Genomic DNA, 106,046 nt, shown 5'->3' with positions numbered 1-106,046 from the left:
TTTTCCTTGCTCCTCAAAAACAGGTGGATTTTTCCAAACGAGGACTATCTCCTTCCTCAGATGCTGTAATGCATCAATACAAGCAAAGAATACTCCCATTTTTGGCACTAGAGTGTGGTAGGGAATATCCTGGATGTACCTCAGCTGAATTATCATTTGGCATCTGTTTACCTCTTCTGTCTTGATATTTAAGTTTGAAGTGTGTGGCTGAACTAAATCATTTAGCAGTGGGAACTTGCTCAAGATTTTAGTTGAAACATTTAATGAAATGTTTATATTTGTTGTATTGGTTTGTCTCCGACAAGCCTGTGAATAAATTATATTGGCTTGGGAAGATGCTTGACAGCTGTCAAAGAACAACAATATGCAGTTCCAATTCTCTCACATGACATCTATATAAAATTTTTATTTTAATTATGGCAGAATTTCTGGAAGACTTTGTGGTTATCTTCCTCAATCAAACCTGAAGAAAGCACAAACAAGTCCACTTTAAAAAGTCTTTGAAGTTGGTAGGAATACTGTTGTTGCTTTTAAATAAAATTATATAGAGAGGACATTTAGGAGTAATGCAAACAATCACAATATGAACATAAACCGTGGTATTTGTTATTTTCAGAATGTGAGGATTGCAAGAGTACTGAAAACAATTTATTTTGCTGCAGCTATGTAGAGGAATTGCAATTTGGGAATTAGGGGGAGGGCAGTGTGGTTTGGAGAGGTGCCAGCTGAAGGGGAGGAGGCTTGTGTTTTCACCCAGTGATTCCTGAGCTTCGGTTTGTTTCAAGCAGGCTGGACATACCTGAAATAACTTGAGAGATCAGAAAAATATGTGGCACGGGCTGGGGAATGATGCAGGTGTGTCCCAGCAAGGGACAGGGTGTGCCATGGTGTCTTTGCTGCATGTCGCTTGGCTCCAGCTGTGTGCAGGGTGGCAGGTGGGGGTGAGGAAGAGAGGGGGAGTGTATCCCCAGGTCCTGGGGTGCTGGAACAGGTGACACTGATGGTGGAAATGGAAGAAACCACAATTTCTTTACCAACTGGCAGAATGGCTCTTAATTTTTTGTATTTCCTTTATTTTTTCCTGAGATTTTGAAGATATCTTTGCTTGAAAATCTCAATACAAACAGGTGGGGTTTCACTTAAGAAAATAGTGACAGTATTGTCTTTGTGTCTCTACCAGCATTTATTTCTCCTGGTTATTTCAGTTAATTAAAAATGTTTGTATGTGATTCTGCAGCCCCAGACCTAAAGTGATTTAGGTCAGTAGTAATTCCACTGCAAAAGCTGCTGTGGCAAGGATTTTTGCAGACATAGCAGTGTTCTCCAAGGTGTTGTGGAGGAGCCCCTTGTAGATCATGGACTGTGAGAGCCAAGGCCAGCAGAAGTGGGGGGCTTCCCCTTCACCCTCAAAATCTGCCGTTGCCTCCAGAGCTGGGGCCCCTGGCTCTCCCAATGGCTGTTGCTGTGGTCCAGCTGCATCCATGTAACATCTTGCAGGATGCTGTCCAGGAGGATTTTTTTTCAGGAGAGGTGTTGAATTTGTTCCAGACACTGTGAGGAGAGTTCTTGTGGTGCAGACTGCATCCTTCTGCTTCTCCACCCGTTTCCAGTTCCAGGAAGTGGGTAGGGAGCTCTGCTTTTGAAGATGTGGTTATTTTCTCTGCTTTATTTCATCTCCAGAGATACTCTTCCTACTAATCTAAACTGATTCTTTTCCAGTTTTTCTAGTAGGTTTTCTGCTTTTTTGGGGAGGATGGGATTTGGATTCTAGCTGTAGCAGAACAAACAAAATAATTGAAAAGAAAACGCAGCTTCATGGCAAAGAAATGGTGTCTCCCAAACTCTTTGTACGTAAAAAAAAATCCCTTTAATCTTCTTCACTTTTACCACATCAGCTTTTTGATCTCCCTAAAATATTTTTTTAAATAATATTTGGTGTTCTCTATGAATTTAATATGTTCTCTACAACCATTTATCCACATCAGCTGTTTATTTTTATATCCTAATAAGCCTTCTCGTGGTATGGCTGACTTACTTTTCAAATTAAGCAGTATTTCAAGGATATTTTTCTCCCACTTCTGTGCTCCTGCCAGGGGTGTTGAGTCCACCACAGTTCTTGTCCCTGAGTGACTGGGTAACATTTTGAATGAAACTTGTTCTCTCAGGATCAAGCCAAGATCTGATGCTGCTGATAAACTATGGGGTATTTATAGTGGGTGCTTGTTGTTGTTTTTGGGTTTTTGTTTGTTTGGGGTTTTTTTTTGTTTGTTTGTTTGTTTTTGAAAGCCCAGCTGCAGGCCAGTAGCATTTCTCCTCTATAATAAGCAGTGGGCCAAGTCATGAATTTTTCTCCCCACAAGATGTTTTGTAGGATCCTGTTCCAGCCAGCCCTGTTCCAGCACCTGCTTCACGCACATCATTCCTGCTACTCTGCCTCGAGGACAGGTCTTGCTTTGAACTTCATTCAGGCAGGAACACCCATGTGTAGTGTGTTTCTCAGCAGTGGTCACAGATTAGTGTTTCTTCTGTCTGGGCACACATTTTCACAGGTGTTTTGCTGTACCAAAGACATAACTTGGGGCTTTTAGAAAAAAACAATTGTGCTAACACCAAATATTTAGATAGTTTCTGAGCCTGAGCTGCTATGAAGACTTTTTTTACCTTTTTGCCATTCCTAAAAATGAAATCTGCACTGAAACTTCCCTTTAAAAGCTATCCAGTGTTTTTTTAATCATATCAGAAATGAAGCTGCCAGTTTTGAATCCCAGGGTGCTGCCAGATTTATTTCTGTGTCTGATAATGGGGTAACTGTGTAGGTCCCCAGTGTCTCCCATAATTTTTCTATCTGAAGTCAGATGTTCTCTTCCCTTCTTACTCTCTTCCTGTTCTCTGGCAGCCTGCTGAATTTCTAGACAGCAAAGGTGCTTCTGCATTTTATCTGCCATCCCTCTCAAAATGCTGCACTGTCAGACAGACACAGCTCTATGCACAGAACAGGCAGGATGACATACATTGGCTGAAAGCTCTGTTTGGCTCAGACTTTCAGGAGGTTTCTTTGTTGGGAAACTCTTTTTTCCTCTGCTGTAATAATTAAGGGAAGTCACAGACTATTGCACTAAATATGAATCTGAGGGTGCCTAAAAGCTGTTACTAAATGACATTTCCATTGACTCTACTGATGGTGTTAATGCAGAATCACAACTCTGGTGTTTATTAGCATGTGGTACTTATTGTTTCCAATGCCATACCTTCCTTTTTAGCAATGCTCTGGGGGAGAGTATAAATACCTTCACTTTTAAGTGGACTCTGATTTTTAAGAACATACAAAGCTCAGCATATGTTTTTGGTATTGAGAAATACTTATTTTATTTGCCATTTGTCTTAAGTTTTATATGCCTTTAAAGTGCCACCTGTATTTTGAGGAATTCTTAAAGTTGTTTCAAGTGAAATTTTGAATGCTACATATGGAAGGAGATTATTTTCCTGTGAATAAACTGTTAAAGACAGTGTCCTCAGACTTATTTTTGCAAGGCTGGTGCTCTGCATGTGAGTGTGGTGTGTGGGTATGCCCAGGGCTGTTGCTATTGATGTGCCAAGTAAATGGTGTTTTCAGATACGGTATCGAGTTTTGGAACAAACTTTAGTGCTTTGTAGAGCAAACAGCTGAAAGTTTTTGAACCTAGGCGGGTTAAGTTGGACTGTGGCTAGAAATCTAACTCCAGGCTGAGTACAACCAGAGCTGGGACATGTTTTTTGTGGGTAAGATCCAAGAGCAGCATCCTTGTGATTCGAATTTTTCATTGTTTTTTGAATCATGCTTGTCTTACTGTGGACTGTGGGGGGAATGCTAAAATAAGAGACTTAGAACAAAGAAGATGGTTTGAGATTAAAGAATTTCAGAAAGTGAAAATGGCTTTAGATACAGAGGGAGAGATGCTGAGGGCTTCAGGGAGTCCAAGGGAGATTTGGCTAACAATTATTCAGTGCATTCCTTTCAGTATGGACAGTTCAGGAGTTCACCAGCTTGGACGAAATGTTTGTTTTTTGAGGTGAGGTGGGGAAGCCACATCAGGAGAGCCAGCACCTCTCATCCTGGGCAGTCAGTTCTGCCTCTTCAGGCAAAACAAGCCCTTAGCAGCAGCCTCTGATTCCTTGGCTGCCCCTCTGCCTTGTTCAGCTGCACTCCCATGTTGGCTCATGCTGAGCAGTATCTGTCCCCAGGGGCTGCCTGAGGGAGCCCCTCCCTCTTTGTGTACCCCCCAGACCCTGCTGTGCCCTTGCACCAAATGGGACCTGTTCCCTCTCTGGCTTAGAGCATGTTTTGCCAGGAGATGGGAACTAGAGAAAAGGGTATATCTCTTAATTTCTTCCCCCCTATATATCAGGCTGTCAGTGGTTTCAGAGAGCCATTGTGGTCTGATAAATGAGTTCAGCAGGATGAAGGTTCCGTCTGATAGTTTTGAATGAAGACAGAATTGGTTTTTGGTTTTATTTTTAAAGATATTTAATAAGATATTTCTTTCAAATCAGTACAAAAATTTTAAATACAAAATTATTTGCTTTTGACATATCTCATATATTCTGGGAACACACTGAAGTCACCAGTGTCTGGTAAACTGTCTGTCCATTCCTGCCACTGTTCCATAAAATTTCTGAGATAAAGCACCACATTATATCACTGGAGTCCTTAGTCAATGTTAGACTGCATTAAACTCTGCATTTAAATAATGGTAATGCCAGTTAAATCCAATCTTAGTTCTGTATGAAAAAATCTAGTTCATTTTTGAATCAAAAGCAGTAGCAGTAGCTAAAGACATTGAAGTGATGAGCACTTAACTCCTTGAACTAGCGCAGCCGTGTGTGATGTGCAGCACTGTACAGGGAACCACAGCAAGGGCCACTGCCCTTTGGAAACAGAACACTTGCTGAGGTGAGATTAGCACCATTGATGAGCAGACAGAGACTTTGTGCACAGAAGTCGCTGTCCTCAAGTACAGAAAAGTATTGAGGCCTGCAGGTTCTCCTTGACAACTGGTAACATATAAATAAGGACTGGAAATCAGCTTTTAGATAAAACCAAGTTCTTGGATAAATTTGCGTGATCACTATTGCCAGTAAAGTTATTGGTTGATCTCAAGCAAAAAATCAGTTAAGCAAACAGAGCTACTCCTGCTTTGCCTAGTCATTGAAGAGCAAACTGATTCAGCTTCTGCTGAGTGGCAGAATAGGTGTCTCTTCTAACAAGCCAAATGGGTTCTTGGTACAAGCACAGAAATCCAAGCAGATTTATGCCACCCTGAAGTACTAACATGTGTTGGCCAAAATGTCTCAATGACTTGGCACAAGTAAATGAGGGAGATTGACTTCATCTACTTGAGCTGTGAGACTAGAGATTGGAGACTTCTCAAGTGCTGTGGCATTTGGAGGTGAAAACAATGCCTGCTGAAGTCAGTGGTGACATTTTAGGTCCAATGACTGCTGGAGAAGGCTCAGGGGGAATGGTTGTGCCATCAGGTTTCCTCTTCCATCATAAGTAAATTGTTCAGGAAAAAAAACACACCTGCAGGATTATTTTATTACAGGGAAAGGGAAATACAAGTCTCCAGCTAAGAGAATCCTTGCTTGTCAGGTAGACTTGCTGTAAAAAACCCAAGAAAACCCCCACCCAGACAAATAAGCCACTCAATTTTTAATATAATTAGAGTCTGACCTACTCTGCTTTAAGTCACTGTTTTTCATCTCATAACTATGATCAATGCAACAGGAGTGAGTGACATACACTGATTTGAACTTTAGTACTTGAATTACTGTGAATGAAATTAAGTAAGCATGGCATTGCAGAAATATATAATGTACAGCTAATATGTCCCCCTTGGGTGCAAAACAACTGTTTATGAACCTGATACACTTCTTTAGTTATGTTCACCACACCTTTTTTTAATAACTAGCTGTGCATAATGTTAAACTTCGTTTTTTTTTTTTTTTGGTTTTGTACAAGATGGTCCAAAGTGGTCATAAAATGCATCTTTTGTTGTATAAAAGTTTGAAGCAGAGGAGAAAGGTTTTGATTTTGTGTGTGTGTTGTGTGTGTGTCTGTTTTGTTTTACATGGGATACAATAAATACCCTGAAAAAGACGAATGAACGTACTGCCCGGCATAGAGTCCTGCCGCCTGCTCGGATGGCATCTGAACGTAAACCTTGTCTCCGTGCATCAGCGGCACCACGGCACTGCCCGAAGCCTGGTCCAGGAAGCCCTTCTTGTACTCGTCGTAGGTGTACATGAGCGGCTCGTTGTTCTTGTACAGCGCTACCCACACGTTGGCGCCTTTGCAGTGGACGTGGTAGGCGAAGTAGTAGACGCCGGGGATCTCGCAGGTGAAGATCCCCGTCTGGGGGTTGTAGTTCTGCCGGCCGTTGTACAGGAGCTTGTCGAACTTCACGGGCACTCCGACGCGGGGAAAGGGCGTGAGCAGCTCTGCCGTGAACGCGGGCATCTCGTAGACAATGCCGCCAGCCTTGCCTTTCTTGCCCTTGTAGCCGTAAGGGGGCTTCAAGCCTTCTATCCCTGGCCCCACCTCAGGCAGGTACTGTCCCACGGCTGGTGGAGTGGGCGGGATGATGACCGGGGGACCTGGGGGCCCGGGCGGTCCCGGTGGCCCCTGGAGCCCCGGCTGGCCAGGAGGACCGAGCGCCCCAGGCTTTCCCGGGGGTCCCTGCAGCCCCGCAGCCCCAGGTTTGCCTACCCCAGGGAAGCCGGGGGGGCCGGGCATGCCTGGCTCGCCCTTCGCCCCTGGCAGCCCGGGGGGGCCGATGGGACCGCTGGGGCCCGCGATGCCCGGGATGCCCGAGGGGCCCTGAAGCCCCTGGGCACCGGGGAGCCCGGGTTCACCCTTTGGCCCCACAAGCCCCGGGACACCCGGCAGCCCTGGCAAGCCTTTGTGTCCGGCCTCCCCCTTGGGTCCTGTGGGGCCCGGCAGCCCCCGCAGCCCAGGGCCACCCACCTCCCCAGGAAAGCCTGGCTTTCCTGGAAAACCCTGCAGGCCGGGTTCCCCCTTGGGGCCGACTGGTCCTGGTGGCCCGACGGCACCCCCCTCCCCTTTAGGTCCCGGGAAACCGGCGGCCCCCGGGGGGCCCATGATGCCCGGCAGGCCTGGCTGGCCGGGCTCCCCTGGTGGCCCTCCCATGCCAGGTGGCCCCGCGTGTCCCTTCTCCCCCTTCGGCCCCATGGGCCCAGGCAGACCACCCACACCTCGCTCCCCTTTGGGCCCGGGGAAACCCGGCTTCCCGACTCCAGGGAGGCCGGGGGGCCCCGGCAGGCCTGGCAATCCCTGCTCCCCTTTGCCGCCCGGGAAGCCGGGCTGGCCGGGCATGCCGTCCTGGCCTGGTTTGCCAATGCCAGGCGGGCCGGGAGGGCCTTGGATCCCGGGGGCCCCTGGAGGCCCCTGCAGCCCTAACTCTCCTGGGGGTCCGGGTTTGCCCAGCGGTCCCTGTGGGCCAGGGAAGCCAACCATGCCGGGTTTGCCAACCCCCGGCAGCCCCACGGGGCCGGGGGGACCAGGCAGCCCAGGTGGACCCTTCAGACCGGGCAAACCTGGGATCCCGACCCCCTTCTCTCCTTTTGGCCCTGGGATCCCAGGGATTCCCGGTGGCCCCTTCATCCCAGGCTCACCCTTTGGCCCTGGTTGACCCTGCAGCCCCGGAGCACCCGCCTTCCCTATGCCGGGAAGCCCATGAGGCCCTGGTGGTCCTTGCGGTCCGGGTATCCCCATGGGCCCAATCTCCCCCTTCGGCCCCATCTCCCCTCTTGGCCCTGGGGGCCCCATGACCCCTGGTTTTCCTGGCATCCCTGGCAACCCCGGCTTTCCAATTCCTGGGTATCCTTGTGGGCCTGGTTTTCCTTTGGCTCCTGGCACACCATGACCTGGTAATCCTGGTGGCCCGGGTGGCCCTCTTGGTCCAGGCTCACCCGGGGGGCCTTGCTCACCCCTCAGACTGCGCATGGGAATTTCTGGATCGGGAAGAAAAGAAGAAAGGGGAGAGAGATAAAAGGTGAGTGCAGTCACATCTTCAAAAAACAGGCAGTTTTGAATTGAATATGCTTTTTATGATGCCTCATGGTTTTGTGGTACACAGAGACAGTTAGTTGAGTTACAGGTTGGTGTTGAGAATGAAGAGGATGTTACTACTGTTTTTCATACTCCCAACTTCCATGCATGCTTCTGCTTCCACAAAGTAATTACTGTGCATCATATGTAAAAGACATTTGTGCTTTGGTGGTGTTTTCTACCTATACAATCTTAAACAGCAAAATCTGCATTTTGTCCCATGTTGATGTAGACCAATCTACCTTTAAGAGGTTTTGCAGGAAACTCAGTGCTCTTGTGCTGTGGGAGGAATCCTGGCATGAAAGTGCTTTTTCTGGAGTGGCGTAAATGAGCAAGATCAATTACAAAAGATTGTATTAGTAAGACGTTTATACGTAGGGTTTGTCTGTATTTTTCCCAAGGCTTTGATTCCCATTAGAATATTACTGGAAACCTGCAGCCTTAATCAGTAGAGCTCTTTTGGCCTAGCCATGTCTAGTTATGGCTCTTCTAAACACTTTGCAAAAGGTTTGTTTTGTCCAAACTCACATTTTTATGTATGTGACCACTGATCATTGCAGGTCAGGGGGGAGAAGTTGCGGCTGGGGTTGGCTATTTTTCAAGCTGCTGCTTTTTGGGTTAACTGGAAACACTTTATAGCTCTAAAATGTGTAAAGAAGCAAGAGATTTGCGGAAGGACGGGAGATGAGGTTTCAGGACAACTGTTCTTTGGAAGGCAGAAACTTTCCCTGTGTCTGTTGTGTTTTATGCACATCAAAAATCTTTGCTCATGAGATAGGTTGATTTTACTAAAGCCGGTGGTGCTCATTCAGACAGTCCAAAAATAGGCCCTGAAATCTTCCATTTTCCTCTGAAGTCAGTGGAGGCTGTGGTTAGCTGGGGCTTCAGTAAGACGAAGTTACCCAGTTTGTCTGCAGTTGCACAGACGCTGGTGGTCCTCACAATGATTTTATGACACTGGCTGTTCCTGGTCACCCTTTGTATTTTGGACTTTTTTCATGTTTTCTTAAATATCTTAATACTGTCCAAACTTTCTTTACTGAATAGGGAAAGGGCTTGTACGTGCAGACTTGTGCATTAATCTTCTGTACTTTCAATGCCTCTGTTACACCCATAAATAACCTACAGAAAGAGGACTCTAGAGTCTGAAGAGCAGTTGTATGTTTTTATATGCAGACCTCAAAATCACAGGGTCTGGACAAAGTCATACAAAACAGTGACGTTCCCATAAATTCAAACCTTGGGGCTCTTAGTTCATATGTCTGCTTTTTGCATTGAGAGTGGGAGCAGATCCAGACAGGACCATCATCTGAAGGAAACCCCATCAGAGGGTCTCCTACAAACAGGTGGGATGACAAGGTTTTTCCTGGAGTTGAACAGCACCTGAGCAAACCTGTGTGCTGGAGGCTCATTGCAGGTAGGGCTGCTCAGAGGTGTGCTGCGGCCCAGAGGATGACTGTGGTCTTGTGCTGGTGACCCTGAGGTGTCCCACAGCTCCCATGAACCTGTTTTGTCCACCTGTGGCCAGGTATGAGCCTGGCCAGCCCTTTGGGCATAAGGGTGCTGTGCCCAGCCTGCAGCAGCAGCCTGCTCCAATGTTCAATTTCCCCACGGCAAACAGTGCTCTGGCACGCCAGATGGGACCGTGCAGGAGTGGAGAGGGACGTGCTGACCCACCTTTCTCTTTCTTGGGAGCCATATCCTTGCCGAGCATGGGCATCTGTGGGACCTCCTTCCTGTACTGGGGCAGATGGGGGTACTCCTTCCCGTAGGGCATGTGGGGCACCTCCTTGCCCAGGTGCTGCATCGGGATGCCTTCTTTGCCCAGCGGCATGTGAGGTACTTGTTGTCCGAGGGGTTGGTACTGGGGCACCTGAGGTGGCAGCTGCTTGATCCCATAGTAGGCACCACCTTGAGCAGACCCCACCAGCTCTAGGTAAATAGTGACAGCCACTGCCAGCAGCTGCACGGGGAAGAGCAGCATGACCATCACCTGTGAAAAGCACCACAAAACACACAGTTGGAAGAAGTTGTTTTTTCATGTTGTGCATTCCCCACTAGGGCAAGCTGTTCTCATTTTCTGCAGCAAACTGGACCTAAATCTCTGCAAAGTGGCCCTGGTTTGTGTTCTACCCTGGAGGATATCCTGCAACAGGCCTGTATCTGGTTTACTGGAGGCTCTACTCAAGCAGTACTATTACAGCAAATGCCCTTTTATGTATTTAGTTTTATGCCACGCCAGAGGAGCCCTCTGTGGTTACTCCACACAGGGGCCTGCTCCCAGTTTGCTGTCTTCTCACCTGTGTCAGTGCCACAGCACAGCTTTGAGGAGCTCTGCTGCAAGCTCTGGCACGGGGGAAGAGCAGGCAGGGGATGTGGGGATTTCCTAAATGTGTTCTTCTCAAGGAAGCTGTACTGTCAGTTCCCCTTCTGATTTCCACAGCAATGAAAGCTCTGTTTCTGAGCTTGTATCTGTGCCTGGGATTGTGCCCTGTGGCTGCAGTGTCCATGGGCTGTCTGTTTCTATCACGGCTCCTTGCCAGCTCTCCTCTTAGCTGGGCTGGGATCCTCTCGGCCCCCTTGCAGAAAAAGTGGGCCTGCTTAGGCCGCCACCGCTCCAGGTAGGATCAGCCAACCCAAGCCTTTCTCTGGGAATGTTCAACCATTTTCTAAAGGTCTCCCCCACTGCAGATCCTGGCCTATTGCAAGGCAGCCCATCCCAGCATCTCACCAGTCCTGCTAACAGAACAGAACAGGGTTGGGCTTGCTTTCTTTTGCTTTATCAAAATGTTAGCTGGGGATTTATTGTCCTGCCTGCTGCTGGCTTTTCTTTTTGCAGTTAAGGGCATTACCATCAGCTGAGCAGCAAATTAGGAACAAGGAACTCCCTCAAGTACTGCAAATTAGGGGAGAGCATGTGGTAAAAAGAGACTCTGTGTGTTGGAGTATTTGCCCCACAACCAAATTTGGCATGCAACTCCTGCCCTTTCCAAATACACATGGCAATTGCCAAGCCTGATGGCTGTTGCCACTGTCCCTTTTTTTTACCATGCAAAGATGCCTTGCATCCAAATGCACCCAATGTTATGAATAAGAAACTACTCAGAAGTGGCAGAGTGTTTACTTATCGGCCAGCGCTAAATGGCTGTTAATCACCCATCGTTCACCCCAGTTAACTACCTCGTGTTCAGCCCTTGTTAATTACCCCAGTCCATTCCCTGTTAACTACCTATGGTTCAGCTCTTGTTAGAAATCCTTTTTCTGTCGGGTCGGGTTTCACACCTGCTGCTTCCTAGAAAATGGAGCCCGGACCGTGAGGGGGAGGTGACATCAGGAGCAACATGCAAATGCAGACATACACCGCATGCAGCACTAAAAACCCCTAAAACAGCGAGCCACAACGGAATGGGAGGACTCAAGCTACCGCAAAGGGTGAGCAATCAGTCCTAGTGTCCGCGGGAACCTCGCTGAGGTCTCGCTCTCCCCACAGAGACACATGCTAGTATGAGGACCCCTGACCAGAACTGCAACTTCGGAGTGCTGCCGCTCCCGTGAGGCTGGAATCCCCAGCTCTGACTGCGTGTCAAGCGGACAAAGCTGCGCTCCTCCTCCTCCGTGCCACTCCGGGAAGCAGCGGCGACCCGTCGGGCCCCCATCCGAGCTGATCACTCTAACAAAGGCATTTTTAAGGAGAACGACCTCCTGCCCTTTTCATATCACCCAACCTGAGTGCATTTCTTTGTACTCCACAGCTTTGCCAAACTGCTTGTCAGGACTGGCTCCCAGAATCTGCAGTGCTCTGGTGTGATGAGGGCAGCCTGAAGAGGCAGCAAGGGCTTTGTTTCACCTGCTTATTTTCCTGTCCTTCCCCAGCAGCCTGGCTTGACATAGAGGACAAAAAAAAGTAGCTCAGTCTATGGCAAAGGGGCTCAGCACTGTGCCCTCATGTCTGGGAAGTATTGTTTATGGGGAGAAACTTTCCCCTATGTGTCCTTCAAGTTTTATGTTTTATTCCTGCTTGAAGTTTTCTATTCACTTTGTGTTAGCAAAGCACCTGGGGAAACTCTTGCTGCTCTTTTAAAACATTTCCCCTTCATTTTGCTCTATGAGATTTAATCTCTAAATGGAAATCCGTGTATTATCTTTACTGAAGGTGTAAGTGGAGGCTAGATCAAAATGGTGTAGTTGAAACAAGCAGAAGGTTATTTTCAACAATGATCATATATAGACGAATGAACTACAAAAAAGGTGGAAAAATGTGTTAACAGCAAACCAAACCTGTTTAAGAAAATGAAATACTATGAATAAACACCAGATGGAGCATATGCTGCACAGCTGAGTTTCTACAGTCACTTTCCCTCCCAGGAATTCTTGGACATAACCAGCTGCCATGTGGCAAAGAAAACCAGAGCCAAGATGTACAGGAGTTTGTAAGTGTAGCTAAAGCCCAAGCACAGTCACTCATCCTTGTTCAGCAAAGCATTTCAGCAAATGCTTCTCCTCCAGTGAGTTTAATGTAGCTTTTAGCCCACAGCTGGCTGTGCTGCTGTGAGCTAAAGGATTAGGGCCTTGGGATGTGGTATTTCTGCTTAAAGCTCAATGGTGAGCTTTGGAGTGGGAGGACAGCCTGTGCATGATCAGTTACTGTGGCTTGGCTGGGGTGGTGTGACTGAACTAACCCACTGCAGCTTCATCTGGGCACATGCACCCTAAGCAACCTTTTGGTTTTTGGTTTTTTTTTTTTTTTTTTTTTTTGGTGGTGGTGGGGGGAACGGGGGAGGCAGGAATAGGTCCCCCTTGTCTTTCTTGGCCTTACTGCTCCTTTCTGTACAGAAGGAGTAACTTGCGACAGTTTTGCCTCTCTGTAGCTGAATAGGGTAATGCCTGCCCAAGTTTGCAGGAAAAATCCCAAATACTGGGAAATTTGCACTATTCTCGGCATCTCTCTCAAAGGAAAAACATTATCTGTATGAAGGGAGAAATGCAGTGAAGCCTTTAAAAAAATTATAAAATACTGGATGATATAGGACTGTTTTTGAAACCTGTTAGTATGAAGGGCAAGGTGGATTTTGAAGAATGAGGTTATTAAGTTAGCGTCTTGGCTACTTTGTTGTTCTGGTGGCCAGTTTTTTTTGGGGGGGGTTTGTTTTTTAAAAGAAGATAACTTCAGTGGAATAAGTAGAGGGGGAAATAGGTAAAATTCCTTTGGATGAGATTTTCTCCTTGTTTTTATTACAAAACATGGACTTTGTGTGCGAGTGGGAGGTATTTGAAATAATTGAAAAAGCTTTCCTACGGGGAGACATCAGCCTGCCTGCAGCTCAGGGTGAACTTGGCCTCCTGCTGCTCGTGCCAGGCTGGCCTGGCCCTGCCAAACATCACGCAACGCACCTGCACTGGAACAGGCACGGCCATGAGGTACACGAGAAGGTTTTGTGTACGCACATGGAAATTTTGAGGGAGATCAGGCAAGACTTGTAGAGATAGGAAGGCTCCAGAGAAGGAGGTGATCTCACCACATCTGTGTTTCCTGTAGTGTTTTTTGACTCATCCATAACCCAACCAGTGTGGCCTGGAAATGACAGATTGCTTCTCATCTATTGATTTTGGCTGGGGCTGTGACTAGCTGAGGTGGAAGGTGGGGGTTTATTTACTGAACAACCTTGGGCTAGATGGGACTTGGCTGACATCTTTGTGGGAGGAGGTCAGAGCCTCCCCTGTGGCCTCGTGAGCTGTCTGGGGCTTGGGGTCTGCCGCAGGTACTGGAGACACAGCCTGTGTTTGGTTCTGTCTGCCCAGCTCGTCTCCCCCTGCTCCCAAAGGAAGGAGGGATCAGACAAAATTAGTCTTGATGAGCGATGTGGTAGAGTCATATGTGCTGCTGCTGGATTACTGCTGTCAGATACCATCACTACAGGGAAAGCCTGCCCAGAAGCATGAGTGATGCCAGAGATAGTCCTCTGAGTTTCTTCTCTTTGCCTCTCATCCTGCTCAGCATCTCTAAAAAGTTATTTATGTTCTGAGAGAAGTTGAAGGTGTGTTTTTTTCTGCCTTGCAGTTTGTTTCTGAATGCCTGGGTGCACGGCTCTAGTTTGAAGACCTCACTAGAAAACCCCCAGCATCTTTAAATGCCTAAAAGCTACTGAAAACCTTGCTCTTGATTTTCAAAAGAAGCCTACAGATCCTAAATGTTGGACAGGTCCTCCAGAGCTTCTGAACAGCAAAAGGAGATGTTTTCCTAGAGGGGACAGAACTCAAGGAAAACAGATTGAGGAGGAAAGAACCTGTGCTGAAGATGCAGCCAATGTATAAGACTTCCCACCCCCTTCACCCAAGTCCCAGCAATTTAGGGATCACCTCCAAACCTATTCATGTAATGCAGTCTAACATGCTTTCCAAGGTGACTGTTGGTGGAGCAATAATTTGGCTTTGGATTGGGATTTTCCAGGGTTTTTGTCAGAAAGCAATAGGAATGTGTCTGTGTATTTGTAGAACGTTAGTAAGGGCATGAGTGCACCTTTAGAGAAGCCAAGGGCTTGGAGAAAGCAAAGTTTTACTGTGACTTTGGGTGTTGGAAGGAAGATGGAGGAGAGGAGCCACTGAGCCTTCCCACAATGTGACATGTCATTTTGCACTAGTCATTCAGATTAAGCCACAACAAACATTCTGCTTTACCTAGGGTGGGACAAGACACTTAAGGGTGAAGGAACATTATCCTAAACTACAGTGTTCAGTTGTTTGTGTGTGAAGGCATCTCGTTGGCTCTGTGGGTGAGAGAGAATCCCTGAAAAAACACAGTTTTTACAGGCAAAGCTCGAGTGAAAATATTTCTCAATAATCTCTTTGGTAGAGCTGTTCTCCTGAGAAAACTATAAAGGACCTTCCTCTGGCTATTTGAGTTTGTCAGCAGAAACAGGAGACAAAACAAAATGTACCAGCAGTCATAATTCTTAAATTGGTGTGAAGAAATAATGGCTGTTTTAGCCTAATTTTGTAAAGAATGTATGGAAAGAGTGATGCCCATCCACTGGGGACTTGAAATCATAGGTGGTCTTGCAAAGAGTGGAAACTAGACCTTGATTTATTGGTTCTTACAGGAAAGTCATCACTCTGCAACCAACGTTGGGTTGTCTGAGAACTTCTAAGATACTCACCCAGGGACTACTCCCATGGGCTTAACTTACCAGCCCTTCCTTTTGAATTGCTGTATTTCCCAAACAGGCATAAGGCATGAGTAGATCTCAGTGACCTGAAGTCTTTTCCCTGCAGTCCCTTCCATAGGGGTTGCCTGAAGCTGCAGGCACCAGTTCCCCACTGCACTGGGGGGATGGCCTTGCTAGTGCTCTGGTTTCCACATGGAAAATGAGTGCTGCAAAATAAAAATCCTAGTGACTCTGGAGATTTTGTTCCCAGAAGAGTGCTACTAAAAAAATAGATGATAAAAAGCTAAATTCTCCAGCGTGTTTTTGTCTTGAGATCAGAAGTGGTTAGGGTGACTTCTGGAGTGACGTTGATAACAGATCCTATTACCAAGTATCTACAATGGTGTATCCAATCCCACAGGAGCATTATACCCTTCACTAAAGTGTCTGTCATACAGAGACATGCAAGAGCAGTAATAATTCAATGGAAATGGCAGTGTTGAGGTGCATAAGGAGCAGCCCCACGGCATTGCAGAGAGCTGGTGGGTGAGCTGCACAGCTGCTCTTTGGGGGTTTCCACTGGCTGGCTCCAGTTCATACACTAAGGTACATGGCAGCTCAAGAGATGTCACAGAAGGGCTTGTAAGAGAGAACTGAAGTCCTCACAAAGTGACAGCACTTTTTTTTTTTTTCTATTTTCATTTTTAGTGCTACTTTGAGAACAAGTACCTAGCCTGTCCCTGCTTTCTACAATACAGATCCCTCATACCACTGACTGATTTGTGCTCACAAACATGTGCACCCCCCCACCACATACATGTCTTTCTTAAGGTCTCCACCACATGAAAAGCACTGAATTAAGCACTGGGCTTATAAATTGGGGATGGGGGTGTTGGCATTTGTAAACTAATTCTGTTAGCTAGCTACCATTTTTGGAAGAATTCTCAGCGCAAAATTAGAAGAGCATCTATCTAGGCTTTAGCTCCTGTAGTGAATGAACAAAGCTATTCCAGTGAATAACTGTTGTGACTTCAAGGGTGGGTGTTTTCAGATGTGAGAATCAAGCAAATGTTGATTGTTGTCAGCACAGGTGCTGCAAAGTGTACCTGACTTGAGCAGTGAATTTCCCAGCACATTGTTGTCCACAGTTTTCAAAGACACTATTTCAAAACTTCATCACAGCTTAAATTCATCTCTGGATCATTAACTTCTTTGAGGACTAACTTGTCAGTCAGTTAGTACTTTCTGAAGAGACCTGAGGGTACCCTGTACTGCACAGAGACTGAATTTTAGTGGAAACTTGTGTTTTCAGAGACAGGAAAAAACAAAACCTTCTGCATGCCAAATAATTTTGTACATGCTCAAGAGCCATTTAATGCATACATTGCCACACTTCTGTCTTTCTGTGCCAAACAGGTCTTTATGTCATTTGGACAGATATTTTCCAGTTTGCCAGCAAACTAATTAAACACCAGTGTAGGGGGTTTCTTTTTTTGCAAATTCAATCATTTTTCACATAAAAGCAGGGAGTGAAGGCAATCAAATATACCTTGAGATGGATTTCCTCTGAAAGCTAACTTGTTTCATAACCCAAATTAACACTAGCTGCACTGATTTAATCTTATTTTCAGCAGTGAAGAGCAGGAGGACAATAAAGGGGAGCACAGCCCCTGGGTGAGGACCCAGCCATGCTACTGGCACGAGATGGTTGATCTATATGCCCCAGCAGGTTTTGGGGTCCTGCACAATTTCGCATGTAACAGTGCCTAAAGCTTCACTGAAGGCAGTACCTGTTGTGTAGATGAAGAATTTACCTTGCTAAAGTGTCTCTAAGGGCCTGTGCATTCAGTAGGGAGGAAAGTAGGATTTATGGTAAATGTAATCCTGCCTTTTTGCTTCTTGAGAAACTCTCACACAGAGATCAGGTTTATTTTTTTTCCTCTCCCTCCTTTTCACTGTCCCCTCCAAGGAAACAAAGTAGTCTCAAGTGTCTGTGTTCAGTTTAGATTACCACGAAATAGCTATTGTTCAGTATGTTAAAAATAAATTAAATCATATTTTGCTCAAGGTCTAACAACTGTGTCTGATTATCATGTGGTATTTACTAAATCTAAGGCAGACATAACAAGTATTGTCATAATAAACATTTTAAAACACATGCATGCATAAACCTGCTGCTAATGGGGAATATTCAACACGTGGCAGATGTTTATTTCTAGGTTTTTTAAAATTCAAAATGGTGCCTAGATATTCTTTTTTAGAGAAGTGAGATAACATCTAAATAAATGGCTTCATCTTAAAAACCAGTGGTCATCCATAAGCTATCTTTGGCTTCACTGGTAATTATATCATCTTTTCTTGCAATGCCTGGGGAGGTCTCTGTTTATCCATTTATAAATGCATTTCCAAAAACAAAGCACTTGCCTCTGCTCCAGTTCGTTGGCAAACACATTCATGAGTGTGCTCACTCTGGATGATCACCCAGCCTTCTGTACGAAATGGCACCCTTGGGCTTCCCCAGTTTCTTACTTCCAAACAGAGTATATCTGCAGGTGGGCCTGTATCTGTTGCTTGTGTGCAGGTATTTGTGTGCGCCTGTGTGTGAAAACACACCCTGGCAGTGGAAGCAGTTACAATGAGAAGGAGATTTTCAGCTTACGCAGACATAATTACGTTGCCTCTAGTCTTCTCCTCATGCCCAGTGTGCTGTGAGCCTACCTATGTGGGCTCAGGTAGGCATCTCCTCATCTCTCTGCAGATCTGGGCATGATGAGGTTTGCATCACCAGAGCCCCAACTCCCATGCACAGGCCTCTGCTGGCTCAGCACAAACACGAAGCTCACAATTTATGATGATATTAGTATGCTTGGCACTGGTAATTGATTTCCAGGCAACTTCGTCTCTTGCGTGTTTTTGAGGATCTGGCCCAGACGCTGTTTGTTGGAAAATGCCTGAAAGCTACTTTGAGTCAGATGGCAGGGAGCCGTGAAAAGGATCAGTAAGTTGGGCACCATGGGCTGGGTGACCACAGTCCCCGGGGATGCAGCTCTCTTGCCTAGTGGCATGTACTCATTTGCACGAATTGGTGCCTGACCTCAGGCTGGGGAGGAAGGTCCAACGTGGGGAATGTTTGCAGAAAAGCATGCGACTTTAGTTATGGGATTAGAATTAATTATAGGTAGGATTTAGCAAATACCTGCCTTTGAATATGTTTTCCTGTTCTCTGCCATACGGCATGCGCTCGAATCCTCTGCCTAATGCTCTCTTCTGGGCAATTTGCCTGCAGTCTTGGTGGCAGGCAGATTTGATGGAGACACTTAAATGACTGCCACTAGCTCCCCGTTCAGCGATCGACAGCGATCGGCGCACAAAGTCGGACCCAGTAACGTTGAACACCCAAAGTGATCAAAGTGCAGAGCTACCTCCCTGCTTATCGGCCCGGAATCGTGCTGCTGGCACGGAGCCTCGGCCTGGCTGCCGATGTGTCCGAGCACAGCTGTTTGTTCAATGTGGGAACTGCGCTGAAGGCTCTTTCTCTGCAGGGCTGGTGCTACCGAGCGCTGCACGAGGAGCTTCCCGCAGGCCACAGCCACTGACACCGTCCAAGGAATTCACCTTATCAGATGGAACGGGTTTGCCGTGCACAACACACTGGAAAGGAGGCTGGTTTTCATGGAAGTGCTTGTATAGTCAACCAACCATTTCCTAGGGGTGTTGTTGATTTGGGTTTTGTTTTAGTGAGAATGAAGTCAATCACTTCAGAGTGAAGTGTGTGATCAGTAGGCTGAACCTTGAGGTGCTGGTAACAAACTATGGTGATTGCTGGCTCCATAGCAGTGTGAATAGGGAACTGCAGGTTTGCTTTGGAAACCTCCCTTCTCAGCTGTCACTCATCATTCTTGGCCTTGCTCTGCCCTGGGATAGGTTGTGCTGGCTCCCTGCAGTAGAAGTCTCCCAAATTTTCATGATACAATTGTTTGTGTGATATGGTACAATAGTTTGCATAGTGTATCACAACATTTTAGTGTTTTAATCCAAAGTGGTGACTCTAGCAGTACTGCTATGAATTATACTCACTGGTAGAAGTGCAAAAAGTTTCCATTTCACTACCTTTGTGAACAAGCCACAGGCTAGCAATTGGCTCTAAGTGACAAGTGAATAATCCACACAGTTCACTGTTAAACTTGTTAGTCAGTGGAATGCTCTATCTCATCAGAGGTATGGGAGTAGACAGAAGTGAGGGAGGAAGACTGTCTCTTTCTGTGACAATTAACAAACTCGGGTATATCCTGAATCTTTGGTCAAATATGCGTAAGTGCCAGAATGCTATTCTGAAGGATATCTACCAGTTTTACTAGTTAGAGAACTCTTAGTTCCTCATTTGATTAATTGAATTACTGTACTAAAAGCAGAAAAAGATTTTGTCAGCTTTGTGAAGGTGCACTGAGTCTTAAATCTGTCTATATATATTTTATTCTAATATGGCGTGGTTTAGGATTTTATGTCTTGTGTGAAGGATTGCTTACAGAAGGAGCATTCTATGAATTAGTAGATCTCAACACCTTTAGGAAAACTTAGATGTGCATGCAGAAATTCCCTTCATTGATACCTGCAAGACACAAAGAGGTGCTGGAGTATGTCTTTTTCCTAAACACTTCCCAAAAGATGGCAGTGGAAAGAAAAATCCTGATTATAGAAGTGTTCTTGATAATGACAGGGACTGTGTGTTGCAAGTGTTGCAGGGAAGATAATTTGTCTTATTAGTTTAAGTGTTATGTAAAGCAGTACAGCTGTCTGCAGTTGTAATATTCATGTAGGCTGGACTTCTCAGCATGAGGTACACTTGGTGCCAAACTTAAGGACGCGAGGAGAAAGTGGCCACAAGCTGCTCTTGGGCTTCTCTTGATCCCGAGGCTGTAGCAAGTACTGTTTCAGTCGCTGGTGCCACTTGAGGCCTGACCTGCCCTACATGACCTGTGAGCCACTCACAACACCCTGCTGTGGTGTAACGTCCTGCCACACCATGGCCACTGTCACCATGTCTTCATTTTGGAGATGCAAAGGCTGCTCTGTGGTGGGTGGACAGAACACAGCCACAGCTTTGGAAAGGCAGGTGTCAGTCTCTGCTAACACCTGCTCTGGCCAGTGCTCTGCTGTGGGACAGTTTGGGAGGTGAGGGCTCCTGGCACCTCTAGGATGTCTGGGGTAGGCAGGAGGGATGGCTCATTGGAAAGGGTTAAGTTTTAACCTGTTTATAGTCAAGATGAATCAGGACCTTCTCTGAGGTGTAGAACTTTCTAGCTCTTTTTAGCACTGTATGCATACATGTTTTACATGCTTTACAGTGATCCACTACAGGGAGCCATTAACCCCTATCAAGGAATCAAGATCATGAAATCTCATGCACTAATTCTGGGTGCACAGGTTTTTCGGTTGTAGTCTTTTGGTTATCAAGAAATTTTATTTCCTGTGCCCCTTTGTAGTGATCATACTCCAGCTTTTGCAATCCGAGCAGTGGTTACTTTAACAGTCCAGTGAGTTCTTGCTCTACAAAGCAAGAAATCTGTGTGGAACTCCTGAAGTACTTGGTCTGATCTTAATTTGAAATAATTTATTGTTCTCTGGGACTCCTGTTGCAATGCTGTGGCCTTATGCATTGCCTTCTTGCCAGAAAATTTGCTTGATTGCCTCTGTCTGAAATTGGCACAGCACAGCATTTCTGTTCCTTTTCTCACTTTGATGGTGTACAAAATGTGTTTTCTTGGCTCTTGCCCTCATGCTGTTTCATGACATTTTTTTTTTTTAATAAAAGCAAGAGGCTTTGGAGGCTTTATTTTGGAGACAAATTGTTACCATTTTACAATATTTCCGTTCACTGTGCTTTGATGAGCCTGTCGAGAAAAAGAGTAGCTCCTCTCTCCCTTATTTTTATTTGATGTGCTGTAACTCTGCCACTTCCCAGAAACCCAAAGTCCCAGTCCAAGAGAGATATGAAAACAGTAACAAATGTCTGTAAAATATTTTTATTGAAAAAACTTCCTTTCAGACAATTTTTTGGGAAGATTATTTGCCATTAAAAATTTCCTGCCCTTTGCATGCTTTTCCTACCTTTGCTCAAACAGTGGAAGAAATATTCTTGCCTTAGAAGGTTAAACATACTAGACTACTCCACCCAGAGAGGTAGAAGCATGCTTTAAAATTATTTAGCAGTAATTATTTTCCTATTTTATTGTCAAATATTGCAGGTATCATCATATTTGTTGGGATGTGCTAATCATGACCTGACACTCCATTCACAAAATTCAAGCAGGTCTTAGCTCACAAACATATTTTCTAAATGGATAAATTATTTTGCTTTTATGCTACTTTTCTTGATAACGACTAAGATGACAATAACTACAAGTAAACACTCACTTGGTTAAAATGGTTTCAAAACCAGGCTTGTAATTTTCATCAAAGACCCTCTGGGTTCTGACCCCCTCTGTTCTAGGTCACAGCTGTGGGCAGACATGAAGGTGGAAGTTGCTACATGGTAGGCAGTGGATGTACCAATGTAGGTCCCTTCATCATCTGGCATTTGGGTAAAAAACACTGCTGAAAATCACCGAAAACAACTCTACGCTACCATCATGGCTGAACTGCACACATACATCCCTGTGTCATGCAGGAATAGACCTGCTCCTAAAGACCATCTGTCTTTTCCTCTTATGTAGCAGGTAAGAAATGCATCTTACTCAAGACTGCTTCAGCACAAAAGCACACATCAGTGGAGGGGCAGAGAGACAAAGCTTGAAGTAATTGTTAATCTGTTACATTTACAGGCCTACACAGGTAGGTACCCACTTCCCACTCTGCAAGTGCAGACTTAAGGGTAGCAGGACACAACCAAAAAATTTTCAACCTGAGTTGTGAAATACTCCCTGTAGATTTGATTCAGTGAATACTTACAGCAAAAGTTTGCCACGCCTCTCAAAAGCAGCAAAGAAAAAAAAAAACTTCTAAAGCACGCACACACACACACACACAGAGGAAAGACTCTCCCTCTCCCACTCACACACACTTATCCTGGATCCATGAACATATGCAGTCATTTGAACTCCAAAAATGTCATGAGGTGGAATTAATTTCCTATATGCAATCCAGTGTGCTATAATTTAAAGGACTTGAAATTACCACATCTTTCACCTTGGAACAACCCAACCGAGGCCTAAGGAAAGCAAAGCCAAGCCCTGAGGAGCAAATACTATCAGTCAGTCACTTAAGTCTCTCCACTCTACTCAAGGAAAACAATCTGAAATGTTCAGTGCAGCCATATGGACCCATGATGACTGAGATTAGCAAATGCAAAGGCTGGAAAGCTGGTCAGTGCTCAGCTCTGGGGACTAATAGTTATAAAATATCTGTCGTGGTAGCCGGCACTTGCATTTCATCTGTGCTGCAGCCAGGATGAAGAGATAGGCTGACAAATGTGCAGCTACCCAGCTGCTCAGCTGGATCAAAGGTGGGCACTGGACTCTCTTCAGCTTCCTGCGGCACTACAAGGTAGAGCTGGGGCTGGAAGCACAAGAGAATGTAGGATTGGTGGGGGAAATTAAAGCACTTCAATCCACAACCGAAATCTAAGCCCCTGATCAGGGCCTGAGAAGCTGATGCCTGAGCTGTTAGACCACTGAAGTCCTCCCAAAGGCACCTTGGTCCCAGTGCACAAGGTGGTCCCAGCACTTCTTAGTGCTGGGTGTGGACTCGAAGCTCCCTTTACCTGTGGACACTCCCCAGGTTTTCAAAGTGTCTCCTTGCTTTCCCTCCTCCCAATGGCTTCTTGGCTCTGCTGAGACCTGTGCCAGCTCTTTTCCACCTCTTGGGAGTTGATGCCTGTAGCCTGCTGGCTCAGGCTTGCCCAGGAGGGAGGGAATGCAAACCTCAGAAGCGCCTTTTGCTAAAGGAAGAAATAGACCAATGTTCCTCAGCCCAAGTAAGACTGTGCTTGAGCTGCTGATGGTTGCTGGGAGTTTGAAAGAAAAATTTGGCTCCTACTTTCAAAAGAAGATTGTGAGCTATGAGCTGAGAGTGGAGGGACTTGTGCCTGTGTACTTCATTCACCAGAAGGCACTTAAACCCAGGAGAGAGCTGAGATTTAAGATGAACTGCAATCTTCAGCCTTTCCTATTTGGCTGGTTTAGGCAACTCCCCAAACAGTGGCTTTTATGAATCCCCCTCCAAGGCACTTAATTCCACTTAACACACATGCACGGAGTACCGGCATCTAATTCAGGCATGTGGACTCCATTATGGAGCCAGATGCAAACATCCCCCAATGGATTATGATCTGAAAGGTTCTATATCCTGTACTGTCAATCAGCTAAGGCCTTTGTTCCGTGCCGCATCCTCCATTTTTTTTTGTTTCAAAATCTAGACTTCTTAAAAGCAGATAAGCATTTGTAAAAATTATTCTTGTATCTGTGCAGAGGTGTAGTTAAGGCATGTGCTAGATATTCCTAGGATGATGCAGTTAGATCAGTAATAACTAATTCCACAAAATCTGGCATTAGAAAAAGCAATGCACTTAAATTATGTCATATCCTTCCCTCTAAACTTTGTCCACCAGATTGTCATTGCTGAACATCAGAACCAAAGGTTTATGGCTACCTACAGGCCATGGCTCAACCAAATTCAAAAATAAATCCACTAGGCTGGTATTTCTCCAGCAAGCAAAATAGAGTTATGTTTCATACAGCAGGATGGCTATCAGCCAATGCTTAAAATTATTTTCATTTGTGTGTTTTGTTTGATGCTGAGATGGTGCACCTACATTAATTCCAAGTTAATTTTGCCTTTAGTCAAGAAATATGCTCAGATTTTCAAATGTTAGCAGAAATCATGTGTTCTTGATAGAAATACTTCTGATCTGCTTTGTGGTAGGTTTAACTATGCTAATGAAAGAGGTATTCTGGAGTATATAATCATAGCCCACAGGATCAGAGCGAGACGGTTTTTCCTTCAGTTTGAACAGTATTGCCTGAAAATTGTCACAAATTTCTCAATAAATTAAATAATAAGGCTGATTAGATCCTGCAGGAATGAGCTCCTTAGAGGACTGTACTCACAGTTTGTATTAGTAAAGTCACCCAAGAACTAGTGTTCCCAAAGGTGTGTTTGCAGCTTTGTGAGACACTTGGACAAGTGCCAGCACTGGATGCAGGGTGCAGTTTGGGCTGTGTTTAGAGCAGGAACAACACTAAATGACAAGGTACTTGTAGATGAAAAGCAGTCAAACCAGCAGCCCTGAGCAAGGTGCTGTGAGAGTGCTGGGTTAGCCCAGGCATGCACACCTGATTGTATGCACACAAATTAAACAATCAGTAACAAGTCAAATAAAGAAATCAAAACCCCAAGTCAGCTTTGCTGTTATTTCTGCATATATATATAGCATATATATGTAGCTTGTGCTGACATAACTGTTTCACACTGAGGGGACCCCAGAGCACAGCAGCTTCATGGCAGGCAAAGGAAGAAACACCTGGAGGAGAGCTGGGTCTGGAATGAAGGGGAATGTTTGAAGGAATTAACTGAGACACCAGAGACTTAACAGCTCTCTGCTTGGAACTGGGAGGTAATCCAATTTCTTCCAATTTCTTCGATTTAAGCTTTAATAATCAGCAGTGATTGTACTGGACAAAATCTAAAAGATTTTATAATCTCTGGGAGTATATGGCATCCATGGTTGCTCTTTCATTAGATATTGTTCTCAATACAGCTTTTTGAAAGTAACACACAGAGAGGGGAAGTAAGGCAAACTTACAAAGAGTTTTTATCCTTTCTTTTAAGAAACAGAGAGCAGAATGTACAAACAGCTGCTACATGGCAATGTCATTGCCTTTAAATGGATTAGTTTCAAATAGTATCTATAGAAATAAATTATCACGCTCCTCTTCTTTTCAACCTAAAAGGCAGTACCAGTAATCAAAATCACAAACAAATTGCAGAAAACCCTCAACTTGGTATATTTAATATTTTTTTGAATTTTGGGGTTTTTGCCTATTCAGCTTCTAGACTGGATTATCTCCTAATATGTGTACAAATCTCATAAATCTCCTTTGAGAACTGCTGCTAAATTCTACTCCTGCTTCTTGTCTTCCTGAATTCCTTCTTACTTTTCTTTCTTCTCTCTATGACTAATAGCTATATCTTGTTTTATCCTTTCTTGTGCTTAATATTTATTCCCCAAATCAGTCTCTTAACAGTGGTCTTTTGAAAATTATTTACTTTTTTTGGGTACTGTAATAAAGATTACATGCCTTTATGTCTTTGGCTTGGAACAAAGTCCTCATGTTGATTAAATGAGACACCTGAAATGAACTTGTGTTCAGAGGACTAAGCCATGACAAGTTATCCAAAGGAAGGATAACTTGTGTTTCCTGCTCTTGCAGTCATCAGTATTTTGTGACCATACAACATTGCTGTGGCATACATAGCCCAGTGATAACTGTTATGGAAGAGAAGACAAACCTACTTATTTTTCATTTGGAAATGCAAAATTATTAATGCAATACTGTTGAAGAATTTCCTGGCTAGTTTTCCCTTCTCTGCCTCAGGCAAAAAATGATTGTTGAAGTTTAATACTTTATGAAACCTCCTGACTATGAAGGTCTAGTAATTCTCCCTGGGAGGATCTGTGACACAGATAAAATGCAGAAATCTGAACAGGCATGATGGAAAACTACATGCAGTAGAGACTGTAACTTTGAGAAAGTTGTGTCCCTACAGTTCCTGTGCATTGATTATACTGGTGAATATCTATTTTATAAAGTAAAAAATATTTTTCCTAGTTCAGTGATTGGGCCACTACATGATCTAGAATAGATTTTTCTCAAATAATTCAATTAATTAATTCCATGTAACAATTAGCAACACTAGAAGCTTGTGAAATTCTGGAGTACTGGTCACTTGTACAGACAGGCAGTCTGACATATGTAGATAACCCCATTAATTTAAATGAGAACTGTAACCTGTATAAAATTTGCTAGTTGTTAAGTATTTTTAAATTAACCTCAACTTATACATACCCAGACAGTTATCCATGCAGTAGATTGTAGCCTGTTTTTCCTAATTAAGCAAAACTACAATGAGAATTTTGCTTAATTAAGAACTGAATAATTTGGCTGACTTTTACTCAATTCCTGGCAGTAGAAAAAAAATTAGTCTTTCCAACAGTAAGTGCCAGTGCAAAATATTTTGGCAAGGAAAAAAATGTCAGTTTAGATCTATAAAATTACCATTTTCAGGCAGTAAAATTAGAATAATTCTGGTTTGTATTAACTTAAAAATACCTAAACCCTGGCCAGCTATTGTGCAGCTAAGTAAACAGGTATCTACTACTGGCCCAGATTCTGTTCTCAGTTATAGAAGCATTTTGGCTGCAGTGGAGGTAACTCCCATTTATAAGAAGAAAAACCAATATCACTGAGTCCCAACTTTTGCATGTGCTTAATTTATTGATATTGGTACTCTGCTGTAGAAATTATCAGAGTGGTTAATGTATCTGCTTTGAAGTGGACAACAGTGATTGTTCCTGAGTCCATTTACTGCAACTTATCTTGCTAGTTATGACATTTAATAGGATGTCCCTGATGAACAGCTTCACTAGCCTAGCCCCTCTGAGTGAAAAGGAAATTTTCCAGAGATGGAAGAGTTGGAAGATAAGTGGGACTATTCCTTTCCTTTAATTATTTTCTTTTAAGAAAATGTTTTTCTTATCATTCTTTTCATCTATTCAAAACTATCCCAAAGTCTTCCTGGAAATTGGGCTGGAAATGTCATGAGAACAGACATTATTTCATATATCTGATTTTTTTTTTTTTCAACTGGTGACAAAGATCCTATTTAATTAAATGAAAGCAGATTTTGGATGTCTCTGTTGATGTACAGACCTACAGGCAGTAGGAGAATGAGGAAAGAACCTGTAATGTCAACCTATCTCATTAAAAATACCTACTTATGTTCAGACTTGACTATTCTTTTACAAGGAACTCCCAAGAAAACATGCATGTGGATCCCACTGCCTGCAGAGGTTTTCTTTAAACACTCATGAAATCAACATATCATACCTTGAAGATTTCTCGGTTTAGCTGGAAGCAGGGCTGTAAATGTTCTGCTCATATCCTTCACCATGGGTTGGTGATGCCACCAGCAAACCCACTTCATACCTGTGGAAAAGGCTACACTCCTCACTGGCCTGCTTGGGAGCTCTGCAGGCCAAGTGTCAGTGCTGCAATCAGGTCTATAAATCTGCTACATTATTTGTGTGCTGAAGCTTCTCTTCCCATTGTGATGAAGAAATAATTGAGTTGCAGAATTCCACCAGTTACATGTGACACTCATTGAATTTTATTCTCTAACAAAAGTTATTTTCTAAATTGGGGAGGAAAGAAGTTTAAATGTAAGTGGATACATATGTTTTTGGTACTTAAAACCATTTAATTACATCATTATTTTGCCAAATAACATGACATGGACAAGTTAGATGTTAGCCTTTTTTATAATTTCACCAAAGTGATCATGCATATTTGTGTGCTGGCTACACAACTACATTTGATCTTTGTCCAAGCACAGAAAATTAGTGCAAAAAAAGCATGGGAGAATCCAGGGCTTCCAAATATATTAAACTCATTACTAAGATGCTCTAAACTTTCTTATAGTTCAGCCTTGTTCATTCTTGGTGATGATGCCTCACTGACTGAAAGTAATAATACTAAATTGAATTGTCTTGTGAAGAAATGCAACAGTGTAATTGTCATTTTAACTTAGATGTTTCTCAAGAAAAAACCCAATTTGAATGTTATTACATTTTAAAATATATTTCTATGACCTTGTTCAGCTGTGTGCTACCAAAGGATGCATATTGTAAATGAGTTGAAGTGTTAGTATGCAGAAAAGCCAATGTTTTTTACTGCAGATAAAACACAGCCTCCCACAGTTATCTTTGAATGTGGGGTTGGTGCTCTGATTCAGAATGGTGAAATAGGCACATGCTGAATGTTTACTATTCTCATTGGGTATTTCTTCCTACAGTGCTGGAGGGGAGTGGGTTAGAAAATGATAATTGTGAAATACTGTTCCCATCTCCTAGGAGAACATGCTGCCCCAAGAAAACTAAGGAAATGCTGGCTTACACTGTTTCCAAATGAATTTACTGTAAGTGTGGCAGGAAGTGGCAGTAATCTGTTTTATGTACTGCATTGTTTCCTACAGTTTCCAGTCCCTGCAGCTGACAGTTTACAGGTGTCTCTGAACCTCTGACTTCAAATAAAGCCACACAGAGACCACAAGTCAGTCCTGATGAGCAGACACATTTCTTCAGGTTCTCTTCAAGGCTGTGAGATGCAAAGGAGTTGTTTCCTGAAAAGACATTTGTCAAGAAGATGACAGGTCTTACTGGAAGGAAACTACAGCAACTCTACACTTTCTGAGAGAGGAGTAAAGTTTAGGCCCTGAGTCTCCTCTCTGACTAGTGTAATTTAAAAGAATCCTCCACTGCATCAATGGCAGTGTCCATGTGTAAAATGGGGATATCATGGCTGAACAGAACCAGTGCTTCATGTTTGTAGTTAATTTATCTCCTGACAAACAGGAGGGGAGCCCTTCTTTACTGCCATCTTTCCAATATGGCACACACTGAGATTGCTACAGATTAGTACATTAAAAAGAGAAAAAAGTGTAAAATGGCCTGGAATAGTTTTTTGTTTTAATCATGTAAGTTCTTGTCATGCTGTGAAAAGCCCAGTTTGCTGAAGGAAGACAAGACAAAGGAGGGCATGATTTGGGTAAAATGCATGGGGAGGCCATGTCTTGGGCATGCACTGGCCTCCTGCCACAGGCTGATTCCAATGCTCTGGCTGGGTGGGAAACTCCTCCACCTCCACCCTGTCCCAGGGTGGCAAAGCAAGCCAGCCTGGGGCTGCTGTCCCAGAGAATTAACCCTTTGCTCTAGGGGACAGGACTCCTACTACCAGCAGTGGTCCCACCTTCAAGTTCAGTGGCTCGGGCTGTGACTGGCTTTTGGAGGCGACCTGTTATGGCTTAAGGACTAGGTAGTGCTAATGAGCCAAAAAAGAGCTGAAATGGGTAATGGAAATGAGCCTCTGAAAGCACTGAGAAGGGTGCTACTTGCACAGTTCTGTAAAGGCAATAGTGTTAGTCTTAAGGAAAGGGTACTATTTCTACAGCTATAATCCAGGACATTTTCCTCTTCAGCACCAAAGCTGCACTCTGGGATTCATCTTGGCTTAATGTAAACACTGCATAGGGCAGTTCAGGGATGGTCAGCTCTTATGAACAACTGCAGCTTTGTAAGCTTTGGAACTTTATTTGATTCCCTACTGCAGTCTTTAGTAGACAGAATGGGTTTGGCATTTAAAACCCATCTTGTATTATTTTTCTAACTCCAGATACAGTCATCATAACTAATTTGTGTCAATAACAAAGGAGAATTAGATGTCTTTGTAAACTTATTTGCAACCATGATAAAAAATGGGGTTTTTTAAATATTTATAAAGTATATTTATAAAATCAAGCACACTGAATGCCAAATGGTGTAGCATCTGAAGATCAAATGTTTCTTATTGATGTATATGTATTTAAATACTGACAGCTGCTACAGCCAGTTCAAATGTCTGTTGGAGTGATTTTTGATCAGGATGGAAACTGCGCTGGGTTTTCACGGGCGGTCCTCAGGAGCAGACATATCTCGGTACTGAAGCTGCCCTGCAGGTGGCATGAGCCATCCGCTCAGCACAGACACAGGTCTAACGCTCCTCTTGTGTTTCAAAGAAGAAAAGCAAAATAATAAAAACATGCTCACATAACTGTCCTTTATATAGGTGCTGTGGGCTGTGTTGGCTGATACACAGCTGTGTTACACCATCTTCAGTGTTGTGATAAATGAATGATATTTTTTTCTGGTAAAGGTAAAATTGTATTTTAAGACACAGTGTTTTCCTGTGCCTTTGAATGAGGAGAGTCTGCCTTTCTTTCAGGTACTTTGATCACCTACAGAGAGCTCATTACAAGCTGGTGAGTAGAAAATGGTAAGCATCAGCCCTTTTATCTTAACTGTTCTAGATTTAGGGGAAAAGTGAACAAAGTTTGGGTGTGTCTGCAGTTCTTCTGCATTATAACTTCCATTTAGGGGCCATATCCATTCCTGGCTGAGTTTAATCACAATGTGAAATGATGTTTGTATTCCACATCTGGCCATGGTAGGAGGAGGTAACACCTACATTCAGGTATCTTTTCTGCTCCATTCAGCACTACTGAATCTCAGAGAAAAATTGTCCATATCTAGGTCAAAAGTGAGGAAGGAGAGGAAATTAAAAAGAAAGGGAAGTCAAAGGAGGACTGTCTGGCGAGACCTCAAATCTTTAGGTCTTCACAACCACTGTTACCTGTGTGGGTAACTGAACTTCTGAGCCAGGTACAAAGGACATGAGGTTTTAGGTACAGTAAAGAAATTCGTATCTCAAGGTACAAAAATATGTGTCTCAAGAAGGATATGAAGGAATAAATTGCACAGCGACCAGAATGGGTATTCTGCCCAAGCCTGAAGGACAAGGTGTGCAAAGTATGCAAGCATCTGAGATTGGAAATAGATCCCTCATGACATTGTCAAGTATGCCTGTGGGAGGAACAGGGAAAACCCCACCAAGCATGTTCAGCACCTGTAGACACAAAGTGGGCTTGAGTGTTTGGCACTCACAGTGTGCACAACAATCTCCACATGTATGATCATGCTGAGCTATGCCACAGGTTGTGAAGTTAGGAACACAAAGAAAAAGCTTACTTGGAAGATTAAAAGGATACACTTTGCACAAAATTCAGCCAACACCTGGCTCACCCACTGTTCTATTTTTACTATTTAATCCCAATCACACTCCTAAGATATCTTTGAATATTCTGAGTCCAGGAGAGATGCATCCAAAGACAGGATTAATACAGAAGATTTTTTTCTTTTCATTTCCACAGCACAGTCCTGAATACAGTAAGTAGTTATTTCACAAAAAGCAGTGGTTGCAGTCACATCTGAGGTACACAGGCAATATAACTCTTCTTTAGATTTCTGAGGTTACATACCTCCAGGAAAACAATTTCCACTTGGTATATATTTAATTGAGTTTGGGAAATAAAAATGTCATTGTCAGTGTTTTCCAGGCCAGAGCTAAACCTTTCCTAAAGGAGATTTTAATAATATCCAGAAGAGGGAATGAACTCACTGCAGGCAAAAATTATAATATAATAATAAAAAGTCAGACTGCTCCAAGTCTCATTTGGTTCAACTGCAGATTTTAGGAGATTTCTCATAAAAGTCTTTGATGTATTTTAGAGTGACTCCACAATGGATGGGAAAAAACAAACATAACCTGTTTAGAGTTAACTTATTATATAACTCTTCCTCATCATGCTAAATTTTTAGCAGAAAAACTGCAGACCACTGGGCTTACCTGAGCTGGGTAAGCCTTTTATCTTACCAAATATCACATCAAAAGCTGGGACTGAGTAAGTGTTAAAGTTTTGTAAGAATGGCGTGTCCTAAAGTAATTGTAGAATGCCAAAGACAGAACTTCCCGTGTTCCTTCAGGCTGAGCAGGGATGCCAAGTATACAGAATTGGAAGCTGTCTATCAGGGTTTTTTTATTTGCTTGATATTGAGCAGACAGCGGAGACAAAATACCAAAAATGCCTGAAATCCTTATGACCTTTCACTGCAAACTGTGAATTTTGTCTGCTAAACTCAAATTTCTATTTACACTGTCAGCAGAGGCTACATGCTGTTGCCTTTTCTTTGTCTCTTCAGTTTGTCATTTATCAAGGGACAGCTTCACAAAAACTGCACAGGAGGGGGGCCCTGAGCATATACCAGACCTTTTGCACGTTCAAAATACTTAAGTCTCCATTCTGTGGATTGCTTAAAAATGGCTGTAATGAGAGCAAAGTAGCATGAAATATGCTGTTTGCACCAAGAGCAGGAAATACTCTATAGACAGTTTTAGCTTTGCCATCAGCTGGCATAGCTCACATTCCCAAGTTGTGTCCCAAATCCTGCACAGCTGACTCCATTTACACCATCTTCCATTAACACAGGAACACACAGGTGGCTGTCCACTAAATGGTCCAAAATACATTCAGCAAAGAACTGCATCGCCTTCTTAGATGAAATATCCCTGATTTCAGCCTTGTGCTTCAACATTCATCCACCCTTGTAAATGAGGAGCTAGACTGTTGCAGAGAACAAGTGCAGAGAAGATTTCAGAGGTATAAAGTAGAAATTGTGAGAGTGAGTAGAGTGAGGGTGATTGAACACTGGCATGAGTTGCGGGGGGGGGTTGTGGAGTCTCATCATGGGAAATAATTCAAAAGTTTTCTGGACATGGTCGTGGGCATCCAGTCTAGGTGTGCCTGCTGGAGCAGGGAGATTGGACAAAGTGACTTCCAGAGGTGCCTTTAGACCTCAATCATTCTTATTCCTATGGAAGACTACTGTGAACTGTAATATTTATTGCTATTTGCATAACTTTGCCAATTAAAACAGGACAGCCTTAATCAGTTACTTAAATAAACCAGACAGCTACATAAAATTCCTTTGAAACTAAATATAAGGTTGAATTATATAACAAATGTTTTAGCTGAACTCTTAGTATTAGATGGGCAATTATTTTGACTGTATTTCAAATTTCATTTCACACTGTGGTAGCATTTCTTGAACTTTACAAGGAAAAGGCATTAATAGAATTGTGTCTGAACACTTTAGGGTCTAGAAAACTGTCTTAAATGAGACATTTCCTGAGAGACTTCTGCATAGAAAATACATTGGTGTTTCCAAAAGAAACTGAGTTCACAAGGAATCATTTCATTGGTACATTATGTTAATGAGGCTTTTGAAAGAAGACTTTTCACTTAGCGTTACTTTTCCCTGAATGTGAAAGCTATGGAAAATGTGTGGAAAACATTGGCAAAGTGATGATGGCAGCTGTATGCTCTATATGTTACTGTTAATGAGCTAGCTGTTAATAAACCATGTGCCTTAGCATATAAACAGGAGGATTTATGCATAATACAGACCCCATAAGAACTTTTATTGTTTGGTATAACTGTTTCCCAGATCAGAGATGCACATTGTTCCAGTCTTCCACAAACTTCCTGTTATCAGTATAAAAATCTGCTGCCTACTGGTTTCAAGTTCTTTTCATGTGAGTTGGTCTGGGGTGTAGGGGGGTTTGGAAGGAGAGAATTTAGTGAGCAGCAGGTTCCTCAGATCTCTGCTCTGCACAGCCTGGGATCATAAAGTTGTCATCATGGTTACTAACAGCAAGCAGGAGGTTTCTATACAACATCTCCAATTCTAATAATTTGTGGAGGCAAGTTCATCCTGTTCTTTTTATGTGTTCTTCTGTACTGGAGCTTTTTGTGTCAATTATCACTACTAAACCCCTAAACAAGCTCCTTTTCTGCAAAACACAGACAAAAGCAACCACTGGGTTCATTCACAATAATGCTTGGATTAGTTAAAGAAACCACATTCACCAACAGGAAAAGTAAATTTCTAAGCTATTGAATAACACTGCTATGTTTGGAAAAGATTTTTCTTTTGTAATTCCCCTTTAATTTCCTCCCATCCAAAGCTGCTGTGAGGAGTCTGAAGCTAGGTTTTCATGAGTAAGTGAAGGAGTCCAGCAACTGACTCCTATTCAAAATAAATGGTCCTGGAAATGTAAGGTAACATTTCCATAAATTCTTGAGTAATTTGAGGTTTAGGTTCCACTAAAAGTCTTCCAGTATTTCCAGCTCCCCAAGGCAGACAGGGAAAAGGCAGACCAGTAAACTTGTCCTTAATATCAGATAAGCAGGGATTGAATGGAGGCACATAAAGCACGAGAAAATGAGTAGGAAACTGTGGACAGAGGAGATGCCTATGTTCAAGAAGTTTATACACTGAGAGGCATAAAAGGCAGTTCAACAGGAAAAAGGATAGACAGAAAAATATCAGACTATATAAACTGAAACATTACTTTCAATCACTTAGGTTTGCTTTGGATTTTGAGATACAACCTCAGTAAATCCACATAAAATTGTATAACTTTATCACCTGACTCAGTGCCTCTGAATTCAGCACAAGTTTTTTTTTTTTCATTTTGCTTCCTGATCAGATTAGAAAGTGTCTGAAGTCAAGCTGTGCATTCTGGTAACCTTTCTGAATAGTTTTGCTTTCTTCATTTCAGTTGTTGTTTTTAAATTCAAAAATATTATTAAAATACCACTTTTGGGTGGGTAGTGACTACCATGACACTGTGTAGAAAACCAAAGCAATCTGAAGCAAGCTAGACATTCTAAGTACATTTTTAAAATACCTTATTGCTTAAATAAAATAAATCCCTTAGTCTAGCAATTACTTTCAGATGTTTGATTGTTTATTTTTAAAGAACTGTCATGTCAACTATTTAAAACTGACAAGAACTATTTTGATATCTTCATGAGTTTTCCCTAACATCTGCTCCCCTCCTTATGTTTGGAACTACATACTCATCTTCATTGTCTCTTGTATTTATCTTAATTTTGCTGCATTTTATTTTATTATTGGAGGAAAAACCTCACAGAGCTGTTTGTGGCAAGATTTAGTTACAAGAAACCCAACAGCTAAGCCCCAGTTTCAGCTGAGACAATTAGACTGTTGATTTTGGTAGCAGCTCAGGACTTCTATTTGACCCAAATGCCTTTCAGATCTATCTGCCAGTTGATGCTCAAGTCTGAAAATTTTCTGTATTCTTGCTACAGATAGAGGGCTTTGTTTCCTTTTCATTTTAGGTATGTTTCTATCCAGATCTGAATGTTTTGCTGAAATTCTTTTCCATTCACTGGAACAGATTAAAAGAAAAAAAAGGAAATAATATTTTCCAGAACTTTCAACCTCTTTTTAAGTTTTTTTAAGTGTTTTTCTCAAAGCAATTTTGCCACTCATTAAAAGTAATGGGTGCTAATATGTAATGCTTAGCTTAACTGTTGCTTTTTTCTGTCTAGCAGCTATATTTAATAGCTTATATTATTGTTTCACCTGTTTTAATGAAGGACTCTAAAACACTGAAAACTCATTATTTAAAAAAAAAATTTCTATATTATGTAACACCAGAAGATATTTATTGAAAGGTTTGAAGAAATTACTAATGAACAGAGCACTGTTGTTATACAGGTTTTTCATCAACTGCTACAGAAACTTCACAGCTGAATTATCAACGTTCCCTGCCATTCTTGGCTGGATGTTTTCTTAAGTGGATAGGCTCTAAAACTTTATGGATGCTCTGGGAGAATGTAAATACTAACTGAGAAGTGTTTTACTCTTTGTCAGTAGTTTGTGGGCTAGAGTCTTGAGCATTTTTTTTCTCTTTTTGTTCTTTCTTTTTTCTCTTGTTAGACTTTTCTAGCACCTGATGTAGGGTAGGTCACAGCAGCTGATGCTGGGTGAAAACAGTTACCAGGGACAGCTCCAGTGATGGAGTGGCCAAAGATCCTAAAATCCTGTCACTGCACCAGTCCACCCCACCAGGTTCATAGTTCAGAGCTCTCCAGTGGGTTCCCATGTTTGTGTGACTCTGCTGGTTTTTCATCTCAGACAAATCGCGTATGACTTTGCCGCAAGTGAGAAATGCTACTGAATGTGGTGCTCATCTTCCTTAAAAGATGTCCAGAAAGTCTGAGGGATTTCCATGATTAATTCCTACCATGTGGATTCTTTCAATTAATTAGCTTTCTAGAAACCAAAACAGTGCAGGACACTACTGCAATGCAACTTGTTAAGCAATAATGCATTTTTTCTTCCAGAAGTCACACTTGATAATAAACAATGCTCATAGGCATAACATGACTGTGGACAGTATGAGCTAATGTCTCGTTGTCAGAAAGTTTTCCATTAAGGCTCAGAATGATGTTTAACATATTCTTCCCATTACTGAGCTAAACTAAACATTGTATTAAGTATGGATTTCTCAATGAATGTTACTGGTGTTTATTTTAGCATGTACATACATGTGGAAGCGGACACATGTACACAGACATTTTGGGGATCAAAAGCACATCAACAGCGTGGCTCACTCTAGTTTCAGGATAAAATGCTTTCTGACATTTCTTTTTTAATGAAACTTAACTCCTTACTCTTTTCCAGCCAGAAAAGTGTATTTAAACCAAGCTTCTTTACAGACACGCAAATATGCCAAATGCCATACATGTTCTCTCCTATCAAACAATGGAGATTGACTAATGACTAAAAGGGTAGATTTCTTTATCTATGATAAAAAGTGCTATGATAAAATTTATGTACCATATAATTTTCCACTCAAAATTCAAAAGCTTTGGTATATAGCAAACACTTGAATAACTTATCAAATGCTGTATAGGTGATGGCTTTAAAACAACTTCAGTTTTAAGCCTTTGTGCTTTGTTTTTGGCATGACAGAACTCCTTAGGATTGCAAAGCTTACATTACAAAAGCTTACATTGCAAAGCTCACTTACATTGAGGTTTTGGGACAGGGCAGAAGATGGACAGGTTGGCTTATTTTCACTCTAAGAGACACCGATTTCCTGATTGTGTTAGGCCCGGAGTTACTTTGTTGACTTTAGGTTGGTCCTAGGGGAAAAAGAAAGCTTTTAAGAAATATATACACATAATATCCTTCCCCCACTCCCCCTCCATGAAACATTAAGAAGCATTAGTCAAAATTTTCAAACATAGTGGCTTAACCTAGTCTTTTAATTCCCTATTCCAGCTTCTTATTCAAGGTCTACTGTTCAGAAGTATGAAAACCTGGCAACTCATTCACTCCAAGTAGCCTTTTTCGTTATTCAGTGCTTGTGAAAACTGATGTAGCAGTTTGAATATGGACCAAAAATCCTAATGTTCAATGTTTTTGTTGGCAATCCTGTAATAATTATGCTGTAAATCAAAATATGGGTTTGGATTTCAAAAGTGCCTTGAGCTTTGTTCCCATCCTTCTACAGAGACACTGCATAACTTTTTCAGATTACAAGATATAAAATTATCAGTCTGAAATACAGATGAAGAACTTTTACCTAATCTTATACTTCTCCACGTGTGCCATGCCTATGAAAATGTACATACAAACCCTTTCATGCAATGCATAAATAAAATCATTAGTTCCTGAGAGGCATTGTGCTTGGAAACTACCGAAGTCCCAAGCATTACTGCACTCATAATGTGAGGATACTAACAAGAGGAGTCACAGACAATGCTAGGTTGCTATATAAAATAAAATCTGCTTTTCTATTTTATATTCTGATCATTCTCACACAGCTGCTACCAAGTCCTATGTGCTTTGCCTGACACAAATCCCACTGACATGACTGGGAAGAGTGTGATTTATTGGGTTCAGCTGCCATAGAGCCGATTAGGGCTCAGTTGTGGATGGAGAATCCTGGATGAGTGTGCTCCAGCTGGAGTGAGCTCATGCTCAAGTGCTGTGCTGGATCAGAGCTGGGGAGGGCCCTGCACCTCTCTGCATAGCCCCTGCCCTCAGGCGCTCACCATGCACTGCACTTGCTGCTCAGCATCCGTCCCACAGGGAGCCATGGGCTCCTGCAACCCAGCCCATGGAAAAGCAGGGTGATCGCTCTTTGTGTGCTAATTTTGTGGTTGAAAATTGAGATATTTGACCTAGTATCTTCCTTACCTGTGTTTTTGCTCTCCAGAGCCACTGGTTTCCCACCCATCAGAGTAACTCCAAGAAGCCAAACACACCCAAAGGTATCTCTCCATTTACTTTTAGCATTTCATCAACCAGGGCAAAATGCAAATTCAAGAGCAGTGGCTCCTGACCTCTGCAAAGCTGCGCTGCAGCAGTGCCCTGTACCCCAGCACCCAGTGGGCCCCAGGCAGCTCTGCCCTGGGTGGCCTGGCCACCAAGAGACCATGCAAACCTTAGGGGCAGGAAGCATTTGGAAAGGGAGGAGTACTGGGTTCCCAAGGGAAACCTGCTTGACTGTTTTACCTCAGATTTATTCATGTCTGTTTGAAATGTGCCCACTACCCTGTTTCATCTGAATGCCACACCAGGGCTATTGTAAGGTCTCTCAAATGTGACAAAAGTACTAGTGAAATTATTCTCAGAACAATGCATTTTAACAAAAGAGGCTTGAATTTTCTAGACAGCAGAGTGTTTTCTGCCAGAAAGGAGATCTCCAGATATCAGCCCCAGTACCTCCATGGTACACTGTTGCCATCCAGTCCCTGAGTTGCTGATTGCTGGCTGGAATCTGTTTCTCCCTTCAGGTGACTCCAGCTGCCCACCTAGTCCCAGCACAGGCTCTGAGAGCTGCTGCATCATAGCAGCCAGGTAGGCACCTTCCTCTCAAAGCCCAAATCCTTTTCAGACAGAAACTGGCTGCTTTGTCTTAGACAATGGATTAATCATGACAAAGCTTTCTGGCCTCTGGTGTAAAATTTGTTTTAAAAAATCTCTTTAATCATAGCAGATTGGAAATACCAATCTGGTCTTTAATTGACCCTTGCTTTCATAGATAATCTGTGTTGATTTTCTCCTGACTCCATCCATCTCTTGCAAGCAGATCCCTTATGGGTTTGCAGTGCCGTTTAGGAGATATGTGATCACCTGGGGAACCAATAGGAGATAATGCCCGAGTACTAAGCATTATTTGCAATTTATTTCATCAAATTCACTGGAGCTGTACGATGAAATGTACACCTTTCTGAGAGGAATCTAAAGCCTGAAGAGCAGAAACTGCCAATGTGTTATGCAGAACTTTGTTGCCATTTGCTTCCTAGTTTTCTGAAGAGCAAGTTCTTGTTTATCCTGCCAAACAGGCCTACTTAAAAGGATGAGGCAGTAATTCAGAATACATCTAAACCCTATCAGAACTTTTAGATAGTGCCCTCTGTGCCCTGCAGTTCAGCTTGGGATACAAATTTCTCTGCAACTTGCAGGTATTTAAGGTTGGGGCTTTGGCTCAGCTTCTTGAGTGAATGAGGGGAAGTCACCAAGTCAGAAATAGCTTTGTATAGTTAGCAAAATGGAAACCTGCCAGACTGAAGGGGATGGCAGCTACTTTGCCTGTGACTGAGGAGAGAGGGATTAGGCATTTCAGCCAAACAGCTCATTCCTGCCTCCTGTTTGTACCATCCATGCTGCTGTTACTGCCTTTGTGGGATTAGGGAGAAGGTAAAGGAGCGCCAGTGTGTACCAGAGGGCCCCAGTACAACAGCAGCAGTCACATCTGTCCTTTTATCTGCAGCAGGATTTCTCTGCCCTTCTGTCCTGGTCCTGGCCTAGTTCCTGTCCCTTCAAACCAGGACTGACACCTCAATAATCAAGAAAGAACAGAAGAATGTACAGATGGTGGTGTTTGAAACAATGGAAGTAAAGGGAAGGTCTCACAGTGTCCTCCCTCTGAGGAGGAGAGAAAGGAAGGAAAAGAAGGGGTCCCAAGGAGGAGAAGCAGCTTCATGAGCAGAAAAAGGGCCCTGTCTCCTTTAAACTTCCTCACACAGAGGCCACTCAATCCCCACCTTTCACTCTCACATCTTTTTCCTTCCCACACCACCTCTGCTACCCCTGCCTGCCTTGTCTGCTCCAAGGATGCCCTCAGCTGGGAGTTTGGTTTTGCTACACAGTGTAACAAATAAGATAAATTCCAGTTCCAGTAGATCACTCAACAGGCTCACACTGATTTTTCTTAGGGGAACTCCTGGCCACTTTGAGATGCTTTCTTTAACATTAATCTACTATTATTAATTATGATGATGATTATTACTATTATTATCCAGCTCTTTGTGTTCTGAGACCAATCACTTGATGTGCATTCCTCCACTTCACTACTTTCAGAACTGATAACCTGTAATGGTGTGATAATTTCTTTTAACTTGAAAAAATAATCTGTTGAAAGATTTCCTGCTGATACAATCGCTGTCTCCTGTGTGTTATTCAGCCACGTGCAGATCCTGATATTTAGAGTAGGACTATTTGGAGAAATCCCAAGTACAAGCCATGACATGGAGCAACTTGAAGCAACAAGAGTCTTTTTTTTGCTATGGAGAAAATAAATCCCAATAAGGCTTCTTGGAGAAGGGAGGGAGGGAATATGAGAGAGAGGAGAATGAGAGAAATCATTCCTAAGAGAACATTTAAACACTGAATTTCCTGGTTGATAGTTTAATTTAATTACTCTGCTTTTAAGAATTAATTTGTGCAAAATTGTATCTGAAAAGAGAGGAGAGGAGAGAACTTATTTTCTGTGTACTAAATCTTCAAATATAGTGAGGTGGCTTGCAGTCTTTTCTCCTTTCCACTCTGCTACTTGCAAGTATTAACTGAGTGTGAAAAACAACATTTTCTGTTTGCAATTCAAGTGCAGAAAGAAAAGCAGAAAGGTAGAAAATCCCAAAATCCCTGTATTCTTTCTCTTAGCACAGAAACAGCATGATCCCTAGTTAATTTAAGTAGTCACAGAAATATAACTTCTATTTTAAGCAGGTATTTAAGTCCTGCTGATTCAGTATTCAGCCCAAATGCAAATGACTTTCGTGGAATGAAGTTTGAACTGAACTGGATCCACTTAGTAAAATATTTTAGTCTGCTATTTGAGGGAGAAAAGAAGAATCTGGTTGACTGTTGGGAATGCCTCTGCAGCAAAATCACTTCTGTACTGATTGATTGTTCTGTTTTCTAGGGAATTTTTAAGTTTTTTTTTGTGAGAAAGTACTACTGTGAGATAGAAGGTTGATCTGGAGAAAAGTTATAGAAGTATATAGATATAATTGCCTTTTTTGAAAGTAGCATACTACGTAAGATTTCCTCAGCTGTACCAGAAAATATTAACATCCTGGAACTGACATTTACAATTTTGAATTCCAGCTTTCCAAGTATAATTAGTGTCCTTGTAAATGTTTTGGTATCAAAGTTGGGACTTGCTTTGGATAAGACAGTCCATAAACTCAGGGTTTTTTCTCATTTATTACTTCCTTTTACAGTGTTCCAGAGATGACAGCTGTAATATTTAATATGAAGAAATAGTAAACTGAAATTGCATATTTTGAAGTATTTATTAATTATAATATATAAAAGTTGCTTTCATTTATAATTCACTATTCTCCTGACATTGTTCTCTTTTTTTGCTTAAAGTACCTGTGATTCATATTGTCCATTATAAAAAAAACCACAAATAATTTTACATAACTACAGCATTTGTCTAATCACACACCAAAATAGAAGGTAGAGGATATGAAAATTACTTATGACAGATGAGTCACATTAATATTTTGTTCTAAGCCACGAGAAAAATGAGACAGAAGGGGTGGGAATCAGAACAGATCAAAACCCTTAGTACTTTATGATCCAAAACCACAACTAGCTATTGAGGTGCAAAATGTTCTTTTTCAAATAAAGTGTGAGAAAGACACAGAGTTTTGTACTGCAAATGCTGGCAGCACATAATGTTGCAATTATTTTCAATAATTTGAGATGCTTGAATCAAAACCAAAACTTTGAGCAACACCAAGGTAAAAGCATTTTTATGCTCCTTCACAGACACACAAAAAATAGAAAAGAAGAAAAATTGAGTTTGTTGCAGTTGCTTCAGAAATGGTGTGCCAAGTTTCTAACAGTGATTGACAGTAGTAACAGAAGGAAGGGATGTCATGGCATCCTCTTGCCTATTTTATTTTTTCCATTGTAGTAAATTCAAAATCATTGAGATAGTATTCCTGTTAGCTTTATGGGATTTCTGTATTGCTTAAAAAATCTTGTGTTTTCTGTCTTAGAAAAGAATTATTCTGACTGCATTTTAAAAGGAATTTACTATTTCAGTATATGTGGCTAAGTTAGTCTGCATATGAATCATAATCTTGCTTCCTGTTTAGAGCACTGTAATTAGGATCAATCACATTGGGTACACTCTCAGTAGGTTACTACTCATTATTGGACTTAAGAAGAAACATTACTCACTCCACCTGATGTGATCAGATAATACTATCTATAATCTGACTCACTGTTGGGTGAACAAGGTATTCTGTTTCCTAGGCCCTGAGTATTCTCTTTTTTATTCCCTCTTCTTGATGCACTATCCAACAAAGAGCTCAAGTCAGCAAGACAGTAAACTTCCCTCATGAGCCTGTCAGCAGCCTCAACTCTTGGGAAAGGATGTGCTTTTTGTGGTACCTGATGGAGGCAGGCAGAGTCCTTGAGGGAGGTCTGTGCACTATCAGAGTTTCCAGCTTCCCTGGCTGCACCATGGGGGCTTCAGCATGGACCTGACAGACACTTCAGCCTGCCAGGCCCCACTCCAGTAAACAGTGGGGAAGGATCTAAGCATCCACGTGGAGACCTGCATTTTGCCATTTAGGTTAAATTCAGTGCAGTTGTGTGTGTGCTGTAAAGTCCAAGTTACGCTTTAGGACTGAAGTGGAGCTGCATTTCTCATCATGAGAGTGAATTAGGTAGATAAGTATTCGCTCTGCTTAACACCCCTTGTTTGTTCTTTTGGTTTATGAGCAGGGCCCTGTTCCTACCCATTCCCCACCAAAATCTGTCTTTTCCTCAGATGATAACAGAAGTAGCTGTTCAGTGCATACCTGTGGGAGGATGGATTGTGAGAGAATAGAGATCGTGCTGAAGGCAATCTCGCCCCTGAGGAGTTGCAGCTGTACTACCAAAGAGTAGGAACAGCCCTGCCCTTAACAGGGCACAGCTGTGTCCAATAGGGTTGCTCCAGTAAGGATGTGTGTTATAAAAGAGTGCCTTAGCTGGCTTAGAGGAGAGTTGGAGTTAGTTGGTTGTGCTGTTGTGTGGGGCAAGGGTCAGGTGTTCATGTCAGGGACAGTAAGGGTTAGTATGTGCTGCTAGGGACAGAAAGGGTCAGGTGGTTGTGATAGGGACAGGAAGAAGTTAGCCAGCCATGCGGAAGAGAGAGAAAAGGAGTCAGAGTAGAGAGAAGCTGCCTGTGGGAGCTCACAGAGAGAAGGTATGGAAGTTTTACAGTAAGATAACAAACTGGTGATGACAGTTCCCATCCACTGTCAATTGGTGGCAAGCACCAATACCAACAACAGGTGTCTTGTATGGGGATCAGTTCTGACACATACCATGCTGGGATGCTTTTATGCCACTTCTTCAAGCTGTGCAGGAGACACTAAACATGTAAAGTGAATAGGCACTTTATGGATGAATGGGGAAAATTTAAGAACTAAGTGGGTGGTCTTGACCAGACAGTTCCTGAGGACTTCATTCAGAGAAATACATGTCTGAATAATTAGGAACCAGTACAATGCTTTCAGTATCTAGTTGTAAAAGTATTCTCTTAAGCCAAGAAAAGAAAGTTCTCCTTTTTCTCCATTCTTAATTTACCTCTTCATGCCTGAAGAATTTTCCTACTTTAGTTTATGCAGTACTTTGGACTTATTCTATGGGTAGAAAACACATTTTCTATAATCCATCACACATCAGTAACTTGATTCTTCATGACTGGGCTATCAGAGGCTAATGGGGTGTGATTGTAACTTGTCTGCAAATAGGTATAGTTGCTGTATTTTGTTTAGTCCATGAAAATTCAATAATTTAGTTTTTGCTTGCCAGGCAATGTGTGAAATCTATGCCTGGGGGTAACCACAAGCACATAGCGTAATGGTGCTCCATTTCTTTAGTGATACTGGAACTATCACAAGATGTTTCTTGTTAATAGTGGCTTATAACTGTGATAAGCTTTTCAGGCATTTCAGCCAAAGCAATTCCTCCAAAACCACGTCCCCAGAAAAGGTTTGTTGGAGCATGCTGAACTGCAATTAAGGAGTGGGCCTCTGAGGGCCAAGAAGATTATAAGAAGGTATTATTGCTCCAGACAGAAATTTTGCCAGGCCTTCAGGACAGAGTTATGTATCACTGCATTTTTATCTCTGGTATGTTTCTACACCATGAACTTGGACAGAAATTCAAATTTATGATGAAATCTAAACTTCTGTTAGGACTACTGAACTTCTGTCTTGAAAATTTTCCTGATTGTAACTAACACCTATAAGGATTGCTAGTGCAGCCAAGACTAGCTGTTTCTGGGAGAGGTACTTGTAAAAGGAAACAGTAGGTATAAAGGGCATGGTGTAATTTAGTCAGGTTATTTATGTGTGCCTCCTTAAAAAAGAAAGGAAGAAAAGAAAAAGAAAATCATTGTAAACTTTCCAGTTCCTTACTGCTGCCAATCTCAACAAACCAATTCTTTATCCATTCTGGAATTTTTATCAGCTTAGTCTCATAAGGAAAAATGAAGTGAAGTGCACATTTTTTACATAATCTAATAAAAAGTTAGAACACATAGTTTGCTTATATATCGTGCAATGACCAATGTGCTCTGTTTATCACAGGTATAGGTACTGCTCCTTACCCTGGCTGGCACTGGGCAATTCTTGCTGCTTTGTTGATTTGTTTGGCTAAACTCCACGACCCACACCACATCCTTTTATGTAATTCCTCTCTAAAAGTAAAGGAGAGCCATAAGGACTATGCTAACTTCTGTAGTGTGTATTTGAAAGAAGTGATCTAAACTCTATAAATGTAATCCAGATGAAATATATCAGGGCAGAGAATGACTTTGACTGTCATCTGCATACTATACATGTGCAGAAACAAGCAAACAAACAAAAGTAAATTCTGTCTTTCATTGCTGATACCCAGATAACTGAATATAGTACACTCTATACCTCTGATTTTTTGCAAATGGAAAATGCTTAAAGGAGATGAAATTGCCAAACAGTTACTACTTTGGCTTTATAGAATCTCACATCAAAAAGGAAAGGCAAAACTTTTCTGTTCAAGTCTCCAGAGCACTAAGTCGATCAAGTAATTAAACAGGCATCTTTTATTTATGAGAGCAAGTGTCAGATGTTGAGTTGTGTATGTGATTAGATTCTTTGCTGAATAGGGGCTTATATTAAAGCAGTGGAAATGCCCCCATATTTAGCAGAGAGCAAAATACCAATGGCAGGAAAGTATGGCTGGTTTTCTTTTTTACCATACTTTTCCTCTTAATTAAAAACAATGTAATAAAATATACTCAAACAGACATGTTTTATACTCAGGTTTGGAGTAGGAAATGGTCTACTACTATTTATCAAACAGGAGAAATGTTATATTTGTACATTTCATCACAGAGGAAAATGCTTTCAGGTTTACAGAGGAAAAGTACTGAGAGTATGTTCAAAATGCTCCCCTTGGAAGTAAAATGCTTATGTGGACTGTAAAGTATGACCTCCTCTTCATTCCCCGTAGGGATTCATGCTGTTTGTTGTCTATTCCTTTTAAGGCAGGATTCTAGGAGTTTCCCATTACAGGCAAGAAGGAGAATTCCTCTCCATGCTAATATAGTACCCAATAAGCTTATGCCAGTGGCATGGTCATCTTATTTGGTCATCTTTACAGTAGTACCTAAATATTCACATTATTTATCTTCACAGTACCTTGTAAGATAGGGAAGAGGTACTACTCCCATTTTGTGGGTGGAATGAGGCTAAGCCCTCTCCCCAAGGCTGGTCAGGAGATATGTTAGAAATGTGGGGCACAGGAAGGAGGTATTCCCTGTCTCAGGGTACTGCCTTAGTGGGTCAGCCTTCCTTTCTACAGGAACATGGAGCCTTATCCAGGAGCAGCAGCACAAGCACTGCTTGTGCTTGAAGGAATTATGACACACACCACCTCTTGAACTGTGTTGCACTTGGGATATGTCCTTGTGAACTCAGCCAGATCTCATGGTCCCCTGCCCCTTGACTCCCTAACCCTACTCCCTAACCTCCACTTTTCAAAGCACTGAATTATTTTTATCTTATGAGTGTACTTTGCTAATTAACACTTACAGCACATACTGTGTTTGTATCACGCTTGGAATTTCTGCTCTGAAGTTTCACCCCTTGTTGCGTTTATGTAGGTGATATTTACACACGTGACTGCATTAGGCTCTCAGCTGTACTGCTGGGCAGATTAAAAGCTTTATAGAGACAGCAGCTGTAAGGTGAGCTGTGAGACAAGTCAGCAACGATGCTCAGATGTCAGGCATGAGTCATGCAATAAGCATGGCAAGTGCCATTGAATATTTATAATTAATAACATGGGCTGATAAGAATGATGACATTAATTAAACATAGAATTATTTGGGTTGGAAGGGACCCTAAAGAACCCCTAGTTCCAGCCCCCCTGCTATGGAGCATTAAGATTTTTTCTCTAATTTATACAATAAGATATAGCACAAGCACTGCAAAATAAAGTACGTACTTTGAATTAGCTGAAGTCCTATAGACAGCAACAGAAAGAACATTTGGATGGAAACATAACTAAGCAGTGATTCTGTAAATATTTCAGCTATAAAAAGCCACAGAAGTCCAGGCTTTGATGATTTCCTGAGAATAAAAGATTTACTAATGCTAATTCTAAAGACAGATACCTCTTCTGAGTTAACAGAAAGATTTTGATGATAGAATGTTTCTAATCACAGTTCTAACTGTGAATTTATGAAGATGTGTAGAAAGTGCAGATCTTGAATAAATATGGACTGCAAGATGCTGACAACATTCTGGCCAGTAGAATGGAAATGGTCTTTTTAAGTATAAATCAGATGTGTATCACTTTAGATTAATTAAGAATAAATTCAATTTATTTCATTTTACTTTTCCATAAATAAAGAATTGAGTCTGATGTCTGTCTTTTCAGAAGGTAGCAAGAAGGATTTTGATAGAATGGGATGGAGATCTAAACTGTTCTACATATTGTAGCCATCTGAACATGGCAATATAACTTCTGTTAGAGAGTTCAAACTGCAATTAGTACTAAAATCAAATTTACAGGCATGTGGGAGAACTCCCCAGGAGTTAGGCCCACTTACTTTTCTCCTCAGTATTTTAATCTGAACTAACCTGAAGTACTATGCTACAAAAGTTGTAAAACCACTTTATAGTTAAGTTCCACCCTTGTTCTGGATAGCATCACTGTGACATGACAGTCCATATGATCTATAAACCTGTAACTTCCAACACGGCTATAACCTTACCTGTAGAAAATTTCTGTGGTAGAAAATAAAATCTGTCTTCTGTTTCCAAGGCATGAAGTGTGGAGAATTTAACAGACTTAAAACACCTTCACTCGTCTCCAAGTCACAGGGAGATGGGGATCATAGAATCTTAGCGTGGTTTGGGTTGGAAGGGAACCTTGAAGATCATCTGGTTCCAACTCCCCTGCTGTGGGCAAGGACATCTTCAACTGAAGCAGGATGCTCAGAACCCCATCTGACCTGGCCTTGAATTTCCTTGGGACTTAAATATTTCCTAGGAACTTATTATTGATTTCATGTGGGATGACCTCAGAGACCATGCTCAGAAGTGCCAGTGTAAAGCTATAGAAGCATGGAGTTAAATGGAACCTCTAGCTTTTGGAAACTGGAAAAATACAAGCCATTTTTTCCCTCAAGAACTGACAAATGCAAACAAAAGCATGAAATTACTTACCTTCATCAGCAGCTGGTTAATGCCTTTAATTTCTTAGGTAATAACAGTACAAGGTTGATTGGGATAAGTTTTAGGTCTGGCAAACATCAGAAAAATATTTCAGATCTTACCAGGATAGATGGCAGTTTTAGCAGATACCATATTTGGTTATGAAAACAGTAAAAAAAAGGATATGGTTATTTTAATTTAACACTGGGCTTGAATAGGATGAGGTATGATGAAGGAAGATGGGTCAGATTTGTATGTGCCTGACCAATATAGCTGTGTTAGAGATCAAAACTAGCAAGAGAATTGCACAGCTATTAACATCCTCTTTTTATATCGCTATTTTCAGGTGAATTTTTATTGGGGAAAGAAGTGTAAAAATAGCTGAGGACAGAAATGGGATGACAATGACCAAGGATGGGGATGGGGAAAATCAGATATGCTCTGAACCCCAAAATTCACAACAGAAAATTAATATTTCATTCTCCTAAAATGAGCTCTTCTTCAACGAGAAATACCCCTGTGGGTTAATTTCCCCCCAAAGATGAAATCTCTATTACTTAGAGGTATGAATTGTTGCAGAGGTCATCAGTTCATTGAACATGAGTATCTCCAGCAGAGGATATGAAAAGTGGTTTTCAAGAAGCCATTTATCAACTACATGGTAGACCCAATTCTGAGACTGAAAAAGATGGGTACATGTAGAAATATGCTGTTAACTTGTCTTCAGCTGACTTGGTTTGCTTGAGAGCACACAACAAACAGCCTTGTTAGATGCAGGGTCCACCTCCCACAGAAGTCATACCAGCCAGCAGGCAGGCCATTTAACAGCTCTGTGCTAATGTCTTCCCATCTACAGAATGATTATATTAACATTTACACACCTCATAGTGGAAGCTGGAAGAGATTAATTAACACGTATAGTTATTTAAAGCTCTTGGACTGAAAGCTGTGCCAGAGATCCAAGATATTCGCTAGTATTATTATTTCTATACCCAGAGGATTTGCTCACATGTTTGCCACATGCCAGCACAGAAACCTACTGGATGCAATGCAGTGTTGGACAGTTGCTCAGATGAGGTCAATGGTATAAACAACAGTTCTAACTGGCAGGGTGCTTTGGAAGATCCAACCATCCTGAGGCTTTATTATAACTCTGTGGCCATATAGAATACAAATCAACTTCAGTTTATGATTCTATTAGCTCCAAACACACCAAGGAATGATTTGGGAATTCATTCCAGCAGTATGCAATCTCATTTGAGCAGATGTCACAACCTCCACCTTGGACTGAATGCTCAATGTGAGCCAGCAGAAAATACAGTTTTAATATGCTGGATAATAAGGCAAATGCTGTTATTTGGAACTTCTAGCAAAGACACCTGCTGACAGCTGGCATTAAAAGGGCAGTGACACCTGCTAGACACATTGCAAACAGGGCAGAGGCAAAATCTGATCCTTGCTGAAGTCAAGGAAAGTTTTGCCATTGACTTGAAATATGCCAGAATTTCTCTTAAAATTGCTAATAATTTATGTGTATCCACAAGGTTATGGGTAGTTCATGAAATGTTTATACACAGGCAGATATCCATAGTGTCAAATAATGGGGGCGTTGAGATACCAAAGGAATATTATTAGTGTAATAAATATCTACCAGAGAAAAAAAGATTACACTTTACATTAAAAACTGATTGATTACAGAGTTTGTTACCATCCCAAACAAAAGTCATAAACCAGACCATTCAGTGGTGCTGGGGAAAAGCACTTTTCAATGCTTAGTTGGTTTGTAATTTTTAGTAGCAAAATGTCATCCAAGAATATGGGGAAAGGAAAGAATTCCTGTCCATTCACTTTGCACAGCAAATACATTGACTGACTCTTCTTTAAATTTATGCAAATCCATAGGCTTTGATGGGGATCATAAATAATTTATGCAAAGCAAGCTCTGAGGAGAAGCACTTCTGAGTTTTGCTCATGTATTTTGCCAAGTGTCTCTTTCTTCCTCCGTATTTTAGTATTATCAGTCTCCTGTAAGTGTTTAAATTTTTTTTCTTGAAATTATATTTTAAAAAACTGCTGCTTTTAATAACCTGCCAATAAAACCTCTGCAGCTGAGTCTGCTAAAACACTTTTTTAGTCTCTAAAGGGACCAAATTTGCATACAGGGAGAATGTTTCTCTTGAAGTAATTTTTTCCAATAAAATCTCAGAGTGTTTGTTCAAGAGGTGTCTGACACATGAACTTTCAGAAGCTGAAAAAATCTAGACTGGTTGTGTCTTTCCAGTGTCTATATCACTAGCTAAACACACAGATGTGTGATTTAGGTGAGGTTTTTATGTAAAGCTTGGACAAGAGCCTGACACCTTGTTTCAAAGCATGCACAGTCATCCATCAACTAACAACAGGCAGCCCATCTGCTGTAATGTACCATGGTGAAGTACTTACTACTTCCATTTTGGTGAGTAAAGCAGAATGAAAGTTTGTGTTCACATGAGGAATGGAAACTGAGTTGCCTCTGGAAATTTTTTTCCAGAATGGCTATTGCAAAGTGACCCTATCACCACAGTGAAGGCATTAGACTAAATAGTCTGTGTTTCTGTGGTTCCTCTGGTAACAGCAGCTGCTGTCCTGTCACAGTGAACCTAGGGCAGATGAATTCACCAGTCCAGTTTCAGACAAAAAATGGGGGGTAACATACCGGTGCTTGGGAAAACATAATATGATGATTTGCAGACAGAAGAACTCCATGGCTTCTACTTTCTTCTTCCAACGTAATTAGTTGTGGGAGACTGAAAAGGTGACTGTGTTTTAAAGGGAAGTTTAACTATGATCAATTGTCACTTTGCAACATGCATTACACTGCAGGTAATACAATTCCACCTGCTTGTATCTGATGCAATCACATCACATGTCATAATGTCTTTCAAGTTTCAATAAGTACTCTGTTTAATGTTTTTCTGTTTTATAGTATTTTCTTCCTAAATCTACCTCTAGATCCTGTAATGCTCTTAACATATGTGCAGATCTACTACAGTAGCTACTTTATTTAAATAACAAGACTCCCCCTTTACTGAGGAATTAAGCAACCTTTGTTGGCAGCAGTCTGCTAGAGTGCTTAATTCTGTAAAGGTTGTGCAAAACCCAGGCTAAACTATTGAAAGAATGTTTCAAAAAAATCAGAATTGAAGGTTTTCTCTGTTGCAGAGCAAATAAACTTGCATTAGCTCTTCAAAGCAGACCTCATTGTTCAATGTCTGTGAGGCAGCTGTTGCTTTCTCAGCAGAAATGCCTGTAATTCAGTTTAAACTGGTCTTCTGACTTTTTTCACTGCATCAAATGATATCAGCAGAAAACTCAGTGCTCTACATGACCAAGAAAGTATTCTACAATATTTTAATTAAGTCTGTCTTTACAGCAGAAAACTGAGAGTGACATGAGATTATCCCGATTTGGCTTACACATGGATGCTGTTGCTTCTCTCAGCCCGAGCAAGGCTTTGATTATTAATTAATCTCACTGCCTCTCATGAAAGAACTTGGGGAGTGATCAGTAGAAGTCAACATGGGCAACGTGCACAAGATCACTCTTCAGGTCTCATGAATTGCTATTGCTCAGCAGCAAACTGATACTGCTGATATGAGCAGCCCAATCTCATTTCCACTTGATGGAAAAACCTGTGAACCAGTAGTATAACAATAAATGTATGTGAAGGTGTAAAAAGTCCGCTGAAAACAGCATTACCAGGTAGACTGCTGGTTTTCAGTCAGGATTTAAAAACAACTGGGAAAGGGTATTGCTTCCTTTGACATACCACAACTAGAGAAAATGAAATTATTCCTCTGCTCCCAACAAAATGCATAACACTGTCAGTTGTGTAGTAATGCTGGTTAGAGCTGAAGACAACTTTCAGCAACGAAACTTTCTAGGATAACTATTCAGGTTTTGTTGCTACCACCTTAGAGTTAGGAAAACAAAGGAAAATTGAAAGAATCATTTGCCTGAAGGTTCTCAGCAAGTCACTGGCAGTGCCAAGCTTAGGTCTTGTTGCGGAGCTCTGTGCAAAGTCAAGTATCTCTTTGAACAGAGATGTTAGCAGACAAGTTTCATTCCCATTGGTGGAAAAAGTCCAATTCATTGGCTTAGGTCATGACTAGACACTAAGTAAGAAATTGTCTTTTTTTTTTTTTTTTGTATCATTCAATTCTGTACTAAAAAGCAGACTCAGACTTTATGTTTGTAGTGTGGTTAAACAACACCATATACATACCAGATTAGTATTCATTAGTGCACACGTCTCAGCTTTTTCATTTTCCAAGAATTGAAGTAAATTCCTTATCTATTGATGTGCTGATCAGTCTTTCTTTACCAACATTTATATAAAGAGAATACATATAGATAACCTGGGTCTTTAAGCAATATGTGTATGCTACTGAGACATAAAATTTTGAAGGTGCAGCAATTTCAAATATTTCTAGCATACCTAGATTTCCATTAATATAGTTTAAATTAAAAAAAAAAGATCCTTAAACCTTAGTTCTCTTTCCCAATCCTTCAAAAAAATGTAGCCTTCCCTTTGAAGGGCTGGTGGTGTCAGATATTAGTGAGTTAAACTGGGCGTCTTTTGTTTAAAGTTGTTAATGTCTATCTCATCTGTTCTCTCCTATCATTTTCAATTTATCAACAGTGTGTTGTAATATGTTTGATTTAGAAGAGAAAAAAGAATGGCAAAAGCAAGTAAATATGTCAGTTAAACCCCACAAGTATTAAATCACCTCAGTTTGTTTGTCTGGTAAAAACTGGGCTCTCATTGGGTGAACTGAGGCCAGCTTGATTCACCACCAAAATGCGAATCTGGATCTGACATTGAATTTGCAGATGTGCATAAGAGAAATCCCTTGAGTTTTGAAATAATTGACTTTAAGGAGAGGCAGGGAGAATGTAGGCAGCATTGTTAAGCAGAATGAAGTTAATCAGTTACTGTCTTTACTACTGAAATCAGTCTCAGTTTGACATCATGTTGATTTTCACATTATTATGTCTCAATGAAGGTTAATTTTTTCAATTAATTTAGATTACACAAATCCAGGATGTTTCTGAACAATCTTCTTGTTTATAAACAACAAAAGGAAGTGATGTCATACATGAAGTTAATAACTAAGAAGTGAAGCTTTTGTGTGTGCGAAAATTTCAGTTTTAGAACTTTCAGAGAGAATGAGGTATAAGCACTGAAAGAAAACCAGCTTGAGTTGGAGGGAGGAGTGTTGAAAACATCAAGCATATATTGAAAACCCAGGCAGGTAATATGCTGTCCTTGTAGAGAATGCTTTCTTACTGTAAATTTGGGCTTTTGGAGGCGATCTTAAAAACAATGCTGTAGTGAAAAAACAAGACAATGTCTCTCTTTCTTGGCTGTCTGTTTATGTAGGCTGTCATCCAAAGCCATTAAAGAATCAAGCCCTCTTAGCAGAGCTTTTCCAGGTGCTTTCTGTCTGGTGGAAGTTTACTTCCAAGCTGATTCAGAAGTGCAATAACTACAATTGAATTACCCGTGTCCAAATTCATTTACGCTTCTGTTCTCTGGTATTCATTTGAGCCACAGAGCATCTTTTGGGTCATTCAGATCCACAACAGCCCTTCTAATGGGAGTGATGTACTTTACATGTCAACACAGACTAACTTATTTGGCTCATATTTTCTCTCTTGTAATGCAAGACCTTAAATAGATGCCATTGTAATACTTGGCTTTCATTTAAAGACCCATCTACTGATGCCTGATGGAAACATTTTTAAACACTCCATTTAGAAATAATTTTGCTCATATATTATATATTTCTTCTATTCCTCTTTTTCCAGCTTAAACTAGCAAGGGAAAAAAAAGGGTTTTATCTGATTAAGACAACAGTCTTATTTTATTAGTGGCTTCAAGGTGCTGAAACTTGCAGAGCAATCCATGATGCTATCACAAACAGAAAATCACACCTGTTTTTGAAAAGTAATGAACATTTATGTCTCACCTTCCTTACTTTTTTAAAAAATAGTAACTCTAGTATTATGCATGGTACAAATGACGACACTATGCCTAAATTTTAAAAGTGTCTGATCCTCAGTTTGAAACACTTTGAGGCAATCTTGTTCTCAGAAATGGGTGGTCCATACTTGGTGAAGGTTGGCCTTGTTGTGCTGTCTCCAGCTGGGCATTCGGAAAGCCAAATATCCAAAATCCCTTTCATTTGAATGTGTGTTCCAGTCATCTGATGTGTGTGGAATTTGAAGCAGCTAAATATGTGCCCACAAATTGAATGACTGATTACAGGAACAAAAATTGCAATCAGTTTTATAATTATAAGTGATTGTTCAAATGAAAAGTAAGTTACTATTTGAGAGCTGAAACCAACCTAAATAAAAGATTGCTAAGAACTCTGTAAACACAAGTCTGTCTTTAACAAATGCCATCAGTTTTATTATCACTGTTAGCAAGACTGTGGCAAGTGGTCATGAATTATGGCAATTAGCCAACAGAAAAAGACTGTCTTGGGTTAAAAAACTAGTGAATGTTGTGATTTGTAAAGGAATATCTGCTTTTGCCAGAAGAATCCCTAAAAAACTTCAGAAGGAAAAGCATTTGCTGCAAAAGAGAAAGAAGAGGGTGAGTTATCAAGTAAGTAGGGTACACTTAAGAGTGTCTGGGCTTTTTGCTTTTCTATCAAATTTTCCAAAAATTCTTCCATTATTCACATGCTGCCTATCATGTCACGAAAAGCCCTATTTAAGCCCTGAGATATGGTATAAAGGATTTGCATGTTTAATCCATGGAATGAGGAAAACAAAACTTGTAATTATTAAAAAAATAACAACCAGGAACAATGACCTCAGGTTTATGAGACTTTAAGATGGATCTTTAAATGAATCAGCCATCAGGTGGACCCCTCTCAGCCACTTCAAACTAATGTTACATTGGTGTCACGTCCTTCTAATAAAAATGCTCCTTTGTGTGTATCTCAAGCACTGCTGCCTGCAGCCCAAGCAATGACTGCTTATTTGCTTCATGTTTACAAAATTCTTTATCAGGATATGTAGAGCTTTACCAAGGAGCTTTGGCCAACATTTTCCAAATGTCATTGCCTAAAGCCTGGCTTCTTTTCAGAGGTGCTGAGCATCAAAACTTTCTAGAGACTCGGAGAATGAATTTTTGTGCTCAGCTGTGGCTAAGCACAGATTTAAGCACCTTAGTCCAGGCACTCAGTATTTTTGTTTAAGGTTAGGGACTAGATGTTACAGGGCTGAGCTACAGAGCTTCTATCATATGCATGCAAGTAAGGTGAATATTTAGGGTACACTAATGATCTGTTACAATGATAAGAAGAGTAATACTTTATGGACACATTATTGATGCATAAGACTATTTTTTCTTGCAGGTATTTTTCTTTCTGGCTTTCTACAGAGGAAATTGTAGGTACTGATTATCTGTCAGGAATGAGTTCTTGCATGAGGACGAGTCCTCCCTGCATGACTTTCTGTTGGCAGGAGTGACCAGAAGTACCTTTGCCTTATACCTGCTGACCTGACAAGTTATTGTTTTAGGACCATAAATATTGTGTAAATGAGGTTAGTGCAGGGATCAGCATGAGAGTTACTTGATATTTTTTTCACCTAACTCTTCCTGGCCTGGATAGTTAGAAAAAAAAAATCAGTCTGCACTGATTCCATGGAAACCTAAAGCAAATCACTAATAGCCAGCCATATGTGCATGGGATCAGATCTTCACCAATCAAACTGTGCCAGAAGTATGATGTACAGGGGTTAGGCTTTATAAGGTCAGGTCTGGATTAACTGTTTTATGGAACAGTATTAAGCAACAAACTTTTCTGTTGAGTCATTCTGAAACAAGTGAGGCTATGTGAAAGGGAGGGCTGACTTCAGATTTCATGTCTGACGCCATCAGAGGTCAGGTTCAATGTGAGAAATGTAAAGTAGAATTCATATAAATGTGACTAACTTCCAAGATTCAAGCATGTTCTTAGCACAGCAGTGCAAGGATACTGAAATGTTCGTGGCAAAATGTTATTTCATTCAGATTTCAAAGTTTGCTTCTCTTCCCTGACAAGTTTTGATCTTCTTTTTTTATATTTTCCTGCAAAATTTTCTTTGTGTTACATTAAAAAAACATCCTCTCAAAGTCACATGGTAGGAATATGCCTTTCTCGAGACACAGATTCTTATTTTCTATATATTCTTACTTTCATGTAACTTCAAACTTCAAGCATCACTAGTCTCCTAATAAACTTACTTGCCTTTCATGTTCTTCTAGGCAAGTGGCTTCATCACAGAAGAAAGTTCTAGAAGTGAGGCATCTTTGAAGTTTAGGTCCCCCCATGCTTAGGTGGCAGCTCTGGGGTGGTGTTATGGTTACAGTTTCAGTCCCAAGTATATGTGTTGCAGTTAACCATCATTATATTCTCTAACAGGCAAACAAACAATTTTTTGTAAGATAACCTGCGATTTTTTTTTCACATTGTCCATGCTAATAGATTTCTCTACTCCTCCCTTCCAAAAATAAAATCAGAGATAATTATTTCTTATTTTTGCAGAGAGAGAAATAATCTCATGTTTATTACAGTGCTTATGTATGGGCAGATAACACAAACTAGCCAAAGGACTGGAAGTTCATTTCATAGCTAGCTACCAGCCACTTCTCTATGTGCAAGTGTCCTGACTCCTGCATGAAATTAGGCCTAACTTTACTCAGTTTTGTCTTAAGAGGTAATTTTCAGCTACTTTCCAAGAGCTTATAGAAGCTTGTTTAGTTATTAACTAGCTTTAAATGAATTTAATGACTTGGAAGTTGCACAACATTTCAAAAACATTAAAAAATGTTCTTGATACTGAATAAATAACATGAACAGACCATGAAAACCGAAGATGCAGGGGAAAAACTAGTAGAATTGTGATAATAGAAAACACTTGATAACTCCTCCTTCGTACTGAGGTACACCTGGTCTCACTTAACCCTTCCCACAGCTCCTTTGTATGGTGTGTTATTGCCATCTCCCTGGAGTTAGAGTGGTTCAGAAGCTGGATACATGAGGATTGTTTTGATACTTTGTGCTTGCATTTCTATGTAAATATGTTTTAATAAAAAAAGATCTGGGGTCTTTGTTTTTGTTTCTGAATGCAAAAATCATATAGTCTCTTGAGGACATCTAGCTCTTAATGAAAAATACCGTATCTGAAAACTGGCAAGACAGCAACAAGAATTTTTCTCCCCACTGTGCTTCTTTTGTGGCTTTCTCCTTCTTATTGGTAGAGCCAAGAAGCTACAGCCCTAGCGGGGCCATTTTGGAGCTGGCTGCGGCTTGCTACACCTCCGTCTTCCAAGTGGTAAGTGTTCTTGACTCCTGCTATATTGTTTTAATACTCTTATTTGTTTTTCTCTGTCACACTTAAGGAAACGATGAAAATGGAAATATGAATTTCAGAACAAGAATGAAATGCTAAGGCTTTTGAAGTGGGTTTATATTTGTTAAGTGTCATTCTTCTGGGGAAAAAGTAATATCAAGTGTGCATATATATTTATATATATATATATTTGGTTTTTAAAATTCATGCTGATAACATATCTGCCATACCACACTTTAAATAAATAACACTAACTGCGGAATGATTATCAATCTTTAGGCCTCTAAAAAGTGCTGTGGTTTGGTTTTGTACTTTTGGGGGAGGGGAGGAAGGAGGATGAACATTTAACCACTTTTGAATTAATTTGCCAACTTCCCTATTCTCTGTACCATACATGCATACAGTTTCTCCATCCTGTATCTGTTAAGAAAATGAAGGCAGAGATGTTATAAAGGTTTTGCTTAGTTCTCCTGAAATGGGAGGGATTATATTAGAATTTTACATCTTACTTGGTAAACCTGCTTGTGAACCTCATACTTCAGGAAGGCTTGAAATAACCCTGAAAATATTAATTGAATGTAACTCAAATGTAGTAAGTTTTGAACAAAAATACTTTTGAAAATGATCAACAGCTTTATAATTTTTAATAGCACATCAACCTCACAAACACTACCAGGGTTACTTCAGCAGGTGACTGTAGAAGATGGAGCACAGGGAGCTAAACATACTGTGCTTACTTGTGTTTGTGTGTCTCTTCCCAGGCCTGGGAGGGAAAGTGTCTTGTGCTCTGGGGGAATGTCTTCTACCAGCCTATAGGCAGAGCCATTTACCTGGTGTGTCCCATGTTCTTTTGGACTATAGAGGTGGATTTACATACCATAAAGAGCCATGTTGCACCAAAGGCTCTTGAAGTGCCTTGATTTGATGCCACCCAAGTCATTCCTTTTACCATTCAGAGTTTGACTAAAAAAAAATACTGTGATGAGGAATAAGGCATTCATAATTATGAAGTCTCTGTTTCTAAAGAGTTAGTTTAGAGAGCATACTTCCTGTTTCTATTTTTCAATCTAAATAACTTCTGGCAGGAAAGTACCAGATATTGTGGCTATTGTGAACTGTGTCTATACCTGACCCATCTTAAGCAAAGCTCTGTTTTCAAGAAAGTAGGAGTGTTACCTGAAGGCAAAGTGTTGAACTGGGCCCTTATATGGATCGTTTTCATATTTTAGTAAAAGCTTAAGAACTTACTGCAAATATTTGAAAATGGTGAAGCTTGAAATATGCCAGCAGTGGATGCAGATAAGATTCTAAGCTACAAAGGTAAGAGAGAAGGGACTCTGACAGTGTTAAAAGGAAAGGTATGTATTGCTGTAAGAGGCAATACTGCTTATGAAAGGCTGATGACCACTTTATCTCTTTTCCACAGTCTGACTACATTGTCTGGTAATTAATTATTTATTTCTAAATTTGCAGACATCAACATTTTAAAGGATGTTTCACTATTTTTTAAGGTGTTCTGTTACTAAATCATTTTGCTCAATCCCTATGATTGAGTAGGACTAGATAAAAAAACCAAAACATAGAATCTGGTATTTCAATAGTAGTAAATATAGTAGAATGCAGGATAGGCTTTCAGGTTTCTACTATGTGTACAGCACTTCTCTGGCCAGTCTTTTTATTTTTCCCCAAGAGTGCAATAATTCCTTCACCTTTTCTTTCAAGTTCCGTACACAGTCCCCTTTCTGGACACTGACATCTATTTTCCATCCTGTGGGACGTGTAGATAAGAATGATGGTTGCTGTATTTTTCTGTCATCCATTTCATTACAAATATGAAGTGCTTTAAATTGTCCTCCAGATTAAAATGTGTTGCTGAATAGATGGTTTTGCATGAGGAAAAACAAATGAGCACTGGAAAGGACTCATTCTTTTTCAAAAAGATAGATCATCAGGCTGTTCTCCTTCCACAGATTCTGTGTTTATCTTAACATTGATCTTGTACCCAGGTAATGTGTCCTTGATTTGCCAAGGTTAGAATGAGGACAATATTCAAAAGAATTTGCATATGGAAAACTAACTGAATTTCATTGCTGAAGATGAGTGAGCAGTGGAAGGACCAGGCACGAGTATTTGCACTGCAGAAGAAAAAATAATTAAGACGATCTGAATAATTACCATTCCTCCTAATCAATTCAGTGGGACACATCTGCCACTGAGGCAGGATGCTGGATGCAGCCACTGCATGGGAAGGAATGCTACACAGAAATGGGCTATTTCAGCATAATAGCAACAGTCTGGTGTGAATGTTGGCTATGCCATATTCAGTGTTGCTCTTAATATGGCAGCCTACTTTTTCACTCAGCTTCCCTGGTAAGTCTGTCTCTCTGAGCAAACACAAGCAGTACAAAACAAATCCAGAAATGTTCATCTGAATTCTTTGACTGTCTTTAGGCTTCTTTGCTCAAGTTCTAAATGACAAAAGGGTTTGTTGGGCATGCTCTTTGTAGCAGCCAGTTGCAGATAAATCCATCTGCAAGCAGGCTTTTAAACCTGCAATGGCAAATTCTGGCCCTTAAAATGTGAGGCTGAGCAATCCCTTACTGAGTCAAGAAAAAAAAATATCTTTGAAATATATGTTGTTATATATGTCCATAAGGACCGCTCATATTTTGAACTTCAAATATCAGATGCTTAAGTCTGAATCTACTTAAATAAAATTCTGATTACAAATACTTTGCCAAGAGTAGAAGATAACACTTTAGTACAAATGAAGTGAAAAAGTCATCTTTCATCTTTTTCTACTTAGGCTTTTTTATGATCAGGATTCATATTTTGTCATAGGGTTTACAAAAACCTAATAGATCAAAAGAAGAAGTTTTGGAAAAAAGCCTTCAGATCACTCAAACAGCTTTGAACATTTCTTTCCCCACAGGACAAAAGCTGTGGTAGATCTTGTAATTTTATTCAAGGGAACATGGAACCCAAGTCTAAACTAGGTTACCTAATGGACTGAAGTTGGTAAATTCTTCCATCATGCTCAAACCCAGTGTAACATCCATGTGGCTAAAAACTTAATCCATTTTTTGTGAGTCACTAATGTTAGCAAAAGGTAATTTCAAAATGGGACATAAACTCCTATCCCCGTCTGTTTTTTTCATAATGAATTATTCTTGAATATTTTCCTTTAAGACCAGCCTACCCCTCTCTCTCCCTTGCTCAGTCGACAGCCTAACCAGGAAAATATCTGCTTTGTTAATGGAAATTACCTTTAGGTGACATCCCAAGAGCTGTAGTCAGAGTTAGCCTACAAGGGAGTCCTAGCCTGATTTTGCAAGACAATTTAAGCCAATGTTGTAATGAATTCTGGTTTTCTGCCATGCAGATCACCCTGAAGCAGAATGCTGCCTAAAAGTGAATTATATGTTTATCATTGCTACTTAGTGTCATTAGTCTAAACTGGGTCCTCGAGGAATAGTCTCATCAAACAGATATTCCCTGAAGAAAAATTTATTATTCTGGAACATGTAGCTGTCCTGTGACACTTTAAAACAAACAAACACAACACAAAAGAACCCAACCAAACAAGCTGATGTTTGGAAGATGTGGTGTTGGAGTGGAATACAACAGTAAGTTCCTAAACTGTATTGTCTCACTGTATTTCTACTGATGTTCCCTTCCTATCTCAATCAATAGTGGGGAAGCAGGATTGGATCCCTAATGGTTTGTTTATGTATCAGCCTAGATAGCAAGATTTGGGTTTTCCAAGTTGCTAAGTTAGCAGAAAAACCAATGAATTTTGATTTCTCCTGGATTTGCATTCTTTGCTTTCCTGAGGCCAAACTGAATGACTAACAGATGAATCTTGTCTGCCTTTTTGTCTGTGAAGATGCCAAGTTGTGTCTCTACCCATTGCTCACCCACTGACTTTCAGGAACTTGTGCAAGGATATGGTTTTCTTTTAGACTTTCAGGATGAGTTTCAAATTGCCCAGAAATCTCAGAAGTTATTCAGGGGAGGAATAGATGGATAGACCAGGAAACATCATACTAAATAAACATTGCTTTTTAGAAGAACAAACAAAAACAAACAAACAAAAAATGAAGCCCCCCCCCAAAAAAAAAACAATAAAAAGAAAAGTAAGCCCCCATGTTTTACTTCTCACAAATAACACAGCATTAAGGACTTCTTGGATACTAAGTCCTGCTATCCATACTGGAGTCTAAAACCACTCAGAATGGCATCTGGCACCAGTGAACATGCAGGCTCAGCCAAAGTAGTACAGAGACTATCAGAATCCTTTAGCATTTTTGGTAGGATGGTGAGGAATTGCAGATCTTGCTGTTGGAAATGTATGTATACTGTTTTGAATCACACCTACGTGTAGACACATTCCAGATCTTCAGAGGTGCCAAAACTTTTGCTATCTAAGTTGGCAAATATATCTTTTCACTTTTCTCTCCAAAGTAGGCTCTTGGTTTAGCTTGCATATCCTATACAGTGATTTAGCACTTTTTAAAAAAAACTGGGCTTTTTAACATCTTGATGTAATTACAAAAGCATATGTGTATCACTTAATCCTTTAAACCTTTCCAATGAACTGAATTACATAGCATTTCTACAGCCAACCATATGATCACTTTAACACTGCATGTATATGAGGGTTAGTGCAATAAATCAGATGACTCGTTGGATGTTTTCCCTTTGCTTCTGCTTCAAAATAAATTCCTAGTCACTTGGAAAAGGTGACAGTATATGCTTGCAAATGCAATGCATGCAGCAAGCAGCTGTTCTAGTAATACACTTTTTTAAAAAGGTTGCTTCAGGTTAAAGATTACTTTGGTCCTGTTTCTGGTTAAACCTCTGCAATGTAAGAAAGCCCTGCTTTGAGGCAGAGGACATGAGTAAGGCAGTGTACCTTGTGACAAAGGCTGTAGGCCTAACTCAACTGTGGTAATGTGAAGAAGAGACATTTGGAGCCAAACACTGTCAGAAAGTTACCTGTAGAACCTACCCTACTCTTCTGCTTTACAGAGGCACTGGACTGTGACTTCCTACATAGTTCTTACGCTGGCCAAAAAGCAGGGATGAAGTGAAAAGTTAGAATTCCAAGGGAAATCAAGGGCCTTAATTTTGACATTGTTTTTAATTACTTATTGCAACCTTTTCTCCTTTTCCTTTGATGTTTATGTGTAATTAATGCCTCTGTGCAAATAAAACCCCTGTAGGTATATGACACCAACAGAATTATTGGTGCTTGGCCTCTCCATTTCTGCTGCTGTAAGTACATATGCAATTCCTGCTGCCAATTCCTGTTTCATGGCAGGGGAACCTGCACAATGCAGTGTGTCTTTGCAAGGCTAAAGCACTGGCTCATTATGTTTGCAAGGAGCTCCAAGATCTGAAATGAAGTTAAATGTTAAGGGCCATTGATAAGCTAGAAGCTGAAATGGCAAATACCTGCACTCTCAACTTCTACAGCCTTACTCAGCTGAATACAGGACAGCAACAGCAATTAATTCTGTTGCCTTTCTTACAGATGTAATGTCATCAAGAGAAGTGATTGTCTCCTTTTCTTTTTTTTAAGTTGGGTAGCAGAAGCAACATCCTGAACATGAAGTAATTGTGAGCTGGACTACAAAAAAGTCTGCTAGCTCAGTTAGTGTTTATTTCCAGATATCCTACTATTATTGCGTTTTTAGCCATTTATCTTTTTCTTTTCCAAGATGTGACTCACTGAAATATGTTTCCTAGCTGCACTGCAATCTTTGTGGTACAAAACAGAAACAGAACATGTCTGGGTTTTACTTCAAACTTCATCTCATAAACATTGTGCAAAGACCCCGTGTAAACACCCTCATTGAGTTAGCATTTGAACTTACCATAGATTCATCCTTTAATAAATTTAAGGCCTTACAGATGCCAATAAACCAGTCTGTTTCATTTAGCACACTGAGGTTTGGGAAGAAATAAATAAATGCTAACGTTTTTGAAGTTTCATATCCATAGAAAATGGTGAACGGTGTCCCAACAAATGATGTGATAACTGTTGTATAATCTGTCCCTATCACATTATGAAGAGGACTTCTGCCTGCTGTCAGAGAGCACTTGTTGTAGTGTGTCATTTTGGCTACATTTATAATAGGAAATTACCCAAGTATCTAGTAACAGGGTGTTCTGGATTAAATGCAGAATTTTCTTCACTTTGAAGGGTGGATTGTCACATTGACACGTTTGTGCATCCCACTGGCATCTGATGGAGGACCAGAGGATCTAGCTTGGAATATAAAGCCCTTTAGTTCAGACGTATACATTTAAAGTGCCATAGAGAAGAACTGATTCAGGACTAAACAGTCAAGTATTGTTGGGTTTGAAATACTTTCTGAAATTTTATGCATTAAATTACTTCTTTCATGGAAGAGTACATGTGTGCTTATGCACAGAAAGTAAAAGTACTTGTACTCCTTTTGTTGTCTCCATAATTATTTCCTGCCCTGTCTTGTATTTACCAGTGGAGGTAGAAAGACAAGTTTGTTTACTTTCTCTTTGGTTTGGCAAAGAAGTGACTCAGAGCAAAAATGTGTTGGCAAGTCCAGTGACCTGTGAAATCAGTCAGAAATCAGATGAATCAGCTACGGAATTAACTACAGAAACAAATTACAAAATATTAACACATCCTCATTTCTGCTTTAGCTGTGTTTCTGCACTGGAATCTTTCTATTAGATATTCGTAAGAAAAGCATAATCTGAGTTCCCCTACTAAACCAACAAAACAAATGTGAACTATCACATACAAATTTATATATAGCTTAACAGGAACACTTAATTTGAAATGTTCAATAGACCTTGCCATGGAAATGGGAACCTATCTCCAAAGTACAACAATTATGAAACTTGGATGAAATAATGGGATAAAACCAAAACAGTTTAAAAAGGAAGGAAAGAAAAACAACTTAGTTGTGTGAGAACAGGCTTGGAGTTCAGGTCTGTATGTTTATATTTCTGTAAATTTTTCAAAGAATTTGCATCTCAAAATACCCTTAAAGAAGAGAATGCAGTGCATCTGTTAGAATATGTCTCCCTGATTTGAGTGCAGTGTTCATGTTACCTGGACAACACAAAGAGGGAGTCTGAACATCATACAATCTAGCACACTGCTATCTGGGGAAATTATTCTGCAGAGACTGTGTTAAACTAAATACTGTCACTTGTGTCAAACTCCCTGGACAGTTATTACTACATAACGTGTAAGCTTTCATAAATTAAAGAAAGCAGATATAAATTTGAGGTCTTCCTTCCCTGTCAAAAACCCCAGGGTTTTTTTTTTTTTTTTCTTTTGGAGAAACTGCCTTGACAGCATGAATGGGGGGCAAAACAAGTAGAAACAGTACCTGCTAGTAGCACTGCATATTTATTTTAGCAACTGTTAGGTGGCTGGCAGAGCTTCAGTGTCATATCTGACAGAGAAGGGAGGCCAAGTGTTATTAGCCAGTGTGTTTGCTTTGTGTGGGAGCTAAAGTTACTGGAATTTTTTCTTAGAGGACTTGACTGTGACCTCCATAATGAAAAACTGCCCTTTGCTCCTCACAGTTGGGTGCTGTCAGCAATCATTCACACCCAAAGAGCGACAGTGGTTTGTGTAGCTGTGTACAAAGCCGGGAGGGGTGTGGTTTTCGCAGCATTGCTAAAATACCTGACCAAGCTCTGTGGGCTGAGCTGGCGCTGCAATGGACAACACAAACAGCAGTGAGCTTTTCATGGCCTCTACTGCTTGCCACAACTTGCTCTTCTAGTGTGTTGGGTTCCATGATGTAGAGCAGCTAAAGGAGATGGGATGAGGCAGCATCCATGAAATGAATGGCATGGAATATCAACTGACACTTGAATGGAAATTATTTATGTCAAGCTGACTTCTGTTGGAAGACCCATACTGACAACTGCTTAGCCACAAAGGTTTTCAATTGCTCTGCTCAATGTAAAATCCCCAAGGCTTATTAAGGAAGGTGGTTCATGCACATGTAGTGATACAGAGTCAATAAGGTGCCCACAACTGGATCAGAAGTCATTTGCCTTACAAGAACTTTTTCTGGTGAACAGAGATTCTTTTGCAGGAGAAGGGAATGGAACAGCTTATAATCTGTATCTGCAGTGAGTCTTTCCAGGAAAACCATAACATTAAAAAGAAGTTATTTTATATGTGAAAAAAATATTATAAATGAATTACAGTTTGTTGTATTTACTTTATTTCATCTTCTTCACTGGACTGTTTCCAGTGTCAATCACTGAGCTTGGAAGCTGTTGTGAAGTATTTGTGAAGATGCTTGATGTGCTTATTCATGGGAATTTGAACTTAGAAAGCTTTTTTCCCCCCTCTGCTTTTATCAAAGTAGTAGCTCAAGCTGTGGAATCATCTACCCAAACTAGAGAAGGAAGCACCATCCCTCTCCATTCTAAAGAATAATGAGAGGAAAACAGGAAATGCATCTCAAGGAAATGTTCCTCCTGTGTTCTGTAAAGATGACAGCTTATTAAACAGACTTCACCTGTTTTGCTAGGGTGAAAATAAAATAGCTTTAAGCAATGTTATATTGCCCACCTACATCTCTGTTTTGTACCTACCTACCGAACTGATTGTGGTGTGTTTGGGGATGTGTGGTGTCTGGGGTATTTTTGTGGGGTATTTTGGCTTTTGGGTTTTACTTTTTTGTTAGTTTTTCTGATGATAAATTCCCAAATTTGTGGATACACAAGTTCTTTTGATTTCTGTGAAATAGGAAAAAAATAAGCTTCTGCTTTTTGTGAGTGGGGGTGGAAGTAGTGCAAGTACCTAGAATTGCTCCTCTTTTCAATTTTATAGAACTCACACAGGTGCTGGCAAATACCTGATTGTGTTGCTGCTTGTATAGAAGAAAGAGCTTGTGAATCTGATTTCTCTTCCCTCTGACTCTTCAGAGGAACTGTGCTTCTTTCAGTAAGTTTTATGGCTAACTGTGCATTTGACTGAATAGCTGGAAATACTACGGATGGTAACTTCCATTCATAGCTCTAACTTGTTCCTTTTTTCTTTTTTGCAGTTCCTGTGACTGTTGACTCAATAGAAAGCATTTTTATTTTTTTAATCTCACCACGAATATTGAGTTGATCTCAAGGTCTCTGCAGTGTTACTGTGCTGTCTTTACCCTGAAGCTACTACCTTGAGCCCTAACAGAAGGAGGCTTGCCCAAGCTGCAATCCTGTCCATAAACATAACCTTCACTAGAGGTGGATGGTTGTTCTTTACTTCACCTCCTGTCAGGGTGCAGATTAAAATTTAGTTTAGGATACCTCATCATTTGCTGTCAAAAACATTCTGTGGCATGGGTGAAGCTTGCCCACTAAAATGGGACAAGTTTTCCATTGCTTTCCCAGGAACTGCCTTTCCACAGTTTGCCAGGAAAGAATTAATTGAAAACCCAAATTTACCACCAAATTAAGCTGCACAGATGTGCCCAATGAAGCTTCACTGCCCTTTTCCAGGGAGTGCATCACTGAAGCAGGAAGCATTATGTGCTGGTGGGACCAATGATTACTGTGTTCCTAATTAATAATTCAGCACTGCAAAACACACTAAATTATTTTCTCCCCTCTTTTCAAAGCAACAAGTATATCTTTTTCTACTTACATAAAAATTTAAAAAATCCCTTTTTTAAGGCTGACCTATGTTTTAAAATAGAAATTGGAGGTGGTGGTCATCCAATTTTCGGTAATTCAGGATAAAAATCTTGCGCTTCACAGGACTTTTGTTCTGCTTTTCTCCTTTTTGAATGCTCTTACAGTTCTTCAAATGAAGTATATAAAGATCTAATTTTTAGCCTGTTTTTTTAACTCCAGATGTGCTTGTATTTATTCTCACTAATTAGTTTTCATTCCTGAAATTGATGCTGCTGAAATAAGCAGTACCCAAGGCAGTTTCAGTAAAACATAAAGAAAAGACACTGATTTAGCTCTCTGAATTTTAAGTGAATAAGGTACTGATGCAGCTTTTCTGTCTCTACCTTTTTTTTTTTCTAAAAGAGCAGCAAAAGATTTATTAAAATTACATTGCCTTGTATAAGTTACAAATTATAGATACTTTCCAGATTTCCACAAATTACTTGTAGAACTACTTCCTTTTCTCTTTTGGATGCTTTAAACACCTTCAAGAACAATTACATTAAAAGAGAAAGTTCATTCACTGTCAAAGGGATTCTGTCAGAGACACTAGAACAAAGTGGAGCTGAGACGGTTTGGAGGAAATAATACTCCAACTTTGCCCTTCCATTTGTAATCGGCATAAATGTGTCAAAACAAAGGACACATCCAAGAATGTTTCTATCCCTTCAAAGACCCAGACCAAATTACAACCAAATTCTTTCATCATTTTTGTTTTATATTTGGCCAGTCTTTTGAGTTAGGTAATGGAAACTTAATCCTTCCCTGCTGCAAACAGTTTTGCAAGACCAATGACTACGAAGTCCACCTGCTCAAATCTGAAGAACAAAACGGTATTTAACATTTGTTGTTGTTCTCAGAAAATATCCCTGAGTACTCTGGCAAGGCTCTTTCAAGACAAAGCTAAACCTCTAGTTCAAGAATGACATTTATCATGACCTGTAGTACAATGCTGTCATCAAGGCAGCAGACTTGGACTACTCAGGTTAAAAAGCTGTATTGCTCAATCTGACAAGCTTAACACTTCCACTCAGCAAACCACACTTGACCTGACTCTTCAGATGCCTAAAAACCTTAGGCCATATTTGGCCTGGGGTTCCTTAGGAATCATCAGCTTTTGCAGGAATTGCAGAGGGATCTTTTCACAAAGACACACCACAATTTCATGATGCTGAGTGTGCACACAGCCTGCTGAGTGGTAATAAATCTTTTCCTGCAACTACTCTGTTAATAAGATAACTGCTTGGAATGAGTTGCTGTGGGCTACTGTGTCTTTGTATTCACAGCATGACTGTGAATATTGTACCTATATGTGATACTCTCCTGAGCAGATCCATCCAGAACAGAGGCGTTTGTATTCAGTCACCACTGGGCCGATGTTTTTCGCTGAATTTTTCTGCTTTCTTCAGGCCTCTTCCTTATGTCCACTTATTTAAAGGGGCAAATCACCAGTGACATAGTACTTATTTTCCACTGCAGGATGTTCATTCAGCAGTCCTTCTAACCTGATCTGAGGCAGTTAACCTTTGGTTTCAACAGTTATTCTCCCCAAAATTCATACTGAAGAACTGAAAATGTTCCAGGGTGGTTAAGAACCCTTCAGATGCATCCTGCCCAGAACACAAGGACCAGCAAAAGGAGCCTACTAGAATGCTCTCCTAAAATACTCTGCTATACATTTCCATACTGTGAAATATCCAGTTCTGGGAATATCTATTCCTGTAGGCAGAGTGTCCCTACTGGATTCCTGAAAGGCTCTGGCACTGAGGAGGAGGAAGAATTCTTGAGTGGAAGATGAAGTAAGAAGAGACAGGAAATGCTTGATTGAAGAGAGGGAGGATAAACCTGCCTGACAGAGTGTGCCAGTATGTGTCCAAAGGAAATGCTGGAATCTCCCTTCTCAAGGGACTTCAAAAACTAAGCATTAGAAAATGTACTGCAGGGAACAATACTACATTGCCAGGAAAATGGGATGGATGATCTAATTATTTTCCATCTTGTCTAAGTCTGTGAATAATCCAGATCTCTTTTGCTGCTCTTTTTCTTACTAATTTCCAAAATATTGTAAGTTGGGAATTACTTATTTTGAAAGAAATTATATTAATAATTATTTCTTTTAATCCATAAGGCCTGAGGTACAGCATATTCTGTAACATACTTTCAAAATTTGTAGCTAGGTGTAGTACTAAACTCAGGCAAATACATATAGATACAGCATGTTTCTACAGTGTTTATCTGCAGAGTTTTGGGGGCAGTCACACTCAACTCTTTGCTGGTGTGGTATGAGTAATTCTGTGCAAGTAAATCTGTAAAGTTTACATAATAATCTTTGAAGAGACTTTGAATTTCCTCTGTTCTCCTGCTGCCACAGATTTTTCCTGATACAACGACAGCAAGTGTCTTTATCTATATGGATGTTAGCATGACAAGGATACACCATGTATAGTCTTTAGCAGGCTTGGTAGTATTCATTCATTTATTAAGAGAACAGAAATAAAAAGGATATTTTCGCTGAATTGGAAATTTTATGGGTTTTGTTGTGCTGTTTGCCTACAAGTTTTAAGGTAATTTATTTTTGCAAAGAACCTTCATCTTACTTTTCCCTTATTTCTGTAGCCCAAATATAGTGGAGTTTGTATTGTTTCTATGTGACTTTTGATTTTAGGTCCCCATTAAGAAAATTCTAGAGATAAGCATGTGTACTCTTGCATAAATATTAAACTAAATATCAGGGAGATATTTAATTCTGTCCCTGGTGTGAAATCTATACATTGCTTTAACTCCAGCCATTCTCAGACTGAGATAGCTGATTCAGGTCTCAGGACACACAAACAGATTAGATAAGCAATGTGGATGTCTTAAGAGTTAAACAGCAAGACTCTAAGTTCTCTAAGATAGAATTCATACAGCTCTATCCTTGAGTTCAGGGAGGTGAGCTAAGCAGATTTCAACATGCTATTACTTCACAAACAGTAACCAGTTTATCATCCTAACTCCTACATTAAGGAGTGTATCACCAGCGTGTTTTCACACAAAGGAATTGAGGCACACAAATAAAAATTGTACTCAGACTTACACAACAGTGGGTTGCCTTGCTGCTGATCACTGAAGTATTCAGGGAAAGTTCTGTGCCTCATGAGTGTGGGTACAGATCTCTCATCCAGGTCCTGCACCTGAAATGCAGACCTTGGCACACATGGTAACTAGACCCCAGAAATGTTCTGTTTCATAAGTTACTCAATCAGTGAGATATAGCTCTTTCTAAAAGCACAATAGCAGCAAGAACTTTGATTTAGAAGAAGTAGTATCAAGAATCTACATCCATCTAAGTATCTACCTGTTAAGAAGAGAACTGATTCTCTTTTGGATCCAAGGCATTAGGATGACTTGTTTAGGATAGACTTTCAAGGCAGCAATTAATGCTGAGAGCCAGTTACTTTTGCTAAACTCATAAAATTGTTAATCCCTTTGTGAATCGATTATGGAGAGCTTGTATCAGTCATCACAATGAGAAATAAACTTTTTTGAAACATCCATGCTAGAATTCATGATGCTATTTAGTAATTTGAGAAAATGGGCTTTCATTTAGCTCCTGTCACAGTGAAATTTGTACAACAAACTCAAAACAAGAGCATCCAGCAGTAACACAGTATGTTCTTAATCAGAAAAATCTTACTGTGAGCCAGGGGTCAGTCAAAAAAAAAAGGAATAGGAAGCTTGCAGCTCTCTTTGTGAGCTTCAATAAACCTGTCCATCACTATCTGTTAGCTGTTCTCTATGTTGCAGCAACACATAAATGAAATATCAGTCAATTTAAATTTAGCATGTAAACTTATGTCTCATATACATAACTGTTCATGATTCAATTATTTTGTATATTTATAACTCTTCAAATAATTTTTTTAAAAAGATACGGCTGGGAAAAATCTTTAGGACAAGAAAGGATAAACTAATGAATTGTTCATAAAAATATTAAATAAATGTCAATTCATTATTTACAGCTGGTAATAATAAAGATGTACCTGGAAGAGCTAAAGGGAAATAAAATTGCTGAGTCAGTTTCAGCTCTAACACTTGCCTAAATCACTGAGCTTCTTCTAAGAGACCTGACTGATGTTTGAATAGTCCTTTGGGTTGGGGAAGATTCTTCTTTTGAATTGAAAATATTTTCAGTCTTTTTAAACTTCCTCCTACTTTTATGCAGTAGAAGTTTAGCTATCCTGAAGCACTTCAGTAAGAACAACACACTTCTGTTTGGTCTCAACATAAATGAATTTGAAAACCTCTGCCTAGCAACCACAACAATAAAATGCTATTGGTTTGGGTTTTCTTTTCTTTTTTAAAGGTATTATTTTTTCAGTACAAGAACTTTAAGTTTGAGCATCTGATTGAGGGAGTCATTCTTCTTTTTCTAATTAAAAAATTATCTTTGAGGCTAGCCTCACTCTAGAAAGGGGAAGCTTTCCAGCTCTGTCAAGCTATGTGCTTGAATTTTCAAGCAATTTGACAGTTATGTATTTTCTCTCTTCCCATTCGAAACCACGAATTTCCTATTGAGGATGTGACTGCAAGTTCACTGAGCTGAAAGACTTTTTTGGAATATAGATTCAAGCCCTTTAGAAAGGTATTTACCCTAAAGAATGTGCAGAACCTTTCTTAAAATATTGGCTTATGATTGCCAAAAGAATTCACTTTTAATGTATGCATGTGAAATATTCAGTAGAAATGAACTGCTGCTCCAGCTCTGAAAAAAGACTGTACTGAGAAAGAAACGTTGCCAGATGACACCAGGTCTTGAAGTGCTTTGTGAGAAATGTCTTGGCCTGTTCTAGTTACTGATGAAATTTGCTTTCCACTTCAGTAAGGCCAAAATTTCTCAGTTGGATGATCCCTAGAGATTATCAAGAACACTAAGAAAAATTTCCCATCACCTCTGATTAATTACCCAGAGTAACAAGTGTTCCCCAGGGCCACGTTCTGTCTCAGCTATAGATAAGCACTGCTGTGTGAATTTTAATGAAGTGCAAACTCTGTAGCAAGCAGGATAAATTCACCACTGCACCATGTGGTCCTGTTGGCAACGTGGTAATATAAATCTAGAATAATAGCAATTTCTCTCTAATATAATAGTGCTAAAAACTTTAAAGTTATTGATTCAAGTGTATTTTAAAAGGAGGGGAGAAACACACTAAAAGAGCTTCAGCAGAAATTAATTTAATGTATAAGAGCTATTTGTAGAGGAAATCGTGGACTATTGGCAAGAGCATGATTTCTATGAAAAATCTCCATTCCTTTCTACAGCACGAATATGGATTTTTTCCTTGTTAAATATTTCTTCTTTTAAGTACTTTTTATTTTTAAATATATTTTTTTTATATCTTTCTACCAGTTAGTGCATTTAAAGTCTTTACTAGTGTCCTTAAGAATATACAGTAGGTTATCCAAAACAGATGTGGTTTTTAAATTAAAATAAAGTACTCCTTTGTTATAATCAATATGCTACAACATATAATTAACACATGAACATAATGATCACATCAGTTTACTACATTGAGAATTATTCATAAAAGTTAGATCTGTTGGTAGATTTGAGATGCATGTCCTTCTTCACATGGTTAAACAAAGTCTTTGCCTTTCCCAACATACCTTGCCTTGTTTATATTCCCACAACTGAAGGAAAAAAAAGGTATTTGTTTAGCAATGCAAAGGAAAATTCGTTTGAGACATATTTTTGTTTTGCCAATTCATGTGTTTCAGTGTCTTTCTTCCTCCTTTTTAGCCCTAAGCTGAAGCACAGCCTTTCTTAAAATTGAAGTGGAGGGTGCATGTGTTTTGAACTTTTTTTTTCCTGTTATCTGTACAGAACACAAGTTTGAAAGAGCTGGAATAATGGAGACACAAGTGTCTCTTAAAAATCTGCATAGTTTCAAAATTTTGTGTAGACTTGTCTGTAATCCTCCAAGAAGTCCTCTGTGAGTAGGGAAGCATAATTTGTTTCATTTTATAGATAGTAAACAGAGAAGTGGAAAAGCTACACAACTGTAAAAACAGACAGATGGTCCCTAATCGTTGATATGAAAAAGGATCAAGGGTGGTGGTGGAATAAAAGAACAACCCAAGCAAACAAACCAAACCAAACAAAAAGAACCCAACCCAAAACAATTGCCAGAAGACCTATCAGGTTTACTACTGAGTTTATCCAGGGAAAAGCTTTGATGATTCACAAGTGGCTCTTAGCTGCCAGTCTTTTCACTTTGCTTGCTGTGCATGTAGTGCTGCCCATCACCTGTTGTTAATTATAACATCCTATAAATCTAATGTTAGAAGACTAGCACTGGGACACAGTGCCTGCCCTGGCTTAATGGACACTCTAGGAAAAAAATAATTTTTCAAGAATTTATTCCTGGACGAGCTTCTATGAATCTGGCATTGTCAGGAACTGATACTTCTATTAAGAAAAACACAAGTGAGTGCCTTTAAACAAATAAGGTGCTGGCTTTTTACAATCATTGTGGTTTCAAACACCATATCAAAAAACACTATGATGGGAAGCTATCATTTAATAAATCAAAAAAGCTTACTTGGTAATAAATATTTTTCTTAGAAACCACAATATTCTCTTTTCTATGGATCATATGACTTTCCAGTTCCTGAATTTTTTTATATTACTGGAGCAACAAAGGAACGTGGGAAATAACTCTGGATGGTGAAATCATTCAGTTAAGCTGTGCCTACTGTGGTTAGACCAACTTAAAAATGTGTGATTTCAGGCATAGGCGATCAAATTATTCCCTTTTTCAGGTTGGCTGAATTGGACAGTGCTTTCTGAAATGAGGAAAGTGTTTTGTTTTGACTAAATCATTTAAATTTAATTTCTTAGCTTTGTATTCTTCAAAGGGGTGAGCAGTATTTCCATCCTCAGTATGGGAAATAGTTTCTTGCTTGTATGGGCTCTGAGCATTAAAAAAAACACAGTAAAATACATAAGGCCATGAATTGCTGCTATTGACTCTGTTCTGTGTTGGCTGCTATTCGGGTAACTTCCACTTATATTGATAAATCAGCCTTTGTAGTTAGCAGTGAAAAGAAAGCCAGTATTTAAAATAAACATGAAAGAAATTGTACAAAGACACAGATTCTGCTCTCAGTGACAGCAGTCTAAATTCAGATTTGGTCTAGACACAAGCCCTGTAAAGAATTCACGTAAACAATGTCTATAAGACACATACTGTTGCATTTACACAGATGTATTCTCACATGTAGAATAACCTGCTGACATAAAATATCAAATTGACTGGCACCTATCTATTGACATTACCACAGACTATCAGTTGGTCTTAAATATTCAGCTACAGGCTTTGCTGGAAGCATACATGCACTTCCATACTTGCTTGTATTTGTATATCAATTCATAAATAAGTAAGTTTCACCTAAAGAATACAAGTAATAAAATTCTTCTGTAAGTAATACTGCTCTGTACAAAGTCCTTCAAGTTTTCTTAAGTCTGCTAAGAAAGGCATAAAAAAGTTTATACAAAGTCTAAAGAATCACTTTGTTTTACTGGAATCCCTTTTATGATGCACTTCTCATGCAAAGACCACCATATTCTTCCATTTTTTGGTTCCACAATTATTCAGTATTCTGAATTTTTGTGTTTCTGGGTGTGAGATTCTTTTTCTAATGAAGTGCAATGTGGCTATGAATATATTTGTATAGCTTCAATGACTTACTGGCTCTGCTTGCTGATAAAAATATGGTTTTGATTATCCTTAAAACTCCTGATTTAACCTACTTTGGGGAAGCTGAGCTATACTGTTTTTTACTGTTCATATGACATGGTGTGCATTTTAGCTGAGATCCAAGGTACTGTACAGTGGACTCACATCAAAAGAGAAACTGGTGCAGCAAACCTTGATTGGAAGCTGAAATGTAACTTAAGGAATATTAATAACAGAAAGGTATTGAAATCAGAGTTCTGGCTTTAAGCAAACAATTTTTCAGCGGTCCAAAGTGCCGGTTTAGGAGACAGATAGGACAAAAATTGCTGAAAATATATAAGAAATACGAAGCCTTGGAAAAAAAAAAAAAATTGGAGTATCATTTGTTTAACAGACAGGCTTTAAATGACCTCAAAGAGCTATATTCCATGTTGGTTACTGTTTTGTAATGGAATTCCATTACTTTGAAAGCAAACGTGGAGCCTGCAGCAGCTTTGTTAGATATACGAATGTATCTATCCTCTAGCTGATCTTCCTGTGCTCCTAGCTCTGCATTTTATTTCTTTTTGTCTGGAGTGATGATATTATGATAACTCATTTAACCCCTTTAGGATTCATGTTGATATACCAAGAATGTTGTGCAATGCCATTAGGGCAATGGACACAAAACTGACAGTATCTTTATTACTGATGTGCCAGGAAAGGAAGAGATACTTTCCGAAAATCTTTTTTACATGACTTAATTCTGAAGTTAATTATATCACTGCATGCTTATGGGCAAGCCTCACAGCCACCTGCTTAGGTTGTATTTTTTTACTACAATTCTGCAGCTGAGTGCCTTCCTGTGCGCATCCTCAGCTGCACGTTCCTGTAACACACTGTGCCTGCATCACCTCTGTGCTGTGAGCAGTTCCCTTCTCGAGGGAAGACATGACACTGCTGACCAATGACTGCTGGGCTTTCAGAAAGGCACCTTTCCTTTCCTTTCCATGACCTGACTGAGTCATGGTTATGAAACAGGCCACTGTAGGGATGCCTATCCCAATAAGCAGAAACTCATCTCAATTTATGTCTGAAAAGAAGATGATGTCCACAGCAAAGCCTCCCTCTCTTAGAATACCCTGACACCTTCTGGCTTTGTGAATGGAGAAGTTCTCATCTCTGGCTAGAGGTTAGCATTCTCATGTAGTGTCTACCTCTCGTCTCTGAAGATTTTTGACATGATGATGGCAGTAATTTTTGATGGCAATAATTTTTCTTAGGAAATGGAACTTAGGTGTGTTAATCACATTGTTTCAGCATTAGACTTTTTCATTAATTGTCAGAAAATTACCTCAGTATAATAGGAGAGTACTTCACTATACCAATTCTGATATCCAGACTCCACATCCAGTAATTAAGAGATCATAACAGTGCTGAGTATCAAATTTGAAGGATTCTGACAATCTGCATTTTCTTTTCTAGAAAGAGAAGGAAGAAAGAATGTATGTTAATAGCCTTCAAAAAGGCAGGAGAGCAAAAAGGTATTTTTCAACTTTACTTGAATAAATAAGCTACTGAGAGTTTATTTTATTTTTTTTAATTTTTTTTTATATAATCAGACATTAATACATGAAATAAACATGAAACAGACCAGGAAAATTGTGTTTAAAACTGTTGCTCAGGTTACAAAGGCACCACGAAAGGCTCACATTTTGGTTTGTTCTGTTTTTACAAGTATATCATCTGCATTCCTCCACTATGCTTTGGTGCAGCTCTATAATTCACAGAAAACTATGTGTTATTTTCTCACTGGACTACTTTGTATATTACAAAGGATCATTCTTTCTAGTAGCACACAACTAATTTTTCTCTCCTCAACAGCAGTCAATTTCAAGCTTTGTCAGAATTTTGAACAAGGAAAAGCTGGAAAGATGAGAGAGAAAATTGAAATACTTCAGTGTACAGTGTAAGCTCTGGTTTATCACAAAATACCAGACAACAAATTGCATCAACCAAAGCCTAAAACCAAACTAGTTTTTCCCCTGCCTCATAAACGAGTAACAGTCGACAGCCCTGGAATGTGCACTCCTCTCCTATGAAAACATTTTTCCGCTCTGCCTTTTCCAAAACTCAAAAGTTCAAAGCTAAACTACTACATGTTATAAAAGAACAAATTTACCATGACACTTAAACAAAGACATGAGTCAGTGTATTCAGATTTCTTGAGGGAGGAAGGAGTTATGTTTCTTGTTAAGGCAAGATTTGCAGTAAAGAAGTTATTTTTATAGTTTTATATATCTCCTTATAATTATTTATTCATGCAGATGTTCTGTTTTACTGCACAGTTAAAGCTGTAATTCATGCCCTTTTTGAAATGGATATATTAATTGAGGTTTACAACATTTCTCCCCAGAAAGCAAAATATTAACATCCTCATTAAACAAATGGGCAAATGCAATCACAGACATTAGGAAATTTGGTTCACTATTATTTGGGATATCCATGGCAGTTTGGGAGCATCAGCAGTTTCTCTTTGCTCTGAAGAGTGCTACTTGCGTTCTTAGAAATGGCATGAGGAAGGTGGCCAGCATGTATGTTAACAGCAGAGACAAAATGAGGTGGCTGTGGACTGCTGTGGACAAAACAACCTATATCTGGAATAAAATGCAAGCGATTTTGTGTCCTCTTAAATGTGAGATGTAGAACATAATAGATTAAGCAGCTGAAGTTCTGTATGTAGCTTTCAAAGCTGTCTAGGAAACTTGGAACACCATTTTCATTTATTTGGAACAAGTGGCTGACTCATTTGTCTGCCTTGAAAAACCTCTACAACTGTTCCTGACTGGAATAAGATGAATATTCTGAAAGTCATTGCTCTTGTGAAACAGGAAAGAAGCACAGAAAGTCACAGAGCTGCTGTTAATACTGAGCCTCATTGAATGTAATATCGATTTGGAATATGCTAAAGGATGCAAACTTCTTCTGGGTACTGTAGCAGCTTTAAAATGTCCACTCTTTCAAGAAGACTGATGTGGCCAAGTCTTGTCCTTCGTGGATACAAAATCTGGGGTAGCTAGATCAAAGGTCTGCTCTAGATTCAGACCTTTCACACTGAATGTTATATTCAGTTGAATGGAACCAAAATCAGAAAATTCTTGAGCATGGAGAAACCTGACATATCAAACTATATTCAACAGCCCTTGGACACATGCTGATTCAGTTTTTCTTTATTAATATGTAAAAATTTATGAGGCCATTCTCTAAAAGCAGTGTTTAGCAATTGTAGAGATAATATGTCCAAATTGAGGGGCACAATTTTCTTTCTTCAAATGCAATTTTTTCCCCTAGCTGGTTGCATTATCTATAGTCATAAGTTCTCTTTAGCCTTTTAAAAATACTACTATATTTCACATAGGAATACAGAGAGGCTTCAATGCAATTAATAGATAGGGTTTTAAAACTTTTTAACTTTTTAAATAGGAGTGTTTTGATTTTTCATTTGTCTGTTTTAGAGGTCTTTAATGAACTGTACCATTGAATTTAATGTTGGTTATGAAGGAGATCATCTGTGGCAAGCAACATTTCTAGTAAGGGAGAATGTCACAGCCAGTTTTGCTGGATACAGGCATATCACACTGGAGACAATGGCTAGAAGCACTAGTCACCTAAAGAGGGGAACCTGCATGAAATGGCCCACTGGGTAGATGAACCATGTTTTGATAACCTTTGGAATAAGGACAAAAGTGAACTCTGCTTGATAAAAAATAAACTAATTTAATTTTTAGTCATCATGCATTAAACTTTCAAAGTTACCAAGAAAGCAACAGCGGGATATAAATATCATTGAGCAGTAGAATGCAACTGGAATGCAGTGCCTTGATAGAATAAGGGCAGCTGATAGTACCAGGCCAGTGGTAGCTGTACTGGCCTCCTGTGTGCAAACAAGGGTGGGAAGGAGTTTGCTCCCCCCTTTCCCTGGAGCCAAGCACAGTCCTCACCTATGAGCTGCTTTGTTTGGCTACGTGGGCAACACAGGCAGCAATGTCTTACGAGTTCTGCACCAGTCAGAACCACAGTTTGGGCAAACTTGGCACCAAACAGTGCAATAAGGATCACACAGGGCAAATATATTCCCTTGGCCCTTGCTTCCACCTCCCATGTGATGCAAGTGAGCAGGGCAGGGACTTTCACCAGAGGTTAGGAAAACTGTGATTTATAACGTTGGTGGCAGGTGGAACAGGGGAGACTGTGGGACCAAGGGAGCCAAGTATTTTAAGCATCTGTTATAGGCCTGTGCCAGATGCAGGATACCAGACAAGATGTGCCATTTGTCTGTTCTTGAATGGAATTTCCTATGTCCCTAATACCAAGCAAACTCTGTTTATTTATAATATAACTACTTCTGGTTTTGTAGAGATGATATACAGCACATCTCATCTTTTTACTTTCACAATGACATTTAAACACTTAAAAAGTTATTTATTTAGCTGTGTGAATTCAGTCAGGAGGCTGTTTTGTTTTGTCGTGAGTGAATCAGTAAAGGCCGGAAAACTACTCAGTTTAGGGAGGCTGCCTTGTGTAGTTTCCTGAAGTACAGTTTTCTCTTGTCTGGGTTAAAAATGGGACTTGGGTTCTTACAAGACCTGTGTCAAGCAGTGATTTCAAGTGATTGTTTGCATGGGCACAGAGAGAAGAATGACTTGGGAAATGCTGACTGTCCTCTCCCGACAGTGAATTTTCTTCTAATTCTAAGTGATTATATTTAATGAGTAGTTCCAATTATTTCCCAAAGGAATAAGCAGGAATTTATAAGCAAAACATTTTCTCAGAATATGTAAATTCAAAACTACAGCTTCCTAGTGGAAATGCAAGCATTAGTACTAAAAGGAAATGTCTTCTGATTCTTGGAATGCATTTCTTGACAAATTTTGACAGAAATACAGACTTCCCAGAGTAACAGCATCTCATAATGAGACTGATTATCTGGAGTTGATTATCCTACCTTTAAGTCTCTGTGCTAAGAATCTTGTTAATACAAAGGATGTAAGCCACAAATTACATTTAAGACCAGGAGAAAACATCAGTGCTGATATATACATCTTGAAAAGCAAAATGGAACGGCCCTTCTGTCCCAAGACCTGGACTCCAGAGTAAGCCAATTGCACAGAAGGGTCCATCATTTGCATATCAACCTTGCTTACTGTAAGCATCCTTCCTGTGACCACTGGAATTCCTGTTAGCTCTTGCTCCAAAGGCTCATCAGGCTGGACTATCAAACCTGCCAGCCTTTTTCATGGGTCCTTTCTGCTACCTCTGCTCCAGTGTAACATCTCCCAGTTCTTTACCAGCAAGGTGTGTCCTGATTACCTCACTGCTCTCTGAACTAAGACCATTCTTTGAACTGTTGCTAGATTTTGAGTTTACAGGAGGTGACACCCAAGACAGACTTCTTGACCTGGGCCCTCAGTTGACCCCAGCTTTTTCACTGAAATGCCTTGGTTTCTCTTGGACAAGAAAAGAGAATTTGAAATAAACAAAAATCTGCAAGATGGAAGAAGCGAAAAGTTGTAGTGATTAATTTACTAACAAAACCTAAGGCCCACAATACAACTAATCATAAACCAAGTTTCTCCAGGGATATTTATTCTCCCTAACATTTTAGGTTACAACCTGCATCAAAGCATGTGCTGTTAACTGCCTGCATAAATGTGCTACATGAGCTCATCCCTTCCTGCCTCACTTTTTCTGTTTGTAAAGCTGCGGCTGTATTATTAGACTGGGGCAGTGCTCTGAAGTCCAGCTTCTGACAAGAGTTGTTACAATAATTACTGCAGCAGATGTCAGAATCAAGTGAAAGCAGCCATTCCAAAGTCAAAGTACAAACCACAATCATCACTTGTGTGGTGTGCTATTGCAGGTACAGAACCAGCAGAGCAGAAAAATGTTCACACTTGCTTCTATATGTAATCCTCTGTTAGGGAGTATCTCCCTCCCCCAGAAAGGTTTTTCCAGTACACTTTGCTGGTTTTAGCTGCAGCTAGAAAAGATACAGCTGCATTTTTTGGCTTATACAGCTTGAAGCTTGAGCTCAACATTCAGCAACAGCTTAGTCTGAGCTGTTTTACAAAACTATTTTTCTGTAAACATTTTCATTCAATAGTTACCATGTGACATCTGTGCTCCCTTAAAGCATATTAGTGACGGGCGCCTTATCTTCATATTGCCAGACTGGCCAGATACTTACTTGGGAGGTGGTCTGAAAGCTGGGGACAGAGGCAAGACAGAGAACATTTAATTAAATTCTGACATGGAGTCCTGTGATAGTCCAACAAACTGCTGCTGAGCAACACAGAGAGCAGCATCTCAATTGGCAGCTGAATGAATATAGTCAGTTTGAAGAAGTTTTTAAGTTAGCCTTTAGCTCATGGCTTTGGAAACTGTCATTTGCAAATGGACCCCACACAAACAGGTCATAAAATAGAGGATCCATGCTGGGGCTTGGGGGTTTTGCACACATTTACACTTTCAGGTACTCAGGACAATCATAAATGTAGCTAAATCATGCAGTGTACAGAGGCTGCTTTAAGGAGGCTGCTGCTTCCCACAGAGGTAAAGTCCGGCCAAGAATAGCATGTGTTTCCTCCTCTGCATGTAAGTGGTTGCTTATGTTCAAAAATGAATGAAATATTCAATGAAAACAAGAATCTTCACTGACACAATCACTGTTTCTTAATATTGTTACACAAAATAGTGTTGTCTTGCCCAGGCGTGCCTGGCTCTCTAAGAATAATGGAGACAGGACAGTGTTTGGAAGGCTGCTGTTTTTTCTGAGGAGTGGGGAGGGTGTGCCTGTTATGGGGGCATGTTCACAAAGGTTTTAGCCCAAAAAGAAAGAGGTACATCTGGAAAGAGCATAAACCAGGTTGCCAGACTCTGGCACTGCTACTAGGAATAATTTTTTCTCAGGAAAGTACCAAAATGTGGCTGTCTGGTTTGCCCACAAGTATCCGGGCATTTTTCTTGGCAGGCACAGACACTGGCGGCTGTTTGGCATTTTGATTGCTGCCCCAACTAGTGTCTATTCTTTCTCTGCTGAAGATGGAAGAATACACTTGTGGTTTAATCACTGGCCTAGGGATTAGGCAAAATGGTTCTGCTCAGATTTTAGTCTGCATCCTTGGCCAGGTCACTTAAGGAAGAATTTTGAGAAGTGCTCAGCACCCACAAACAGGATCAGATTTTTCAAAAGCTTTCTGCCTCCACTGAGGCAGTGGCCAGATGATCAAAGGAACTTCTTAGAAAATCTGTCTGTAAGTGTCATTGTGAGAGCTACTGGGTGCTGATTACTTGTGAAAATCTGGTTCTCATTGAGATGCCCAGATGGGAATCAAGTTCTCCATCTAGCTCCCATCATGATGGGAAGACACTGGAGAATCTGACCAGGAGCAATCTCTTGAAATGTTACACCAGCAACTTTCTCTGTGCCTCAATTTCCTCTAAAATGAGAGTGATATTGCCAGAGTGCTTGTAAGGATAACTTTATTAACCTGCTGTGTGTGAGGTTCTTGGATGCTTCTGAAGCCAGGAAAGGGAGGTGAAGCATTTGTAGCATAGTGTCTTTCCAGACATACCAATCATCTGTGTAAATAGGACTGTGTTAAAGTGACTGGAGCAGGAGTACAGGAGTCAGCTTTGCTCTTTGTACAATTTACAAGCCTTGGAGTTCAGGAGCTGCTGCTTTTTCTTTGTCTCAAACCCTTGATCATGAGTCAGGACTTCACCATGCTAGGGGGTGTAACATACAGATCAAAAGAACTCGTCCTTAAAAGCCTTTGTGCTGAACAAAGCAGGGCCAGGAGAATACATTGTAAAGAAATGATGAAGCTGTTCCATTCAGCTGTTTGCCTTCTTAACTCCCTGCCTGTTGAGTACAGTAGTTTTATCATTTTCTTTCCTCACACGATATTTCTTTCCTCACATCCCACCCAAGTGCTTGGTATTTTTTGGGGGAGTTCTGAGGGTTTATAATTTTAACTCTACAGGACTGGTTACTCTTGGTTACTCTTATACTAGATACAGTAGTATGTTTTGCAGGTAGTTTTTTGGATTTTAAGATCCAAGAACATTAACTTCAAAATGGACCTTATTTTACTTTTACTCTTTCTTTTCTTTCTTTTTTTTTTTTTTTCTTTTTTTAAACTTAGAGCAGCTTCAGTTTTGCCTCCAGATGTGGAAATCTGAAAGGTCCTGAACCTCCTGTACTGTGTGCTGGAGCAGCCTTCGTTCTCTTTCTGAGCAGCCTTCTCTCACATGATGTGACATTTTCTTTCCAGCTGAGAGTGGAGCCCCCCTCCCCCGCAGCTCCCTTCATTTTTGGCCTTCCAGCACCGTCGGCATCTGTGTGAGCTAATGCTGCCCAGATCCTTCTCCAAGGGGCACCGAGGGCTGGCACGCAGAAGCAAAGCCCCGGGGCTGTATCTCAGAAACCCAAGAAACCTCAAATGCATTGTGTTTCCATAAATGCTCCTCAGCTGACTGAGCTGTAGGGAGTTTCTGCTCTCCTCTGGGAATGGGAGGCGCAGGTTGTAAATGATGTCTGGCCCTGCGCAGAAATGGCGCTGACGTTGGAGCGTGAGGGAACCACAACCACCACGGGAGCTGAGGCCCCGAGCCAGGGCCATGCTGGGGCTGGCCCTGCCCTCACCACAGCCCGGTGAGGGCGAGCTGTCACCACCCCGCCAGGCCACGGCAGTACCGGCAGGTAATGGCCGTGGAGCGGGGTGGAGCCCTCAGGGTGCCCTGCACTTTGGTTTTATTTCAGAGCAGAGTGCAACACCATTACAACTCAATCGTCACTACATGCAATCCGCTTGTTGCAAAGTGTGGAATATGTAAAATTTTCTTAAGAAAGGATGTTCTTTAATGTTTATCTTTGTGTACTTTCAAGCCTAATCAACAAGAAGAGATTTAATCCATGAAACATCAGCTAGCAAGCAAGCTCTAAGTGATGGCCAGGAGGTAGAAAAACTAATTACTTGTTGGTAGAATTGCCTTGTTAAGGTTCAGGCCTTGATGTTAAGTTTTAGGCCTTCACATGCTTCTGTCATCTTATACCTGGGGTGAGGTTAACAAAGCTTGGGAAGAAGGATGCCCACTGATAGCGGACACAAAGAATGCAGAATGCATAGAATACAGACACAAACTGCTATCTTGATAGATTTTGAGCATTAAGTACAACATTTTGTGTTTTCCTGAAGCTCTCTCAACTTATAAGCAGTTAAGAGAGCAAAAATATTTCTCCTCATCATGTCTGATGTCAGAGAAGGAGAAGCCAGGAAGGAAGCGTTGCTGCACCTCGAGCTGAGGTCTGTGATGCTGAGTGCCTCCAGAAAGTGCCATGTTACTTCCTCAGTCTCCTTCAGCTTTGGGGGGAATTGCAGGAGCAGCTCTCGATCTCAGCTGCGGTCGCTGTTTTGAAGGATAAGGCTTTGTGTATGTTGTGAATGTCCATCAAGCTACAATTCTAGCTCTTGAAACATGCTTAACAAGTGGAGCATTGAAAATATAATAGGTTTCTGTTTACTTATTTTTGAAATATTTTTTTTCATGAGTTAAGCAGTTAGTAAAAAGTTCAAAGCACATGTAGCAGAGAAAATGCCTTTGAGCAGTTAAGAATTTAATTTATTTTGCTTGTCAGTCCTTTTGTACTGAGCTCTTGACAGTGTTTAGCATAGAAGTGAGAGATGTGGTGTTGAAAATAGGGTATTTAGAAAAATAATATAAAATATTCATTGTAAGTGAATTCTGAACTCAGTGACGGGCCGTTTTGGTGCTTGAAATTTGAATTGGAGAGCTATCTCATCCTGACTGTGGAACAGAAATATTCCATAAGAATCACAGGCCAGAACTAACCACCATTGCTTGGTTTTAAACACTGAGTATTTGCAGCTAGTTGTTTAAGAGCAATCTAAAATCAAAATGGAATGAAGGTGACATTAAAAACATACCGAGATGAATGGATTTCCTTTAAACTACTATTTAAAAGCCATCAGATAATTCTATACCACTGCATTAAAAAAAAAAAAATTAGTCCTGTAAATTGTTCTTTATGTATGATGACTGAATGCTAAACATACAGTTTTCTGTATGAACAGTGTTTTTAGCTGAGACTAGTAATGCAAGCTTAGGAAACAATCCTGAAATGTCTTCCATGTTTCCTGATGTAATAAATTATGCTCAGATATCCAAAAGATAGTAATAATCTGTTGGAGTTCCTTAACATAAAAACTAAACAAAAAATCCTTGCAGTGGCAGCTTGGACTGTACTGCATAGACATCCTACATTTAGGTAAGGTGGCTGAACTGGAGGAGAGCAGGAATTCCTGTAACAGACACAGAATGTCCAACTATGGTACCACTTTATTCTGTGGAAGAAGGAACTGCTGCTGCACCTCTAGGAACATAGAGCAGAACAGTCTGTAGCTCTCACTGCCTGGCTCTGCATGCAGCTTGTGTGCACAGCAGGAACTCAGTTCATCAAGAACACCTTCAGCCTTCACTGCAGCATATTTTTTGAGCTATTCATCCACAAGGCTGGGCTAAGATGGGACAGAATCCTTCCAGTTGTTAATTCACTTAGGGAATTAATACTTAATAAATAGGCAGGGTAGCTCTTCTGAACTAACATTCAGCCTCTGATTATGTATTAAAGTACTGAGGCTTGTCCAGTAACCTACAGCAGCATATCACAATGTGTACCTACAATGAATGTTGCAGTCCTGGAATATCTTCAATTAGAGCCTAATCATGATTACAGCCATTTTTGAAAGCATGGCTGGATTTTGCTAAGTCTGTCCATTCACTGTGTTCTGTTTTAGTGGTGGCTTTTTTTTTTTTTTTTTTTTTTTTTTTACCCTCAGTTAACCATAACTTGGCTTTGATTCTTTAAGTCCTTTTCCCTATCAACTCAGCAACCACAGAGGCAGTTTATTACTGAAAAGAAATCTAAGAATCAGTTTTGGCCAGCATTGTCTTGGAAAGTTCATTTTATTAACATGGTTTTGGTTTTATTTCAAAAACACTTTGACAAGCACTGACATTTCTGGAATCAGTAAAGCACAAGAGACTTACTCCTGAAGGCCTAAGCTTTGCATTTTTCTGCAGCAAACAATGTAACGTGCTACTATGGTAAATTCAATTCAAGCCACCGACTGAAAGGAAGTAAGTACTGAGTGTTGTCTTTTTTTTCCCCTTCATTTTCTAAAATATGTCTTGTGCAAATGCTAGTGCTTGTGAGATCCACTTCCTTAACTGCTCTTTGCCCATTTGCTTTTCATCTATAAAGCAGGTGGCACATCTATCAATGCTGGCAACATAAACTTTCCTCACATGCCTGCTTTTATTGCTCAGCTTTGACCTAAAGCAACTACCTCTTGACTTTTTGCTGAGATTTGCCAACAAGGGTCCCACTTGTGTGTTTTACATTAATATCCATCAACTGAGAGTTCAACTAAGATCACCTACTTAATTTAAAAAGGAGTACTAGGAAACATCTGAACCCTTTTTTTGTTGTTGTTGTTGCTGCTATTCTTTAAGGCAAGCTGAAAGAGAATTTCTGGTCTCCAAGCTACGTAAAGACTTTTGTGCTGTTACTGTGCATTCACTGGAACTCCCTGCGTGGTGGGAAGAATGGAAGGGCAGAACAGAGGTGAGTTATGTGCCGGCATAAGCAGACTTGACTGCTAGATTCCTTTAGTGGTAAATTGATGAGCTTTGGTTTGTGTGTCCCTGGGGCTGTGCCACCTTTCATTCTGTCCCTTTGAAAACTATGTTGAGTGAGAGGCAAAGTAAGCATCTCCATTCCAGAAAGTATGTATTACATACATGTGTTGTTGCTTCATTTAGTAAGAGTGGGTTTTGTTAGAAACTTGTTTTCCTCTCCAGAATTTTCTGTTGCAAAAATGATCAAATGCTTTGGTTGGAGTTCCCTATGCAAATCCAGAGTATGCTACTGTCAACCTCTTACTTTCAGAGTGAAGAAAGCAGCAGTATGTTGGTCTGGAAAGAGTGGTTGATTTTTTAGTTAGCAGGAAACATATGCTGCAGATGTTTCAAAGTTCTGGCTTTTAATATACCTTTGATATCTACTATGTCAAGCTGTTAGTTTTGCCTCATTCTCCCTTTAATGGGATAGGTTTTATGTATCATATATGCTGCCATGATAGATTCCTAGGAAATGAAGTAAACTGGCATAGCTGATCCAGGAGTTTGTGATTTTTAGTGCTGTGGATATTTTTTTTAAACAAAAACTCCTTCTTAAGTTTGCAGTACATTTTTTTTTTTCATCTCAGCGTTATTTCAAAGTGACCACATAAATTGTATGACCTGTTTCTCCAGTTGTGTAACCAGGTTACATAGGCCCTATCCTACAGCAAGGGAAAAGAAGTAGTTAGGTTCTTTTTCTATTTTGTTTTGTGGTGCAGTTTTTGTTAGTTTTGCTTTATTGTGTTTTTTTTTTTTTGAAGGCTAGAGTGTTGTTTTTGGTACCATTTACTTCTTACTTACAAATGTGGAGTTCTCAGAAGCTGACATTTTGAAGTGTTACACTTCAGGATTGCCAAGTATATTTGTGCTAACTTCCCAGATGTCTCTAAAATGAGTGTAATGAGCACACACACCATTTGTCTTGAAGAGGTAGAAAAAGCAAGGTGTGCATAAGATGCAGAACAGAAGGATGCCCTAGCTGTGCAGAATTATGAATGGCATAGCTGCTAGAATGCTTCCCAAATCCAAAGTTTCTTACCTACCATGCAGTCCATATTATTTTTGAGTGCCCTCATGTTGAACTCAGTGTGGTTGTTGATGAGACCCCAATAAAGAATGATGTCCACAGACGTGCACAGACACCACAGTCATCAGTTCACCACAGGCTCACAGCACTGGGAATAGAACTTCAGACCTTCGCCTCCGCAAACACAGCTGCTCATCTGGCCTGGCCTTTGTAGCCAGCAGAGGGAACTGATAAACACTCTCATAGGGCTGCTTTATGTGTTTTTTATAACCAAGAGAGGCCACTGATTCTCACTCCATTCTGAAAAGGGTCCGTGTAATGTCACCCCTGAACAGTTTCATCTGCCATTCATAAGCGACAAACTTATATTTATCTTGCTTTTGCCATAAAATATGGACTTGCATGAAGTTTTAATTACCTAAAGATGTCCCAAGACTTCATAGTGGTATTAACTCCCTGCAGTGCAATTATGAGACATTAAATTCATTATACATCAAGACAATTACAGAAACACATCCAACATTTCAGGAGTGCAGGGAGAGCAAGTATAATTGTTTACTGATGACTATAGGGAATAGGCATAGTTATTGCTCAAGACCCACAGAAAGGCCTGAGAACCAGGAGTCATTATCTTTTTGAACATATATAGAGACCCACAACTTTTTCTGGGATTTCTGTTTGCAGAGGGAAAGCCACAAAAAAGGCAACAACAGTTACACAAAACTCTAGAAAGTGTAAGTGGCAAAAATAAAGAACTTTTGTACAGTTAAGTACAGCTGTTTGCTGTTTTTTTTAACAGGCAGAACACACCACCTCTAATGTTTTTGTCTTGTCTTGTTCCTCACTACATTACCTCCATTGAACCATTGCTCTTTTAGGAATATGACGTTAGTATAAATTAAAAATTATCTCCCTGTAGAAGGAAGGAACCCACAGCTTACAATAACTGGAAGGCAAAAGAAGTAAGGGAAAGTATAGGGATATATTTAAGCTTAAGAGATAAAACTTAATCTTACCTCCCCCGAGATATATAGCAAGAGACAGAATAAGTGGGCAGAAAATTCTGCCATGCAGATATGCACATAGATATATATAAAAATTGTCTTCCGTGGCAGATAGTGAGATGACCATTAATGGCTCCTTTTCTAGTCCTCCAGTTACCTCACACATGTTCACTACTTTATGAACAATGCATGTTTAGCAGTAATTTTTAAGTTAAAAGAGTAAGAAACAAGGCCTCATTGCTAGGGTAATAACTCTGGAAAGTGAGCACTGGAATATATTGGGTGAGGTGTGTTTTTTTGTTTGGTTTGTTTTGGTTTTGTTTTGTTGGTTTTGAGGGTTTTTTTGAAATGCAGTATTTGCAAGGCCGCAGGAGCAATTATGAATCTGTACCCTCATCAATTAACTTAAGGGCTAAAAACTAGAGGGATAGAACAAAGCTGGTGGTTGGGGCTTTGGTTTGTGTTTGTTTGTTTGCTTGTTTGTTTGTTTTAATGGGTATGAAATCATATCCTATATGTTTATAGAAGGGGCACATGATAGTGAATGTAGAAAAGAAAGGAAGATGAATATTAATGTCCCCTACAAGATAATTTCAATAATTTTGCTTAAGCCCTATGAGCTTCTCTTTGAGCTCTTTACTGCTGCTGAGTTACCAAGACTGAGCTCTTACAGTCAGATGCTGCCCATCCTTTCTGGGCCATGGCAGTGGATCTCTGCTTCCTCAGCCTGCGAAGACTGGGCTGGTCTCCTTTAAGCACAGAGTGTAAGAAAGAGATGAGCATTTGCTTATTTATTTAATTGTTTATTTACACTCTCCAAGAATGATTTATTTGTAAATCCTGTTAAGGGGTTTGTAAAGGGTTTCACAGGAAGTTTGAAAGTGTTATGAGTAAATTACCTCTCTTAAGATTTGTCACTGGAACTCTCCCTAAAGAGTTCCAGGGCTGCTGGAAGAGTTTAGGGCTGCTGTTCAGCCCTAAAGACTCATGCAAAGACAGAGAAGCTACAAAGGGGTGAACTTTATAAGGCTGAATACAAAATGAAGTATGGGATTAGTGCTGGCCTGGAAACCAGAGGAGCTAAATCTGACATTCTACCATGAATTTTCACTGTGACCTTGAGTAAAATATTTTATATATTTAGTGACAGCAGGGCCAGAGGAAAACATAATCTCTCCCTACAGAGAGGTGTGAAAATAAATTCCTGAAGGTAAGAATTTCTCCCAAGCAGTGGTAGTGGCAGAACTATGCATAGATAAGCAGACAATGATATGTTTATCCTCTGTTTCTATGTATCTAGTCTAGCACTTTAGACAGCACTGGGAGTTACACTAGTGGCTCAAGCAGATATTACTGCCCTAAATAAACACCTAAAAAACCTAAGCATAACTGCCAGGAGAAGTGGCTTAGCATCCCTGCTTAACACTTAACTGGTCTTTGGCTGAAAAAACTAATATAGTCTCTTTGCCTTTATTATCTTTAAATGTTATGATCATTATTCAAAAAATCTGAATTCCTTGCTTTCCCAGCGATTCCCTTTATTCCCTTAATTCAGGTTGTAGCATTGCTTTACACAGTATTTTTATTTTAATATCAGTGTACTTTGATCTTGTAAAAAGGAGTTTCAGATGAGCACAGAGGTCAGTAAATGCATTCCTAGACCTCTGAGTTCTCTTGGAGACCTGGTGGGTGCAGTTTCCCTTCATCCCTTGCTGCAAACTGATGCTAAGCAGAATTATCTACTCAGCCTGAGAGAAACTGCTCAGAGGAGATTCTGATCTAAATTAGATGCATTCCTTTGAATAAAGTTTTCTTAATATGTCCTGCAATCCATTTTTCAAATGCCAAAACATTACATTTCACAGCAGGCTTTAATAAAATGTACTTTGCTACATATACATTTCCTGTGGCAAATGAATTTTTTTCCATGAAATTTACCTATTAAAAAATCTGATTTATCTGATAGAGTAAAATTCTGTATGAAAAAATGAGGCTTTACTGCCACACTGTAGACCTAATTTCTGTATGCACTGAACTTAAAATCACATATCTGTGTTTTACAACAGCGATGTTTTTGGAAAGGGGAGGTTTGCTATAAAAATCACGTTAACTAAGAAATAAAATTTTGTAGCTCAGAGTTAATGCCAGTTATGAGGAAAACCTCTCTCTTCCTGTCTTCTATGGGCAATTTATATTAATTACCTGGATGCAAAAATAGTTTTACTGTAAGTTTGCTATAGAAAGCACTGTACTTTGGTTTTTGAATAGTTCAATTTTTTTGGATTTTGGATTTTTGTTGTTTGGGGTTTTTTTAAAGATACTTATGTAATCTTGCAGGCAAATAGCTGAAGGCAGTGTTTTTCTTTCCCCACCAGTTAGAATAGATAACATATAAAATCAGAAAAAATCCTAGATACAGTATGCAGAAAAGGGTACTGGGAGCAGAGTTCTGCTGTTATAAATGCTATAGCTTAAAATATTGTGGCTAATGTGAGTACAGTTATATATGGACACAATTCTTTTCTAGAGAAGATTTTCTATTTGTGAAAGACCAAAAAAGACTCAGTTTAGAATTAGACATTAAGAAGAAAATATCACTATTTAACTGAAGATTGTATTTTGTATTTACAGACAGTGTTAACTGCTGCTTCTGGTAGTTCATGCTTTCCCTCCTCTCTAAGCACTGGAGAGAGGCATTGTAGGATTAGGATTTCTGTGATGGAATTTCTTTAAACAGGTGACTGTGTGTGTTAAAAGTGCACTGACTCAATCAATGTGAAAAACTGCTACTGGTCACTAATAGATTCATCTCTGTGAGGATGGACAGATGCATGGATGGGAATGCAAATATAGTTTTGAAACCACTTTTAAATGTTTTAACTGTTCAGTAGCTGTGTCTGAGGCTCTTAACTATTCCTTCCTCTAATGCCAGAAATGCCTGTGTAGGAAAACTGCCCAAAAATATAAACAAGCTGATCTAAAAGTTTCACAGAGACACAAGTTCTGTTCTTCCAAGATACAGAACTTTGCTTCTAAAATATCTACTTTAAGCATATTTGGTACAAGATAATGAATTCCATCAGTCTTATTACTCTGCTTCTGTGAGGACTCAAGTTCCATTACACCTTTTTTAAAGGCAATGAAACCTGTGAAGATGCATTTCAGTCCCAAGATTGTCTCAATCTGGCTGGTAAATAACATTAGCAATAAAACCCAGTTCCTTCCTTAAATTAACACTAAGCATTTTTTTTCCTCAAACAGAATTTAAAGAAGATTTACAGTGGGTTTTTTTTTTTTTTTTTTCATAACTTGACTGGACTGGGAGACTATTAAGAGGGATAATAAATGGTTATAATTGGTCTGGGTACACTAATCTCTTCAAAATCCATCAGAAAGGGAGAGAAGACCTTTTCCCAACCACAGTGTTTCCCAGCAAGATCTGTTTTTATTTCTCTCCTAAAACAACAGACTGTTACTAACTTAAATGTCAGATGACACTACATCTGAAAAAAAAAAAAAAAAAAAAAAAAAAAGGCGTGGGGGAGCCAGCACCACCCAGCAAGGCAGTGCTCGAGTTCACATTAAGACTTCCTCACAATAGCTGGTTAGAACAGAAACCTGAAGTAGCAGTAATCTTACCTTGAGTACACAAGATCCAAGGAGAGAAGATCACTGGCTCAAAACAGTGGAAGACTGAGAAAGTGCTCTGATCTGCTGCTGGTAGCATGCACTTGGCTTTTATGTGCAGGTGGGAGGAGCTGCTCCCTACGGTAGGTGGGCAGTGAGGATAGCAGGCAGACAGCCTTCAGAAGGCATTGTAGAGTAGGTTTTTGCTTTTTGGGGACAGAGAGAGGGAGGAAAAGCAAGCTGGATGGCATATACATGAAAAATAGTGTTGGATTTATTTGCTGGAATTTTTTTGTTTTGGTTTGGTTTTTTGTTTGTTTTTCCTGTAAATCTGTAGTTAACGAAAGATTTTCTACTGTATTTATTTTTATAAATCTGAATCTCTGAATTATTCCAGTTGCAGTTATAATACTTCAAGGTCTCACTTCATCTGTTGGAAGAATTTTTGTTGCAGTGGGATACTAATGCAAAGTCTTTATCAGAAAGGCCAGTGTTTCCCTTTCTGAAAAGTGATAGCTATGAAGAATCAGCTCCTTGATCTTTGGAGTTGTCTGTTTTCTCAAAGATTGAACTTCCTTTATATTCCAAACGTCTATAGATCTCAGCTCTGGAACCCTCCTAAGTTTCTGTTTTGCTGAGCTGCACAGCTTTTTCTTGACGCAGCTGTAACATGTTCCATCTACACACTGACTTTTTAGCAGTTTAGTTTAGAGCAGTTTTATTGTTCACTGTGTCTGAGTTCTAAACAATTTTCCCAACTGGTATTCTCAAAAGGCAAATGTAGCCAAAAAGACAAACCAGTAGGAATATGCATTCCTGGTGGTTTCTGTGTAAAATTATTCATTGTTCATTTTAACTCATTCATTACTTTCCACTCAGAAGAGTGGATGGCACAGATTCCAGACACTGGCTCCTGCAGGTGAAACAGTTGTACCCATCTCAAATACACTAATTCTCTATTTATGTATCTTCCTGAATGAGGTGTCTGGGCCTTTATTATTTTCCATAATACACGAGTAAAACCTCTGTCATATTGGAACATATAATGGGTGGAGAAAGCTGGAAAGATAGAACAGCAAGGGGAGAACAGTAGTGTGCAATTAAGGGAAAGTCTAGAGGTCCATCCTGACTTAAAATCTGGAAAGGACCAGGTAGAAAAAAGAATGAGTATCTTAGTAACAGAGTTAGGTTTATAGCAGAGCTTGTGGAGATGAGATATGATATCTACTTCTTTCGCAAAAGGGCCAAACTGATCACTGCTTAAGGAGTTATAAGATTTTTTTTAAAGAAAGCAGTACTGAGGGAATTGATCAGAACATAGTGAGTTGCATACAACTTTATTTAGTCTTGTCTTTTTACAAAAAGGTTTACAAATCAAGCACCCATCAGCTTGGATGACAGTGTTATGTGGCAAAAGAAGTTGCATAACCCTGGTTTTGTAGCCTCTGAGATCTGGAATTGTCAAGCTGAAAAGGACTAGTTTAATTGCTAGTATTTCTCACAGGTATTGATTTGCTGTTGGCTAGGGCATTTCTACATTATTGCAACTAACTGGGAAAAGAGTTCATGTTATTTTGTTATTTCTGCAACGCTCAAAATATTTTTACAATTCTCATTAAGAAATGAGTTTCTGCTGTGAAGACTACAGTGAGCTTTTAGGAAGGCTACACAAAGCAATTATAACATGGGAATAGGGTACAACTTACTGCAATAAGTTTATGTAATTAGTTCAGTTGTGGCACCTGGTAATGGTTCAACTGACTAAATGATACACATAAAGTGGAATTCTACTCAGCTAGAATCTAAGCAATCAGATGATTTTGTACTTGGACAAACCTAGGTTGAGATTTTCAGAAATTCGAGTAAATAGGTACCCACGTCCTTATTTGATGATTAAACTGCTCTGCTGTCTCAAAATTGCTGAGCTTTCTGTAGGTCCCTTCTAAAATCAGTGGATACTTCTATAAACTCAATACCTTCAAGAAATCAAGTTTTGTTTTTTTTTTATTATCTTGGGAACAAAAGTTTGAATGTAAAGGACTAGCTCTATGTTGGTATATTTTTTGTTTGTTGTTTTAACTCCTGACCATAAGCTTCAGGTGCTAAGCACCACTTCAGTTCTCAGAAGTGAGTCAATACTCTTCCCTACTCTGCGGGTTGCATGCACTGATCACATGTCCTACTGTACTGCAGACTCAAGGATAGCCTTACCTTTTTATACTTCTAGAAGAGAATAATGAAAGTTTTTCTTTAGTTCCTTCCTTCGGGGAATCTTAAAGCACTTTACAAGTTTTAAATACCAACGTATAACATGGTATAGACCATGTAAAGTATTAGAGCTGTATTAATGATTATTAAAGCACCATCATGATGAAACTATATGGAAGATTATCTGATGAGGTTACAACATTATGCAAAGACTTCACAGATTTATTAATTCCCTGAATTGAAAGGGACTCACAAGGATCATCAAAGACCAACTCCTGTCTCTGCATAGGGCACTACAAGAATCACACCCTGTGCCCGAGAGTGTTGTCTACACACTCCCTGACCTCTGTCAGGCTTAGTGCTGTGACCACTCCTCTGGGGAGCCTGTTCCAGTGTCCAACCACCTTCTGGATGAAGAAACTTTTCCCGATATCCAACCTAAACCTCCCCTGACACAACTTCAGGCCTTTCCCTTGGGTCCTGTCACTGGTCAGCACAGAGAAGAGACCAGTTCCTTTCCCTGCGCATCTACTTGTGAGAAAACTCCCCTCAGTCTTCTCCAGGCTAGACAGACCAAGTGACCTCAGCCACTCCTCATACAGCTTCCCCTCAAGGCCCTTCACCATCTTCATTACACTCCCCTGGAAGCTCTCTCACAAGTTTATATCATTCTTATATTGTGGCACCCAAAACTGCCCCCAGCCCTGGAGGTGAGGTTGCCCCAGCTCAGAGCACAGCAGGACAATCCCCTCCCCTGCCCGGCTGTGACGCTGGGCCTGATGGCCCCAGGACGGGGTTGGCCCTCCTGGCTCCAGGGCACTGCTGGCTCAGGTTCAACTGTCCATCGACCAGGACCCCCCCGGTCCCTTTCCAAAGGGCTGCTTTCCAGCCTCTTGTTCCCCAATCTGTATACTCACCCATGGTTGCCCTGTCCCGAGACCTGTGGGTTTCTGGTCACTGCAACACTTATCTTCCCTAATGAGACTTTTAGTAGATGAAACTTTACCAAAATATCTGTGGGAAACTTGAATTAGGTCATCATACGATCAACTTGATTTCAGGGCACACTGCCAGGCTGGACAGTAAATTAAATGGGGATACATCGGCAGGATAGGTTGTCATGTTATTATGACCCAGAGTGATGTCCAAACTTTCAGTTTCCATCTGCCTTTTAAAAATAAGGGTACTTTTTCAGTAAGGCCCTCCAGCGCTCTAGCCGTCTTACTCCATTCTTGCCTCAAAATATCTAGATTGGTTTGCTATGAGCTTGAAAGGATTGTTTGAGGCAACCTGTCCTTTCCAAAATCTGTACCAGGTACTTGCTCTACTTGAGGGGGGGGCTATACACACAGTGCAGAACAGAACTGCTAGTAAGGGAATCAATTTAATGAAGTTCTCAAACTTGGATAGATGGTTCATCACACTTTTGGGAACAATGCACATTTTCTTTTCAATGAGTCTTCTGTAAATTTGTTTAGTAGTAGAGTCTTCTATTAAATTAAATTAGTTCTGGCATACAAAGTGTATGGCAAAGAGCAATTATTAACAGAGGTGGCATCATCTTTAAGAGACAGGTTAAAACTATAGCTGTACAACTGACATGCTTTTCACACTAGGTCTTTCAAAAAGAGAGAAGCCAAAATTCCTACATTTGTTCCATAAAGGAATTGATTACCCCCAGTTTGCCCTGAATGTGACAAAGCTAAAATAATGTGACCTAATGTTGGTAGTGGAAAGAATAACCATGGATAGATTGGGAGGTTGAACTTCTGGAAATAAATGACCATTTATGTAGCATCACAGCAGTAGCTCGGGTAGGTGGCTACTTGCTGTTTGGCAATATTATCAAAGAAGGAGAGTCCCCAGACAGCTGGATAGCATGGTGGTGACAGAAGATTAGCTATCAAGGTAAAGGTGTCAATGTTGTTTTTAAATACAACCCAAAAAGTATTAGAAGGAGACCTCCTAACATAAAGTGGGATAACACAGGCAATAGCAGCCTTGTAAGGTAAAAGTTAACACTTCCAAATTTCAGCAATAAATGTAAAAAAATTATGATTCAGGAAAGAGGAAAACATTTCAGGGTTTTGTTTTCATGGTTGTTAATATAAAAATATTCTGAACAGCCTACAGATAAATTTCTGTTACCCTATGCAACCCTCATGTTAATATATTCTTCTTTTCATCTTATTTGACTGTATAACTGTAGAACCACAGACACCAGCAATGTCTCCATTTCACCAGTGGTATATTTTATTAACCTGTGGTTTCAGGCAATATTCTGTCTTCTGTCATGCTTCCCATCATTGTACGTTTTATTCAAAGTCTTTCCAGCAAATTTGCCTTTTAAAGAATTAAATGTGACAGTATTGCAGTTTTTATGGAGTATTGTTGGCTGGTGGTTTTTTTTTTTTTAATAGTAGATTCATAAACTTAGAGGGGAGAGTAATCTCAAAGTTTTTCCTGCATGATACTGAGAATCTGTCTGATATTGTCTTTCACATTTGTTTCTGTAGATTAGTGCCAGTGGGATGGTCTGGCTACAAAACCACTGTATGCCATCCAGTGTAGGATACAAAATCAGGACAAATTTTGAAATGCAGATCTTGCATTGTAGGTGAGCATACACCCAGGGCCTTACTGCGTGTGAAGGACGCACATGTCTACCTCAAACAATGTTTACTGCAGTATTACAAGGTTAATTCTTTAGCACATCACCTGATAGAGGCAGAATTGAAAAAAGAAAGAGAAAAGAATTGATACAGACTGTACTGTAGCTGTAACTAATGCTATTTTGTATGTCTTGACTGTGCTGATTCTGTTACACCCACCAGTGAAAAGGGAATGCAGTCCGAAGCTGTTAGTATCAAATCAGTCAATCCAGTCTACACATGCATAATTTATCTCCTATATTTACTGAATTCCTTTTTCTGTGTGTCAGCTCTGGAATTTCCACTGAGATTCTCTAGCTGATGTTGATGCTTGCCATACCAAAATGGAAAAAAAGATAATATATTTTTTTAATGGAGCAACTCTTTGCAGTGTTAACTTAAAGACTGGCAGTTTTTCTTGAAGGTGAGCATACAGCATTAGCCCAATTGAAAATATAAAATCTGTGAGCCCACTGACTGGGGAAGCAATTCTGGGGAAGCTAAAACTGGGAGTCTTGCTAGACAGCAAACTGAATGTGAGCCAGTAGTAGTTTGTGGCAGCAAAGAAGGACATTATCTTGGACTGTAATCACAGGAGCACAGCCAGTAGCTTGGGAAAGTGATTATCTCCCTCTACTCAGCACTTACTAGGCCATATTTAGAAGATCGTGTCCAGCATTGAGCCTCCTGGTGCAAGAAGGATGCCAGGGAACTGCATTGGAGTAAGCAGGGAACCACTGACATTATCTCCAGGGCTGCTACCCCTGCCCTTGGAGATCAGGCTGCAGGAGCGGGGCTGGTCCAGCCTGGCAGCAGTCAGGTTTGGGGTTTGTCAAACAGCTGCCTCCAGTACCTAAGGGGAGGTTCTTAAGAAAGTGGAGACGGGCTCCATGGTGGTGGAAGGACAACTGAGAGCAGGCCTAAGTTGAAAAAAAGGAGGTTGTGTCTGGATATAAGGAAAAGCTTCTTCCCTTCAAAAGCAGTCAGGCAGTGGAACTGGTTTTTGGTGATGCTGTGCAGCCTCCATCCTTGGAGGCTTTCAATAGCCAAGAGGATGAACCTAGAGAAGTGTGTTCTGACTTCATGGCTGACCCTTCTTGAAGCAAGAATTGATTCAATTTAAGATCTTCTAATATTCCTAATTATGCTGTATTCCTATGTCATTGTACAAAAATACTGAGTTTCCATTCAGGTGATATTATACAGGAGTTCAGATTAGATGGGTGTCAGTTCATCTGCATTTCAGAGATTGGGACATTGGCCCAGATGATGATCAAAGCTGATAAAATGTCCCTATATTCAAACCTAGTGTTTGTCCATTTCTGAGAAGCAACCAAGATAAAACATGGAAGTCATAACCTTTTAACACATGATTGAGGATTTAATAAAACTTGTGCTCAGTTCCACCAGAATGTGCTTGGTGGCAGTGTTACGCATTTTGTGTGTGCATTTTGAATATTTTTCTTTTAAATAAGCTTCCTGAAATTTTATTAATGAAGCCAAGTGTCACACATTTTGTCTGTAAGATATGTATATTCTTTGAAAACTTTCTGCCAAAAGATTGTATAGGGTTTTTAAAAATTATTTTAAAAGATAATTTGTGCTGCTCTGTTTCAAATGAAATATAGCATCCTTGGGAAAATAAATTTATGATCAAAGGAAATACTTGGCCCAGTGACACTGAAGTTAAAAAAGGAATGAAACAGAACCTGAGTAAAATGTTCATGTTTTCTAATCCATCTCTACTGCATGGGTCTTATGCCTTATCTCACAGATATTGCTCACTTCCTAACTACACAATTAATCAGTTTTGAAATAATAGACTATTTTGATATCCTGGTTACATCATTAATAAATTATTTTCCCTTCTGCACAAAAAAAACAAAGTGCTGTATAGAGACAGAATTATATTTTTCATCTTCATTAATGTTCAAACTGCCTAATATTATGAGAAAAATCACTAAACCATAGGAATTTGATTCCAAACATCAAAACATTTTTTTTTCTTTAGGACTGGGGAAAACATAGCTCTATTGCATATTTAGTCTTGGCAGAAGTAGGTATTTTCTTTAAATTGCATAAAATTTTACTGCTGGGGGACACACAGTATTTTTTATTCTAACTCCTGAGAATGTGGTATGAAGGAAGCAGGGCAGCTTCTGCTCACAGTTTTACTGTGGAAAAATAGGAGCTTGAGCAGAGACATGGTTGGCAGTGCTCACATATTTTGGTAGAGTTGCTTTTCAATCCTTCATTCTATTTCAATCTTCTAACTTTGCTGTAATAGACCAGAGCATGACCTATGGAGTGTTTAGCAAAGAGCCTGTCAACTCAGTGCCATTTGCAGACCTTTCATCAGTTCCATTATTTTTATTATATATTAAGTTGCAATAAGTTAAGTTGCAAGTTACTGATTTTGGTTCACAGTTCAGTGTTTCTATTGCTCCCTTTTAGTGTAGACATTAACCAATATTTACCTGTTCCCAAGAACCATAGGCTGGCTAAGTTCATGGAAGTGAAGGAGCAACACAGGGTTTTTTCCCTCTAGTTTAGTCTTCTTCCTGCCCTCCCCTGCCCTCCTATATTTTTAAGAACAAAGTACTTTAGTGAGCTTGTGAAAGAGCAGTCAATTATGGAAACAAATCCTCTGAGTTCATCTTAGCATGATGATGAAGAAGACATGAGTGCTCTGTCCAGCTTGTGTCTGATGTTTGAAAGCATTGCTACTGGGCAGCAGCTACAGCAAAAGAAGTTCTGATGTGGAGGAAAAGTTTGTCTGACATTGTTGTTGAGCACATACAACACTCAAGAAATTTGCTTGCCACCATGTTCACCAGGAGGAGAAAAGGAGTAAAAAAAAAATGCTTAATGACACATCAGCATTTCTGTATGCATTCCCAAACTGATACTTTGTTCTATTTTTTTGCCATGACACTTCATCTGGAAAGAAACTCTTCTTGTGACCATTCAACACATTACCTTAAAACAATTAATAGAAAACATGTATTCTGGACAAAGGCCTTTTCCTAACTCTAGAAATTCAGACAACTCTTTAAGTTCATAACAATTTCTTTGGTTTGTCTCATTTTGCATAATTGATACATTGTCATACTTTTCATATAGGTGGAGGAGTTAGATCAGTGTTTACTGTTTTTATTTAATCTATCCAAAGCCTTAAGTAGTCTTTATTAATGCATTCAGTAATGCTAGATCAATAATAGAAGAGTTAGTTCACCACTTACTTAACTAAGACCTTTTCATTTAAGGTGATACTAGTAAGCTTGTTTTTCACTTGTGTTTTTCTCTTTGAGAGACTTCAGTGGCAACCTAGAAACCAACCTGCAGAAAGGATTTTCCAGTATTCCTCATCTCCAATCTCCCTTTGGCTGACATATTAAGAGGAACATCAATAAAAGGAAAGAACATTTTATGTTCTTTCACAGAATTTTTCTCCTAGTGCAGACCAGTTATATTATTGTCAGGCAGGTGAGGCATCCATAATTATCTTATCTTTTTAATAACAGTGTGCTTCCACTGCCAGAGAAGGAGAGTAATGTGTCTAGTACAGACCCTGCATTCTCCTCTGGGAGATATGAAGACTTACGCTATTCTAACAATGTGGCTCTTCTGCACTAGAATACTTTTAGACTCTTTATCAAACTGCTTATAGTCCCATCTCCATGTCTGAACTCAGTGTTACAACCTTTTAAAAGTATAGAGAACTTGACATTGTTTTATTTCTGTGAGTGCTCTGTTCAAGGTTGTTTATTTTACAAAAGAACAGGAACTCTTCTAGCATCTGTCATTCATGCACTTGCAACAAGAAAAGGCAGGCTGAACTACTGAAGCTTTAACTCTCAGCATAGCATGTTATGTGAAAGCCTTTCTACTCCATCCAAATGCAAGGCTCATATTTTAAAGCATTTATTTCTATTTATGTTGGACTGGATGGAATGAACAAGTGTTACTTTTTCTCAGACAGTTCAATGTTTGTATGTTACTGTTAACATTTGAATAAGCTTTAAGCCAAAATCGTTTTGTCCCACAGACATCAGATGAAGTTTATGGGAATTAAAGAAGCTTTTTATTTGTATATTTTTGGGTGGGGTTTTGTGTGTTTTGTTCTGATTTTCTAAACTAATGGAGTCAGTTCTCTGTAGCTCCATTAGGCTTCCCAGCAACAATTCTAGAGTAATTCCTCCCAGACATGTTCAGAAATGAACTGGGTGTACACAGATGAGTATAGAAGGAAGTAGTTTGTTTGGCAAGTCAGCTGCTGCTTGACAACTCTGCATATTCTTACCATGCAGCAAAACTGAGGCAGCTCTGAACAAAGAACCACTCAGGGAAGAAAAATTTGGTGTAAAATGCTGTCAAACATGCTGTACCCCTATGTCTGTGCCATGGTTTATCACAATTTTGCATGATAAAATGTTGTCTAATCAGATATACATTCCAGAGAAACTCTGGGGGTAAATCCTTGTTCACTTCTTGGTTTGGATAGTCATCAGAAGTCAGAGATGCTGGAAATCAAGTTTCTCATAGGATTCTTTCTACTTTTCTGGTGTTGGAGGAAATACCATGACTGCATTCTTTCTCAGGCTGTTAATGATGAGTAGTTTTGGATGAGGAGGGCATTGCTATATGCACTTGGTTAATGATTTGGAACTATCAGCTGGTTTTCTCCATAATTTTTCTTTAATAACATTTTTATATTAATTTGTTTGCTTAGTATTATGGAAGAAAGAAAATCACAACATGTACTGAGCTCTTCTTCTGTTGGCATCTCAGAAGGTAAGGTGCACAGCTAGAAGAATACAGAATCACAGAATGGCTTCAGTTTGAAAAGACTTCTACGATCATCATTACCCCATGCACTGCCTAGCCCACCACTAAAATATTTGCCCAGGTGCCACATCTACACATCTTTTAAATACCCCCAGGGATGGGAACTCAGCATTTTCCCTGGGCAGCCTGTACCAGGGCTTTACAATCCTTTCCATGAATGTTTTTTTTCCTAATAACCAATCTAAACACATTTAAGGCCATTTCCTTTTATCCTATCACTAGTTATCTGAGGGAAGAAACCGACCCCTACCTCACTTCACCTTCTTTTCAGGTACTTGTAGAGAGTGATAAGGTGCCCCCCTGAGCCTCCTATTCTCCAGGCTAAACACCCCCAGCTCCCTCAGCCACTCCTCATAAGACTTGTGCTCCAGACCCTTCCTCACCTTCATTGTCCTTCTGTGGACAAGCTTCAGCACCTCAGTGTCTTCCCTGAACTTAGGGACCCAGAACTGGACACAGGACACAAGGCAGCCTCACCAGTGCCAAGTACAGGGGACAATCCCTGCCCTGGTCCTGCTGGCCACACTTTTGCTGGTACAGGCCAGGATGTCATTGACCTTCGTGGCCACCTGAGCACACAGTGGCTCACATTCAGCTGCTGTCAGCCAGCCCCCCAGGTCCTTTTCTGCCAGGCAGTTTTCCAGCCACTCTTCCCCCAGCCCGTGGTGCTGCCTGGGGTTGTTGTGACCCCAGTGCAGGACTTGGCACTTGACCTTGTTGAACTTCATGCAATTGGCCTCAGCCCATCAATCCAGCCTGTCCAAATCCCTCTGCAGAGCATAATCCTCCAGTAGATCAACACTCACCAACTTGTTGTTGTCTGTGAACTGACTGAGGGTGCACTTGGATGTATTTTGAAATCACAGTCATATTGCCTGAAGCAAATGAAAAATTTAGTGTTTCTTTAATTATGGTAAACAAAAGAAATCAAACTGAGATGAAGTTGCAGGCAGCTTGAAGGCTATGTAATGCACTATTTTTTCATGAAATCTAGGTTTGTCACCATTTGCTTAAAATTGTTTTAAAGTTTTTTACCACTTTTAGTCTTACACTCTACTCTGATTCTTACCCTCAAACTCCCTCTGCCCAGCAAAAACCAATTTATTTTTTTCTTCCCTCTATACTGCAGGTGGTGAAGTAGTACAGTAATAGCAAATGCCACAGTGCGGTAACAGCAAACAGTGATTTCATTTGTTTTTTTCACGGTGTTCCGTTCATGAGGACCAGTTTCCATCAGGCCTTTCCAAGCTTAGTCTCTGTAGGCCAACTTTATGATTCTGGAGCAGCAAATTTCAGGGTGAAGTCCATGAGGACTAGTGAAGAGGTGAACTTGATCAAAGCTTCTGACTGTGGAATAATCCACAGGGGGACACAAGACAGAGCCAATGTCAGATAACACTCCACAAATTTGCTGATCCTATTATATTTTTTGCAACGTTTTTTAAGAGTTCACAACTTTCCAAAATTACAACTTGAGGATTCAAATATGTCTATACTTCAGAAATGTCTTATTAATTAATTTTGTTACCAGACAGTGCTTTTTGCTCTTTTTTGTTGGTTTGTTGGGGGTGATTTTTGTAAATAAGATCCCTACAACGTGTCATAGTCCCATTGCTGAAGTTGATAAAATTTAGTAAATTTTGCTAACAAATTTATGCATCTCTTAGATTAAAAAAAAATCCCTAAAAACTCCTAAAAGGGCAAATTTTGGAAAGGCATTGTGCAGTGCCAACATTTTCACTCAAGTAAAACTGTTTCAGGAAGAATTTATGTATAACATTTAGGTTCTGTAGAAATTCTGCCAAAAAACCCTAACATAGGTATTAACATACCTATATAATATTCATTGTCAATCAAAAATGAAGGTCTCAAGTACAAATCTGAGCTCATTTTCCTTCAGCATATTTTTTTCCCAGACTTATGAGAAGAGGGAAATAGGAGGGTCCTCAAGAGATTTTTTTTTTCCTTGTTTGACTGAACTTTGAATCTTTAGGAAAGGGAACAGTGTATTCCAAGCGTGACTGTCTGGTGGGGGAACTTTCAGCATATGTATTAATTTATTTACTTAAAAATGAGAGTTGGGAACCAGTTACAGTCTGTAGATTGGCTAGTGAGTAAAATGGGAATGCAGTTATATTTAAATCTGTCGCTTTAAAATATATGCACTGTGCACACTGGCTACAGAAGAAGGATCAAGGGCGTTTACTGAATATAAACATTTAACTTTCTTAATGCCCCCAAATTACATTTCATATCATAATATTTTCCACATTCCTAAGACAATTGAGAATAAATTATACTATATATGAGGAAAGAATTTGTGACCTTTTAATAAGAACGAACATAGGTTTTAAGTGTTATTTCCATGTAATTATTTGATTTAGCATTGGGGGGTGTGGGGGTTTTTATTGTATGCATGTACATATGTAGCTGTGCTATACTGGGTTGATATAAAAAAACTGCATAGTGAATAATTAGAGAGGTGGCTTATAGCTCTTAATTTAAGTTCCCAACTATTAAGCACCCTGCTGTTTTTTAGGTGGAGTATTTGAATTTTTGCTCAGGAACTGATACATGTGCAGCAGTGAAATGGGTTCAGCGTGTTCCTGTTGATTGATTATTCATGGTCATTCAGTTGGTGCTTAATAACACAGGTTGAACAAAAAAACCCCATAGATTATGGATATCCAGAGACAGAAAATTAATTTATTTAAACTAAAAAAGATCAGTTCTGGCTTTTACCATCTGAATATTTGGGGTGCCACCTTCTCTCTGTTTGCATTTGTTTGTTCACATAACACACAGTACTTTTAAAACATGACTGTTTCTGCAAGAAGGTGTCTCTGCCTAAGAAACTATTCATATTTTCCACAGAGCTGACAAGGGCACACTTCAGGCACCCAACTTCTATGATTCTATTCAGAATAGAGCAGAGAAGGATCACAGTGGTCTGGGACTTCTTACCTATAAGAAATGTAGGAGAGCTTGGGTAGTTTGGTTGAAAGAGAAAGTTTAGGGGGGACACTAAAAGCCTTTAGAAGTATGTAAAAGCACATTACAAAGAAGAAGAGGCAAATGAATAAAAAGTCAAAATTTGGATTAACAAAAAGCAGAGTTTGCTGTCAAAATTTGGATTAACAAAAAGCAGAGTTTGCTGTCATAGAAATTCTTTATTTGCAGAAGGATTTCTAAACTAATCTGTTTGTGTTGGAACATCTGTACAGTCCACTTTAGAGACTTCTGTGTTGCACTGGAAGTTATACAGTGTGAGAATCAGTATCAAACACTAAATGACCTTTCATGCTTTGAGTAGTAGGTACTTAGGGCCATTGGGATTATGAAAATTTTGTGTGCAGTCTATAAAGTGGAGTATACTCACATTAAAAAGTTATTTAAGTAATTTTGAATGCTGATCTGTTCAGGGATCAGTTCTGAACTAAAAGGACTAAGTTATTCCTATGAATCTTCCAGCCACACTCAGTATTTATTTTTCCTTGTAAATCATTCAGCATTAATATTTCCGGTTTTCCTATGTATTCAATCCTCATGTTTCACATTACTTCCTCTCACATGAACATAATTTTTTAAAAGTGTGGTTGTTTTCTGTTGTCTCCCATGTCCATCTTCTTCCGTATGTTTCTATATGTTTCTGTATGTTTCAGTTGCCCATGGTTTCCAGTTTATGCCCTTTGTTGGTAGAGCTTTTAACAAAGAATAATGTGTTTCTTGGAAAAAGAAAATATGTGCCAAAGGTCTTTTTCAAATTATATTTTAAGATATTAGAGAAACACTGTCCCACTTCGCATTATCTTTCAGTATCACAGAAATCAGATAAATCCCATAATACTAAGAAAATAAAAAGTTACAATTTCTAAATGACATTTTCCCCTACCTTTTAGTTTTCCTCTTCTTCCTGAAGTGATTTCACTCCTCCAAAAATCAGATTACTATCCTAGTAAGTTAAGAAAATAGATGTTAGGAGAGAAACTTAATAACCTTCTAGATAATAAGTTTGATTCTACTGATGGCACGTTGATGCTTTTAGCAGGAGAAGAAAGCAGGCTTGGTGTGCAAGTCCTGGGTCTTAGCTAATGTGTAGACTTCCAGTAGGTGAGTGGGGTACTGCAAAACCAGGCTTTTCACATTATATCCTAATTGTGAGGCATACAGGTGTAAAATGAGGAATCAGGGCCAGTATCAGAAGATAGCAAGCAATTATAAAATATTTTTACAGAACCCTACATTTGTTTCTGAATCATGATCCAATACTCTCTTAATTTGTAGAATAAATTAAATGATAAGCTGTTGGGGTTCAGAGTTACTGTGTGCATGCGTGTGACTGCTTGTGGACATCTCT

The 106,046-nt window shown here is 40.0% G+C and overlaps 1 protein-coding gene and 1 long non-coding RNA gene across 3 annotated transcripts; one reads left to right on the top strand and one right to left on the bottom strand.

Annotated features, from left to right (window-relative positions):
* Positions 1–4,371: 4,371 nt before the first annotated feature.
* COL8A1 (collagen type VIII alpha 1 chain) lies at positions 4,372–92,260 on the bottom strand. 2 transcript variants are annotated; one of them, XM_068180987.1, is made up of 5 exons: positions 91,995–92,260; positions 75,913–76,039; positions 36,801–36,915; positions 9,785–10,100; positions 4,372–8,010 (listed from the first exon to the last, which is right to left on the bottom strand). In XM_068180987.1, exons 4-5 carry the CDS (start codon positions 10,095–10,097, stop codon positions 6,104–6,106), a joined length of 2,220 nt encoding a protein of 739 aa, XP_068037088.1. In that variant the 5' UTR covers positions 10,098–10,100; positions 36,801–36,915; positions 75,913–76,039; positions 91,995–92,260; the 3' UTR covers positions 4,372–6,103. The 2 variants fall into 2 exon arrangements, with proteins under 2 accessions (XP_068037088.1, XP_068037089.1); XM_068180988.1 differs by lacking the exon at positions 36,801–36,915 and having other exon boundaries at positions 91,995–92,257.
* On the top strand, positions 67,911–68,929 carry LOC137468844 (uncharacterized). Its single transcript, XR_010996205.1, has 2 exons — positions 67,911–68,059; positions 68,401–68,929. It is a non-coding gene; the product is annotated as an uncharacterized lncRNA (long non-coding RNA).
* Positions 92,261–106,046: the final 13,786 nt, after the last annotated feature.

The sequence above is a fragment of the Anomalospiza imberbis genome, chromosome 2 (assembly GCF_031753505.1).
Source record: "Anomalospiza imberbis isolate Cuckoo-Finch-1a 21T00152 chromosome 2, ASM3175350v1, whole genome shotgun sequence".
In the NCBI taxonomy this organism is placed as follows: domain Eukaryota; kingdom Metazoa; phylum Chordata; class Aves; order Passeriformes; family Viduidae; genus Anomalospiza; species Anomalospiza imberbis.
Note: the sequence above shows the minus strand (reverse complement) of the source record. Positions and strands in the feature narration are given on the sequence as shown.

Coding starts and splice junctions, on each gene's coding strand:
- COL8A1 (XM_068180987.1), bottom strand. CDS start 10,097: ATGGTCATGCTGCTCTTCCCCGTGCAGCTGCTGGCAGTGGCTGTCACT. Junction 8,011..9,784: donor GGCTCCCAAGAAAGAGAAAG/GTGGGTCAGCAC, acceptor TTCCCGATCCAG/AAATTCCCATGCGCAGTCTG.